Here is a 121,896-nt window from a genome sequence, read left to right on the forward strand (position 1 = left end):
CCGGAGGTCACCACTTTTCACCTCTGCATAGTTCTTACTCTTGGTGAGCTGTGTCCACAGATTGCAAAGGGAAACTAAGGATTAAACCCAGGAGTCCAGGCCTTCAGCTGCTTCATGACAGTTCTACCTCAGCATGTGGCTAAAGCCAGAAACCAGGGACTCCCCTGGCGGCCCAGTGGTTAAGGCTTCATACTCCCAATGCAAGGGGCATGGGTTTCATCCCTGGTTGGGGAACTAAGATCCCGCATGGCCCACGGTGTGGCCAAAAAAAAAAAAGTCAGAAACCAGGGTGCCCGCCAGACCATGGCACACTCTGCACATCCCTGACCTGTGTCCAGTCCAGCTGCCAGCCTCCTGCTTCCCCACAATTAATATTACAAAACACATCACCCTGCTCCCCATGCCACTCACTGCCTCAAGATAGAACCTGAGTCCCTTACTCTGTTGCGGGAGGCTTTCATGGCAGCTCTGCCTGACCCCCACCCTTTCACCTACTATAACCTCTCACTCACTGCCCTCCAGCCCAGGACCAGCACCTGCCCAGAAAGTTTTTCCCGTTGGCCACCTCCTCCCTGCAGACCTCCAGGTCATCCCTGGCCTTGGGGCAAGTCCCCACCTCCCAGCTGAATGTTGGTTATTCAGTTTGTCCCTGCCCTCTGCCCAGAGTGTAGGTTTCTCTGGACACAAGGTAAGCTGGTGTCCCCTGGTACCTATACAGGGGAAGGGAAGCAAGAATGTAGGCAGAAGGAATGGAGAGAGTAGGGCTCCAGCCCTGAAAGAGGGAAGGGCCTTCCCTGAGAGTCAGAAGGGGGACAGGGGAGCTGCCGAGCTGTTCCCCCCAACCCTGACTCCAATATTCAAAGAGAGGATATGGCTCTAGAGCTGAGAGGGAAGGAGCAGAGGCCTGACTGCCCTCAGGGACCCTCTCCCAGCCCCCCAAGCTGGTAGGCTCACGGGGGCTGCAGGGGACAAGGGTGGGGCACCCCTCCTGCACTTCCTGCTCTGGCACGGTGCTGCGGGGAGCTCGCCCGACCAGCCAAACTCTCTTGAGCTGGACAAGGTCAGGGCTGCCACGACAGGTGTCCCCACCCCCCCGGGACACCTGCGCCACACGGAAAACCGGGAGGTGGATCAGGGTAAGACACGGACAGGAAGCCGCCGCTCTGGGTGCTCTGTCCTCCTGCCACTGCTTCCAAAGGCTGCAGCTGGAGTGGGCAGAGTGGAAGGAGGTGAGGTCAGGGCTGAGGTCAAGCCCCGGCTCGGCTCCGCACCGGTCACCCCAGGCCTTCCCGGCGCTCTCCTTCCGGGTTTCGGACTTCCCAGGGAAGCGGCGCCCAGGGGGCGGGCCCTGCTGCTCTCAGCCCCGCCCACTCCAGCCGGTTTGGGACGTACAGCCCTAGCGGGCTGGGGGCAGGACTTCGGGTACTCACACCCGGCTTGGGCCCAGGGCCGCATGTCCTAATTTGGTCCCGGGGCGGTTCCCGGGCCAAGAGTCCTAGCGTGCACCTTCCTGCGCCCCGGCCCGCCTCCACCTCCGGGAGCCTGACCCCAGCACCAGCTTTCTCTGAGCCCTTTGGTGTCAGCGCGGGAGTCCCAGGGAGACTAGGTCCAGCGGGCGGCCGAGGGAGTGCGGAACAGGCTGCCACCGAAGCAGTGCCAACCAGGGCCGAGGCCTGGGCGCCCTGCCACCCGCGGCCATTCTGCGCCCCCTCTGTTAGCTGGTTTCAGACCTGGGGTCAGAGCCCCCTCCCCTGCACCGCACAAGCCGCATCTCCTCTGCCCCTGGGGTTTGCCGGCAGCGCACGGCACCCGGGGCCCTGCGACGCGGGGAGAGCTCGGCGGCCTGGGCCAGGAGATGGCGCTCTGGCCGGCCGCGGCGGCCCCGAGCGCCCAGCTCTGAAGCAGGCTGCTGTCATTCCCAGGTGGGGCCGCCAGGTGGGTCCCGCTATCGCGGCTAAGCGCCCCGGGCCGGAGAGGAGTCGGGGCCGCACCTGCCGCCCCATCCCAACTACCCTGGTCCTCCCCAGCGCCCGGACGACCCCCGCAGCCATTGACTCGGGCTGGGGGAAGATGCTGCCAGTGGCCCCTGAGTCACTGGCCGCCCGAGGGTGACAGGGAGCGGCTTGGGAGTGGCCGTGACCTCAGCCGGTGCTGACAACAGGGTGACAAGGTGGGATTGGGGTCAGCCAGCACCCAGGGCAACGGAAGAGGGGAGGGCCAGGGCCTCCACTCAGCCAGGCAAGGCCAGCCCACACCTATGTCCCTGTACCTTCCGTTCAGGGAGCAGACAGCACCCACAGAGGGACCCCAAAGCTAGGGCAGACCCTGGACCTGACTGTGTCTGTTGAATACACAGCTGGTTCCCTGGGAGGGTTTAGATGCCAGCTGCCATGCTGTCTGCTCATTGGACACACTGGGTTATTTCAGCAGCTAGGCCACCTGGGCAGATGGCCATAGATAACCAATTCAGAGAGGAGAGGGAGGCTCAGAGAGGTTGAGGTTTGTTCCAGGTCACACAGCAGGATTGGAGGGGGTGGGACTGTGAGCCCCTTCCCCCAACTATACACACCCTGCTGGCTGTGGGGAGGCGGAGGTTGGGGGACAAAGGGGTGTGAGTTCATTCCACTTCTCCAGGGGCTGCCCAAGGGCTGTGAGCTGTGGGGCTAGGTCATTTGGGACTGGGCTAGCCCCAGGAAGGTGGGAGAGGAGGCCGGCAGGGATGCAGCCTCCAGGGGACCTGGATTGCCACACCAGGGCAGCAGAGAGACACGGAACACCCTGAAGGTGGATGGGTGGGGGGCAGAGAGAGCCAGGTTGGGGTTAGGTCATTCCTGGGGAAGGACAGAGGATGCCCATGGGCTGGTGGCCAGAGCTGTACCTCTACCTCCCTGGGTGACAGGTGGGTCGGCCCTACCTGTGTGTCTACCAGGGCCTGTGTGAGTGAATTGTCTCAGGGAGCCAGCCCCCAGGAGCAGCCCTGACCCAGAGGAGCCAGCCAAGGTCAGCAGTGCTGAGCAGACTCACAGACCCACTCCTGCTCACAACACTCTCTTCCCCAGTTTGCCCGGGCACAGACTAAGCATGGGGGGGTGGGGCGGGGAGCCACCCAGCTGGGAAGGGACAGGCCTGGGGCCTGTAAGTAGGAGTTGAGTTTGCATATCTGCAGGTGCCTGTGTTTTACCTACCTGGGAACAAGGGGGGGAGTTTAGAGATGATAATAGTCCCTCAGATTTTTTTGTGTGTGTGGCCGCACCGTGCAGCATGCAGGATCTTAGTTCCCTGACCGGGGAACAAACCTGTGCCCCCCTGCAGTGGAAACAATGAGTCTTAACCACAGGACCACCAGGGAAGTCCCATGTTCCCTCAGACTTTGAAGGCTTGACTCCCTGACTCTTCCTACAGTTGCTCTTGGGAAATGGTTGTCATTTAAGTCCCGATCCAGCGTCCATGGTTTTTTTGTGATTCTCCACAAGCGTTTGGGCTTTTCCCTTTTTTCTAGCCTATCTGAGATTTCTGGGGTACCCTGCTGAAGACCTCATTCTTGTCTTGGTCACTTCTAGGCCCTAGGCCCTCAATGTCCTTTAGTTCTTGGGAATTTTCTTGTGTTATTTTTTTCATAATTTCCCTCTTTCCTGTTTTATTTTTTTTCTGTTCTTTTGTTTGGGGATTTCTATTAATTGGCTGGTCATATCTCCTAGTTGAATCCTTTAATAGTCTTATTTTTCTTCTATCTATTTATCTTTTTTAACTTACTGGAATATCTAACTTCTTCTGACCCTGCAGTGGGATTTTAAATTCTAGTTATTATGGTTTTTAAATTTTTTTGAGAACTTAATAAAAACTTAATAAATTTTTACCATTTGTCACACTTGCCTTATTTTCTTTTTATCTTTCCCTTTTCATTTCTAAACCATTTGGGAGTCAGTCTCAGACGTCCTGCCCTTTACTCCTTGATATTTCAGTGTCTTTTTCCTAAGAACAGGGACATTGTCTTATATAACCACAGTACAGCAACCAAAATCAGGCAATTTCACATCAATATGGCACAGTTCATCTAATCTGCAATCTAAATTTCAGTGATGACAGTTGTCCCAATAATGTCCTACATAGCATTTTTCCCTGACCTAATCCAGGATCTGTATTGCATTTAGTTGTCCTAACCTATGACATACTTAATCCCCAGGGCCTCTCTCCTGTTCTCTGCACCATTTATAGCATCACCTATAGGTGAGAAGATTTTTATTAGAAGCAGACCAGCACTAATGCCTCGAGCTAAGTGGCATGACACTGTCCCCATGGGAACCATTTGACAAAGGAAGGTGACCACGTGCAGAGCCTGTTTGACTGTAGAAGGCAATGGTCCATTTCTGTTTTGGCCCAGAAGTCAGAGATGGAGTTTATTCCTTTTTGGATCCCCAGCAAGATTTCTGGCACACAGTAGGTACTTAATAAGTGCCTGTGATTATTTGACATGAGGAATCTGGTTCTTTCACGATGAGCTGAGCCTCTGCAGATAGATTTGGCATTGTGCATGGGTGTCTCTGTGTGTGTGTCTGTGTGTCTGTGTGCATGCATGTCTGGGCATGTGTGTGAAGGTGCACATAGACGGGCTGGGCAGAGGCTGCCATGGTCACCTGCGGAGTTGTGAGCTCCTGATTGTCCATGCCAGGTATTGACACATCTTGGGCACCTGTGTGTCTGCAAGCCCAGGTGGGCGGTAAATATCCATATTTTGATGAAGTTGACCTGGTCCTCACTCAGCCCCATGCAGCCGGGGTTCACTCTCAGATATTGCAAGTGGTCCTCTCTTGTCCCAGGAATGTGCAAAGGTCCTAAGGTTTGGGTGCTGGAAGATTGCCCAGTGGTCATGGGACATCTGAGCTTGCTGAGATGCCCTCAATCCTGTCCTTGTGGTCCCTTCGGGAACTTTCGGCCTTGCTGGGTTCCAGAGGCTTCTGGTCTCTCCCTCCCCTCTCCTGCCAGATATAGCCCTCATCTCCCCCTTCTCCCCGCTCCCTGACCTTATGGTTTTACATGAGACAGAAGCCAGGAGACTGCACCAGCTTTGTACCCTGAAAGCCCTAAGTGGGGGCCTCCCCAGCCCAGCCAGCAGCTCTCTGCTTGAAGCGGGAGGGGGACCAGGCAGGAGAGGTTTTCAAGGAGCTGCTTTGCCAAGACAGTGTGTATCTGGGTGCGTGTGTGTGAAGACAAGGGTCTTGAGGGGGGTATAGGGTAGGGGAAGGGAGGGGTCTTGAGAGATGGTGGTGGGTGTGGATTTTCACATGGAGCAAGTGGGAGGCACAGGCTGGGCACCCCCAGTGTTTGCACACACAGTGCAGTCTGAGATGTGCGAGCCCCCTCCCTTCTGCCCTGCTGAGGGGAACTGTCACCCTAAACCGCCTGCAGGCCTCTAGTAAACCAACCTAGGCCCCCGCCCGCCCATGTAAGTGGAACTGTGGGGCAGCGGAGAGCTCTGCCATGAAAAAATCATGAGGACACCAAGCTGTGGGCCCGTTTCAGGCACAATGCAGGAGGCTGGGCCCTGGGTGCCTGCCAAGCTGGACCCCAGGAGAAGGTGATGGGCCCAGGAGTGAAGAAATCAGGGCCTCAGGCTGTGCCCAGCAGCACCTGGACCAGCAGAGTGGCCCTCACCTCCTTGCGGGGCCAAGAAGTCCGGGGGCAGAGGGCCAAAGGGGGATGGCAGAGGCCTGGCCACGGGAGGGGCAGAGTACCCGGGATGGGGTGGGACAGGAACGCCAACCAGAGCAGCAGCTGGTCAGGGCCTGGGGCTGAGGCGCAGGCTCTGGAAAGTGGGGTGGGGCGCCGGGGTTTTCCTCTGTGAGGAGTAATTCCCAGAGACTCACTGCCCTGCGGGAAGGGTCTGTCTGGCATTGCTCAGCACAGGGGGCCAAGACTTCAGTCTGGGAAAGGTGTGACTGTGGAGGTCCCTCAGCCGGTAGGGCTGTCCTGGCCTCCATCCTGGGCCATTTCCCAGTTTCCAGGCTCCAGGCCAGCTGAGGCGGGGAGGGCCCCTTCCCCCAGCCTGCACACACACAGCACCTGTGCCAGCTCACACCACCAGCATCAGTGTTGCCCGGGCACTGAGCCTGGAGCACGCGCTGGTCACCATGGCAGCAGGTAGTGTGCTGGCAGGAGCCCAGGCTGGGCTCTAGCATCTAGGGCTGGCTGTCTAGACATGCGGAGGTGGGCGTGCTTTCCCTGGTAGCACCAGAGGGGCCTGGCTGGGTGGAGTGGGAGGTGGACCCTCCAAATGGCCAAGCCTGCCCATCCCCCAGCACCCCAGGAAAGGAACAGTTTCCTGAGAGCTCCAGGGTGGATGCCAGGGGCCTGGGGGGCTTTAAGGCCCTCTCTGCTCTTGGCCCTAGCTGGACACTAAGAGGGCAAGAGGCTGAGGATCGGCCCCAGCCTTTTCTGCTGGAGCCTCTGAAAGCTGAGGCCACCCCTGCCTTCTGGGCCCAGCTGTGGCCATAAGGGTCCATCTGGCTGTGTCCATCTGCAGACGGCTACTCCCTGAAGTAGGGAGCCGGAGGTGCTGCTCACCTTAGGAAAAGGCGCCCTCCTCAAGTCAAACATATTAAAGTTGGTGTGTCAGGTGGCCTGACGTCTGTGCCCAGGCCTGGTCCAGGTTGCAGATGCCAGCCCAGGGTGGTGGGGACACACTGGGTTTGTGCCCCCACCCCTGGGAAGGGACTGTGTCAGGTTCAGAAGTGAGCAGGGGCAGGTGAATGGGGGTCCCAGAGTGGCAGGGACTTTGGATGCCCCAGAGCGTAGGCTGGACAGGGCAGTGGTGGGCACGTTTGTGTGCCCCAAGTGGGTGGCTGTGTGGACAAGTTCTGGCAGGGGGCATGGGGTTCTGTGAGAAGGGTGCTCCCTATTGCCTGAGGATGCTGCCACGGGGCTGCAACACCCAGCCCACCACAGGATCTCGTAAGGAGTGTACATTTGGGGTGTGAGGGGCGCCCCTGAAACAGATTCCCTTATGCTGTGCACAGCCTGGTCACCCTGCTGGCCAGACACGAGTGGGCTCTGAGGCTGGGATCCAGAGCACCATCTCCAGACTGGGGCTGACTCAGCAGGTGGCCATGGCTCACTCTGCCCAGTTCCTGTCTGTGTGTACTTAAACACACACACGCGTGTGCGCACACACACACACACGGGGCCCAGACTCCCATGCACACCGCCCCATCTATCAGCAGAGGCTCAGCCCATCACATAAGAACCCCACATCAAACATTCACAGGCACTTATTAAGTACCTACTGTATGCCAGAATCTTTCGGGGGATCCAGAAAGGAGCCATGACCCTAGCAGGCAGCTGGATGAGGGCCTGAGATCCTGAGGGGGAAGGAGGGAGGGGGGACCATCTGTGCAAACTACCTCCCTCCAAGGAAGCCTGGGCTGGAAGGCCCGCCTCTCAGAGTCCCCCTGGGGCCTGAAAGGCCACCCCATGGCTCACGCCCCTGGGTTAGTGCCAGGGAGCCCCACCCCACCCCCACCTGGGGCTGTGGGGCCCTAGAATTGTGAGGCCACAGGCACTTCTTTCTGGCTCTGCTGCTGAGAAGCTGCCTGGAGCCAGGCCCACTTAGCGCCTGGCGGCTGGGCTTCCTCCCGTGGGGCATGTGATGCCCAGGAGCGCCCTGCCAGCACCAGTCAGCGCTAATGAGGCCGTCATGCTAATCGGAACAGGCCAGCTCCTTTGCAGCCTGACTGGGAGTTGGGGGTGCAGAGGAGAGACCAGTGCCCACGCCTGGAGGTGGCCATGGGCACAGCTGCCCCTCAGCCCACCCCCGCCCCTGTACACATGTGACCTGAAGTGTGGACAGCATCATGGCTGGTACCTCCAAACCAGGACATTTCCCTGGCATCAAGGCCTGGGCAACCCAGTCCCATAGGAACTTGGGGAGATTTTTTGTGGGCATCATCTCTGGGGAGGGGGGGGGTGCAACCCCAGATTGCATCTCCCTACCATGGGGTACCTGGTACGCAGCCTAGCCAGGCACGCAGTCAATGCCCCATAAACATGTGTGGGTCACAGAGGTGGACAACACTAGCCCCCAGGGAGAGCCAAGACCAACCCCTCGCTCAGCTGACCTGTGGCGTGCACTATGCTGTCATGGGGATTTGTGTGCAGGCCTATCTCCCTGAACCCCAATCTGAACCCCCGAAGCAAGGGGTCGGGTCTCCTGGTCTCCTCCTCAGTGTCTGCATGTACCTGGGGAGGTCATTGCCCAGGACCTGGAAAATGGAGGAACGACTCCTGACCCATGTGCCCATCTGCCCCACCCACTCCCTGGGGCCTATGCATGCCCGGCCCAGGGCCCCTTCATTCTGTTGGACCCCCATATGGCCTCGAAAGGGATGGAGGGGTGATGCCTAGAACATCAAGGGCAAGACTCTGGGGGCTGTGGCTGGAAGGGCCCTGTGGCTCCCAGTCCTGGTCCCCAGAGAAGGGAGGCCTGAGGGTCACACGCTGTGATGAGGAAGAGGACACCAAGGCTGGCCCGGGCCCAGGACAGGCAGCTCTGGTTTCACTACTTGGCTCCTGGCCCCTGAGGCAGGTGCAAGAGACAGACAGGCAGGGCAAAGCTGAGCAGGCCCGCTGCAGCTCCCAAAGACAAACCCCTCAGGCTCAGCATCGGGGGTGCGGGGAGGTGCAATGGGGCGGCCCCAGAGGCTGGGCTGGGAGATGCCGGGTCAGAGGCAGCCAGCTCTGGCTTCTCCTAGCCTGCTGGCCTCAGCCCTCTGCTGGGAAAGCTTTGCCCTATGTGATCCCCGGACCCAGCCCATAAAGACCCTGCAGTCAGGCCAGTCGCTCTGGCAATGTGAACGGCAGTTCAGGGGTCTCCAAGGCCACCCATCAAGGCTGGCTTCACCAGAGCTTGCCCGTAGAAGACAGAGCAACCTTATGGGCCTGAGAGTTGCTCAGGGTACAGGGGTCAGGTCAGAGCCTGGCCCCGTGACCCCGAGTCTGACAGCCTGCCGCCTCCTTGTGCTGCCTGGAGTAATGTCTGCTCTACGTTCATGCTCCCATGTCACCCTCTCGCTGTGCAACCTGCAAGGCGGGTGTAACTCTCCATCACACAGCTGCCACCTCAGCCCAAACCAAGGGCCCTTTTCCCGGGGCCCAACACAACCAGGCTCCCTGGCCAGTGTGAATTCGGCCAAGCCGCTGCCTCTCCACACCTGGTTTGGATCTGGGTGCCATGGCTGCCAGGATGGGGTGGGGGGCGCCTGGCCCCACTCACTGGCACCAACAGCCCTGCCTGCCACTTTCCCAGCCACAGGCCACCGTCGGGAAGCATCAGACTCAGGGCTGCAGGCTGTGACCCAGGGGCCACTGAGGGGGATGGCGCGCGACTTGGCTGCAGCCGCCTGGGTTGGGGGCCTTGCCGCACTCCTGGCAGCAGGAATCAGAGAAGCAGTAACTGGATCTGGTGGCTGAGGGTGGAGGGCTGCGATCGGGTTGCGGCCACATGCAAGTTTTCCACCAGGCGGCTTTCTCTACCTCGGGAAAGAGCTGGGCTGGGTTGGGGAGTCTGTGCAGTGGGTCTGGGGGCCCGGAGGTGGGGGGCAAGGAGAGAGGCCAAGACGTGCAGGGGCCAGAGAGCGGGGCACAGGGCCCGAGTTGGGGCCCGGGCAGCTGCCAGTGAGGACAAGGAGGTGGTCGGCCCTGCGGCGGGTGGCGCTCTCCAGCCCTACCGGCCCTGGGCTCTGGCCCCTGGGCAGTCCGGGAGTGGCTGAAATCCAAGCTGGGGTAACGAAAGGCTGCTGCTGTTCCTAAGCCGGCACAGCTCTGATCCGCCCTCCCACCCGCCCTCTGCTGCCCGCTGGCCATGTAAGAGCTGCCTGGGCCCGTGACCACTGGTCAGAGGCAGCATCCGATCGGGCAGCAGGTCCATGACGCCAGCTGGGCCTGGGGGCCACGGGCCGACCCCATCGAGCCAGGCCTCTGGGGGACCTCGGGGGCCGTGAGCACACAGAGAGAGCTTCCCAGGCCCCTCTTGGGGACCTCAGCCAGGCCCGAAGATGCCCACCAATGGCCTGCACCAGGTGCTGAAGATCCAGTTTGGCCTCGTCAATGATACTGACCGTTACCTGACGGCTGAGAGCTTTGGCTTCAAGGTCAACGCCTCGGCACCCAGCCTCAAGAGGAAGCAGATGTGGGTGCTGGAGCCAGACCCGGGCCAGGGCACAGCAGTGCTGTTTCGCAGCAGCCACCTGGGCCGCTACCTGTCAGCCGAGGAGGACGGGCGCGTGGCCTGCGAGGCGGAGCGGCCGGGCCGCGACTGCCGCTTCCTGGTCCTGCCGCAGCCTGATGGGCGCTGGGTGCTGCAGTCGGAGCCGCACGGCCGCTTCTTCGGCGGCACTGAGGACCAGCTGTCCTGCTTCGCCACAGCCATCACCCCGGCTGAGCTGTGGACCGTGCACCTGGCCATCCACCCGCAGGCCCACCTGCTGAGTGTGAGCCGGCGGCGCTACGCGCACCTGTGCCCGCAGGAGGACGAGATCGCGGCGGACAGCAACACACCGTGGGGCGTGGATGCGCTCGTCACGCTCATCTTCCAGAACCGGCAGTACTGCCTCAAGTCCTGCGACAGCCGCTACCTGCGCAGCGATGGCCGCCTTGTCTGGGAGCCCGAGGCTCGCGCCCGCTACACACTTGAGTTCAAGGCGGGCAAGCTGGCCTTCAAGGACTGTGACGGCCGCTACCTGGCGCCCGTGGGACCCGCAGGCACGCTCAGGGCTGGCCGCAACACACGGCCCGGCAAGGACGAGCTCTTCGACCTGGAGGAGAGTCACCCGCAGGTGGTGCTGGTGGCCGCCAACCACCGCTACGTGTCAGTGCGGCAAGGTAATGAGGGTGCGGGGCCGGCCGTGCTCTCAGTGTGGGGCTCGTGCAGCTGATGGGTGGGGACGTGTGTGTGGCAGCACACAGCGTAGGTGGGCGGGCCGTGGGCCACGTATGGGGTCCCTGCTGAGCCTTGGGCCCGCTGGACAGCTACTGGATGCAGGCTGGGCAGCGCCCAGCGGGAGGTGGTGGAGGCCCAGGCCAGCTGCTATGAGGCGTAGGAGGGCAGGCCCCGCCCACACTGGGCTGGCCCCCTGCCCGCCCCTCCCCTTCCCTTCCATCACCCCACTTCTGAAATTTAAAGGGTTTGGGAGGCGACTAAGGGCAGGGCAAGGAGACAGCAGGAGTGGAGTGGGGAGGGGCCTTGGGGTTCCTCCAGGCCAGGGGGATGCAAGCGGCCCCTCCAGGGCCTGGACTCCTTGGTGGGGAGACACTGTCTCTACCCAACAGGTGTGGCGTGGCTCCCCCCAAGTCCTGGATCATCGGTCACCTGCTTCATGTGACCGGTGGGCCCTTCCACATGTGATCACATGCCTGTGGGGTGAACGTGGGCAGTTCCTACTTCCCCTCGAAGAAGGTGAGGTCCCAGAGTGGCCCCAAGCTGCTTGGGTTCCTGGCTCTGTGCACCCAGGAGTGGCTGGGCACACCCTGACCCGGCTCACTGTCACCACCTGGTCCAGAAGGCAGAGCCCCAGCCCTGAGCACCTGGAGGGGTGGCCCAGCTGTGGCTCTAGGGGCCCCTGCCTGTAGTCCAGGTCTTCAAGGCCAGTGCAGAGCAGGGACCGGCATTCAGCAAACACCCCCAAGCACTTGCGGCATGTGATCGGGTCCTGGGGCATGAGGGAAGACAGACAGCCCTGGTCCTTCCCATGTCAGGTCCTACTGTCTGGCCACACCGCTTTCTGGCCTGGGCCAAGGCCCATATGCTTGGCTTGTCAGTAAAAGGTGGGCAGCAGTGTGAAAAAGCTTTCTCTGTGAGTCAAAGGAGATGCTGGATACAAAGTATTTGTCCCTGTTCAGCTTGTGAGTGAGTCTTGTGGTGGTAGTAGTGGGGATGGTGGTGAAGCTGGAGGTGATGGTAAGACCGGCTGTGGTAATAGAGACGGTGCTAGTGTTCTGCTAGTAATGGTGGTGGTGTTGACAGTGATGGAGATGGTGATGATGGTGGTGATGATGGTGGTGGTGAGGGATGGTAGCTGTATAAACCATTTTTCATTCTCTGGACTACCCTGCATCTGACCCCATCCCTTTAATGGGGGATGTCCCCCACAAAGGACCAGATTTGCCTCCCACTATAGAGGCCAGAGGTACCGCACATTCGCCTCCCTGCTTTGCTTACAATAAGCCTGAGGGCACAGGACCTGGCCCCGAGATATTCAGATGTTGACTTGGCTACCAGTCATTCGAGGAAGTGGAGTGTGGCATCTCAGTGTTGCGGGAGGAGGGGAGCGGTGCCACTAGATTCCAAGGTAGCTGTACTGGTGGCTTCTGTGGAGTGGTGGTGCCTCGGTCCTTGTCATTTTGCTGGTCAGGCAGCCCCCAAACCCGTCTCCTTCCCCCTGGAGTGTTTGTGAGCACCCTGGATTCTCCTGCCAATATTTTTCTTTTGCGGCCTCTATCAGCCAGGCTCTGCTTGTTTCTGCTGTGCCCGCTGCCGGCCCTCACTGATGTGGCATTGCTGCAGGGCCGCCCAGCAGGCAGTGTTCGTTGCTGCAAGTAACAATGGCCGCAAATTGGCTTAAGCCACAAGGACACTGATTATCTCACCTAAACGAAGTCTGGAGGCATGGGGGTGGTGGGATCCCCGGCAGGCACCATTGCCAGCTCAGTGGCATCACCAAAGTCCTCCACTCTTTCCTCTTCGAGGAACCGCTCTCCCAGGACAGCTCTGACCTCAGGCTGGTGCCCTTGTGGTCACAAGACGGCTGCTGCTGTTCCAGGCTCACATCCAGACAGGACAAAGTCCAAAGGAAAGAGGGGCACTGGCTCTTCTGTGTCTTCGCAGGAGTAAGGAAAGTTCTCCTGTAAATGCTCTCAGACACCCCTTCTTGCTCAGACACCCACCACTTGACCAATCCCTCCTGGAACAGTGGGGTCCACACTCTTTGCAGGCAAGCAGGACTCCGTGGAGCCTCTCCTGCCTCAAGGTCAGGGCCCCAGGAGCAGCCGGCTGTGTGAGATGGAGCCCCTAGGCTGCGTCCTGTCTGGAAGGGGTGTGTGGGAGGCAATGCTGGGGACACCAATGGCTTGGCCTCAGAGATGGGGGTGGAGGTGCAGCCACAGCCTTAGACCCCTGGCCTCGCTCCCCCCTTAGTCCCTGCACGGATGGCTCCCTCACCTCCTCAGGTCTGCTTCAGTGAGGCTGTCCCTGGCCAAAACCCACAGCATTCATGGGCACTGGATGTACCACCATTCTTGTTGTCCGCCGCTCCCCATGGACCAGTGCTAGAAGGGCAAGGGCCGCCATCTGTTTTGTTACTGCTGATCGCGGGCCCAGGGGCAGCTGGCGCTCACTTTGTTCAGTATTGCTGATGGGACGGTGGAATTGGCATTGAGAATGCTGGGCCACCTTCTTTGGCTCTGAGCAATGATCTGTGTAAGAAGGGAGACACACCCCAGCCTGGGGGGCTTTGGAGGGCACAGCCATGAAGGGTGACAGGTCCTGACCTCCACAGTCTGGGCTCTACCTACTGGGGGCAGGGCAGGACAGGATGTGGCCCTGACCCTCAGGCTCTGATGGGGGTCTGCCACACTCCCTCCTGCTCCCTCAGCTGGAGCCGCTGGACCCCAGCCTCAGGGGACCTCTGTGATCTGCCATATCTCTTGGAGTGGCCAGTTGCGATGGAACAGGGATGTGGTTTAAGGGAAGATACTGGGGAGGCTCCACCGCCTGCCTGCTGCACCCCACCCTGGTCATGGATGACCCCTTCGTCTCCCTCCCAGGAATCCCAGGCAGAGCCCCAAGTAGCCTTGCCCTCCCTCAGGGCTCTTGGGAGACCACGCACATGTGAGTGAGGGGCTGGGGGGTCCAATCCCTGCTCAGCGCCCAGGAGCAAACCCCAGGCCCCTGCTGTGTCCTGAGCCACAGCTGGGGAAGGACAGGGACCCCACTGTGTCCATCCAGTGGCTTAGGGGAGAGTTATAAATAGAGGCTGGTGTAAGTCCTGGGTCGAGAGAGCAGGAGCAAGCAGATTACCTGACGATTAGCAGAGGCAAGGGATTTGCTGGCACGGAAGGGCCTGGTTCCTGGAGCTGTGGTGGGAGCTGGGCAAGTACCTTTAGGGAGCAGTGTGTATGGGTCCATGACGCGCCCACATGGCCCTGGGGCAGAGCTCCAAATCTTCTAGAGTCCAGAGGGTTCTAGATGAGACCCCCGCTGACTTCAGGGTTGCCCCAAGAGCATGCCTCCCCATCCCTCTGCTCCCCACCCCACCCAGGGTGAGGCGTGAGGGGCTTCCCATCTCCTCCCTCCAGGGGTCAATGTCTCCGCCAACCAAGACGAAGAACTGGATCATGAGACTTTCCTGATGCAAATTGACCAGGAGACAAAGAAGTGCACCTTCTATTCCAGCACTGGGGGCTACTGGACCCTGGTCACCCACGGGGGGATCCAGGCCACAGCCACACAAGTGTGAGTGCACCATCCCCACCTCTATGACCATCTTCACCTCCACCTCCACCATCACCATCACCACCTCCACCATCACCATCTCTACCATCACCATCACCATCACCACCTCCACCATCACCATCACCACCACCTCCAGAATCACCACCATCACCACCACCTCCTCCACCAGCACCAGCACCAGCACCACCATCATCTCTATTACCACTACCACCTGCATCACCACCTCTACCTCAACCACGGGGACCACACAGCAGCCCAGCCAGGGAAGAATGCCCACTGGGGTGAGGGACAGCTCTTAATGGTGGTGGGGGTATCAGTGGAAGGCAAGTGCCTGTCCCTCCCCCTGAGGGGGTGGTACTGGACTTGAGGGGGATGGAGAGGCCTGACCCTGAGCCCCCACATCCTGCTCCTCTGAGGGGACCTTGACCTGTCCCTTCCAGTTCTGCGAACACCATGTTTGAGATGGAGTGGCGGGGCCGGCGGGTGGCCCTCAAGGCCAGCAATGGGCGCTATGTGTGCATGAAGAAGAACGGGCAGCTGGCGGCCATCAGCGATTTTGTGGGTGAGCACTTCCCTCATTCCCTGGGGAGACTGGGGCGGGGCCCTCTGCCTGGGAACGCGGCCAGCTTGGAGACCCTGTCCCCACAAGGGCTGGCCCCTCTCCCTCCCTGTGAAGCTGCTGCTGTCCACGACAGTAGTCATACTTGCTGGTCCAGATCATTGCTCTTGACGTGGGGGAGCAGATCCAGAGCACCCTGATCACTGCCGCACATTTGGGGAACCGAGGGCTCAACGGCCGCAGGCCCCTGGCTAAGGCCACATAAGGCAATGGCAGTGGCAGATCGAGGCACACAAGCTGACCAGTGAGTCCAGGCCTGGAGCTCTTCCAGGGGAGCCCCGTTAAGGCCCCTCAACCCCTTTCTTGCCATCAGGTGAGGACGAGGAGTTTATCCTCAAGCTCATCAACCGGCCCATCCTCGTGCTGCGGGGCCTGGACGGCTTCGTCTGCCACCGCCGAGGCTCCAACCAGCTGGACACCAACCGCTCCGTCTACGACGTGTTCCACCTGAGCTTCAGCGATGGCGCCTACCAGATCCGAGGTGCGGGCGTGCGGGATGGGGGTGGGGGGAGCGCGAGGAGCTGGGGCCCGGAGAGAGTGGGGGACGCCGAGGGGGATGGGGGGACCGCGGGGTCGGGAGCGAGCCGCCCGCCGACCCCGCTCCCCTTAACCCCCAGGCCGCGGCGGCGGGTTCTGGCACACCGGCAGCCACGGCAGCGTGTGCAGCGACGGCGAGCGCGCCGAGGACTTCCTGTTTGAGTTCCGTGAGCGCGGCCGCCTGGCCATCCGCGCCCGGAGCGGAAAGTACCTGCGCGGTGGCGCCTCGGGGCTGCTGCGCGCAGACGCAGACGCGCCGGCCGGGGTTGCGCTCTGGGAGTACTGAGTGCCGCCCTCCTGTCCCCCATTAAACCGTGTCTGTGACCAGCGGCTCGCGGGTCAGTGGCGCCGCTCGGGGTGGGGAAGGGTGTGCGCGGAGGGTCTGCAGGCTCGCTGGTCTCAGAGTGCTGCACAGGAGCGGTCCCTGGCCCCTCCGCCCTGGGGCTCCTGCGATGGCCACTGGACAACTACTCCCCTCCCCCCCCAATCCCTCATGCCCAGAAAATCCAAGGTCGGGGCTTGTCCAGGAGGGTCCAGCCGATTGAACGTCCCACAGCCCCATCCTGGACAGCCAGTCCCGGGCCTCCTCTTGTCCACCCCCCCACCCCGGGATTGTCTCTCCTTGGTGCACGTCTCCTCCCTAAGCCCGGGAGAGGGGACCCCCCCCACTCTACTCAGCAGGACCGGGGTGGGGGTGGGGGAGCTGGAAGGAGCCTGATCCCAGGCCCCAGCAAGTCAGGTAGGTCAGAGGGTCTTCGGAGTCTCCATAGCGCACATCACTGCTCCCTTCTCCAAGGGCAGGGTCTTAGGGAATCCTGGAAGCACCTGATGGAGAAGTGACACCCACCCGTCCCAAACAGGGCTGTGTGTGGTCAGCCATGGGGGAGAGGGCCCTCCTCAGCCTCTGCACCAGCCTGCTGCCACCCAGCCCCACCTAGCCTAGGAAGGGTGGATGACCGGGACAAGGCCCATGGTTTACCCATGTGCCTCCCCAAACCAGCTGGCACCCAAAACCCCCGTGTCCCCAAGGACCCCCACCCAGGGCAGTGTCTCTTATGGGCTGGGTAACCTTGGACCATTGGAGGTGGGAGTGGGGTGGGAGGCATGCCCCCTGGGATTGGCCTGGACCTTGGGGACTGGGGTGATGGAGGGCTGGGGGTACAGTCTAGAGCCTGGAGTAGGGGGAGACCACAGACACAGGTGACCTCACTGACCCTTCCCCTCAGCCCACACCCCTCTCCCCACCCTTGCCTGGGGCCTGAAGCCCCACCTCCAGTGAGTCTGGCCAGTGTGAGGCACTTTGGGAAAGGAGGGCAGCAAGGAAGGGGTGCAGAGCTGGTTCCAGAGGAGAGTGGACACATATGGCCAGGGAGGACAGGAAGGGGTGAGGCATCCTGGGGGTGGGGAAGACCAGCAAGGACCCCTCCCCAGTCTCTCCCCAGGGCCCCCCTTGGCTGGCTCCCCGCCTCGCTGGGCTCCCCTCACCTTAGGGATGAAGAAGGGCTGGAAGCCAAATGGGCCAACACACTTCAAGGTGGGCTCCAACTGACCCTGCAAGTACCAGACGCAGGAGCCTGGCCCCGGAAGGAATGAGTGATTGTCCTGAGCTGTGGTCTGCACTGCCCCCTGGTGGCATATGGGACAGGAGGGTTGGGGGCCCATCTGCAGGGCACTCTTGCCCTGAAAGAAGCTGGCACCAGTGTTCAGGTGCTCCACAGGGTGCCAAGGAGGGGTCTCCTCTTTGCTGACCTTGGCCAGTGTACTTGGCTTGAGACAATCGCTGAGTGGAGCCCGCATGGCCTGGGGCAGCAGCTGGAGAGGGGAGGCAGGGAAGAGTGCTTGGGGGTCCCTTTGGGCTGGACTGACCACTCCATCCTCCCCCGTGGCACTCAGGGAGGTGACAGAAAGACGACCCTCAGAAACAGCCGGGGACAGGACTAAGGGGGTACAGGCCCTCCGCTGGCTGGGCCACAGCTCCCCTCCAGGCTGCGTTAGGACCAGCAGAAGCTGGAGGTGGACTGCTTGCTCATCCTTGGAGAAGGCAGCTGTCACACTGCTCCCAGCAAACTCAGGGACAGAAGGAACAGGACAGTACTGAGTGGGCTGGCCCCCCCCCCATCCTCCCTCCCACCCTGAAGAACCCTTCAGTGCTGGGTCCATGTGGCGATCAGCCACTCTCCCAGACCCCAACTCGGAGCACCCCACCAGCCCCTCTCCCTCCATGGAGGGCGACGAGGAGGTGGCCTTGGTCCTCCTGGGCAGGGACCCTCATGGCCTGAACGGCCCTGCAGAGACCACTTCACCCCAGCGTTGAAGCTTCCTGCTGGCCTGAGGGCCCCCTAGGGGTCAGTTCAAGGCTCATCTGGGCCGTGCAGTGGCCACCAGACTTGTTGGGGGCTTGGAGCTGGGGGCGTGTCCAGGAATCCAGGTCAAAGCTGCCACCAGGCTGAAGGGGGAGGGCTAAAAAACAGCCAAGGCCAAGGCAGAGCACCAGAAAGGGTCATTTTTTGAGGCAGGGTGCCTCGAAGGCCCTGCACGCACAGCAGGAAAGCACCGTGTGAAGTCTGGGGGAGAGACACCCTCCCCAAAAGCACCGGAGCCACACCAGGGCTGCTGTCTGCCCCCAGGGACCCTTGGAAACAATGCACAGTGCTGGGCGCTGGGTGTGGCCCCGGCCGGAGGCACCAAGTTGTTGTTTTGGCCACAGGGCACCTGCAGGAATGCCCCCTCCCCCACAGTCATTGTGCTTTGGTCACAGGGAGCACCCTCCCACCCGGTAACCCCAGCGGCTGCACAGAAGCGGGGCCGAGGCACCCAGAGCGAGGCAGTTGGACAGGTGTGGACAGTGCTGGACAACAGGTCTGTGGGTGGGCGGGTGGTGCTGCCAAGAGGGGCAGCCCTGGGCTCTGGGCACCACGGTGGGAATGCGACAACCACCAAAACACACCGCCCGAGGCTCAACCCAGAAGCCCTGTCTCTGCGGCCTCTGCAGGCCGCTAGGGCAACAGTGCTCCTGCTCTGGAGTCTGGACCCCATGGCCGGGGCCCAGCTTCTGAGTGGAGGGATGTCCGTGATCCAGCCCCGACGTTCTGGGTGGGAGGCGGCCCAGCGGTGTCGAGGTTGAGCGCGGAGGCCGTGGCAGCTGCTGGAGGAAAGGAAGCAGTGATGCAGGAGGACAAGCAGGCCCCTGCCCAGCGGGGTCACGGACCGCCTCGCTACCCTGACACACCTGCTAAACGAGCTGCCTCTTCTGAGCACACCCACCCGGGGGGCGCCAGGTGGCCATCTGGGGGGCCGGCTGCACTCACCCCAGACCTTCCCCAGCTGTAACCAGGCCCACAGTGCCGCCCAGGTCAGGAGACAGGTTTTCTCCATAAAACCACGAAGGTACTGTGAGTTGTTAGAGGGGCCGGAAGCAGGGACAGAGCTGGGGCGGGGTGGGGCCTACCTGGCATCACAGCAGGAGGAGGCTGGGGCTGCGGAGCTGCCTGTACACCTGCAGGAGCCTCTGGGCGGTGGTGCAGGAGCTGGCTTCGTCCTCTGTGCACAGCCGGTCCCGCAGGGTCTGCACCTCCCGCAGCAGCGTCTACAGGAGGGAATGGGCGGCAGCAGCTAGGGCCCCACCTTGCCACTGGGCATGTCAGCGGGTCCCTCTGGGGGACACCCTCCACGTGCAGATCCTACTCGGACTGTGGTAGGTGGCCCAGGAGAAACACTCATCTGTGGCCTTAATGTGATGACCCCTCGGGACAGGAGGCGTGGCTGGGCTGAGGGAAGACCATGTCCCCAGGGGACAGGCGTGTCCTAGCCAATGTGGGACAGGTTGGAGGAGTGGCCGTGCCCACTCTGTCCCCACCTCACCCCTGCAACAGGAGCCCAGACCCGACTCGGCTGTGAGGACTGGGAGGCCCTGCCAAGCTGGGCAATACCCCAGTGCCTGTGTGTGTCCCCAGAGGAGCCCAGGCTGGTGGAAGGTTCAGGGCACGGATCCCTGAAGGACCTCACCTCATGGTTGGCCTGGATCTGGTGGAGATACTGCAGGCGGAGGTCAGGCGGGCTGGAGCCCCGGGCAGCCTGCTCCGTGACCAGCCTCTGGGGGGACACAAGGGGCACACGGCTGGAGAGGGTGCTTCTCCCATGTGTCCCAAGGTAGCGCCCAGGGCTCCTGGCACCTGTCCTCCAGCCCACAGAGCCAGGTGGCCCTTCCCCCTCCCCGAACCATCCATCAGGCCTCCCTGCCTCGCCCCCAGTTAACCTTCACCTCAGGCGGCAGGGCACACGAACCCCAGCCTGATGATCATTTACTTGGAAGTAACTTTCTTCTCGGCCCTTTCCCCTTACTACCCACCTCCTACCGCCACCCCTTCCCCATCCTTGGCCTCAGGCCTTGGCACCGCTGTTCCTATCTTGGCCCACGAGAGGGCTGCTTCACGTCCTGCTTTCTGGAGGCAGCCTGGCCAGCTCTCAGGGCTGGACCCAAGCTTGCAGACGGATCCAGGAAGCAAGGCTCCCGCTGGCCTCTGGGGCAGAGCAGAGAAGAGACCCCGACACCCCAAGGGGCAGCAGGAGATGCTGCCAGTGGCAGAAGCTGCACACCTGACAAGGCCGCCCAGATTCCAAGCGGCCAGGTGAATGAACGCCGGTTGTCATGAGAACACTCCCGTTACACAGCACAGTGTCAGCAGACGGAGGACAGAGGTCTGCAGCCCACGAGAAGATTCCCATCAAGGGCGTGTCCCCAGTGTTCCACTGGGGGCTGAATCATGCCTCCCAAATTCACACTTGGAAGCCCCAGCTCCCAGCACCCCCGATGACTGTTTGGAGAGAGAGTCTTCACAGATAATCAAGTTAAAATGAGGTCACGTGGGTTGGCTTTAATCCCACAGGACTGGTGTCCTTCTAAGAAGAGATCAGGACACGGATATGCAGAGGGATGACCATGTGAGGACATAGGGAGGAGTCGGCCATCCATGCGCCCAGAAGAGAGGCCTCAGAAGGAACCACCCTGCGGACACCTGGATCCCTGTCTCCAAAGTGAACGCAGTGTGTCCCGTCTGCGGCACTTTGTTCCAGCAGCCCCAGGACACTAACTCCCCTTCTTGCTGGAAGTCTGGTCGGTACGCTCCTCCCCCAGCTTCTCACTAACTGTCCACCTCTCAACTGCCGCGCTCAGCGGGTCTGGAGACAGCCCTGCTTGTTTCAGGCCCGGCAAGAGCAACACGGGGCGCCCTCTGGGGGAGAGAAATGCAGGGGTGGGAGCTCTGCTCTGGGGACAGGGGACTCCTGAGCCCGGGCGTGAAGCCATGGATGTGCCACAGCGGGGCCGTCACAGCAGTGCCTGAGGGGGACCTCTGGTCACGGCTTGGCCGCCAGGCTCGCCTGGGTGCACTGGTAGGTCTAGAACAGCAGCCTCGGATCCCTGGCGGAGCTTGGACTGCAGGTTCTCCGACTCTTGGGGTCTGGGGTGGGGCCTAGGGACGTGCACCAAGTTCCCAGGTGAGGCTGACGCAGAGTCCACGTTTAAGGAAAAGCGCGGGAATCAGTTGACAGCTGCCACCTTGGACCCCTCTGCGCAGCCGAGGCTGCACACACGCAGAACAGGCAGGAGATGGGCCACCTGACCCTGCGCCCAGCCTGCCAAGGGCACCAGCTGACAGGCTTCCCTCTGGAACACAAAGACCTCCCCTCAGGTCCTGGGGCTGCAGCCCCAGTAGCCGCACACGGCAGTGAAGCAGCAGGAAGGGCCCCTGGGGCTGTGTGTATGGGAGGGGCTGGCTACCAACTCCCGCTTTCTTGGCAAAGACGTGGAGGCCCAGACTAGCAGACACCTGGTCCTGGGGCCCGAGCCTGGCCTTTCCATGCAAGTGTAGAAGAAATCTCACGCTGGTCGCCAGTGGACTGTCTCCCTTTAACCACGTGTGCTCACAGGCCACTGGGAGCTACTGCCAGGAGGGTGAGCAGCAAGTCCCCAACCCACCTCCCAACCGCCCACAGCTTACCTGCAACCCCGGGCAGGAAGCCACAGACCACCAGGGTCCTGTGTCCCCAACACCCCACAGAGACTTCCCAAGCAAGCCCATGATGACCGACAGACCTGCAAACGCCCAACGATGGCGTGGTGTGCCCTGCACATGTTGGCCAGAGAGGAGCTCTCCACCTGGATCTCCATGGCCTGGATGGGCCCTGCTGGGCACAGGTCGGTCACGGCCACCTGCAACACACAAGGAGCCTCACTGGCCATCCACAGCCCTGCCCTGCCCGAGGGCAGCGTGGCCAGCAGGAGTGTCCAAGCTGGCAGGGGCATGTGAAGCCTGGGCTGCCCCTCTACATCCCACTGTGGGCAAAGCTCAGGGGACTCCCGGGGCTGGATCTCCACACTCAACATGAGTTTTCACCTGAAGAACCAGCTAGCCAAGCAAAAGCAAAGCTGCTCCTTTGGAATATCTGTCCAGGAAGACCCCTCTTCCCTCAGCATCCAGATCCGTGGCACTCATTCCAGAAACAGTGCCTGCTGTGGCTGCACCACCACGGACAGCCCACACCCGGACCCACCCATGGCCCACACTGTGCATCTTGAGGCACTGGACGGCAGGGTCAGGGTTGCAGGTGTGAAAACAGGGAGGAGGCTGGGCAAGTGAGGTCAGCCCAGTGCCCTCCAGCCAAAGATGAAATCTGGCAAAGATGGGCGAGAGCCAGGACACAAGGCAAGACCCCAGGGGCCTAGAGACCTTAGGAAGGACACTGTCCCTGGCAGCTCTTCCTTCTGGAATCGTGGGATGCACTGGGGCACCCACCCCTCTCTGCCACCTGCAGAACCACCACCAGGCCCCAGGGACACCTGACCTTGACACTGACTAGTCGTGGCCTGACCTGAAAGGGCTGTCCAGTGGGCAGCCTCCACCCACCACCCTCAGCAAGGCGTGCCCGGCCACACGGGATGCTCCGCCAGAGCCTCCAATGCTGTAGCACGAGGGTCTGCTGGACATGACCCCGAGGCTGCCAGGAGGGTCTCGGGAAGGAAGGTTTGTGCGAGGAACGGGGCTAGAGGACTGAGCTCCACCTTGGTGTCTCAGCGGCCCCTGCACATGGGGCGCCTGTGATGGGGCCTGGCACCCTGGTGGTCTAGGGGTTTAGTGGCCTGGAGCCTGGAGTCGCTCGTGCTGCCCCTGGGAGTACAAGTGAGCGACCCGCTCGGGCTGGCTGTGAACTCCAGCAGTACGCAGGGCAGGGGCCACGCGTTGAGAGCGCTGGACAGGGTGGTACTCATGGAGACCTGGCTGGGAGCCGACGCTGCCCCCGGCCCCACGAAGGCCACCCCATCACAGCCCGCCTCTCGAACTCGGATGCGTCGGAATCCTCTGGAGGGTGGGCCCCAGAATCTGATTCCTCTCGAGCAACCCAGGGACCCTACTCAGAACTGCTGCTATCGAGGCCGATTTCCCCACAGGCAGGACAGCTGACCCCTGCTTGCCTCGCGGATGATGAGGTGGACATCAGTGCCATCTGGGGCCACTCCCTGGACAGAGGACAGTGCTTGGGCCCTCACGATGTCTGCGGCGGCATTCTCGGCAAGGAGCCACTGCAGGGTGGCACAACACAGGGACACGCCTGGAGGAGAGAGGTGCGGCTGTGAGGCTGAGCAGATCCTGGGAGAGAGAGGAAGGGCTCCAGGCCTCAGCGAAGCCAGCTGGTGCCACCAACCTGCGTGACTGTCCCCTAAGGTGGCCCTGAGCAGCTCTGCCGACACCTTGATGGTGGCCACTGACGGGGGCAGGTACTTGGCCCGCAGGGACGCTGGTCCTGCCGGCTGGCTGACTGGCCCGCAGCAAGTTCCCAGGAAGGTGTGGACGGGGTCTCTGGCAGGGCTGAGTGGGCCCAGGGCCTGCGTGTGGGGTGCAGCCAGGCCGGGGAAGCGCAGGCCCTGCAGCATGTCCACTGTGTGCTCGCTCAGGGGCAGGCACACGCCCTCCTGCTCAGGCAGGACGTCAGGGGTGCATTCATTCGAAGGGGGGTCCTTGAAAGGGTCCGTGAGGGCAAGGGCCCCACCCACGACCTCCCTGAGGCTGTAGAAGAGCGCGCAGGACACGGTCACGGGCAGGTCAAGTGCACCGTCCTCTCCCGGGCCCAGAGGCAGCGTCACCTCACGCTGACCGCCAGGGCCGAGCTGGTCCACGGGGATGGTGTAGGTGATGGCTGAGACAGCCGAGTCCAGGTCTAAGGCCTGGGAGCTGCGGAGCACCTGGATGCACAGGGCCCAGCCCCGGTCCAGGCTGAAGCCACTGCTGTTCTCCAGCAGGCACGTAGCTGTCAGCATGTCCTGCAGCTGCAGGCGGCTCCAGGAGGTGCTGATGGTGCAGGAGATGGGCCTAGGACCCTCCCGGCTCGACAGCAGGGCGCAGCTCACGTTCATGGCTTCGTTGAGGCAGGTCAAGGCCTTGTCCCGCTGGTCAACCGCCTTCTTCAGAGAAGACACTCTGGAAACAGACATGGCTGCTGAGGGAGGGCCCAGACCTCGTTCTTCCTCCAGCATCAGGTGAAGAGCCCCCACCTCAGGGGCTCCTGTCCTGCCCATGCAATCGTCTGACCCAACCTCCTTCTCCAGCAGCAGAGGATGGAGCTGGGGCAGCCTGTACTTGGCAGCCTGGCCTCGCCCACCGGGCTCACGGAGGCTTCACCCCCTTCAGGGCCACTGAGCCAGCGGTGCCCACGGTGGCACTGGCCACCCCCAACGTGCTCCCCAACGTGTTCCAGGTCAGCTCCTTTGCTCCTCTGTGGTGCCACCGTGACATCCCAGAGGATGGCAGGCACGCTAGAAATGACCCTAAAACCACAGGGGCTTGGCGCCCACAGCTGGCCTTTAGTGCCATCTTTGGCCAGGCAACACAACATTTGGGGCTATCGCGGGGGCCAGAGGCAAAGTAACAGGTCTGTCCCGGACCAGCGCCACCACCCAGGACACCGCCTTCCGTGGACACCATGCCAGCCTCTGCCCGAGCCTCAGCCCACTGGTCACCTCTCAGAGACAGTGCCAATTCCAGACAGCAACTCCTTAATTTTTTGGCCAGCATTCGCCGAGGTCACTCTGGTGGGGTGAGGCGTCTCAGAGTGCGGGTCCAGGCTGCAGGTCATCAGCCGGCCTTTGGCAGACAGGGCCAGGAGCTCAGCACCCCCTGCAGGTGGACACACGTGGGGCCTGGTCAACAGGCAGGGAGGGGCATGCTGCTGGGAACATGCAGCAGTTCCCGGGACTCAGATAACTGTTGGCAAAACACCTGTGCCCAGGTGAGGAAAAGAGGGTTCTAGAGACATCCCTGAAGAGCCTGGGGCGTGTCCTGGGCTGGACACATGCTGTGAAGGACCCTCCCTGGGACAGGGTGTCAGCACAGCAGAGACGTCACCTTATACATGGACAGGACTAAAAGGGACCAGACAAGGGCCATCAAATCAGCTGGGTGCATCCCCCCCTCAACAGCCCCCCAACCCCCAGCAAAGCTGCTCTGAGATTTCCTAAGAGAAGCAGGTGCTACACAGGTCCCAGGCCTCCTCCACTGGCCAGTCGGCTCTCACTGGGGCCTTTCTGGAAGCCTGCCGCCTCTCCTCGACATCTTTCTGTCTCCTTTCCCACTCCTGGCCTACCAGGGAGCTCCCCGGGAAACAGGCTCCATCTCCTGTGACCTGCTGGTTCTCCAAGTCCAGTACCACTAGGCCCTGAGACCCGCCCAGAGGTGTGGCTCCCCCATTCCCTGCCACATGTGTCTCTCTTTCCCTGTGAGAGAGACAGCAGTCTTTTCACTTCAAAAGCATTTCTTTCATATCGAGTGTGGTCCACGGTAGGCCTTACAGTGTATTCTCGGGCTATCTTAAGGGGAATATGCGCTAGGGGGAGGGGGGCTCTTATCCCTCTCCCCTAACATTGGGCAAACATGGCTGAAACTCCCTCCGGTTCTGTCTGGGGAGAACACAAACATCAGAGCTTGGCGATGCCCCCTGCCTTTGGTGCAGGGTGGACTCGTTGGAGGCCACATGGTAAGTAAGTTTCCAAAAAAACATAAAGGTTTGACCTGAACTGATTTGAATTTCCATTGCACTACTGGCCATGGGAAGATGCTCTTGCCCGGGGTCACTCAGGTGCAGACCCTACCCAGGCAGAGTGGCACAGCCCCGCCCCTAAACCCACCCAGGACCCCAAGACAAGGAGCATCAACCACGAGGCTATGCCAGAGGAGGGTGGGCCTGCCCGGGCAGTTTTACAGAGAACAGGAATGAGGCAGGGAGAGGAGGATGGCCAGTTCACAGGGAGGAGACATCAGAGCGGAGGCTCCACCCACCCCATGGCTTTGGTTTTTAGCTTTCAGCCGTGGTTCGTACCTTCAGGCGCCCTAGATGACACAGAGAGGGTGACGACGCTGCAGGCACTCAAGCTGGCTGGACACAGCAAAGAGGGCAGGCCTCCTGGGGCCCTGTCACGCTGCGTGAGGTCCCAGGGGGAGCTCTCCTGAGCCAGGTCCACTACACAGAGGTCCGAGGGGGTGCTGTGGTACACATGGCCGCCCCTGCCGCGGGCCGCACAGAGCACAGGCCCTGGGAGGCTGTACTCCCGCAGCTCTGGCACCAGATGCCCTGCCTCGTCCCAGCTGGCCTTGATGGCCAGTGCCCGGCCATGGTGACCGAGTGCCACCAGGCAGTCACAGTACGCGTCCTCCACGTCCTCGGACGGCAGCTCTGTCCTCAAGGCTCCAATGAAGATGACAGGCTCCTCCAGGTGATGGAGGATCTTGACAAGGGCCTTCGGATCACCAGGGGCAGACCTGGAGGTGACCAGGGTCTTGAGGACCACACAGCAGAGCTGGCCATCGGGGAGACCGCAGAGGATCACGGGCGACTCCAGGAGGGAGGCATCGGATCCAAAGAGTAGCCCAAAGAGGGGCCCCTCCAGCATGACGCCCCCAGAGCCCCACGGGTGGCCATGTGGGGCCCTGGAGCCTGGTGGTGACGCACAGCACAGCACTGGGAGGAAGCGGGGGGCTGTGGGCTCCCCCAGGCTCCCAGCTGGGGGGGTGCAGGTGGACAACTCCACCTCTCCAATCTGGCCTCCGGGCCTAGGGTCCTCCCCTGGACATGGACGCTCAAACACCTGCACCTTCCACTGGGTGGGGCCCTGTGCCAGGGTGATGAGCACGTCATCGAGCACGGTGAAGGCATGCAGTGTGGCACTGGGGAGCACACAGGTGTCTGGGTGCACGGGGATCACAGGGGCAGGGAGCTCATCGACCTGCCCATCCTCACTGTCTTGGTCGTCCCTGTCATCCTCGTCATCCCGGCTCACAGACCTTTGAGAACACAGGCGAATGTCAGTTACAATGCTCACAAGCTCCCTTCATGACAGCCTGCCACTGACATGATGGGCCTGGGGTCTGTACAAGGAGCGATCTCAGTGACTGTTATAGCCACCAGGGAGCAGCTGGCATGCCACAGTGCCTCCCACCTGCTCCACGGACTGCTTTGCTCCCCACCAATCGCCCAGGGACACGTGCATAATAGGATCTACCAAGCCTTCCAGAAATGTGGTTTGGACAGAAAATTCTCATCAGTGCAGAACTGTCAGACCCCCAAGGCCTCGGCTGTGAATCACACCTGCTATCTTTTTATCTTCTAAACCAGTAGTGAATAGGTGCCCGAGTCTAGGCTCTAGGCTCTGCACTGGTTAGGCTCTGCACTGGTACTGGGGGGCGGCGGGGGAGGGATGGTGAAACTCCTTTAACCACTGACTCCGGGTTCACAGAGACCCACCTCATAGGTGTGTCATGCCTGACCCACCAAGGCCCATCAAAGCCAAAGGGGCAGCATCCTGCTCCCGGCTGCAGACTCAGCCGCTTGAACCCCGTTTACTAAGAATTCTCTGTGAGCAGGAGCCTGTTAGAGAAGGCAGGTGCTGAGGACAGGGGCCCCCAAGACTTCAGAGCTGGCCCTGAGCCCACCATCCCCACCCTGGAGGCCTGGTGAGTGCTCATTCTGAACCCAGTCCAGGGGTAAGCGGACCGTATAGGTCACAGGGGCAGTGTTTGAGGAGGGCAGGGAAGTACCTACCAGTCAGGGACAGCGAGAAGCCCATCTGAGGCCATGTCCGCCTCAACCCCGGAGAGGCAAGTGTGGACCCGCCCAAAGCAGTGCCGTCCAGCGACCATGCCTCACCTGCTCGCCTGGTCCAAAGACAAGCAATAGATGCCGCTCCGAGCGCACAGGACGTAGAGCGCCCTGTGAAGGGCCAGGAGCTCCAGGTGCCACACCTGACCGGGAAACTTGTACACGGCCTGGACGTCCGGGGAGAAGGCAGAGTGAGACCGGGCGCGTGGGGCCCAGGAGAGGTGGAGTACAAACTCCTCAAATACGCCGGGCCTTCGGTGGATTCCCGCCCGGCCCCGCCCCCTCCAGGGCCCAGGGCCCTGGACCCCCGCTCCGCCCTCTCCCCCGGTCCCTGGCCCCTCCCCGGCCTGCCGGGTGCTCACGATCAGCAGCCGCCCCTCCCGGTCGTAGACATAGACCAGCTCGCTCCCGGTGGACAGGAAGACCTCCGCCCCGTGGCACAGCACGCGAGGCTTGCCCGCCGCCAGGCCCCCGAGCGGGCAGCAGAAGCCCGCCAGGTATTCGACCCGCGGCGCGAGGCCAGCCATCGTGGGGTCACCAGGGAGCCCAGCCACCGGAGGGGTCTCGGCCTCGCAGCGCCGGTGCCGGGGGCGGGGCGGGGCGCGGCGCTTTACGGCCGCCCAGGTCGCAGCGCGGTCTCCGCCGTACAGCGGCGTGGCGGGGGCGGGGGCGGGGCTGGAGCCGGGGGTGGGGCGGGGCCGGAGCCGGGGGTGGGGCGGGGCCGGAGCCGGGGGTGGGGCGGCTGCGAGTCAGGTCTTAAGAGGCTCCGCGGGAGCCCGGGCCCCTGGGCTGAAGGGGACGCCATTGAGGTAAAGCTAGTGGACATAGAACGGTTTGGCAAAGGGCCAACGTGTTTAAAAGCCAAACACGGGAAGCCCAAGGGCCTTGGTCTCTCCACTCGTCCGTCCTCCCCCGGGGCTCCATTGGACCCGCCCGAAGTCGCGCTTCCCTCGTGCGCCCGAGGGCCGGGCCGGCTCCCGGACCCGGGCCAGTACACTGGCTTCCCCAGGGTGGCGGCCCGTCAGAACGCGTCTCCTCCGAGCGGACGGTGCACTCCTAAGTCGACCTTCTAGCGTTTTGCGGGGCGGTTGGATCTGTGAATTCCAGGAGGGGGCGGGCAGCGTCAGGTCTTGCCACTTCCACAGGCGGGGGGTGGGGGGGGTGGGGCTCTCGGTCTAGGGATGAGTCTCCTACCTCTGAGCTGCGGAGCCACACCCACGCCTACCCCGTCCCCGGGACACTGCCGCGTCTGAGCTTAACATGGACAGAAGTGTCCCTTCTTTCATGCCTGAATGAACTGTCTGTGGGTGTGTTGGTCTGAACGGACAGTGGGGAAAAAGGGTAAGCCAGAGGAATTCTGGGTTGAGGGCAGAAAACCATGAAGAAAATGACTGGCTGGGCCTTGGTAAGGGGGCCAGCTCACCAGCAATCAGCCTGGAGGGTCAGGGTGAAGACAGGGCAAGACACCTCTCCTTCCCAACACTGTCCTCCAAGGCTTTGGGGAGAGGGGCCAAGAGTTCTCCGAATGAGACTGAGACCCAGAGCGACCCTGAAAGGTGCCTGCAGACAGGTCAATCACACCCCTCTCCTTTAATAAGCCAGTGGGAGAGTCTCCAAGGTCAGACACCCATGAATGAAAGAGGCATCTGGAGGGGTGTGGCCAGACAGGGCAAGTTGAAGGAGCCCAGCTGCCAAGTGTTTTCTGGGCTTGAGTTAAGCTGACCTCACCAAGGCTGGTGTACCTGCCAAAACAAAGAACCAGTAGCAAAAGTTCTAATTCCCCTTGTTGAGGTTGGTGCTCAACCCCCAGGGCAGTGGACAGCTACTGTTCCAGTGTTTCTGGGTTGGACCCAGCATCAGTATGGCATTTGCAGTCTGTCCTTTGCCCTCTCCTGAGACCAGCTCCCATGTGGCCTTTGGAACTAGAAGTGAGGACATGCTCCTTTCAAGAGACACACCACTCTGAATCCCACCTCCACCCCCCACACCCCCAACCTGAGTGCACAAATGTTCTTGGCTGGTCTTCTGACCACCAATCCTTGTGGGCCACATGCTCACACCAATTCCCAACCTGGCCCTCTCAGACTATTTTCCAACACCAAGGGAACTACACTGGGATTGTCCTAGAGAAAATGACCGCATGGGGAAGTGCATCTGGGAGGTGGGCTAAGCTGGCCAGGCCTCACCTCCCAGGTTCAGCCCTGACTGGCCAGGCACTGTAAAGTTGGTCCCTCCTCTGTCCCACTCCCTTCTGCTCAGGGGGGCTAGCAGGCTCCTGGCCCCAAGTCCAGGCAAGACCCACACTCTGTGATACAAGGATTTATGACCATCAACAGTCTATCTAAACAGCGAGGGGGCCCTGAACGCTGATCCCCCTGGAGGTTACAGAGCAAAGGGCTTAGCCAGCTCAGGGGTGATGTGGAGTGAGGGGCCCCTCATGTGGGTGTACATGGAAGGCCTGTGGCAGGAGGCCTGTGAGACAGCAGAGCCTGCTGTGGACAGTCAGTGGTCTCTATGCCACACGTGGGGGCTACATCTTCCCAAGGACAAACCACCACCAGACAGCATTAGGGGTGGGGAGGGACAGGACACAGCACGTGCAGGGAAGCTGCAGGCTGTGCCAGGCACTTATAGCAGCACAGCCTGCCAACATGTTGAACATGCCAGGAAAGGGGGTGGCAGGACCCCGCGTTATTTCCAAGCAGTACACTCCACTTGCTTGATTTCAGGGGCAGGGATGATGTTCCAGAACCTCATCACTTCACAGAACCAACAAGGTCAGCAGCCTGAGCCACAGAGAGGGCAGGACACTGCTGGTAAAAGTAGGCAAGCTCAGGGACAGGACTGGAGCCAGGTGCTGAGGGCCCACCCGCCCCAGTCCAGAAGCTAGGCTGGGCCTGCCTCTCCCCAGGGCCCCTTGGATATCAGTGGGCGGTGTTTCTTATATACTTGTTCAGAAAGCGATAAGCCAGTGGCCAAAGGACAGAGTGGGTTGTAAGGTGCGTGTGAAGGCTGGTAACTGAACATCAGGGGGAGCACCCCCTGGCTGTCACTCGACAAGTGTCCCCTCCAGGCCTTGCTCCCCTTGCATCTGTGCAAGTCTAGGGGCTTCTGGGCATTATCCTTCACCTGCTGCCTGGTGGAGTGCACCTCACCCCCCACGCAGAGGCCAGGAGCAGCCACATGGCTGACGGAAAAGGTGCAGAAAAGGCATGGCGGGAGGCCAGGCTCTGCTCCTCCAGTGGACGTTACACTGGGAGTACAGGGCCGAGGAGCCTGGGCAGGAGGAGTGGGTCTCTACCCTTCAATACTCTAAACATGTCAGCAGAGAACAGTGATGTGTGGAGGGGAAAGTCATCAAGTCACCTGACAAGGTAGGCAAGTCAAGGCTCAGGGCAGGGAGAGGCCTTGGGGCCCAGGAAGGACAAACAGGGCGCTGGCGGTCGCTTCAGGTGCTTTTATTGGTTCAACTGCAGGGCTGGAGTCCAGGCAACGCTACTGCAAACCCAACCGACACACACCTGCAAGCCCCAAGTGGGAGCACTGGGAGCAGACTGGTTGGTGGAGGCCGGGCACCTAGTCCCCCCTCACTGAGCTACGGTGCCTGGTGCCTGGTGCCATGAGAGGGTGTGTCCACACAAGGGCAGGTAGGGTGAAGGTGGAGACAGGGGCCTCTCCCCTATGCAAGAGGAGATGGCTAAGCTGCCTGGGCCCGAGCCTGCTGGCAGGGTACCCCCACTCCTTATGTTGACCCCCGACTCTCTTTGGACAAAATAAAGTGCATTACTGAACAAAGAGTGACTCAAAACCAGAAGCAGAGAAATCACAACACTTTTTCTTTAGCTAAAAGACAAAAGGAAACGAACTATGCAGATGCCAGAACTTCAGGGTGAGTAGGACACTGGTCAAAGAGAAAAGGAAATTAGCTCGGTAGATAAAGACCAGAGCAAGTACAGGAGGAACGGTGGGGGCCGCGAGGTCTGAGGTCAGCGCCCTCCTGCTCCCCCTGCAGACTCACATCTGATCAAAGGAGCAGATGACTTGGGCCAGATGGTCCTCCCAGCTTGCTGGCAGGTGGCCACAGATGAACTGGGGAAACAGGGGGCTCTGCACCTCCTGCCCCCCAGAACAGACCCGCTGTAGCCAGACCCAACCCCACTGGGCACTTGGTGTCCCACGCCAGGTGGACCTGGAGTGCCAGGCACAGCCCTTGCCACAGGTGAACACATGCCCAAGTGCTCTCTGTTCACAGGCCAAAGGCGAGGGAGGGTCACACAGGCTTGCCTCCTGCCCTAGGACAGAGACATGAAGTCCCCAAGCAGCCTGTGTCTGGGTCAGCCTCTCCCATGGGTGGGTGCAGTGCAGCTCAGAGATACGGCTCTTGTTAAGGCAAAGAGGCATCAGGATGTCCATGGCTCCTGGAGAAAGGCCAGACCGGAGCCCAACCACAGAGGAAACGCAGGGACCCCAGAGCACATGCAAAGTCTGACCACAACCTTTGTCCTGGGATAGCCTGGACCCATACCTCAGCACAGTACGTACTTTCCAACGTCCCCGCAGCAGCCCCACAGCTGCTGTACTGTGGCCTGGCCTGTACTGGGGCCACATCACCGTGCCAGAGGCCAGGGTCCGGGCAGGGCAACAGGAAGGAATGGTGTGTGGGGTGAAGGGGACCAGAGCTTCCAGCCCTGCCTGGGCCACCCAGCTCACCCCATGCAGGCCTGGTCAGCAGTGCTGGCCCCCCCAGGGAGGCTGCCTGCTCAGTGGGAGCCAGCACTAGGTTCCTGCTTGGACTACCTGGGTCTGCACCTGTCCCAGCCGTGTGGCTTGGCAGGAAAGTCTCAGGCACTGAGGTTCATTTGTGAGAAGACCTGACTGTGGGTCCCCCGTCCACCCATCCAGCCTGCACACACCTCCAGGGACTCATTAAAGGAGGGACGAAGGTGGAAACTAGTCTCTCACTCTCCTTTTATGCAGTTTTTATCTTAAAAAAAATAAATAAAAGTCTTCTTTGCAGGAATTACTGATAACTGTTATTACAACCAAAGCAGACTTTAAAATCCCCCCTGGACGCTGGGTGAGAGCAGGAAAGGGCGGGCAGCAGATTCACCTGCAGACCAAGCGGACGGGAGACCAGCGAGCCCGTGGCCACGCATTTCCACCGCACGATGGCTACTGGAAGGGGAAGAGGTGGCCCTCACAGGCAGGGTCTGCCCCAGAGCAACGGGGTACAGAGGTCACCAAGAGCTCCCAACCAAAAACATGGGAGGGGCAGGAACCAAAAGCATCCAAAAGGAAGGAAAAAAGAAAGCTGGATGGTGCCAGCAAGCCCTCCCACCCCCTCAATTCCAGGTGATGATTTAGAGGCACCTAGTCCTTCCACCACAGTGGGAGCTGCTGCAGGGCATCCGGATGGGGCCGTATGGCGCCTCCAGCAAGAGACTGCTATCAGCCCCAGAGCACCAGCCTGGCTCTCTCCCTCCAGGGAAGCCTGGTGCTGAGAAGCTTCATGGGTCAGAGACCCCCAGGGCAGCCGCCCCCGCCTCGCCTTCAGGGCTGCCTGCGGTGGGGCATGGCTGCAACAACCCTGGCTTCAGAGAGGGCTAGGGTGGGCCCAGTCTGGGCAGCAGGGCCCAGGAGCCCTAGGTCCTGGGGAGGCTGCACATCTCGCAGTGGCCGGTGCCTGGCTGGTTCATGAAGGTGCAGTGCTGACAGGCCCACATGGCGGCCGAGGTGGTGTGTGCAGAGCCCCCGACGGCTCCGTACTCGTGGAGGCCTGGAAGCTGCACACCGACTGTGCCTGTGGAGCAGGAAGAGAAGCCGTGTTCATCATTTCTGTACTGGGAAGCTGTCCCACCCCATCTGAGAGCTCTGCACAGCTGCTTATCAGGGTAGGAGTGGACTCTAAAAGCAATTGCTGCGGGCGTGGACAGATGCGGCTTGAGAGCCCTACCGTGGGTTCCCTGCTCAAACACAGAACCCCGATAAGTAAAGCTGCTGTCTGCAGAGCGGAAAGCTGTCAGCTGTGGCCACTCATGCACCTGCCCACCCTCCTTGCTTGCTGTGTCAGTAGTTCCTTCCTTCTCACTGCTGAGCAGTAGAGCTCGGTCTGAACACCATCCCCTGGTTATCTATCCCCCTCCTGATGGACAGATGGGTCATTGCCAGGTTTGAGCCATTGTGAACAAAGCTGCCATGAATATTCTTAAACAAATCTTGGTGTGGATCTGTGTTTGCATGTCTCTTGGGTAGCAGTGGGCTTGCCGGGTCATCCTCACTGGGGCGTGCGAGAGCTCCAGCTGCTCTGGGAGCTCGTGAGCACGCGATGCGGCCGGTGTTTGCATCTCAGCCACCCTCAAGACGTGTAGTGGTACCTCGTTTAGTTTTCATTCTTCTGATGACTGATGGTGACCATCACTGTAATTCTTTTTATGGAACATCTTCTGTGGAATATCTTCTCCCAGTCTGTTCCTTGCCTTTTCAAGTTTTTGACAGCATCTCTCGATGAGCCCAAGTGTTTCATTCTGATAAAGTCCAACTGACCAATCTTTTTTTTTTTTTTTTAAATAAATTTATTTATTTATGGCTGCACTGGGTCTTTGTTGCTGCGCACAAGCTTTCTCTAGTTGCGGCGAGTGGGGGCTACTCTTCGTTGCGGTGTGTGGGCTTCTCACAGCAGTGGCTTCTCTTGTTGCAGAGCATGGGCTCTAGGCCTGTGGGCTGCAGTAGTTGTGGCACTTGGGCTCAGTAGTTGTGGCTCGTGGGCTCTAGAGCACAGGCTCAGTAGTTGTGGCGCATAGGCTTAGTTGCTCTGCAGCATGTGGGATCTTCCCGGACCAGGGCTCAAACCTGTGTCCCCTGCATTGGCAGGCGGATTCTTAACCACTGTACCACCAAGGAAGTCCTGAACAATTTTTGTTTGTTTTAATATTTATTATTTATTTGGTTGCACTGGGTCTTAGTTGAGGCTTGTGGGCTCCTTAGTTGCAGCACGTGGGCTCCTTACTTGCGGCAAGCAGATTCCTTACTTGTGGCATGCAAACTCTTAGTTGCGTCATGCATGTGGGATCTAGTTCCCCAACCAGAGATCGAACCCAGGCCCCCTGCACTGGGAGCGCGGAGTCTTATCCACTGCACCACCAGGGAAGTCCCCAAATGACCAATCTTTTATGGTCAGTGTTTTTCTCTGTCCTACCTCAAGGTTCTGAATATATTCAACTTGTTTTTTTGTGTTTGTTTTTTTACAGAAATCTTGCTTTACAGTTGTAGCTCTTACCGTTAGAGTCTATGACCCAGCCTGTATTGATTTTATATGTGGGGTGTACTGTAGAAGTCAAGGTTCATTCTGCCCACATAGATATCCAGTTGTTTTGTCACATTTTCCTGAAAAGGGCATCTCCTCATTTAATTGCTCAGGTGCCCTTGTTATCACCCAATTCTCTCCGTCTGGACCATCAGTCTATTTATTCTCATGCCAACAGCATCCAGCCTTAAACACAGCAACCTTTTACTACTGAAAGCAGGCAGTGCACGTCCTCCAGCTTCATTCTTCTTTTTCCACGATTGTCTTCTAGGCCCTCTGCATCCCCAGATAAATTTTAAAACTTCTTCCCCATCCTCCCCCTGCTAGCTAGCTAGCTAGCTAGCCAGCCAGCTAAATAAATAAACAAACAAATAAATGAATGACTGTATGTATGTATGTATGTATATAAAACTGACATGTTAAAAATATCTTGTCTTCCAGTCCAGACAATGGGATTTCTTTCCCATTTGCTTAGCTCTTCTTCTGGCAAAGTGTTAAGTTTTCAGCAAAGAGCTCTTACGTAGCTTCCACTGACTATGTCCCGAGATCTCTCATGGTCTGTGACTCTGCATTTGTAAAGGGTACTCTATTGCTAATTTGTGTTACCAACCCTATGCAGTGACTGGAATTCCACGAGTAGTGTTATCTGTTGACAGCATTTGACAATCATGTAGCACTTTTTTAGCAAAGTGAGTGTCGGTGAACACCAGGTGCTCTCCCAACAGAGGCTGCAGGCAGCAGGTCCAGACAGTGTCACCCTGCTGCCGGAGGACTGACGCCTGACTCGGGCTTGGGTTTCCTCCCACCCTGTCTAAGTATGAGGCATGAAGCCAATGGGACCCAGCTCCCATGGGGTCGCTAGCTTTTCATTAGTGTCTAATGGGGATGGCAAAAGCAAGCCAAATGCTCAGACTGAAACCTTTCCTGATCTAGTTTTCCTTTCGCCCAACTGGGCCAATGCTTGTCCAGGATAACCTCTTAGCCAACCCGCCCCCTGTTCCGGCTTCCCTGTGTGCACTTTCTGGGCTGTGAGAGAGGGCTCCAAACTACTAAAGCTGCTGCAGTCAATGTTTGTGTGTGAAGCATCTGAAAAATAACACCAGGGGCTTGGAGAGCCCAGTACGTGGGAGAGTTGGACCAGGTGCTGAGATCCTGGCCGGCACCTCACCACTGTCCACCCAAGGACACAAGGCCGTGGGCTTCGCTGTAGGGAATTTGGTGGGAACAATGGGTCCTCTGTTTCAGAACGTGAGGGCAAGAAGAGTACATGGCACATCCTGCCCTTTTACTGTTTGGTTGTCAGAATCGTATAAAAAGAAAACTTAAGAAGAAGAACGACACAATGAATACCAAAGCTCCTCAACCCCTAAGCTTCTAGGTACTTAGTGTCGAGAGAAAATAAGAACCCTGCTGGACTCCCTGTGGCTTGGGTTCCACTGAGGGTTTCCTGGCTAATTTTGGCTCAAGTATCAGCCCACTAGATTGAGAAAATGTTTAAACACTTTTTTATATGTACTTTCATTGTTGTCTTCAGGGGGCGTTACAGTACTTCTCAAAGCCACAGGGAAAAGGGCCGCCATGGTCACCCTCTCGAGCTCTCAGCTGGGGGGCTTGGTGGCCACGGCGCTGGCAGCGTGGGGGCAGCTCCCAAGGCTGATTGACAGAGGCGCTCACCTGGGAGACACAAGATCCCCGAACTCTATTCTCTAACTCTTTTCCTCCTTATCCACCAAGAATGCTCTGAGAACTGATGGGAAAGGGGAAAAGAAAAGCCTGAGGAGTCCAGAAGGTCTCTGCACTCAGCACTTAGGTGAGTCTGAAGTTTCTGTTCATCTAAAACAATGACTTTCAAACTGCTCCTAAAATGCTTGAAGAATAGCGTATCTGGTATGTACGTGTACAAAAATCCATGGAACTGTATACCCAAGATCTGTGGCCTTTACACGTATGTTATAGTGATGAAAACATCTGTGGGCCCCGGCAGCGGTCTGCTTGTTCCTTTGCCCACGACGCTGTCAGAAGGCATCTGGGGTCAGGTGTCCAGGGCCCGGGAAGAAGTACTGGAGCCCTGAAGGGCAGGAGTTTGGGCCCTGGCAATGGGGACCGCAGGAGGGTAAGACACTTACTGCACAGCTGCTCGATGGTGGCCCACTGCTCAGACTTCTTCCACGTCTGGGCGAGCTCCTCATTTCTGGTCCTCACGGCCTCCAGCAGCAAGCTGATGCTGTCCTGCAAGAAGCCAAAAAAGAAGGTTCCAACTCGCTTCACTGACGGTAGATAGACTTGTTCACAAGTTTCTTTTTCCCCAACATCGAGACACACTTCAGAGGGAATTTCAAAAATCTCACAGGCTGTCACTATGAAATGCAAAACACCACACACTTAGGTTTATAAATACAAGTGCTAAATTCTTCCCAGAGATCCCCAGGTTGGCTGCTGTGCTACTCTGTGTCCCAGGCTGGCTGTGCTCCACCCCCCTAGGTAATCACAGCTCACAGCCCTTCTCCTGAGGGCCTGGGTGGATGGGCAGGAGCCTCATGGCCGTGAGGCCCACCCTCATCCCTCACACCCTCCTTGGCCCTCTGTTTTCTCCATCACGTCTGTATCTCAATACACTCTGCATCCTAGGCCTCCAGGGTCAAAGTGAAGAGAACTAAATAGTTTTTATAATGAGAGACTTCGAAAGCCTTCCAGGGGCTCTCAGGCAGTATCTACAGAAAATGCTTCCTAACAAGTGACTGCAAAACGGTACACGTTTTCCAGGGAGAAGGCCCTAAGCTTTCACCACCTCCCCAACCGGAGGGGCAGCAGCTGAGCCGGGGGCTGGAGGTGCAACTCTCTGCGCTTAACAGGGAAGGCAAAGCCCGTGAAAAGGGGTGCCTGGTGTCAAGTATCACAAGTGGGTAGTTTGGACAAAACACAGACACAAGATATAAGAACAGCTACAGGCCACCGGACATAGAAAAGCAGTGGGAGGGAGGAGCCTCTCCTTTCTACTCTGTCACCACGCAGCAATGCATTTCCTTGGGTCCCAGGCAGGAAAAGGGCCAAAGTAAAAGGACAGCCACGACACAACCCATGCAAGGGGCTTCCCGGCTGGACCTGCTGGCCCTGTGCTGCTCAGAGAGCAGCCGCCATCTGTAACACTCGCCCTCATCTCCCCCAGCAGCATGTCTTAAAAACGCCAACTGTGCAGCTGTGTGCCTGGGGCCTGGACGCCGGCCAACCTTCTGGGCCAAGGTGATAAACTGGAGCTGATTCGGGAAGAGGGGAGAGAGATCGGGAAGAAGCAGAGGCTGGGATTCTCAAACTGTTCCAACAGGAATTTTTAAATTGTTGGATCCCTCATGTTCCCGCTAGAAGGACACAGAGCTAAGTGGCCTCTGCGTCCCACGTGTTTCTAACAAACGGAAGAACTGTCCTCCATCACAGAGGGCAGACACTTTTGAACAAGCTGTTCCAGTGCAAACGCTAAAAGTGAAAAATTCACCTTTCTATCAAGGCCTTTGTGCAAAGCTGCTGCCCACCGGACAGGTTAAGGGGGACTTAGCTGCTCTGGTGCTGCCCAGCGTGCTCTGGTCTGAGGAGTGAAAGCCCACTTGGCCCGTACCTGCAGAGGCATGACGTCATTGGTGACCAGGAATAGCAGGAGGTGGAAATCCGAGATAGTGTCCAGGAACACAGATGAGGTGTTCTGGGACAGGTAGGTGGCCAGGCTGTGGAAGTCCTGGAGCGCCAGGTATGGGGGGAGACAGACACGAGCACCCGTTAGTCCCAAGCCAGAGTTGCAGGAGAGCCACTGTCCTACAAAGATGGAACTGAACACGTTCGGCGCTGATAGATGGGCCTCCCTGTCTCCTTCCAGAACCACATACTGGGAGCCATGGACAGAGGAATGCACAGTTGCAGAATAAGCTGTGGCCTCATCTCCCAGGAGAACACTCTCAGTACATTTGACTTATGGAAGAGTGTAAGCAACATGTCTGTGAAGCTGACCCAGCTGTGAGACATGTTCAAACTCACCTCTGGGGGCCAGTGGGAGTGGGAAGGGCCACTGCGGGGCTGGGAGAAGCCCCGTCTGTCTAGGTACACTGTTGATCCAGGGCAGCACGGTAGTGAGGAGTAGGAATTGGGGGGCGGTGGGGAGGATTACGTGACACTAACACTTTCAACAGGAGTGAAAGCGGGAGACTCTTGAGTGCCACCCCAGTCAGTGGCTCTGCACCTCCACAAGCATCTGGGCAGACGGGCAGTGAGGAAACCAAAGCATCAGAGAGGGCTTGTACACTAATCACAGCTTCAGAAGACAATCTCACTGTACACATTCTTTAACCAGGCCCCTTTCTGTAGTGCCTGTTATCAACCTGGGATGTGTGTTCACAGACCACTGATGTGGCAGGACAAGGCAGTCACAGCAGTTCTGATCGGGCCTGATGTGCAGGTGAGAGCCAAGGTGGCCAGGCCACATGAGGCCCCACGGCTTGGATGGTGCCTGAGAAACATGGCAGGGTGATGAGGTAGGGGGCAGAGCACACAGCAAAGTGAGACACTGTCACAAAAGACAACGCTTACCAACAATCAATAACGTTGTTGGGAGAGGACAAAAACTGACCAATAAAACAGGCCCCCTGAGAGTGGTCCTTCCGGCAAATCCATAGGCCTGAGGACTTACAGGGATTTGCCTCTGTGCTCATCCACTGCCCCTGCCCTGGAGAGGGCTCATGTGATCAGCACTGTCTTAGAAAAAGGCCTAGCCAGGTTTTGTCACAAAAACAAATCAGGAGAGTCAGAAAGCTTGGTACTTTCGAGAAAAACAATAGTGACACTAGATAAACAAACAGTAGTGACTCTAAATTATGTTTCTAAAGACAAAGAGCTTACCTGTGTCTCACCCAATACATCCCGGTTTTCAATAGGAAATGGATTTTGTGAAATAGAAAAAGTATAAACTGGATCCTTGGGGAAAGTTGTTGTGATCTAATGAACGAAAACACAAATCTGTGATAAATTAATAGTGCTATAAAGAAGGGTGTGGGCCCTGAGCACACCCCTCCCTGGAGCCCTGAGCTGCTCACAGCAGCAAGAGTTCTAACTGTTCTACACTGAAGGGAATGCTTAACTATTAGGACAGCCCCTAAATGAAAACTCTGAAACTGTGACTCTGGAAGGCAAACGGAAGAATCATTTTTCATGACTGGTAAGATCATGGTGCCTGTGGGCAGGTTCCTAACTCCAGCCCCACTAGGACGGCCTCTCACACAGCTGCTCTCCTGCTGCCGCGGGTGAACTAGACAGCGGGCCACGGGAAAGAGCACAGGTGTGAGCACCATCTCAGGAGCTGACTCTGTTCCTGTCATCGGGTCTGGAGGGCATGTGCAGAACCAGCCCCTGATGGTTTTGAGAGCCACAGTGCCCTCCAGCAAGCTGGCTGAAGCCTTCTGAATTCCCAGGCACCACTCCATGGAGCCAGGGCATATCCAGGCAGGAAGAGAAGCAAGGCTGCTGAGATGCAGGCATGGCTCTCGCCTGAAGATGGCTGGAGTCAGGAGCTTGTGTCCAAAGGGGAGCCTAAGCCCTTCATTTGGCTCAGACATGCTTCAGTAACGACAGAGGGGATTTTAAATCCAACAATCAATAGAAGCTACAGAGACAGTGGCAAATGTGCAAGAATCAATACAAATACAGTTTCTCATTCCTCCTGGCAGATGCCCCTCCCCAAAAACGCACCCAAGTGTAAGCCATCATCAGCCATCTTTTGGTTGACACAGCTTTTCCTCTGCAATATAACACTAGCAGCAGCAGATTATACCTCGTCCAGATTTAGCGTAGCTATTCTGGTTCCTTCGGGACTATTTCTAAAGAATGAAAATGTTGCTCTGGCCTGTTTTCTGCATCAGTGAAGGCAGCGAGCTGTTCCAGGCCTGCTGGCCCAGGACCTGCTGTGACCGTGCCAGCGCTGTGAACGGTAAGCTGAGCCATCAGCATCTCCCTAAATCGAGCCCCGCTGGCCTTTTATGGACGAGACCCCGTGGCCTCAGGGCACAAGGTGTGGCCTCGAGCACAGTGCCAGGTCCTACTGTGAGGCCTCGCTCTGTTCATCAGAGAGATACGGACGACCAGAGAGCCCATACCTCCTAAGGCCACCGTGAGGATCAAATGCACCCAGACACGTGGAGCCCGCAGAATGGGTGGCACATGTGGGGCTCAGTCTCAGCTGTTGTCATGATTCTAGAGATGGCAGAGGGGCCACTCTGCTGCAGAGGCAAGGCCTGTGGCCTGCTCTCGCCCCTCCCTTTGGAAAGCAGATAAAAGGAGTGGACCAGCAACAATAGTAGACCCACTAGTTAAGTAAATGTGGAATTAAGGGAAGTATCTGTTAGACCTGTAATTGCAACAGACCTTGGAGAGCAACAGAACCAAGGTTCACACGGCAGTCTGTGCACATCCCAGATGCCGGGGGAGAGGATGCAGGGTGGTGAGCACTTTGTTTTGTGCTCAAACCCTCTCCCTACCCAGCCTGCCTCGTCACCTAGCTGACGCCTGGCCACCTGCAGAGCACCTCTGCAGAAGCCTGGAAGAGCCGCCTGGTCATGAGGTTTAGTCATCAGATGCCCTGGTCAGGTGGGGGTCTGGGGCCGGGCGAGGAGCTGAGCACACCTGTCTGGGCACCTGCTCCAACCTCCTTCCACAGTAAGAGAGCGCTTGGGTATCACAGGGTGGAATGCTCTCCCATCAACCATACACTACGGTGACAACCACTAAGGCAAGAACTTAGCTCCTTCGTGAAAGGAAAGGGATGGGGAGGCCACTGGGAGAGAAGACCTCAGGAAGCTGGCTTTAAATCACGCAGACTCCTCCTAAGTGTATGCTCCATCAATCTGTTTTCATCTTAATTACACCCTAGGTAGTCTAAAAAGCAGATGCCTTTATGGTCTAGGTAATAAATATGTTCTCAGGAGCTGTCAGTTGGAATGGAGCGTTGGCGGGCTCAGCTCACAGGGACCCACTGCTCCAAATGCAATGATACTTTATAGCGTGAATCATATGCCCATCCTAGTCCAAATGCAGCCCGAATTCATCCTGGCAGGCAGCAATTAGGAGATGAGCCGCCTCCCGAACCCTTTGGACAGAGCGCTGACTACTGCAAATGCATCAGGCTCTAGTCCTGCAGCACGCACTCCCCTCTGCACTGTGGCCACATCTCCGTGAGCAGAGCACACCCCCAGAAAGAAGCCGAGACTTGGGGAAGGCGTGTCGGTACCAGGTACCTTCTTGGCTCCTGGAGTGCCCCCCAGGAGACCATGCCGCCCCCACGAGTGGGCCTCTGAGCTGTGGCAGCTGAGCTGTGGCCAGGGCAGCACCTGTGCACAGAGCCAGGGAGAGGCTCGCTGACCTCCAGAGGCTGCTTGGCCTTGTTGGTGGTCCTTTGCTACACTTTAGGTTGGGAGAAGTTAACCCTTTAAATTGTTTTTAAGGAAATAAAAAACTAAAAGCCCTTAAGGTTTCTAGCTTTTCAGGGATGCCAGGAGCTCAGTGACTCAAAACACCTCTGGATGCCTGTCCTGTGCAGGCAGAGGAGCAGGTATTCAAGCCGCCGCCCTTGCGAGGCCACCCCCCACCGTCCTGACCTCCAGTGGGGAGATGACACACACTTACGTCTATGATCAGATACTCCACGGGCAGGGGGCGAGCCAGCTGGGTAATCTCGTTGCCAAACTTGTCTATGTCCTGAAACACAAGACAAAGGTCCAGGGCATGAGTGCAGGTGTGCTGACCTGTGACAGGTTTTCCATTCACATGCTTGTCTCACCCCTTAAATTACTACAATTCTTGTTGAAGTGTATGAAAAGCAGAGAGGAAAATATGCACATTTGTGCAGTGAGTCCACCTTCCATCACTTCTTGGAGCTCTCGATGACGGCCACGACTCAAGAAAGAAGCCTTGGGGGCTTCCCTGGTGGCGCAGTGGTTAAGAATCTGCCTGCCAATGCAGGGTACACGGGTTCGAGGCCTGGTCCGGGAAGATCCCATATGCTGCGGAGCAACTAAGCCCATGCGCCACAACTACTAAGCCTGTGCTCTAGAGTCCGTGAGCCGCAACGACTAAGCCCACGCACCACAACTACTGAAGCCCGCGCGCCTAGAGCCCATGCTCCGCAGCAAGAGAAGCCACTGCAATGAGAGTCCCGCGCACTGCAACGAAGACCCAACGTAGCAACAAACAAGCAAATACATATATATATATATACACATATATATACACACACACACACACACACACACACACACACACACACACACACATATATATATATATATATATATATATATAAAAGCAGCCTTGCTCTTGACCATGGGGGTCTCCACCCACCAGCCTGGTGCTAAAGCAGTGGAGACACAGACCCTGGGCTCCCACCCCGTCAGGCCACATCTGTGTCCCTCCTCCTCTATAAGCTCTCCTAGTCTCACACCTGAATGCTAACTCTTAACAACCTTACACACACCTCTGAAAACCCAACTTCATAGAAACTTAATCCTTATACATTAATAAAATAAACACACACACAAATCAGTACACATACACACAAATACGCAGACATGGAAAACCTCCACCACCAATCTGTCAAAGTCTAAACTTGTTTTTGCTTTATCAGATGCATGGAACATAAAGTTTAATTATGGGGAAAAATGGCCAGCATATGCTCATTAATCATAAAATGACAATTAGATCTGATTTATGTCAAACTTGCTGAGTTCAAACACAGCTCTAGAAATAAATTCATAAGAACCAACACTTTTCATTAAAGATTCTGCAAGAGGGGGTCATATTTTCTATCTAAATCATCACTTAACATTATATAAATCATTCATTGAGTCATATATAAATTATACATCCATAATTTCCAATTATGGGGCCTTACATAAAAGTTTATGTTTATTAAAGCTCTCAGACCCTAATGGATGTCAAGCAGATCTCCCTGAGGCGTGCAGGTGACACAAAGCCACCCCTAGCACATCACACTTTCCGGGGATGTCAGAGGCCCATGCCATTCTTTGAGACAACCTTCTCAGGCTGTCCTACATTAAACCGAGTCCATTATCCTAACAGGAATTCCAGAGGCTCCATGTGGCCCTGCTCCTTTTTTTTTTTCCGCCAGAAATTAAACTCTCTGGTCCGCAGCACATCTCAGATTATCCACACCTTCCCTACCTTTTCTCTGTTCACAACCCAGAGAGCTGCTAGCAAGAACCTGCCCCTCTGCCCTTCCAGAAAACAGTCCAAATACATCTAACCAAACACATCTAAGCCAGCTACATAGGGAGCAGGAGCACCATCAAAGGACAGGTTCCTGGAAACAATGTCCATTCTGTCTGCCTTCCTTTGAGGTTGGAATACTGTCCCTTCCACCTGGGCAAGAGTCCCTGGTCCTTCCACATGCTCGTTGCTGCAGCAGGTAGGCTGGGCCTGGCTTTCTGTGGCTCTACCAGCTTTGACAGTGGCAGCCCAAGGTATGAGGCCTGCTGAGTGGGTCCTGGGGCCCCAGAAGCGGTAGTTTCTCACTGGAAGAAATACGGTAGGAGGCGGGAATCAAACCCAATCAAACTAAATCACCATTTCCAAAAATAAACGCTTGCCCCTACAAGAAACAACCTGCAACAATTCACACATAATTAGCCCGTCTGGAATTCATCTTCAAATCTAATTAAGCTCTAATATGCAGAGACATTTTCCCAGCACCTGTTCGCTTTAATCTTCCCCTCTAGGGATGATTCTTGTTAAATGCCCCCCTCTCTTTTCTGTGTGTCATGCTATTCTCTTTCAAATTTAACTACCCCACTGCATCCTTCTGCTCCCCAAGAAATAAAGGTGCTGCATCCCCTTCTCTTCCCTGGAGGAAAAGCAGGTTACCTTCTATCTCTCCCCCATGCCTTCACTCAAATGTTTTTGCCAACCAAGCCCTAGCCCCATACACCATTTTAAAAGGCAATTACTTTTTATGGGCGTTAGCAAATGTCAGGCAGAATACACTAGAAGGAAGACATCTTAATTCTTAGTTTGGCAGCCGCCAAAGTGTCAGCAGTTTTATCTCCACCTGGAGCAAGACACTGGGAGAGTCAGAAATTGAGGTCCCTGGTGCCTCGCTACCTGCTATCGGCCATGTCTGGAAACATCAACAAGAAATCCAGGGATCTCTGTCTTTGTTAGCTCAAAGGCAGGCAGGCTTTGTGCCAGGACAACAGCAAACTCCACTTACTGGGTGGCACCATCTTGCTTTGGAAAAGGAAAATGAAATCCTTAATGTATTGCTTTTCTTCTTACAAAACTGGCAAGAAGGTAACAAGTGAAACTAGCAGTTTGAGACTTCACAGAATAAAGCAAGAAAAAAAGTTCTGAGGACAAAGTCTCCTAAAGAATCTCATTTAGGACTCCCCTGGTGGCGCAGTGGTTAAGAAGCCACCTGCCAATGCTGGGGACACGGGTTCGAGCCCTGGTCCGAGAACATCCCACATGCCACGGAGTAACTAAGCCCACAACTACGGAGCCTGCGCTCTAGAGCCTGCATGCTGCAACTACTGAGCCCGCGTGCTGCAACTACTGAAGCCCACGTGCCTAGAGCCCGTGCTCCGCAACAAGAGAAGCCACCGCAATGAGGAGCCCGCGCACCGCAACAAAGACCCAATGCAGCCAAATAAAAAAAAAATAAAAAATTTAAAAATTAAAAAAAATAAAAGCACTAAAAGAAAATGTAGGTAAATATACAGCTTTGAGGTAAAGAATTACTTCCTAAGTATGATGACAAAGGCAGGAATTACAATGAAAAAGGATTAAGGTACCTTTGAAATCACAAAATGTTACACCTTACTTTGTATGAAAAGTATAAAGAAAATGATATCCTGGCATGTGTCTGCAACATATGACAAAGGGTTAATGTATAAAACTTCACAAACGAATGCGAAAGTGATGAACCACCTTACAAATACCTCAGGGCACACAGAGGCGATTCATAAAGAAAACACCCACACACACAGGAGACTTGGGACAGAGTGAGTGCAGAGCGTGGGGTCCTGAGAGCAGGGCTCAGGCAGGCGAGCAGACAAGCGCAGGGCTGGCCTGCGGCACAGTCTGAGCATGAACTGCAGCCTTCTCGGAGGAACTTTGGGAGACCACACGAAACCCTTGAAATATATGCTATCCTTTGACAAAACAACGCTTGGAATGGTTTGCTTGGAATGTCTCAAGTAACTCAGCACACACATGGAGTGAGCTTCTGGATGAGCCACAAAGCACTTCTGGTAAGTGCCAGATGCCGGGACAAACCCGTGTCGGGCTGAGGACAGGTCAGTAAATGATGGCTAGGACAGAGAAGACTCCACAGTCCCCCCCAGAGAGCGCCAGTCCCCTCCACAGCCGCGACGCCGCAGCTGCCTGCACGCTCTCTCCTCCCCGCTGCAGCCATCTGTCAACTCTTCCAGCTCCTCAGCACTGAGCCCACAACCACCCTTCATGCCAGGAACCACCCTGCTGCCCCTCCGCCTGGGCAGCTGCCTAAGAGCAGTGTTCCCTGGGGTCTCCAAGACCCTCTTTGTCCATTGAACAGTCTCGGCTTCTCTCCTCTACTTCCAAGGCTTTAATTTGGGGTTTCTGGGCAGATAACTGTGAAAAGGCACCCTCGGTCCGTACCTCTTGACCTCCTTCCAGTCCCACCGCATCAAACTTCAAACACGGGCGCCTGAACTCACCCCACCCACCCCCTGCTCTCACCACTACTCATCTAGGTTTACAACTCCAGCACCCACCACTCACCCAAACCAGAGACCCAGTTCCATCCTGGCCTCGCTGGGACCGTGCAAGGCCCATGGGGCTCTTGGCTCCAGGACACCCTCTCCATCCCCAAACTCCATGGGGAGCAGACACATGTCACCTGGACTGTGGCACCAGCCTTCTCACTGGCCACCAGACTCTGTACCCAGAAAGAATCTTCCACACCGGGGAGCTCCCTCCCCACAGCCTGGCCTTCAGCTCCTCCAGCCGCACCTCACACTGGACGGTAGGCCCACCGCACATCTCTCTCCTGCTGCCCCTCCTGGATCGGCCCTGGCATTTGATACTCATGTTGCTGCAAAAGCTTCCTGCCTCCAGACCCCTCTTCACGCCACATCCAGCAAGATCGTTCCAGAATCACCTTCCATCTTTCTTTCTTTGGCTTCTCACTGCCCACCACCCCCATCACATGCACACTCCAGCTAGACTGAGCCTGGGCCCCCTAGATGCACCATGCCCTCTGGACGTGTGGCCCCCAGATGGGCTTCCTCCCCACCTGGCTAACTTCCACGCCGCACTGGACACCTCAACAGCCACCAACAGACCACCTGGGAAGAGAGGACGATTGTGACTTGCTCATCACTGTAGCCCCGGGGTCTGGCGAGGGACCCGGCACCGTATCCACAGCTGGACTGAGTGCAGAGGCTGCGGTCCCAGGGGCAAGGCCTTGTCAACGTCCACGTGTCCGTGCATGCACGCGGGGTGCTAGAAGGACAGGTGAAGGCGGGTGTTGGGGTGTCTATTTGCTTATTAACCTGTAATGCAGGATTTCCCATAATAAATATACATTTGATTTCACATTAATAAAATGTTCTGAGTTAATATTTAGAAGGCTTGCACTCCTAATGCACACGGAACCATCCACCTCACTGTCCTGCTGCCCACCCCCAAGCATCCCCCCGCCGGCTGCCTAGATCCTCGCTCCAAAACCCTCCTCTGTGTGCACCTCTCCCCACCTTTACAGGAGATGCTCCCCGGCCATTCTTTCACTGGCTGCACGGAACTTCCCAGGACAGACAGATCAGAGCTGTAGACAAGGGTGGACCCTCAAGCTTTCCACCCCCGTCTCCTATGTGAACGCACATACAAACGTGTATACGTACAGGCATCAACATCTACAGGTGTGCCTTTAAAAAACAAAAAGTTAATTGGGATTTTACTGTATATAGATACATTTACAATTTTACATCATGAGTTTTATCCCGTATCTTCAAGTAATTTTCAAACACACACCTTTAGTGATCACAGAATATCCCACCGTATAGATGTATTATAATTTAATGCCCCTGTTACTAGACATTTAGATTGCTTTAAGTTTTTGTTACCACAGATAACACCATGATGAACAGCCTTAGACAAATATGGGTACGTGTCCTGTTTACAAGGTATATTTTAAATCCAACCCCAAAGCCCACAGGAGGACTAAAAGGATTACTTAAATGTTTGCTTTCATAGGTCTCTTTGCTCAAACTGATATTTTCCTGAAACGTACGAGAAATGAGTGTCTCAAATCCTACAGGGCTATAAACAATCCTGGGAAGCCCTTCTAGCCTGCTCTCACTAACGGGCAAGTGAGCAATCTAAGAAAACAGCAGCATGATTAAGGAAATGACGTGTTCCATGACAAAAGGGAGCTCTCTTCTTAAGGGCAAGAAGCTTACAAGACATGGAAATAAAAAGCAAATTTCCAACCTGATAAAGGCTACTACAAAAAAACCCACAGCAAACTCACAGTTTATGATGCAATCCCGAAAGCACCTCCTTTACAATTAAAAACGAGACAAAAGTGCTGATCACTGGACATTGTTCCAGAAGCCCTAGCCAGCATGAGGAGTGAAAATGAAGGGAAGGGAGAAAAAGAACTGTCACTCCTGGATAATACACTCATCTGTGTAGAGAACCCAGAACACACATACAAATTAGAGGAACAAGTAACAGACAGCTGAGCTGCCAAATGGCAGTTTTTATAATACGTAGAAACTATAAAGTACCTAGAAACAATCTAACAAACGATGGACAAGACTTTCAAGGAGAAAAATCCTAACTTTCTGAGAGACGTCAAAGAACAAGAAACAAAGGGCAGCATCACACACATTTTCGGGAGTGGGGTGGGGTGGGGTGGGCGATGACCTCTGGGCGTGACCTATTTGTTTTGTGCAACCTGCAGGCAAGTCTCCATGAAGGAGTGGAGGGTCAGGAACAGTCAGAGCTCGGGAAGAAAAGCAGGGAAGGGCTGTGATGGATCAGGGACAAAGAGTAAAGTTACAGTGACTCGGACAGTGCGACATTGGTGCTGGCTGAGGAACACCGGCCAGTGGACAGAAGGGAGGACAGAGACACAGCCACGATCACAAAGACGACTGGTAATGGAAAGGCACCTCAGATCAACAGAGAAAGAAGAGGGTTTTTCCCAATAAATGGTGTTCAGACAGTATATGACTAAAAAAAAATTAAGAAGGAAACTGGGGGGCTTCCCTGGTGGCGCAGTGGTTGAGAATCTGCCTGCTAATGCAGGGGAGACGGGTTCGAGCCCTGGTCTGGGAGGATCCCACGTGCCGCGGAGCAGCTGGGCCCGTGAGCCGCAGCTGCTGAGCCTGCGCGTCTGGAGCCTGTCCTCCGCGACAGGAGAGGCCGCGGCGGTGAGAGGCCCGCACACTGCGATGAAGAGTGGCCCCCGCTTGCCGCAACTAGAGAAAGCCCTCGCACAGAAACGAAGGCCCAACACAGCCAAATAAATAAATAAATAAATAAAAATTAAAGGTGCTAATAATTAAAAAAAAAGAAGGAAACTGGGCCCCTATCTCACACCACACATCTGAAATAATCCCAGGTGGAAGAAGAACCCAAAACCATCAACCTTAGAGAAGACAAGATAACAGACTTTCTTTGTCATTCAAAATGCCAACCATGAAGACAAGATTCAGAAAGCTGACCACATGGAAACCTTCTGCCTCAATGACACCACAGGGAGTGGAGAGGCAGAGGTGTCACACCCCTGACTGACAGGGTTAGAGGCAGGGAGAAAAAGACTGAACCACCCAGGGAAGAAGAGGAAACAGACACAACAAGCAAGTCACAGGAGACAGGACGAGCCAACAAACGAAGAAAAAGGAGCCTGGCCTCACTTATGATCAGGACGGCACAGTTACAGCTCAAGGAAATGTCCCATGGGTGTCTGAGAGGGGAGTGGGACTTGGGCCCAAGGCTGCGGAGCGTGGTGGTTCGCACAGCATTCTGCTCGCAGTGGGCACATGCCAAGGTGACATGATGGCCACATGCAGGCAGGTCTCAGGCCACACCGGGATAAGTGAACATGGCCCATCTCCAAGGACAGAAGAACACAGTTTTGGGTCTACAGTGTGCAGCAACATATAAAACTCACAACACCTGGTTTAGGAAAACACACAAAGGAGGTAAAACTAGAAGAAAAGCAAGCAAGTCATAGTGCACCCCCGAAGGTAGTGCTCCCTCTGGAGGGGGGAGAAAAGGAGACAGAAGCAGAGAGAAGGATCCAGCAGCTTCAGAGGCCACAGGAACGTTCTGGTCCTTAACTCTGGGGTAGAGACTCGGAATTGGTATTTCTGCTTTTTTTATTCCTTAAACATGTTTTATAAATAATCTTTCATATCTACTCAATATTTAATTTTTTAAAATTTATTTATTTTTGGCTGTGTTGGGTCTTCGTTGCTGTGTGTGAGCTTTCTCTAGTTGCGGCGAGCAGCGGCTACTCTTTGTCGTGGTGTGCAGGCTTCTCACTGCAGTGGCTTCTTATTGCGGAGCACGGACTCTAGGCGCACAGGCTTCAGTAGTTGTGGCACGCGGGCTCAGTAGTTGTGGCTCGCAGGCTCTAGAGAGCAGGCTCAGTAGTTGTGGCGCATGGGCTTAGCTGCTCTGCAGCATGTGGGATCTTCCTGGACCAGGGCTCGAACCCTGGTCCCCTGCATTGGCAGGCGGATTCTTAACCACTGTGCCACTAGGGAAGTCCCTATGTTTAACTTTTAAAACTCTGAAAAGAGAAAGAAATGGCAGCCTGATGACCCTGGAGCAATGTATTCATGCACACTGAGCGTACCGGGACTGCACAGACCTCTGTGGCTAAAGGGGAGGGGCTCTCCACAAGGACAACAGGCCCCGTTACAGCCCCCAGACCAGTGAGCTGTGCCAAAAGGCTCAGGACGGCAGCCAGCAGGACCACCAGGTCTCAGGGTCTAAAAATGAGTCAAAACGTAGATTCTGCATTCCAAAACAGTGCCATACAAATGCATCTTATAAAATAGAAGCTTTTGCGGGAAAGACTGAACCCTCACATTGGTTCCCAGCGTGGTGTGACTTGATGTGTGAATGTTTAATAATGGTTTAAAACTAATGATTCTTCAAAGTACCTGATGCCTACACAGGATTTGTGTAAGGGTGAGATCTGTGTTATCAAGCCAGGTAATTGCTATTAAACACCACAGGAGGGAAGAGACAATGGGAGTTCCTAAACAAGGCTCTTTGGAAATATTTTCTTTCAAGAATGATATGGAGAACACTTTCCCAGGGCTCCTTACTGTCCCCAAATCTGAGGGGTCGTCTAAGCAAGTTGTCACAGGCCAGCCTCACTTTGTCCCTCCACTGCCACCACCTGAAAGGAGCAGATACAACAGTGAGGCCTGCCTGCTGCAGAGGAAAGACAGACTGCTCACTACCTGCTGGCCCGGCCTTCCTGGCTCAGTGACGGTCCCCACCCCCACAGCCCTCGGACCACGCAGCAGCGCTAATTCAGAAGCAGAATGAAGACCTTCATTCCAAAGAGCTGAGGAGGAGACCAGGAGCAGGGACAAGACTCTCAGGCCCTTGTGCCCTTCCTTTGCACATCACCCGCTGCCACAGATGCCCACAGCATGGACGAGCCGGCTCCAGACGGGGTCTCGGCCCCACTTCTGATCCCTGAAGAGGTGAAGTCTTTGTCACAATCAGGTAGTCTCCGGTCTCCAAATCACCACCAGGAGGCCCCGGAGCCCCTCAGCTTCTAGGCGCTCTCCCGGGTGTTTGATGCATCCCGCAGGTAGTAAGCTGCGCCCGTACCACCGAACGCTATTCGGCAATGAAAAGAATGAAGTACTGCAGGCTGCAGGCATGGAGGAACCTTGAGACATTACGGTAAGTGGTGAAAAGTCAGTCACAGAAGACCACACACTGTAGGATTCCGTCAGGGAAACCTCAGAGAAAGCAGATCAGTGGTTGCCAGGAGTTGGGAGGATTGGGGCGTAACTGCTAAAGGATGTAGGGCTTCTTTTTGGGGGACAAAAATGTTCTAAAATTAGATTGTGGTGATGGCTACACAACCCTGCAAACATCCTAAGAGCCCCCGAGCCGGGCACATTAAATGAGTGAATTGTGTGGTATGTGAATTGCATCTCAATAAAGCTGTTTAAAAATGCAGACTTAGGGACTTCCCTGGTCCAGTGGCTAAGACTCCGTGCTCCCAATGAAGGGGGCCTGGGTTTGATCCCTGGTCAGGGAACTAGATCCCACATGCTGCAACTAAAAGATCCCGCATGCCGCAACGAAAATCCTGCATGCAGCAACGAAGATCCTGCATGTGGCAACTAAGACCTGGTGCAGCCAAATAAATAAATATTTTTTAGAGAGAATTTTTAAAAATTAAACTAAATAAAATTTTAAAAAATAAATAAGTAGAAATGCAGACTTGCTGGAACAATAAAAACAACAAAACAATGACTAGACATGCACACACTGATATAAAAAAATTGCTGAAAGATATCAAATCATTTTAAAGAAATTAGATCATCACTCTTTCTGGGTTTTCATTGCTTGCCTATTTTATTTCCAGGCCCCTTCTGCCAGCAGGTCTTTGTGGCCTAAGTGCAGTGAGATTGTGAGCAGACCTGTCAACCTAGAACTCCTTACACAGTGAAAATATCCTTCAGAAATGGAGAACAACATACTTCTCAGACACACAAAAGCAGCCCTGGACTACAAGAAATATTAAAGGGGTCCTCCAGACAGAGCGGTGCCAGATGGAAACCAAAGTCTGCCCAGGATGCGGAACAGGCAAGGTGCCTGCCTGTGACCAGAGCAACTCCCATGAGGAGGATGGGAGCCGTGTTGCTAATCCCCAGGGAAGCACCCAACTCCGACTTGTTCAAACCAGATCACAGTTTTCAAAAAAGTCGTTTTTATAGCTTTCACAGGAAACAAAGGTTTAGAAATGGACAACTGCTCATCTAAGCGGTTAACCTAAACTTGGGTCCCGTCAGGAGAGCCTAACTTCTGCCAAGCAGCTCCAACCTTCACTCCTGCTGAGGCCCTGTTAGGCACCAATTCTCCTTTTCAGAAACTGAAACGGTCTGTGTTGCAGTGGTTTCACTTCTATTATGTACCCCTAAACCCAGTGCGTGTCACCCCCACTTCTGCTTATAAGCCCTAACACTACAGAAGCCTGCCTGAGTAGCTAACAAAAGCCCTGGAAATGCCACAGAGTCCCTTATCCACAAGCTAGGCTCTAGACGACCACGGCTGACCAACAGCTCCCATGGCCAGAATGCACCAAAATTAGCAACGTCCAGGACAGGTCAGCGTCCATGCTGCTCTCCATCCACTTCTCTCGGTACCATTGCATTTTTACCTTATAAAACACATCAGGCACGTACTGCTCGCTGCTGGACTCCTTGGCGTAGCCGAGCTCAGGGGCGTCCTTGCAGGGCAGCAGGCACTCATCTCGGACCAGCGCCATGCACTGATTGGACACCTGGTACCCTTCAAAGTGCACCTGGTTGTCGGGGCCACCTGCAAGAGAGAGACCTTCAGCGAGAATCCTCCAAAGGACGTTCAAAACAAGTGTCATCCTTTACCTTGGACCTGCAGAACCAACTTTCATGAGTGTGTCTTGGATAAGAATCAAAAATGTTTGACAGCAGTTTTACGACAGCCTTGGGCACAAGGCCTTGAACACAGGGTGTGCAGATGCCACTGCATCTCCTCAAACAGGCCCCACCAGCGACACGCTCTCTCAGAATCGGGAAGCAAGACTGTTGAACCTTCTCTAACACCCACCCAAAAGCATACTTGGGCTCCTGGTTTTTAGTTTCACAGAGATGTGAACAACAGACAGAGCCCTATGTTCCAGCAAATTCTGTTCTTGAGTGAATGCAGGGAGACGAACGGGAGTGGATGGGAGAAAACAGAAACCTTTCCCAGCACAGTGTCAGTACCTGCATAGCATGGAGAGCAGCCCTGACCTCAGACACCTGTGCAGCTGGCACATCAAGGAGGCGTGGACCCCACCACAGTGCCTAGGAGGTTGCTCTCCCTGCACCGAGCCCTGCCCTCCACGCCTTCCACTCTAACCTCTCTCAGGCCCTGCTCCAAAGAAACCCACAGTAGGGCTTACAGTTTGGGACAAGGGTAAAACCCATCCCAAACGGGTCAGGAGGTCAGGCAGTACCGAGCATGCAGCCGTCTTCCTCTCCTGCAGAATCAGGGTTACACTCTTAACAACTATAACAGCCATCATTTTTATGGCTTTGGAGAATTTAAAAAAACCTTCAGGGCTTCCCTGGTGGCGCAGTGGTTGAGAGTCCGCCTGCCAATGCAGGGGACACGGGTTCGAGCCCTGGCCTGGGAGGATCCCACATGCCGCGGAGCAACTAGGCCCGTGAGCCACAACTGCTGAGCCTGCGCGTCTGGAGCCTGTGCTCCGCAACAAGAGAGGCCACGACAGTGAGAGGCCCGCGCACCGCGATGAAGAGTGGCCCCTGCTCGCCGCAACTAGAGAAAGCCCTCGCACAGAAACGAGGACCCAGCACAGCCAAAAATAAGTAAATAAATAAAATAATTTAAAAAAAAAAAAAAAAAAAAAAACCTTCAATATCTCTTAGTTTCTTTGACAAAAACAGAATAAGTTACTGATCAGGGAACAGAAATTTTATCTGTCTGGCTCTCAAACATTTACCAGAAAGCAGATCTGATGGCCAAGCAATCAAAAATGTGAAGGACAGGGCAGAGCCAGCCTCCAAGGGACAAACAGGGGCCTGTGTCTGCTCGACTCCGCACACCAGAGGCCAACAGCAGCTGGCTTCCAAATGCTGCATCACGCTGGACTCCAAAGGCCCGGTGGACAGTCAAGCCTAGCATCTTCTCTCTGGCCCTCAACTCACACACTCGGGGGAGGTGGCCAGGCCTGGACAATGACCGCTAAGGTCAAGGCAGCAAACACAGGGCATGTGACCCTCTGGTGCAATCTGGGGAATGAACGTCATAGCACAATGAGTGTGCAGTTCACAAGGAGCAGAGAAGGTCAGGAAGGAACATGGAGGAGCCGCCCTTGGTGTGTGTCCTGTAAACCTGTGCTGGTTTTGAGACAGATCTGGCCTGTGAGAACCAGGGAAAAATGGAAAGCAGTATTTGTAAAACGGAAGGTTCTTAAAAAAAGCAAACTCAGTCCATATGCATAGTCTCCAAAGGCAGAGTCACTGACAGGAACCGCAAGCTCCCCTTTCCATGTGGAAAAGCAAGAAACCAGGTCCTGAGGGGTTCTCTGAACCTTGCTGGAAACCTGGTACTGTCCCAGAGACAAAGCAGGCCAGGCCAGTTAACTCTCATTCCCTTCCCAAATCAGTCCATCAGGAAGTCCACCATGTGATGGAAAGGGGCGGTGATAAAGGACAGCTGCTACTGAGTCTGAGACGCAGCCCAGAAAGTAACACACACAGCTGAGAAATGGGTGTGAGTGTGCCAGGTGACCGAGACACAGAAACCAGCATCATGGCAGGGAGTTTAAACTTGGGCTCTGTGATGATTCTCCTTCCACAAGCTCCATCATGTGCACATGAGCAACCCCACATGTAATCATCACTCTTTTCCCCTAAAGGTTTCAAGCTAGAGAAGTTCTTAGAAGGGATCCGCAGACACAAGGCCAAATGGTAAGGCCCCCACACCCGCGCCAGCACCTGGGCCTGCAGCATCAGCAGCAGCTGTGGGGAGCTGACAGCAGCGTGACCGTGGAAGCACCATGAACCCCGGGACACACCAGCCAGTCTCCCGGGAGACGGCCACAAACACACAGGACTGCTCCTTCCTGTCCCATCAGGGTCTTAAGAATGGGACTTCGGCAAGGGCGTTTCAAACAGCTCCCCAGGGTACCAACACGTCCCTGGTCAAGAACCACTGATGCGGAGGAAGAGAACAATCTGTCTGGAGTTAGAAGATCTCTGACACTTTGGATAACCACCTTCCATCGCTGCCCCCTGGGAAAGGGAGAGGAATTACGAGTCTGAGCATCTCACAGCATTACCAAGAGGGACAAATCAGCACAGATGTGAAAGGACTCTAACTGCAGATCTTATTATAAGTTAAGTGATTTTCTGCCTTATAGTTCTAAAACGCTAGTAAAGTGCCAATTTCGGAGGCAAAAATTCCAAGGACAATCTATAATTTCCAAATTCCCAACAAGAGGTATGAGTCAATAACTGAAAGTACAGGCAGCCCCCAAGTTGGAAACTATTTATAATTCTAAACATGTACCAGTTCTTTGGGCCCACTGAATAATTCCCCACAGAAACAGTAATTAAAGGGGTGAGGTTACCATGGGAGCCCACGGAAGCCTAAAACAGCAGTTCTCACAAGGAGCAGTTCTGGAAATCTGTGGAGGTGATTTTTGGTTGTCTCAACAAAGTGGGGCAGTGGGGGGAAGGGGCTGCCAGTTTTAGCAGGCTAGAGTCAAAGGTACCAGACATCCTGCTGTGTTCAGGGGAGTCCCACACAATAAAGAACTGTTCCACATCCCACATGGCCTTGAAATGTCCCCCGAACACTCCTGTAGGCAAAACCCCTATTTGTGATGATCTAGGATTAGAATCAATTGTATTTTATACACAGCCACAGAAACAAACATGCCCAGCTTTAACACACAGCGAATCCTCTAGAAGCATGATACCACATAAGCTGAGGAAGGGCCCTGCTTGGCTCAGAGCTCCGTGGAGAGCTGCTGAGTGTCTAGGAACCACGTCGCTGATGCCTGTGCAGGCCCCGCCCCACAAGGTTGGCAGCTCCGGCTCCTCCACTGTGCTATCCTCAGCAGGTACCAGTCCCCAAGCACTGGCACGCAGAATGTACTGTCTTATTACATGCTCCTTCACTATTATTTCTCCTTAATGTTTTAGTCAGCCTACCACTCTGCTTTCTTTTTTAGAATCAGCTGTGTGGGCAGGTATATTATCTATGAATTTTACTTTCTGGATAGTAAAGAGGTGTCACAAATGTTCTAAAGAGCAGGTGTCCAGTCTGATAGGCTTGAGAACCACCAGCCTAAATGCCTGGACCCAGAATCTCAGCCTAAATGAAGGGGGCAGGGGTTTATGTGATGCAGGGAGTAGAAAGAGAATACTTTCCTCCCCTTCATCAAACAGAAAGCTGGCTTGGCAAAATTCTGATTATGTAAAATGTGTCTCTTCTCTGCTCTCCTCCTTGGCTCCTGCTACCCTGAGTGCTCTCATCACGACAGGCCCCCTGCCCCATCTGCCCCCGTGGAAGGACTCTATGCTACAGAATTACTGCTTCTGCAAATCCCAGTCCAAACTCCCATCCACTTCCTTAAGCATCTGACCCCATTAATTTATGCTAACATGTGAACAATGCAGCCATGGCCTCTCATGCCCCCAAAGTACATTCATTTCAAAAAGGTGCTGGTCACTCTAAATGGATCTCAAATCAAATGGATCTTAAAAATTCAGACAGTATGAAAGATGTTTCCCTTCCCATGGCAGTGGTAACAGGCTCAGCTGGGATTAATAAGGCATCTAGTTACTTACATGCTTGGGCTGTTTGTAAACTGGTATTTTGAACTAGAGGAAGCACGGTTACCATGAACAAACTGGATTATCATCTCTGTGATGGTAGAACCCAAGTCTTCACAGGATAGAGGTTAGTGTTTACTTTAAAAAACTGACCAAAGAGATTGTTTTTATTAGTTGGTTCTCCAAGTTTCAAATTCCTACTTCTTTTAAATCATATTGTCTTATGCCTGGCTTTTCTCTAGGACAGCATCTCAAGTATGTTATAAAAGATTTGGTGGCACTTTTTTACAGGCCACAGTCTTTTATTATTATATATTCATGCTGTACATAACATGTAGTATGATGTGCACAACACCTCACACACACACACTCATCACTCCCAAAAAAAGCTTTATGGAAATGGTTTCTTAAAATGACACTCCCACTCATAAATAAAAAAGTAACAGGAAAAGTAAATCACTCTTCTCCTGGACAGCTAGACAGAGTCATCCTTGGTTACTGGAAAGGGGCAAAGATAGCCCAGAACTCAGATCCAGAACCAAGTGAACTTGGACTGAGGCCAAGAGAATGGACTAGAGGAGGGCTACACTGAGGCCGCAATTCTAGTAGTTTTGTGTGATGCTGAGTAGTTCAAGATTTTTGCCGCAAACCAAAAAAGAATAATCTTATGTCTCACAGGCCCATTAAGAAAATCTATTGTAGGGACTTCCCTGGCGGTCCAGTGGTTAAGACTCCACAATTCCACTGCAGGAGGCATGGGTTCGATCCCTGGTCAGGGAACTAAGATCCCACATGCCGCGCGGTGCAGCCAAAAAAAAAAGAAGGAAAGAAAGAAAATCTATTGTAACTAAGTTAAGAATGCAAAGCTACTGAAAGAGGAACAAAATATATTAACAAGGTAGTAATATTTACAATATAAATGCTCCCATTTATACCTGTAGCCACTGCAGTAACAAACTTGGATCCAAAATGTCCATCTGGAGAGAGTCGACATATGTTGGGATGCTTATTTTGAAAGTCTCCTGCAGTGATACATTCTTCTGAACTCAGGAAATAGGTGTCCTAAGAAAAGAGAACCAGCATACCAAGTTTTATAGCATCATGTCAAAATATGCTTCTATTTCTTCTTTAGAAAATATTAAGAACTAAACTATGACACGTCACAAACTACGGTGAAGCAAGTACCTATAATTCCTGACTGTTACCAACTCCTCACAGAAAAACACGTGTATAACCAGTAACGCCAGAAGCACAGGCAATCCACCTCATGGGCTGACCTCCAAAAAGCAGTGGTTTATAAAGGTAAAGTCTCTCTGATCTCCGAGACAGAATGAACAGACCCAGCCTTAATTTATCAAGAACACTGTGTTGAAAATAACGTGGTCTAAAAGCCAGGGTGAGCTGGGCAGAGACACTGGAGAGTGCAGCCCAGAGCTGGTCCATAACAAGCTCTGGCCAAGCGAGCATCCCTGCCCCATCTCACCTTATTTCGACTATATCGAACTGTACCCTTTCGGGTATCTTCCGAGACAAGGTCTGTAAATATCCAGCCAACCTGCGTAAAAGAGAAGAATACCTTCTGAGTCTCTCCCTGAAACAGGTGATGAATGTCTTCTAGCTTCTGCCCAGAGAGGAGACTCCTGGAAGCCAGTTCTTTCTTTCTAGGTGAGTCAGCTCCTCAGCTAAGCCACCGTCCACACCAGGGCTCTCAAACTCTACTCGGCTGACACTGGCCGTCCTCCCCCTGGTGCTGCCGGGTGGAGATGAGGGCAAACGAGCACATCTCATTTATTTGTTAGAAAAAGTCTTCGGGCTTCCCTGGTGGCGCAGTGGTTGGGAGTCTGCCTGCCAGTGCGGGGGGCGCGGGTTCGAGCCCTGGTCTGGGAGGATTCCACATGCCGCGGAGCAGCTGGGCCCGTGAGCCACAATTACTGAGCCTGCGCGTCTGGAGCCTGTGCTCCGCAACGAGAGAGGCCGCGATAGTGAGAGGCCCGCGCACCGCGATGAAGAGTGGCCCCCGCTTTCCACAGCTGGAGAAAGCCCTGGCACAGAAACGAAGACCCAACACAGCCATAAATAAAATAAATAAATAAAATTAAAAAAAAAAAAAAAAGAAAAAGTCTTCTCAGCACCACCTCTGTGCCCTGCACTATGCTAGGTGCAGGGGACCTCTGGGTGGATAAAATTAACAGAACGTCAGTGAAAAGGGAATTTACACTCCAAAGAGGAAGACAGATAACGAGCAAGCAAATAAAGACAATGCCACTTCAGATGCTAGGGCTTTCTCCGTAAGACAGGAAAACATACTCCCCAGAGAATGCACGTAAAATAAAAAAGAATGATAGAACAGAGACTTCGCACAGCTGCTCCTCTGAGCTCCGGTGTGGGGCTAAGGGAAGCATCTGAGGGTACAGGGATCTGAAACGCCAGTCCCAGGGCTTGGGGCAGGGTCGGCCTCCCTGGCACATCCTGCTACAGCAACAGTGCCTGTCTGTGTGCTCTGTGATCCCTGGCCTTCCTGTGCCCACGAACCTCACAGCTGATTACCATTCCTGAACCAGAACCTGGCTGGGAGGTCTAAGAGCGGGGCTGGAATCCAGGCACACACCTACTGTCCTTCGGAGAAGTGACCTGCTGCTTGTGACCCTCTCTAGCACAACCCTGACATGAAACTCTTCAATTCCATCTCCTGCAGACACGACCAGGCAAATCTGGAGACTTTCATTTTCTTTAAAAATGCCCAAAACCCCCCGAGGAGGATGGCAATGGAGAAAATGAGCCTTAAAAGGATAAATGTAACTCAGCAGTAAATAAAGCAGAACCAAAATCAAGCTAAATTAGGGCTAAGGAACCAGTGTTTGGAGAAAGGCATTTAAGTAACTTCAAGATCTTCTAATTATGACTATCATGACCAAACGTTTATAACAAACATAGGTAAAAAAAATTACACTGATTTTTCTTTTGAACAAGAGAAACTTCCAGAATTTAAACCAAAATATGCCCCTAAATCATGATGCTGACTCCCTGTTAGAAACAACAAGACTTTTTTGTTCTTAAAACGATACAGTGACTTTGTTCCATAGCATTCCTGGGTTATAAGGCACATTTCCAGTCTTCCCTGTTTATCTGTAGGGAGTTTATTTCTCATTGTCTAAATTGATTAGGAAATAAAGGATAAAACTTACATAGCTATTAAGAGTGAATTCCTAAGATGTGTTCAAATTCACAGTTCAACATTATCTATAAAACGCCATCTTTATAGTTCCTGGGAACTTAACCAAAGATGTGAGATAAACCAGATAATCAGACTCAAAAAGAAAATTCTCCTCTGTCTTCTAACTGCCCAGGAAAACTAAGAAGGCTTACACGCTCAGATGCCTCAAGTAAAAACAGGAGGTTCAATGAGGATTGAAGAGGGACCACCAGAAGCTCCAAGTGTGGGGGACAGAAAACGATGAGCGCAAACAGACGCGCGAAGGGAGAGCTCACACCTAGGAGGATGTGCCCTAAGAGCCTGGAGTCAAGGTCCCCTCTGGCAGGAAGTAGGGGTCTTGCTCCTGCTGCTTCTTTCCTCCCCCACTTTGAGGCAATCCTTAAGAAGTATGTCTGGCGGATTTAAATATAACAGTCCCTGCACTGGGATCCTTTTTTGGGTGCCTAATAAACACAAGCGAGGTTTCAAAATGTGCCAGGCCTGCACCTGACCTTGTGCAGTTGGGAGTTCAGTCCCAAACCAGGCCTGGCCATACCACCCACCTAGACGTCCCCAACACAGAGCCGGGGCCCCCCCTCAAGGCCAACAGAATACTTCAGTACCTTCCTCAGGCCAAGTTTGGCAGCAATTTCATCAACCACCTCAGCCTTTGGGTCTTCAAGAAGCTCCAAGCTATTCTGTGTACCAATCTGTGGGGGTATTAAAGAGAGAAGATGGATTTAGAGGAGGGGTTCAGAAAAGCAGCACAGCAGCTCTGTTCCATTTCTGGCTCAGGTGTCACAAAGGAGCACCGGTCTCCCCCTTGCCAAAGAGGAGAGTTAAGGCAGCAGGAAAAGCTCAACCAGATAACACAGGCCAAGCCCTCCAGGCTCTTCCCTTCTAGGGCTGTGCTTTGCTTTTAATCAAGATTCAGAGCACATGAAGAGGCGATATTCAGGCTGGTTCAAGTTAGCAGCTCCGCATGAAACATGTGGTTGTTTAGGACTAGGGAAGGCTCTCTACACCTTAAGGTTCCTTCGTTGGGGATAGAAGTTAGTTTCAAAACTCTCTTGGATAAATAGTTTTCACTCCAAATAGGCTTGGCTAGATTAGGTAAGATTAGAGCTGTAAGGTAACATTCGTTCCCAGAAAACAGCCTTGGAAAATTCGTATGCAGCTCCTGCAGGGACAGTGCTTAGCTTCACAGGCAAGGCAGAGTGAGAGAGGACAACAGATACACACACCCTAAGCCAAGGATAGGGCACCTGAAATAGGTAACCTGCTGACTGGTGGGCAGAGCCCTCAGCTTGGGGCAGTGGCGGGGGGCTTGGGCTGGCTCACATGCAACCTACACCGGCCACAGGATCCCACTTCCTGCAGTGGACAAAGCTTGCTGAAATCTTTAATCTGCACTGAAATGCAGCTCATAACGCTAAGCATCGTACCGAGCAGAAGACCTGGCTATAGAATATGAAAGTGAAGGTAATTCCAAATTGAGCTATACTAATTGGGTATATCCTTGTAAATTAGTCAAATCCTGGCAAAACAACAAAAGAACTTTATGTTGCTGGGTATGACCCATATGGAGATCATTAATACCTCCAGAGCACAGGTCAAAGCACAAACTCAGAACAAACCTAAGGATTTTGTTTCATGACATGTGGCAGCATGAGCTTCAACTTCTAATGAGCTGGAGGTTATTAGAGGTCAAGTGTTTCAACCTCCAAGATCCCCAATTTGGGAGCTCTGATGATGTTGTTAGTAGTCTGGACACCAGAGGCTTCTGTTCCAATTTTTGTTCAATCATACTCTTAACAGAACTGTTGAAATGCTTCATGAAAGGACCCTCCTCAAAACTGAATTGGAACGTCTTGTGCTTCCAAAAGCAGCTCCCGCTGACAGAGCACACTCAGTGCCCAAAGGGTCAGACAAGCAGAGTCTCTGGGTGAGCATCTACTGCCATCTCATGTCTCCCTGGAAGTGAACCATCACCAAAGGCCTGGTCAAACATTTCATCTGTAGCTCTCAGTAAATAATGAGAATATCCAAGGGAGTAGACAACACACAATCTGTATAAATACAGCCAGGGAGGAAACGGCATCTGTGCAGGAGCCACACACCTGCACAACAACCAGTGGCCACAAGGCCTGCAGTTTCAGACCCTGGTTTATTTAAAAAGTAGACCAGTCACGGTGAGATCTCCAGAACACGGCACAGGTGACACACTTGTGTATGGCGTGGTGCCCACCCAGAGACAAAGGAGGGGATACTGTGAAATATCTGTGTATCTGCTTATACTAAAAAAATCAAACTTTAGAGATCTAAGCCAAAAACTGCTTAAAGTGGGGGCTACCTGTAGGAGAGGGAGGAAATTAGATGAAGGGGAAGACGTTGTTTGTGGCTCTCACTTTGCAAATGTGCAAATTTTTTTTACTTTTCCAACATTTTTTTAAATAAAAAATTTCAGACATACAGCAAAGGTTAAAGAATTTACAGTGAACAATGATATCCCACCACCTAATTCAGCCACTAACATTTACTATGTTCCATTCAGCCCTCTGGCCATGCCTCAGTGCACCATGTTTTTGTGTTTATACATCACACAGTCACCTGCAGGCACAAGACCCTCCCCCAACTACCTCAGCACATCATGAACCAGGATGCAATACGGTTCCAATCTTCACTTTTGTAGTAAACTTATATACAATAAAACAAAATAAATATTTTATATAATATATACTATACAACCATATAAACATTTTACATAATTGTACAAATTAAAAAATATATACGGGCTTCCCTGGTGGCACAGTGGTTAAGAATCCACCCGCCAATGCAGGGGACACAGGTTCGAGCCCTGGTCCGGGAAGATCCCACATGCCACGGAGCAACTAAGCCTGTGTGCCACAACTACTTAGCCTGCGCTCTAGAGCCCACGAGCCACAACTACTGAGCCCACACGCCACAACTATTGAAGCCCGCACGCCTAGAGCCCATGCTCCGCAACAAGAGAGGCCACCGCAGTGAGAAGCCCACGCATCGCAACAAGGGCAGCCCCCGCTCACTGCAACTAGAGAAAGCCAGCGGGCAGCAACGAAGACCCATCGCAGCCAAAAATAAATAAATAAATAAATAAATAAATCTATTTTTAAAATAAATAAATAAAAAATATATACATAAAACCAATCCTTAAATACTGAAAATAAAACAAATGAACATAAATGTGTAACTCATTGGTGACATAATCATACAGGGAAGATCTTCCAAGTGACTTTAAAACACAGTAACCAACTGCTGGTCCCTAGTGGGATATACCCTAGGGGCCCTCCCCTCCCACCAAAACAATCTTCAACTGTTTTCAGTCCTACACTGGTGGTAATTTTGATATTGTTATTAAGACAGTTACCTGTGTGGCATAAGCTAAAGAACTTGAGTAATTTTGTGACTCTAATTCCATAAATCCTGGGACAGCTGATTGTAGGCATGGACAGAGGAGATACAGAAGCAGAAGAGAGAGGGCAACTGTATGACACTTTTGGGGGAACTGACAAAAGTTGAATAAGACGGCAGATTAGATAAAAATATTGTATCAAAGTTCAATTTACTTAAGTTGCTCAATGTACTTGTTATATGAGAATGTGTCCTTATTCTTTGGAAATATACACTGAAATATTTAGGGGCCATGATCTTACTCTCCAATAATTCAGAAAATAAATACTGTGTGTGTGTGTGTATAGAGAAAGAGATAGACTGGGCAAATGATACAGTAAGAGAAGCAGCATGCAACGTGAAAAGGGCTCCCATACAGCCTTCAAAACAAAGCAATACAGAGACCCGTAGACTGCAAATCCTGTTCACATCTACCTGAGGAGGTTCATAAATCGCAGCCACTTCAGCCCTGATACCAAGAGGAATGTCTTTGTGCTCTGTGTACCGTCCATACAAGTACCCGAAGTGCTGGTTCCCTGTCTTCCTCCAGAAGTCAAGGAAGCGGTCAGCAACTGTATGATTCTCAAACATGATGTTGTCCACATGTCTGTATTTCTGTAGAGTTAACAACAATGGGCTAAATTAAAACACTCCATCAAAAATAAATAAGTTACTATTTTATCACAAACCGTTCACAAGTATCTTTTACCTAGCTTTTTAAAACACACACACACAGACACACACACACACACACACACACACACACTTTAAGAATGTACTCTCGGGGCTTCCCTGACGGCACAGTGGTTAAGAATCCGCCTGCCAATGCAGGGGACATGGCTTCGAGCCCTGGTCAGGGAAGGTCCCACATGCCGCGGACCAACTTAAGCCCGTGCACCACAACTATTGAAGCCCACGTGCCTAGAGCCCGTGCTCCACAACAAGAGAAGCCACCGCAAGGAGAAGCCCGCGCACCTCAATGAAGAGTAGCCCCCACTCTCTGCAACGAGAGAAAGCCTGCACACAGCAATGAAGACCCAACACAGCCAATCAATCAATCAATCAATCCATCAATAGATAGATAGATAAATAAATAAATAAATAGAATGTACTCTCGGGACTTCCTTGGCGGTCCAGTGGTTAAGACTCTGCGCTCCCAATGCAGTGGGCACAGGTTCGATCCCTGGTTGGAGAACTAAGATCCTGCATGCCACACGGGGCAGCCAAAATAAGAAAAAAAGAATGTGCTATGCCCTTAAGACCACTTCAGGTTCTAGTGGGTGGGAGGGGTAGGGGTGGGACTCTCATTAAATTAATTCAAATTAATCTTACTGGGATTTTGCCTAAAATGCAGGTTTTCACAATCTCTAGGTCAAAAAAACAGTTTTCAAAAAGAAATTAAGACAGAAAGAAAGAGAGAAGGGGAATTCCCTGGCGGTCCAGCAGTTAAGACTCCGCGCTTCCACTGCAGGGAGCGAGGGTTCGATCCTAGTTGGGGAACTGAGATCCTGCATGCCGCACAGCGCGGCCAAAAAAAATAAAAACAAAATTTTTTTTAAAATGGAGGGGAGTTCCCTGATGGTGCAGTGGTTAAGAATCCACCTGCCAATGCAGGGGACAGGGGTTCAATCTCTGGTCCGGGAAGATCCCACATGCCACGGAGCAACTAAGCCCGTGCGCCACAACTACTGAGCCCGCGCAGCCTAGAGCCCAAGGACCACAACTACTGAAGCCCACGTGCTGCAACTACTGAAGCCCGCGTGCTGCAACTACTGAAGCCCGCGTGCTGCAACTACTGAAGCCCGCGTGCCTAGAGCCCGTGCTCTGCAACAAGAGAAGCCACCGCAATGAGAAGCCCACATACGGCAACGAAGAGTAGCCCCCACTTGCCGCAACTAGAGAAAGCCCGTGCACAGCAACGAAGACCCAATGCAGACAAAATAAACAGGAAGGAAGGAAGGAAGGAAGGGAGGGAGGGAGGAAGGAAGGGAGGAAGGAAGGAAGGAAGGAAGGAAGAGAATGAGAGGGAGGGAGGGATGGAGGGAAGGAGAGAAAGAAAGGGAAGAAAGGTTCTCAAACAGTTAAGGAGGCGTGGAATTCTAAGGAGCTAAGAAACACGGGCTGGCAGCGGCAGGGGAAAGATGAGGAGGGCTATTCTTGGAGGGCTGGACAATAAGAGTGGAAAAAGCCAGAACAACTGCACACAGTTTTCCCTGATTCTTTTTTCACTCCTTCCTGAGCCCAGCTCCCTTCTTAACCTGGCCTGGACAGATGATGCCCTGAGCTGGTCCCAGGGCAGTTCTGTTCAACTACCAACTTCCAGAGCCACAGTTTCTTAAAAGGTAAAGTCACAACCACTGAGCATTTTAAACAGTCACCAAGAAAATTCTGCCTCCACACAAGCCAACAAAACAGAAAACTGAAGGCTCCCCTCTATGCTTGAAAGAGCTAGAGATCTTACAAATAATGTCCTCAGTGTATGATTTCCATAAAAGGGTCAATCAATCAGCCCCAAAATACCCAAGACTCTGCCCCATGTAACTCACACTGCTACCGGCAGCTCCTTTCCAAGGAGGGGCTTTTCCAGACATTTTCACTCCTCAGTCATGAACACAAATCTACTGCTTTCTGCGTCTAGATGGATACAGCGAACATCTCACCTGTCTATTCAGCGTGATGGCACTTGGCTGGCACTTAGTACAGATGCCATTAGGCCACGGAAGGTGTCCCTCACACCCTGATTTAATCTTGCAACTGATGTTCTCCAGGGCAACAAATTTCCCCCTGAAAAAGAAAAGGCAACTTAATTAATTAAACATTACAATGGTGAAAAGTGTAGCAGGAAGCTGGAAATAAAATGTCAGGTATCTCACACTTCCTGAAGGGAGTTCTCAGGAGCTAAGCACGTGGTATCCACAGCAGGGAAAATGTGCTAAAACTTATTCTAATGGAGTTGTAGCTTCTGTCCTGTACACCAGACTGTACAGGAATACAGAACTATTTTCCGATAAAAACAGTTTTAATTTTCACTATCACTAACATCTATTTTTTTTTTTACTTTTTTTTTTTTAATTGGACTATAGTTGCTTTACAATGTTGTGTTAGTTTCTGCTGTACAATGAAGTCAATGTGTGTATATGTATGTATACATATATATGTATACATATATATACCACACATATATGTATATGTATACCTATATCCCCTCCCTCTTGGACCTCCCTCCCACACCCCCATTCCACCCATCTAGGTCATCACAGAGAACTGAGCTGAGCTCCCTGTGCTATACGGCAGGTTCCCACTAGCTATCTATTTTACACGTGGTAGTGTATTTATGTCAAAACTAATCTCCCAATTTGTCCCACACTCCCCGTCCCCCCGTGTCCACATGTCTGTTCTCTACGTCTACGTCTCTATTCCTGCCCTGCAAATAGGTTCATCTGTACCATGTTTCTAGATTCCACATATATGCGTTAATATATGATATTTGTTTTTCTCTTTCTGGCTTACTTCACTCTGTATGACACTCTAAGGTCCATCCACATCTCTACAAATGACCCAATTCCGTTCCTTTCTATGGCTGAGTAATATTCCATTGTATATATGTACCACATAAGATTTTCAAGAGTACTGCTAAATATCTAGATCTAACCTATGCCACTGACAGAAAATGAAGTTCTTTTTAAGTTCCATCAATTTATCAGAAACATTTATGAGTCTAGTACTTAGACTTCTGTATAAAATTCTTATTCATAGAAAAAACCTGATTAGGATACATAACAAAGATATCTTCACTCTGCTTTTGGTCAGTGAGGATGTCCTGGGCCCCACTGTGGACTTTGGGTGAGTCTGCACAAGTGACTTCACCCTCTGCCACTTTCCCATTCACAAATGGTCCAGTGATCAGTCCTGTCCTCACAAGCCAGCAGCATGCTGGAACGATGGCACCTGGGAAGCAATGATTGCCACCTAGGCTGCATGTTAACAACAGCAACAAGTGAGCCCTTGACCTAGACTGACAAAAGGCAGACAGGTCCCAGCACACTCATGCTCTGGTCAAGACAGCTCCAGAGCTTACCCCACAGATGGGCAAAAATGGGCTTCTGGTGGGATTTTTTTTTTTCCTGGTCTAACTTGTTTTAAAAGTCATTTTAGGATGTCAGTGGGTTGTCAGAGAAAAACTACGAGCAGACCAACATGACATTCTTCACAAAACGTTGCTGACTCGGGTTCAGCCACCGTCTCCTCTCCCTGCACAGATAGGAATCATAAAATCACAGTAAGAAGTCTGTTACTTTCTGGTGAGGTGAGCATATCAACAGAAGGGGGTTGCACAGGCAAGTACCTGACATAGTTTAAAAGAAATCAAACTGCTCTCAGCTTGCCACTGTCACAGTGTGCTCTCTAAGAGCCAAGGGACAGCTGCCCCCATTGCCCAACCCCACCCACACTGCCCGTGTGGCCAAGCCTGCAGACAGCAATGCTGAGGCACCACAGGCCAAGCCATGGACAGCGCCACTGCCTCAGCCCCACTACAGCTGTGAAATTGAGCTGATAAAGAGGCAGCCTCCAGGGCAAAGGGCAGACTCCACAGACACAGGACTGGCCACCATCACGCCTTATCTCATCCAGGTTCAGAAACAACTAAGTTGCCAGGGTACTGCATACCCGAGGGAAGGTCAGCGGGGTGCCCCCAGACCTCCACAGCCTGGCCTCTGCCCGCTTGGCCTCTGCCCATGCTCTGGGCACTGTGGATTACAGCAGGCACCAGAGTCTCCCCCCACTTGTTTCTCTTTTAGAATCAGGACAAGATTCACGAATACAAACACTTCATGCCCAGACTTTGATCTTTACTTTTCTCACTCATATGCCCAGGGGCTTTAAGCAACACGTGCCAGAGACAGAAAATGAACTCTGCGCCCCAAAGCCACATGGGTGCCGCCCCCTGCATTCAGGCTGCTTACTTGTCGGCCCCTCCGGTCAGCTTCCGGATGTAGGCGTGGAAGGACATGTGCTTCACGGGAGGCTCCAGGTGATTTAGGTAGTCCTCGTCGAAAGGCTGCCAAAACACACAGTCAACACAGTCATGCACTTGCCGCTGGGGTGGCGGTCTCGGTCGCAGCCTCCACCCACCAAGCCCCGAGGCGGGTGGGCAGGCAGTGAGGGAGAACTGGCGATGGGTCCTCACTATCGTTCTAAGTCAAAACCAAGTTCTTCTCTGTGTACCAGTTATCTTTTCAAGATTGAAATGAATCTCTATTAAACACAAAATGCTCTAAGTCAAATAAATATCAGGTAAATTTTGCACACACACACAAAAAAAAGCCACACGATGAAGCAAGAGGAGCCTCATGAAGAAAACCAGATTGGCCTTCCTGCCGTAAATTCAGTGTTAACCAGTCACCAGTCGGCACTATCGTGGTAACTCTCAACCTCACCACGACAAATCAGTAGAGGAGACGTGAGATTCAGGGTAGAGTAAATCAAAACGATGAGCACGAAAACCGCCAGGCCCGGCTTTGTGTCAGGTTTTAAAAGGACTGTCCAGGGAGCCCAGTGTAAACGCTGCCCTTTATCACAGCAATACCCATGCCCCAGCCGTTCATAATCCACCCAGAAGGTCACTCCCATAAATAAAGGCTCGTCCTCTCAGTGTAGCCTGCACTAGTGGGAATACGAGGCCCAGGGCAATAAATAGGTTAAGTTCCTTGAACCACTCCGACCCAGCCCAGGGACTTAGGGGAAGTGTCAAGACGGCTCTGGGAACTCACTCTACTCGGACTCTCACCTCTAGAGGAACGCAGTGCACGCACTTCCCCAGAGGCCCATGTCGGCACCTAGAGCACAGGGAAGAGAAACGCACGGCGTCAGCATGCTGCTCTTCTGCTGCTGCCTCCCTGCATGTTGATACTTAAAAGGCACATCATACCTAATAAAGTACTTCCCCATCCACATAAGACTATCTGAAATGGTATGTGGTGAACAATTTTTTTTTTTTTTAAAGGGAACGCTATTTATTTATTTTGGCTGTGTTGGGTCTTCATTTCTGTGCAAGGGCTTCCTCTAGTTGCGGCGAGCGGGGGCCACTCTTCATCGCGGTGCGCGGGCCTCTCACTGTCGTGGCCTCTCTTGTTGCGGAGCACAGGCTCCAGACGCGCAGGCTCAGTAGTTGTGGCTCATGGGTCTAGTTGCTCCGCGGCATGTGGGATCTTCCCAGACCAGGGCTCGAACCCGTGTCCCCTGCATTGACAGGCAGATTCTCAACCACTGCGCCACCAGGGAAGCCCCAAGTGAACAGTTTTTAATGGTTTAATATTTTGGTGTGTATTAGAAAATACCGACCAGCGCACCAAACCTGTGATTTCATGGCTATTAACTGATTTCATGGATATTAACACAAACTAAAAGCAAAAGTGAATGGATTTAAAGTCAATTTAAATAAAAATGTTTGGTAAAGACTAAGAAAGTTGGTACATGGACATGGCAAAAACCCTGAGAATGGTACATAAATAGCTAAAGTGTGGAAAACACCCACTTCATGCATATTTTGGAAAAAAGCAGGAGAAGAACGCTGGGCTCTGTGGGTTTCAGTCTGCACACAGTAGGACGGTGGAGATGCGTTCGGGCGCCAACAGGCTCAGTCACAGCACTGTCCACATGGGGTCGGAACTCCTAGGTGCGTCGCATTCTATATCTCAGAGCAGAAAGGGCCTGAGTCTCCCAACAGGCAGACTCTTGCAGGTGATGCATGCACAGGCACATGCACACTCAAAAAGATTCCTCATGAGGCCTCACAAACACGGATCGGGGTAGGAGCGGCACTGGGTCCCTGGGAGGAACACAAATGGGGGCAGAGAGCCAGTTGATGGCCACGGCCACAGAGTGGCTCCACGCCAACTGCAGCTCAGCACCATCTGGGGCCCTTTGATCTGAGACATACAAGTCACTAACGCAGCACGTGGAATCCCAATATCTCAATGTCTTGCTTACAGGGTGATGCAGTTACAAAGACTCCACTGAAGAGACAATCTTCGCTCAGACAATTTTACATCATTGAGTGTGAACTCAGATGTTTCTAAATAGTCTCCTTAAAAAGAACTGCAAAAAATCTAAAATAAACAAATGTACACAAGCATAAGCATTTTATACAATCCTTGGTGAAAAGTGAATATTCAAAGAAGGAGCAGCACCTTCAGCAAATGAAGTGTTCCCTAGAAGAACGGAAAGAGTGTACTGAATATGGAAGGTTGAGATTCCTCCACTAAAATTAAATGAGACAATGTGAACAAGGACCTACACCAGCAGGTGCCCAGGTACCACCCCCTCCACCCTGTCACACTTGCTAAAGCCCACTCTGCACATGCATTCAGGTGTCTCAGGGGCACACCACAGTGAGGACTTCTTAGAACTCTTAGTTCTCAACACTTAGAAAATTTTAAACTACATGTGGGGCTTCCCTGGTGGCGCAGTGGTTAAGAACCCGCCTGCCAGTGCAAGGGACACAGGTTCGAGCCCTGGTCCGGGATGCCACGAAGCAACTAAGCCCTGACGCCACAACTACTGAACCTGTGCTCTAGAGCCCGCGAGCCACAACTACTGAGCCCGCATGCCACAATTACTGAAGCCCGTGCACCTAGAGCCTGTGCTCCGCAACAAGAGAGGCCACCGCAGTGAGAAGCCTGCGCACGGCAACAAAGAGGAGCCCCCGCTCGTCACAACTAGAGAAAGCCCACATGCAGCAACGAAGACCCAACGCAGCCAAAAGTAAAAATTGATTAATTAATTTTAAAAAAAGACAATCACAGTGTATTTTAAAAAATAATAATAATAAAGTACACGTGGAGCATACTTTGAGATTCAAACAATGAGAAAAAGCTCACAGAGTAACTTGAAGTGAGATGTAATCTGAAAATAGATGGTCTAACTCAAAACTTACATTTCTTTATCAGGACACGTTACAGACATTTCACTTCACTGACACTGTGGCCCCGCAGGCACTTACAGCTGTGGGTCACGGCTCCTGTAGATCTTCCCGTCCTGCCTGCTGAGGTACTGGTCGATCTCATCTTCCACCACGCTGGGAGCACCAGAGGCCTTTAACCCCAGTGGAGCCGATGTCTCCATCTCAGACGACGGTCCAGCAAGGCTCGAGGGAAACAGGAACAACAAATCTCCATGCCTGTTCAAATGACATATGTTAAGTAGAGGCCGCCTTCCTTTCTTCACAGCCTGCGCTGCACAGAAGATCAACTCAGGTGTGAGAACCTCTGACACCTGCAAACAGCAACATCAACCACCCTGCAGGCCTAAACAATGAGGCTTCCCATTTTAAGAGACCAGAGTTCTCTTTTCCCACCTCCCCTATGCCTCTTCCCCTTATGAAGGTCAGCAGCAGGCTCTCTGGACTGTAACATAACTTCCCTACAACCACACTGCGCAATCTATGCTGCACATGCATACACGCACCTGATTCCACAAAGAAGACACAAAATCACAGCTGACACTGGAGCTGCATGGCCCCCTCCCTCCTCCTTCTCTGCTTAGCTCCCACTTGCCCTCATTCGTTCCTTGGCCTTCTCTTCAGCTGCCCCCCATTTACTTGCTTGGGACATATCCTTCCACTGCTTTCTCTACATTCACAAATACATGTGTACATAACACACGTCACTGATATACAAACCTGAGATGATAAGAGACACACTTTCTGCATTTGCTGTTCTCTCATAATCCCTCCAAACATGGTCTACGTCTGATCAGCGTTCCGCAGTGAAGTTGCCTCACAATACGCTTTCCTGCTCCCTGCATGACGGACATGGCTCCCTGTGGGACCTGCCACCAAGGGCCCCACTGCGGAAACGCCCAGAGACAGGCAGCCGCACGGTCTCCCAGCCGTAGGGCGGATTTCCGGGAGAGGGCCCGTTAGACTTCAGGAGTTTTGTTTGTTCCTAAAGCCGCTGACGTACTGCTTTCCACAAAGGCTGCCATGATTCACAGTGCAAAGGACAATATTTGGTTTTCGATCATTTTCAACGTGAACGGCGTCCTTCCACCGTCAGACCCGCCGCTGACTTCGCCAGAGCCTGACTGCCACCCCGCAGGTATGGGTGAACAAGTCCCCACCCGGGAGCGCTGCGGGTCCCGAGACACTCAGCGTGTTCAACACCAGTCCAGGAGGAAAAGCTGTAGCACCACCACCAGGCAAGTATTTCACTGCTCTCAACAAGATGCACACACAGGAAGAAAGACTGAAAGAACTACCTGCAGTCCCCAACCAACAAACGGAGAGAATAGGAGCAGGCGCCACAGCTGGGACGGCAGGAGGCTGGGCTGCAGCTCTTCAACGGGTCTACTCGCCCCTCTTTTCCCTCCCATAATTTAGGGTGATAAAATCACCAACTTGTAATTGAAGATTTGTTTCTAACAGCAAATGAGATATTCCTAAACACCCTCCAGCTTCAGGATACATGGCTCAAATGCTACTCAGTTTTAACAAATATCCTCTAAAATGCGCTGTGGAGCTCTAAAGAAAGGAGTTTCCCCAAGGGTCCAAAAACCCACAGCAGCTCAAATAAGAATAGTGAAGGAACCTCCGGCCAGCCCATTATGGGAACCCTGAGCTTGGCTTATAGCCATTGTCTGGGCCACGAGAGACGAGGCCTTGAGCCTGCCTGCCCAAAGAGAGCTGCTGAACCTGAAACACCACACAAAGCCAGATGTCTAAAGGATGTCTTGACCGCTGGGAAAAACCCACCAGCTGAAAACAGGAACCAAGGAGGAATCCTGTCTGCCTCCATCCACTATGCTGTAGGGGAAAAAGTCACTGCTGAGAAGTCTGTAACCAAAGGCCTGCTCTGCCATGTGTCCGGGGTAGAATCAGGGATGCTTCTTGGTTCAGGAAACCAAAGACAGAAATTAACTCAAGTGCTGGGCCCATGACGCCCCCTTGTGCCGACAGAAGCAAATGGCTTCTCCGTAGAAAAGCCACCAACCCCAGATCTTTCAGGGCCCCCTAAGACCAAGATTGGCCAAATATAAGCTCTCAAAGAAAGGTCACCAAATATACAAGAGAAACAAGCCACCACGAGCAAGAGAGGGCAGACAACAATGAACAGATTTAGACAGCCAAGGACTTCAGGTGTGGAATTCAAGACAAAGAATATAAACTTACGTATAGAATGTTAGCTGGAAACGGAACAAAAAGAGTACAAGCAACAAGAGACTATCCGCAATGACCAGGGGCTCAGAGAGTGGGCGGAGGGGCTGCAGACTCAGCAGCTCTTCCCAAATCCCCCACTTAGGGACAGGCTAGACAACAGCAACAGTGTGACAGGATCCTCACGAACCCTGAATTCACTCGGGGGAGATAGACCCCAGACACCTCAAGACCCGAGAGGGAAGCATCAGGTGTGTGACAGGCCAAGGCAGAGCCACCAGGGAACCCAGCAGTCTTTACTGGAAGCCTGGGGGTCAGTGTGAGAGCACAGCAGGAGCTGGGAAGGAGCCCCTGCGAGCACATGACCTAACAGCCAGGGCTGAAAGGAATCAAACAGAATTAAATAGAAAAAAGTAAAAAATGTAATCACCGAAATAATAGAGAGAATGGGGGAGAGGTAATATTTAGATATAATGTGGACTTTCCTGGTGGTCCAGTGTTTAAGAATCCACCTCCCAATACAGGGGACGCAGGTTCGATCTGTGGTTGGGGAACTAAGATCCCACATGCCGCGGGGCAACTAATAAGCCGACGTGCTCTAGAGCCCGCGCACCGCAACTACTGAGCTTGCGTGCCACAACTAGAGAGAGAAGCCTGTGTGCTGCAATGAAGATCCCCTGTGTCGCAGCTAAGACCTGACACAGCCAAATAAATAAATAAACAAAATATAAAAATAAATAAAATAAAATATCTTTTAAAAAATAAAGAGATAATGGCCAAGAATTTTCTAGACCTAACCTGCAGATACAGGAAACACATTTTACATCAGGTAGCATTAAACCAACCAACCAACCAACTAGGAATCCACACCTGGACAGGTCAAACAGAAACCGCAGGACCCCAAGACAAACAGAAGACCTTAAAAGCAGCCAGAGGGGAAAAAAAGAACCTACAAATGAACAAGAGAATTATAACAGCCAGCTGAACTGCGACAATGGAAGCAGAGGCAGTGGAGCGAAACCCACAAGGAGCTCAGGGTGACCACACTCTTACAGACATGGTCAGATAACTCTCGAGTGGTGACAGGACGAGGTTCTCAAGTTTGGGCTTGTGTTGCTCAACAAGCATCATAACTATCACTGGAAAGACATGCTCTAGGATAATCCAGAAAGACATGCCATCCAGCTGTGACCACACCTCAGGTAGACAGGGTGTTTCATTCTGCAGCCCCCGTTTCTGGCATCCAGTCATCAGAATAGCTTAGACACACAGCTGCCACCCCTGCAGTGCTTGTCACGTGCAGGCACCGGACAACCATGTGGAAGAGGCATCGCCACCCCCTTGCAGACAAGGGTGGTGGGGCCCAGTGAGGTTAGGTGACTTCCCAGGCACACAGCCAGTGAGTGTTGGGTGTGAGTCCAAACCCGAGTAACGCCCATAGGAAGTGATTCTCAAGATGCGAAAACCCTTTGCAAGCTGGGAGGAAAGATGACCCTCACCCACTGGAAACGAACATAAACAGGGAAAGGCTTTACATCATCACAGCAGCAGGCAAAGGGCAGGTGCCGAGCGAGTATTTTTTTTTTTTTTTTTGGTAAATATTTATTTATTTATTTGGTTGTGCCGGGTCTTAGTTGCTGCATGTGGGCTCCTTAGTTGTGTCATGTGAACTCTTAGTTGCAGCATGCATGTGGGATCTAGTTCCCTGGCCAGGGATCGAACCCCGGCCCCCTGCATTGGGAGCACGGAGTCTTAGCCACTGCGCCACCAGGGAAGTCCCCGAGCGAGTATTTTTTGAAGAACAAATAAAGTAATGCTAAAATTGTATTTCTCCCCCCTAGATATACTAGTTGTGAATCTAAAAATGACCACACAAACTGCCAAAATAGCCTATTATTCTGACTGGTAAAAGGCACACAGCCAAGTGCCAGCAAAGCCCAGCCCAACCCTCAGCCAGTGGCTACAGCAGCCAGGCTGCCTGTAGCCCCGATGGGAGAATTCCTTGCCCTCTGTCTGAGGATAAAGATGACTTGAAGCGTTCTGCTCACTGATACGTGAGGTGTGCCCAGGCAGTTCAGACAGGAGTCAGCAAACCTCTTCTGTAAACGGCCAAACAGTAAACATTTTCGGCTTTGCAGACCATACAGTCTCTGTCACAATCACTCAGCCCTGCCCGTGTAGCGTGAAAACACATAAACGAATGAATGTGGCTGTGCTCCCACAAAACTAGAAAAACAGGCAGTGGGCTGCAGGAAGAGGTCTCTGCACCCTAGAAACTCCTTCTGACGTTACCCATCAATTCTAAGGCACTCCAGGGTGTCCTGCCAGCAAGAAATACAGCGTGGGCAACAGGCCACTGTACTGCCAGCACCCCCAACCTACCAAGCAGGTCCCGAGGCAGAATGACGCACAGAGCTACATTCAAGGTCCTTCTCCGCAGTGAAGCAGCTGAGTGTGCAGGTGCACACACAACCCAGGACCATAACTCCTTCTCTGTGACATACATCCCCGAATTCCGCAAGTCAATCAAACCGGCTCAACAGTAACTGCAGATTCAGTGTGGCTGCCAAACACCTGGCAAGAAGCACAGTCACCTGCACTTTGGTCTGCGTTCGGGACCATAATCACAGTAGCATGAGAAGGAAAAAGGAGAGAACTGAGCGGCCTCAGGCGGGTAACTGGTGCCAGCATGCCCTCCCCACTCCCCACCTTCTCCCCTCGGACACTCACTTGATCTTCAGCAGGTTGAGGGATTTGTTAGATGACGCTGTTATTTCTCCAGTCTTGTTTCTATTGATGTAAACTGAGAAGCCGTTATTTTGGAAGCCAAACTCCTTTGCGACCTAAAACAAGACCCAAACAACAGAGATTTAATAAAATATTGAAGTCTCACTACTCTGACCACATATACATCAGACATTACTAGTGAGTTTAGAAACTGCTCCTCATTAACCAAATTTCTCTTGTTATTTTGCTCTCTCGTGAGGAAATTTGAGTCTGGGGCCAAGAGAGGGGTCAGATCTGGAGCTTGACTTTTAGGGTCATCAGAGTAGAGTTAAACAAAGAAGAGACAGGGAATCTTGGCAGAGAAACAGAAATGATAAAATAGAATCAAACAAAAATTCTACAACTGAAAAACACAATAACTGAAATAGAAAATTCACTGGGTGGGCTTATCATCAGAAGGGGGATGACAAAAACAAAGTCAATTAAAGATGGGTTAACAGAAACCAGACAATCTGAAGACAGAGATTTGAAAGAAAAATGAACAGAGTCTTAGGAACCCCTGGAACAATATCAAATGATCCTCAGGAGAAGAGAATAAGGCTAGGACTGAAAAACATTTGAAGAAAGAATGGCCAAAACCCTCAAATTTGATGAAAAACATAAAAGTAACAAATCCAGGAAGTTCAGCAAAACCAAAGTAGGATAAATAAAGAGAAAACTATGCCTGGGCACGTCATCATCATACTGCTAAAATCCAAAGATCAATGGAGACCATAAGACAATGGAACAACATCTTTAAAGTGCTGAGGCAGGAATAAACATCTGTCAACTCAGAATTCTCCATCTGGAGAAAATACCCTTCAAATACAAGGGCAAAATGAAAACGTTCTCAGGTCGACAAGACCCAAGGGCACCTGTTGCCTGTAGCCTCCACCACAATAAATGCCAGAGGATATCCTTCAGGCTGAACAACACCAGACAGAAACTCCGACGCAGAGGACACACGAAGATAAGAACTCCAAATCACACAGTAGGAAACCATCACAGAATTGCCAGGAGAATCCTGACAGAGCAACAACCACAGGTCAGGAACAGGACCAGGGAGGAGCCGCATGTCCCTGAGTCACCCAAAGGCTCACCCCCTCCCCCCATTTTATACCTTGTTCTACCTGCTGCTTTTTACCTATGATTGATTTGCCCTTTAACATGGAATTATTGATAAAACCTAGAATTTATTTACTGTAAGGAAAACAAGAGTTTAAAGATTAACTTTATGTACTAACAGTATTTTCTGTTGACTAAAAAAAATGATTGAAAGTAACTCTAGGGCCTTTCCTGGTGGCGCAGTGGTTAAGAATCCACCTGGCCAATGCAGGGGACACGGGTTCGAGCCCTGGTCCGGGAAGATCCCACATGCTGCGGAACAACTAAGCCTGTGTGCCACAACTACTGGGCCTGCGCTCTAGAGCCTGCGAGCCACAACTACTAAAGCCCGCGCGCCTAGAGCCCGTGCTCCACAACAGGAGAAGCCACCACAATGAGAAGCCCACGCACCACAACAAAGAGTAGCCCCTGCTCACTGCAACAAGAGAAATCCCGTGTGCAGCAATGAAGACCCAACGCAGCCAAAAATAAATAAATTAATTAATTAATTAATTTTTAAAAAGGTAACTCTGAATCACCTTGTCGTTCTGAAATTCTGAAAATGATAACAAGAAATGGCCTTTAAGACTAAGTTAAGACTTTGTATCAAATGTATTACAAGTATTTGATACCATGTGATTTTTTCTCTCCAAGGTAAAAGTGGCATTAATAAATAAAGCACCAGGAAATTAAGACCATGAAATTTGTATTCCCAAGAGCAAAAAAGGTAAAAATAAAGACTAAAAATAATGACTCTTTTTTCTGAAACAGATATAAACTGAAATTAACAAATTGTGGCACTTTATCTATTCTGCAAAACCATTCTGTTTTTCTGTAGACAAAGCACTGCAATTATTGCCAAGAATGAGAAAGAACTCTTGTACCAGGAATGTCGGCTGTGTGAGTTAGCACAGCACTCTTGGGATGTAAGGCAATCTCCAGAGTGGAGCAGGGTGCTACATGGGCAGTCCTATGGGCAGAGGGAACTTCCCTGTGACCACATGACTGAGCTCTGTACTTTATACCAGGACTGAGATTCAGCTGCATTTTCAAATACGATACGAACAACATTACTTCACATATGTTGAATCCCACTTTTGGGAGATGAAGAAATACATGTATTAGGTTTTATATGATGCTCCTGTGAAAATAACTGCTTCTCTGAACTCTGTGAATTCTCTATCTAAAGATAAAGAAATCTAACATAAGGTACCAGGCATTAAAAAAAATCTTAGCAGAGTCTTGTAAGAGCACGATTAAAATCTTAAAAACTTTATTTCACACCTGAGGTAATCTTGATGTGTAACTACTGTAATAAAACCAGAAACATGATATGGAGTAAAATTAATACAAATGTTTATAATTGAAGGTAACAGAAAAGAATACATGGCATGATTCCAGTTATCTTAAGTTCAAAATAGGCAAAACTAAAATTTAGGGTTTAGGAATGCATACTGTGTGGTAAAACACAGAAAAGGGGGGGAGCAACCCCCGTCAAGTCAGGAGAGGGGTGACAGGGTGAGGGAGTAGGAAGGCTGACCTATGGTTGCTGGAGACTGGCACTGCCCCCCACCCAGACCTGGGTATTTGCTTCATCATCAATCATTTTGGCTGTTCATATTTTTCAAGCATTTCTTAGCAAGTATTTTATTTCACAGTTAAAAAAAAAATTTAAGTATTATAAGGGAAAACGTCACTTGCTGTTGAGAGGTCAGTTAAGATAGGACTGAGGGGAATTCCCTGGAGGTCCAGTGGTTAGGACTCAGCACTTTCACTGCCGAGGGCACAGGTTCAATCCCTGGTTGGGGAACTAAGATCCCACAAGCCACACAGTGTGGCCAAAAGAAAAAAAAAAAGATAGAGGTAGGATCTGGGGTGACTCAGTAAGGGCCAATTCAGGGGAGTGACAGCAGCAGAAGCAAACTCTTGGGTCGTGGAGGTGAGGGAAGACGCCGGCGAGCGAGATAGCCAGAAGAACTTGTCCTGGAGGGGTTTATGGTCTGGTGATTCACAGAGAGGGAATTCTTGAGTGAGAAGCATTAGATGGTCTCAAAGGAACCAGTAACTCAAGATTCTATGAGAGATTTTCAATGCAAGCCATCTCATCACACTTGCAAAACCAATTTCCTTAGAGGGCATAATGCCACATATTAAATCAGGATTAAGGCTGTCAAGTATGGGGACAGCAAGCTGGAGCCAACAATGTTCACAGTGGTCAACATACACTTCTCAGGCAAGTCTGTGAGGGCACAGGAAGGCCATTTCAAAGCCCACTTATAGAGCACAAATGCACAAATTATTAATTATTAAAAATCAAGGGGGGCTTCCCTGGTGGCGCAGTGGTTAAGAATCCACCTGCCAATGCAGGAGACATGGGTTCGAGCCCTGGTCCAGTAAGATCCCACATACCGCGGAGTAACCAAGCCCGTGCACCACAACTACTGAGCCTGCGCTCTAGAGCCTGCGAGCCACAACTACTGAGCCCCTGTGCCACAACTACTGAAGCTCGCCCGCCTAGAGCCCGTGCTCCGCAACAAGAGAAGCCACTGCAATAAGAAGCCTGTGCACCGCAACGAAGAGTAGCCCCTGCTCACCGCAGCTAGAGAAAGCCCGTGCACAGCAACAAAGACCCAATGCAGCCAAAAATAAATAAAGAAAAAAAAATTTTTTTTTTTAAATAAAAAAAAAAAAGTCAAGGGACTTCCCCAGCAGTCCAGTGGTTAGGACTTTGCTTTCCAATGCAGGGGGTGCGGGTTTGATCCCTGGTCGGGGGGCTAAGATTCTGCATGCCTCTCAGCCAAAAAACCAAAACATAACACAGAAGCAGTATTGTAACAAATTCAATAAAGACTTTAAGAAAATGGTCCACATCAAAAAAATCTTAAAAAAAAAAATCAGTATGAGTCCACTTATGTGAGATACCTGGAGTCAGATTCATAGAGACAGAAAGTAGAGTGATTACCAAGGGCTGGGGGAGGGGGAGAGGGAGTTAGTGTTTAATGGGGACATAGTTTCAGTTTGGGAAGATGAAAAAGTTCTGGAGATGGACAGTGGTGACGGCTGCACAGCACTGTGAATGTGCTTAACGCTACTGAACTGTACACTTAAACATGGTTTACACAGCAAATTTTATGTTATTTTTCTTACCACAGAAAAAAAAAGACGTAAAACTACATTTATTGACATAGAACTATGTCCATAACCTATTGTCAAGTGAAAAAAAGCAGGATACAAATGATCACAAGGTGAGATTTGAACTTCGCTAGAACGGGTGCATCTTACAGCAAGAGGCTTACAACTCTTGCCTGCAGGGCAGCAGGGCTGACATACGGGTCACTGCCTGGGCTCACGCAAACCTGTCACCCAGTTAGCTAAACAACTGTCACCCCTCAACATTTCTATCAAACAATCCATTTAATGATCAATCAAGGAAGGAACAGGGATCTCAGTTTTTGAGCACTGCTCGTAAGCACTCTAGCACCAGCACCTGCAGAACAGCTGTCGGCAGCTGGCACACCGACCCTCCTGAGAGGGCAGACAGTGACCCCTTCAGCAAGCATGACATTGACAGCTGAGTCAAAAAAAAGGTGCAGGAGGGCTGGACTCTGAATATGAGTTCATAGGGAGAGCCTACCCAATTAATTTCAATTGGATTTTCCTCCTTACAAATACATAATACATGATTAAAATACATTATTTTCCAAATCAGTCTAAAAAAGCACTTTACATATAAAATAAAATGCTACAAGTAGGTGTGACAGCATTTTTTTCTTTCTTAGTGATACATAAATGTTTCTCCTTGGGCTTCCCTGGTGGCGCAGTGGTTTAAAATCCTCCTGCCAATGCAGGTGACACGGGTTTGAGCCCTGGTCCGGGAAGATCCCACATGCCGCGGAGCAACTAAGCCTGTGCGCCACAACTACTGGGCCTGCGCTCTAGAGCCCGCGAGCCACAACTACTGAAGCCCGCGCACCTAGAGCCCGTGCTCCGCAACAAAAGAAGCCACAGCAATGAGAAAACCGTGCACCGCAACGAAGAGTAGCCCCTGCTCGCCGCAACTAGAGAAAGCCCGCGTGCAGCAACGAAAACCCAACAGAGACAAAAATTAATTAATTATTAATTAATTAATTAATTTTTTAAAAAAATAAATAAGTAAATGTTTCTCCTTAAACTCAGTCTTAGATTTGATGAAAATACAGCAGTAGTATAGTACAATCCCATTTTGGTGAAAGTATGTGTACATGCACATGCAGAGAGGTGTGTGTGTGTGTCTGTGTGTCTGCACATGTGTACACATAAAGACGTTACATTAACAGTTATTTCTGGCTAATAAAATCTTGAGTTATTCTTACTTTATACTTTCCTGTATTGTTTTTGAGCCTTTTATAATTAACCCATATTATTTGTATAATCAGAGAAAACAACTTTCACTTGAGGGGAAACATTACTTCAGAGTAATAAATGTGTTTATTTTTGAGTATTCCCAAGAAAATTTCTCCTAAACAATGACTACCGTGTTGATGATGACTTCAGCAATTAATCAGTCAACACTAAACTGTACCTCCCTGACTCCACCCACATCCAATGACAGCTATTGTGTCTATATTCCCTATGCAAGACAACAATTAACTACCAGAGGAAACACCAGGATTTTAGGAATACTTCTGAGGCAAATAAAAGTCAGAACTACAATCCTGAATTTTTAGGTTTCTCTGAAATCATCTGAATTTAACCTGTCCAACAACTCTACATTTGATGCCAAGCACGAAAGTCTCAAGTTAATACCAAAATCATATCTCTACATGAATACTAGATTTTTTTTTTTTTTTTTAGGTTTTTTTTTTTGGGCACACTGCGCAGCATGAGGGATCTCAGTTCCCCAACCAGGGATCAAACCCGTAACCCCTGCAGTGGAAGCACGGAGTCTTCATCACTGGACCACCAGGGAAGTCCCCTGGTTACTACAGATTTAAGTTTAAGAAATTTCCGTATCACAAAGACTCAGAAAAGTAAAGAACAACTGTATGCAGTACTCTTACATCTCATGTTTACCCCCACAACTGTCCAAGCAATAGTTACTTAATACTTAATCTTTGTCTCAGACAATCTCTCAAGAACTCGAGCATTTAGTGTATCTCAGCACCATCTCCAGGAGCGAGCGGACAATGGTCAGCTGTTACTAAAAAAGCAAAGAGTAAGATATTAAAAAGTCCTTAAAGACATAGAGATTCTCTTCTCTGCTGTCTATTGCACCTGATTCTTTTTCCTTTTATTCTTGTAAATATGGTCACTTAAGCAGCACTGTTGGAATCAGGATAGCAACTACCTTTCAGAAGCCAAACTTCCCAGTAAGTGCTGTGGCTTCCCTAACAGAACACAGTGTGATCCTCAGCAAATCTCTTTATTCCCTGGACTTCAGTTTCCACCTTTGTGAAAATAAAAAGATCAGACTACATGACACCTAAGATTCCCTCTGGCTCTAACAGTCTGTGACCTGACAATTTATTTTGCTTATGAACAGTGAAAAATGATATTTTTTATCATTACAAAGGTAACAGCTGCCTGCAACAAATTCAAACAGTAAAGAATGTATAAAGTAGAGGCTGGCAAACTTTTTCTGTAAAGGGCCATACAGTCTGTCACAACTACTCAGCTCTGCTGCTGGAGCTCAAAAGCAGCCAAACAGTGCATAAACCAATGAGTGTGGCTGTGTCCCAATGAAAACAGGCAGCCAGCCACGAGCCATGCTTTGCCTACCTCCGGTACGAAGTGTAAAGCAAAAGCCACTCTCCTTACTTTAGCCTCCCCTCTGGGGTTGCCCCTTTTAGGTCTGGCTTATGCTCTTTCTAACCATATTCTCACACAACAATTTGTGTATGTGGCTTTAACTTTTTTTTTTTTTTTTTTTTTTTTTTTTTTAATTTTATAGCTACTTTATTTATTTATTTATTTATTTATTTTTGGCTGTGTTGGGTCTTCGGTTCGTGCGAGGGCTTTCTCCAGTTGCGGCAAGTGGGGGCCACTCTTCATTGCGGTGCGGGGACCGCTCTTCATCGCGGTGCGCGGGCCTTTCACCATCGCGGCCCCTTCCCGTTGCGGGGCACAGGCTCCAGACGCGCAGGCTCAGTAGTTGTGGCTCACGGGCTCAGCTGCTCCGTGGCATGTGGGATCTTCCCAGACCAGGGCTCGAACCCGTGTCCCCTGCATTAGCAGGCAGATTCTCAACCACTGCGCCACCAGGGAAGCCCTGTGGCTTTAACTTTTTAAGAACAAAGTGGGATCATTCTATACATGTTAGTAATTCCCCTTTGATGGACAATTCAAGTTTCTCATTCTCTGATTTTTTCACTCATAAATATTCCTCTCGTGAAATCCTTTTACACTGACCTTTGGGCCCTTGGTCCTGCAATGGTTAGCAGTGGTCAGCTGTGACACGTCTGATCCTGTATCAGTCCCACCAATCATGACAGAGAAAAGCAATACAAGAGACTGAACTTGGGAGGGGGCAGACTCAGGAAATGAGGAAAAGAGAAAAGGTACACAACAGGAAGGGAATAACAGTAGAGGATGAAGAAAGGTCAATACCCAAGCCACAAGTACCTTTTTCAAAAATGTTGCAGCTGTTTCTCTCTTTGTTGCTGTGATCCGCTTCACCCCATCTGGGGACTGAACACGAATTATCTGTGGTAAATGAAACAAGTTGGTTACTGCACAGACTAGGAAGGTCCTGACCTATTACTGAAACTAACCTCTGCAGTCTTTCAGCATCTGGGTCACCGAAACTTAGAGCCAAACCTCACCCTTCCCCTTGCCAACACCCAACCCAATGTTTCTAGAAAATGAAGCAGAGGTCTGAGAGACATCAGCACATGGGAGGACATCCTAAGAGGACTGCCCTAATTCTCAACTCTTATCGTTTCACTCAGAAAAATACGACTTCAATTTTTAACCATTATTTATAAAGAATATATCTGAAACACTAACATTTTCCTCTTCTGATTTACAAAAAAAATTTTTTTTTTAAATCAGCAGGAAAAAACCCACCATGAGTCATGAATAACTGAGTTCTTTAAAAAATATCTCACTTTGTTCCAGGATCCATACACAGACTAGACTAACTTAAAAGGATCACAGGGAACTCCCTGGTGGTCCAGTGGTTAGGACTCCGCAGTGAAAGCCGAGGGCACATGGGTTAGATACCTGGTCGGGATCCCGCAAGCCACGCGGCCAAAACAAACAGACAAACAAAAAACAATTAAAAACATAAAAAGGATCACAGGAAATCTTCTAATCTGTTATTTACTTTCAATAAAAAGAATAAAAGAAAAGAAAAAAGGTGTTTAATACCACAGTAAAACTTGGCAGGGTTTTAAAAAAATATATTTTCATGGCAAGCCTGAAATGGTTGCTAGGCCTGGAAGACAACTGGACGGAGCATCACTTTCTAGACTTGATTTTCATGCTGATCGAAGCCCAGTGAAAGTGTGCTATTATGCCCGGGCCAACCATCCAAGGTCCTGCCTCAGTGGGCAGCATGAACCGGCATGCCCTGCCGCCAGAAAGACAGAGGATGTTCCAACCACCTGAGGGATGGGAGGAACAATGAACAGAATGTGCCAGAAAGTACTCATGTTGTAGTTACTCCTCTCAGCAACTACTGCACTGTACATTGTATTCAAAACAACACTATACAGACAAGAAATGTCACAAGCAGTTGTTTTTAAAAAGACTTCCACTGATACAGGACAAAATGCCACAATGGCTTTCGATGAGCATTTGTGGACAGGACAAAATTTGTCCACCTTTACCAAACAAGTTAAGAATAATCTAGATTTTGCTGAAATAGCGTGACTATGTCTTTCTCACTTTCTAATAACTTTTGCTTAACTGAAAAGCCTTTGTCCCCATATTGTTCTCCGTTTTTAAGATTTTGTTTTGAACAATCCTTATGAAATCCCAATTGTTAAGAGCATAAAATATTTTCTTTTTGCTTCCCAACAACATCTGTTAAACTTTCTCAACTCATCTGCGTGCACTCAAATTATTTTGACTTTTGATTTCTAGTATGCTTTACTCTGGATTCAACAACTAGAAAAATGTTTTCTTAATACACAGCATGGGGCTTCCCTGGTGGTGCAGTGGTTGAGAATCTGCCTGCCAATGCAGGGGACACAGGTTCGAGCCCTGGTCTAGGAAGATCCCACATGTCGCGGAGCAACTAGGCCCGTGAGCCACAATTGCTGAGCCTGCACGTCTGGAGCCTGTGCTCCGCAAAAAGAGAGGCCGCGATAGTGAGAGGCCCGCACACCGCGATGAAGAGTGGCCCCCACTTGCCGCAAATAGAGAAAGCCCTCGCACAGAAACGAAGACCCAACACAGCCAAAAATAAATAAATAAATAAAATAAAATTACAACAACAAAAAAAATACACAGCCTGGGCATTAGGTAAACTCCCATTTATTTCTTTCTGAAATCTGTCTCCAACACTGAGGCAGGTTAAAAAGAGCTCTGCTTCTCTTTGAGGGATTGTGACTGTTGCTTTGACTGTTCACTTAGGACCAAGAGCATGACACTCCACACCTTGAGAAGCTAAAGGTCAGGATTACACGTTTCTGGAGAGTTCTAAAGCTTAAGAACTTATTCTGCTTAAGAACTTACTCTACTTGTTCATTTACAACAGGGCATGGCAGTCCAGGTTTCCAAGCTAAGCTCAGTACTTAACTCCAAGAGACAAAGATAATTCATACTGAGGGAAGGTATGACTTGGCCTTTGACACATGGTATAAAGTAAAATACACAAGAGACAGACCAGGCAACATGGACACATAGCTTCTTGGTAACTAAGTTTCCCTATTTATAAGAAAATGAGCCTAAAATATTTCTTGGGGGAGTCAAAGAATTGGTGAGATAAAAATTAGTTATCCCTAGAAATTTTTAGAAGACCTCTTTCTAAATAAATAAATAAAAACTTTTGAAATAAATTTCAGAAGAATCATGTTTTAATTCCTCACAATCTGAGAAATTCGACAAGAGATCCATGCTATCAATGAGACCCTAGCCTTATATATACTAGTAGAAAAGTGGCCTTCTCTGAAACAACTCACATGTCCATGGTTACTTCAATTTGGTTAAAAATATTACAGTAAAAAGAAAGTCTGGAAGCAGATTTGAGTGCTAATTCTTAACCTATTTCTAGAATGAGTCACCAAAGACTAGTAAATCTTATTTTAAAAGGAATCAGTTGCTCGTTTCTCTTGGGGCATTCATGCCCTCTGCTCATCTCCAGGCTGGGAAACACAGAGCAGACGCCAGGGCCCCTGAATGGAGAGCTGCATTAGGAGGAATCACTGGATGAAAGCCTGAAAGTCCAGAGCTGGAGGTTCCTGCAGCCCAGAGCATCCAGAGAGGAGGATGAATGCCATTCCCGACACCTGACAAAACTGCAGAGGCCCTCCCATGGCCAAACTCTGAACGTGACTTGCCACCCCATACTGCTTCTGCTTCCTCCAGGAAATTCCAAGTGGTCCTTAACGTTAACCAAAAATTTTTCTGTCCAGCTGGTCTGTTGGGTTTTTTCCGGCCATACTGACTTCTGAGAGGAAACGTTCCACAAGTTAAGGGATGGCCAGTTTTTTCTGATTTTCACTTTTTTTTTTTTTTTTTTAACTTTAAGCGGGGAAAAGGAGTGTCAATCCCTGACTTCGGGTACAAAATGACATCAACCTTTATAACATCCCTTTACAGACAGGTAGCTGTCAAGGTCTCCTTGCCATCCACCAGGCCACCGTCTCCCTTCTTAGCAGCTTCCTCTCGTGGGAGGGGGTCCCCGTTTGTAGAAAGTGCTCTCCTTTTAAGGGACCCATGACAAGGCACTCACTGGGGCGACGGAAGGAGGCAAGACACAAGGACAGGAGGCGAGAAGGGATCGTAGCCCTGGCCCCGAGGAACTGCAGCCCCTCCAAGCGCGACCCCCGCGACCAGGAATGGAACGGCCGACACAACCCACGCCCCGCGGACGGCCCGGCCTCCCCCGTCGGCCGGGGACGGGAGGAGCTGAAGAGAGGAGGTCGGGAGCCCAGCCACCCGGCCGGCCCATGAAGAGGAGGGCGGGCCGTTGGGCCTCTCCGCAGGCCGCGCCGGCAAATCTGCTGCCTCATCCCGGCGCCCTCCCGCCCGGCCGCCCCACTCACGATGCTCTCGGCCATGGTGGCCGCTCCCGTATCCGGGCTTGAGCCCCGGGCCGCCGCCGCCTGCCGCCCCGCGGGCCTTGCAGCCCCGACCCCCGCCTCAGCCCCAGCCCCGGCCTCCGGCCGCCGCCGCCACCGCCGCTCCAGCTTCACCGCCCGGCCGCCACCGCCGCGACGTCCGGTGCCTCGCCCGACGCGCTCCCCCGGCCGCGCGACCGCGCAACCGGGTTCCGGCCGCGCAATCGGGTTCCGGCCGCGCAACCAGGTTCCGGCCCTACCAACGGCCTGCGCTTGCGCAGGGCGGCCCCGCGCCGGGCTCCCCGCGGAGAGGCATCCCACCCCCGCCCCCCCACCCCCATCCCCACGCTGGCCACGCGGTGGAGGGACGCTGCGGGGAAGCCGGGAGGAAAGCGCAAACGCGCGTGTCGCCCAGGACAGCGAGACAGCGGTCAGCGGTCGGTGGGCTCGGATTGGACATTCCCAGCGCCTCGCTGGTCCCACGGAAATGGAGAAATAGCTTCGGGAAGGTGACATCATACCTTCATGATATGTATTTTTTAAGAAGGCATTTTCCCTGAATCTAACATAAGAGAAACGAATGAATTTCGACCACATTTTAGATAAATGCTTCTTTGCCACGGAGATACAGTATCCTAAAATTGCCCCCAGGGCCAGCTTCATGCGCACCCACGTGTGTGGCTCCGAATGGCCTCACACTTGATTCAATGCTCTGCCGTCACCGTCTTGCAATATTTAATAGTTTTCAGCAAGGAGCTCCACATTTTTGTTTTGCACTGGGCCCTGCACATTTGGTAGCTGACCTTGCCTATGGTTATGAAGAAAAAGTTACGAAAACCTCTAAGAGGCTAAACTATGTTTTTTAATCCCATGATTCAATTTCAGATTGTGTTTATTTGTCTCCTGTGCTGAAAACAGTTAGGAGGTTGTTACTCTCATTTCCTCTCCCTGCAGGAAGTCTGAGATCAGAGGGACAGCCGGTTTGGTTTCTTCTGAGGCCTCTCTCCTTGGCTTGCAGACAGCTGTGTCTTTCCTCTGTACAGGTGCATCCCTGGTGTCTCTCTGAGTCCCATTTTCCTTTTCTTATAAGGTCATTGGAGGATGGCCCACCCTAATGGCCTGATTTTAAGTTGATTACCTCTTTAAAGGCCCTACTTCTAAGTCTCATTCTGAGGTGCTAGGGTTGGAACTTCAATATATAAATTTGGAGGGACGCAGTTCGGCCCATAACAGTAGCGGTAACTATGATTTCATCCGAAGGCTACTCTATATCAGAACAAGGCTGAGATGGGGCCTGAAAGGTGATGACCATCTCTCAGAGAGCCTGGCTTTGGAGCCTGATTGCGGTAACTAATGAGGCTGGGAGTGTCCCCTTTGAGGAAGAGACAGTTTGGCTGCACAAGGCCTGACCTCCAGCTCCCGTCCTTGCCCTGACCTTCTGCCTGCAGCACAGCAGCCTGAGTGGTCCTTTTAAAGCATGAGTCAGGTTGGGATGCACATTACTCAACACCTGTCATCTCCCCATCTCACTTGGAGCAAAATTCGAACAGCCATCCTTCTTCAAACTTTCCAGGCTTGCTCCCACCTAAGGTACTTTACAGGGCCTGAAACGCTCTTCCTGCACACATCAGCCTAGTGTTGAAACAGAACAGGACCCTATGGTCTATGCCCCCCATGTCTTCCGCCTGCCTTTTGTGTGTGGAAAAACTTTAGCCGAAAAATAAGTTTAATCAGAGAAATGAGGAGATACAAAAACAAAGGAAAATAGTCAAAGGGGACAAAACAATAATAGTTTAAGTCAGTAAGCAAAGTCAAGGACCTTTAGTTCCTCCTCAAGGGCTATAGATAGTATTCTGAGCCGTGTCCTGTGAGCTGTTTTATAGATACTGAAACCCCCACCAGGTGGAAGAAGTTAACTACATGATGTCCAGACTGTAGCCATGACAGAAGCTGCCACAATTCTGAGAATTGGCCTCATGGAAATGGGAACAAACTGACCCTGGAACTGAAGATTAACTGTACTTAAAACAATCGAGATGATGCTGGTCAGACCACCGATGACCAATTTCAAGATGACCATCAGAGCTGACTGTGCTGTCTCTGCATGTAGCCCCCTCTCTCCGTCTATAAAAGCTCTTGCCCACTGGTTGTCAGTGGAGGGGAGTCGGCCTTTGGACAGGAGTCTGCCCTTCCCCTTCCCTAGACCCCACAATTGCCAGCCTCAGAAATAAAGCAAACTTTCCTTTCCACCAGCCTTGCCTCTTTATTGGCTTTTGAGCAGCGAGCAGCTGGACCCCACATTCAGTTACAGTGTGTGCCAAGTGCACTGCCCTCAGACTGAAGTTGCTGGCAGCACTGGCTGAGCTCCCCTTCAGGGACTGTGCTCACCCCAGATCACGGTCCCTTCCCCAGGCAGCTCATGCCCAATAATAGTGGATGGCTATCAAGGCCCAGCCCCATGTCTCAATCTGGGACAACTCTGCAGGCCATCCGAGCTGTGGGGATCACCGAGGACTTTGTTGAGATTGCCTGACAGCTCGCCTTCTCCCTCCACCAGCACAATGCTGCTTCCTTCCCGGGTCTGGATCCTGAGACACTCCGCAGTGACCAGGGTTGGCCTCGCAGGGACCTTGACCTGAGAAAATCCACGAGGTTCGTTCCCTCTTTTCTTTTTTTTTTTCTTCTTGGCCACGCCATGTGGCATGTGGGATCGTAGTTCCTTGACTGGGGATTGAACCCACGCCGCTTGCATTGGAAGTGAGGAGTCTTAACCACTGGGCCACCACGGAAGTCCCTCGTTCCCTCTTTTCCTTCGGCTTCTTCTCAGCCCTCTTCTTTTCTTTTTTTAAATTGATATGAAATTCACAGAACATACAGTTAACCATTTTAAAGGGAAAAACTCAGTATCATGTAGTACATTCCCAGTGTCGTACAACCACCTCCTCTACCTCGTCCTAAAGTATTTTCATCACTCCCGGAAGGAAACCCTACACTCCTTCCGCAGTAGCCGCCATTTCCCCCTCCCCCAGCCACTGGCAACCACTAATCTACCTTCTGTCTCTATGGCTTCACCTATTCTGAATATTTTATATAAGTGGAATCGTACTGTATGTGGACTTTTGTGTCTGGCTTCTTTCACTGAGCACCATGTTTTCAAGGTTCATCCATGTTGTAGCCTGTGTTAGAACTTCTTTCCATTTTATGGCTGAATAATCCACGGTATGGATGGAGCACATTTTGTTTATCCATTCTTCATTGATGGACACCTGGGTTGTTTCCACCTTTTCGCTGCTGTGAACGTGTATATCCATGTATTTGTGTGAGTCTCTGTTTTCAGTCCTTCTGGGTGTATACCTAGGAACCAAACATTTTCCTACAGTGAGGCCTCTCTGATCACCTGATATAAGACAACACCCTCCCCCAGCCATTTCCTTTCCTTGCTTCATAACACTCATGACCTTATAAAATAGCATATATTTAGTTGTTTCTTTGCTTACTCTGTGACTTCCCCTGTACTCAAATGTAAGCGCCTGAGGACGGGGGATTGTCAGGTTTCCTCACTGTTGTACTGCAGGGCTCAGAACAGTCCCTGACAGAGAATAAACCCTGTGTCAGTCATCTGTGCTCACAATAATGCTGTGTTAACGAACTCTCCTCATTCAGTGGCTTAAAACTCATCTGGCCCTCTGCCAGAGTGTAGGCTGGGCTCCGTGGGGTGGTTGTTCTGGGAGAAGCCAGTGGGGGACCCAAAGGAAGAACACAGACAAATGAAGCAAATAAAAATGAAAAGTGCTCCCTCGGCCGTACTACTCTGGAACTGAACACCAGGAGGAGATTTCAGGGGATGGCATAGGTCAGGGCACACGAGTGCCAGGCGTTTCAGGCCCAGCAAGCAGCCCGTGTGGCTGGACTGTAAAGTGGTGAGTAAATGGAGGAAAAGAGGCTGGGCTTAAACATCAAACGGAAGAAGCTGAGAAAGGGAGTGGGGAGGATGGTGGAGACGGGACGGGGCACATACCCTGGAGGCCACCCTGTTTCCTGCCACGCACACGTGTTTGCAGAGGGGCCCCTGGCAGCCTCTGCCCCCACCACGGCCTCCGGCCCCAGCAGCCAACAGCAGCGTCGACGCACGTCATAGCCTCACGCGCTCCACAGGCAGGACACAGGAGGCGTGGGGGTGCGTACCCAAGGTCTTCCAGAGTTGGTGGCGGGTAGGGGTTTGCTCTGAGCCAGTCTTTCCACCACATCCAAGCCGGGGTGAGAGGGCCGACAATGCAGGGTCAGGGAGCCTGGAACACATCTCTGCCTGCAGAGGTGGCAGCTGCACGGCTGGGGTCCCTCCCAGCACTAGGGCACAATAGTAACCGTGACAAAGTCCTACTCCTGAGAAGCTCAGAGGGTGGGGGATCCCAGCCACCTCAAAACCAGGAAGGATGTGATCTAGCCAGTGATTAAAAAATAAATAAATAAATAAAGGGGGACTTCCCTGGTGGTCCAGTGGTAAAGAATCTGCCTTACGATGCAGGGGACGCGGGTTCGATCCCTGGTCGGCGAACTAAGATCCCACATGCTGTGGGGCAACTAAGCCCACGCCACGGCTACTGAGCTCGTGCACCTCAGCTAGACAGCCTGCGTGCCGCCAACTACAGAGCCCACACACCCTGGAGCCTGCGGGCCACAACTAAGACCCGATGCAACCAAAAATAAAATAAATAATAAATCTTAAAAAAAATAAAAAATAAAGGCACTTCAAATATACACATATAGGGACTTCCCTGGTGGCGCAGTAGTTAAGAATCCGCCTGCCAATGCAGGGAACACAGGTTTGATCCTTGGTCCGGGAAGATCCCACATGCTGCGGATCAACTAAGCCCGTGCACCGCAACTACTGAGCCTGCGCTCTAGAGCCCGTGAGCGACAACTGCTGAAGCCCACACGCCTAGAGCCCATGCTCCACAACAAGAGAAGCCACTGAAATGACAAGCCTACGCACCGCAACGAGCAGTAGCCCCTGCTCACCACAACTAGAGAAAGCCTGCGCGCAACAACGAAGACCCAATGCAGCCAAAAATAAAATTAAAATAAATAAATAAATAAAAATTTAAAAATATATATACACACATATACATACATATTATATATGTATGTATATGCATATATATACATAAAACTTCTTTCTTGCAGTGAATAAATCGGGATAAACTGGCATTTAGCTGTGGGCAGGTCTCCCGGGCTGTTACTGGGAGCCAGGGTCTGATCTTCGGGCTGAGCTGAGGGGCAGCGCTGAACCCGCCAGGCTGAGGCCCGCACTGGGGCCCTGTGGTGATGACCATGAGGCCTGCCCCCTGACAGCCCCACCCACGTCATGCCTGCACAGAGCGAGGCCAAGAACCTGGGCTCAAGAAGAAGGATCCTTTGCATCTCAACAAGCAGAGGCTGTCTTAAGCCCTAAACTGTGACTCCTCACATGATCCGATCGTGACTGCAAAGTCCCGGTGGGGCTCACAGCTCACAGAGCAGCCGGGGGCACAGGCAGCACCAGCCCTGGTGTCCCAGCCAGAGAGGCCGGCGGGGTACCAGCACACCTGTCCTGGTGGAGGATGGAGGAGGGGGAAAGGAGCCCCCTGCTGTCCCAGGTAAGCAGTGCCTGGAGGCCTGCCGGGGTTGGAGATGTCCCAGCTGGGTTCTCCCCCCACTGGCCCACCAGAGCCATGTTGTGAGCTGGGGCTAGCCAGGAGGTGGGTGCTCAGGAGGAGCTGCTAAGATTGGGGTGGGGCTTTATTAGTCAGGTGCCTTAACCTCCCCCAGCGCCCTGTTCAGACTCTGAAAGGTGAGCCGCCCTTGCCCTTGTGTTTGACACGGCATGGGGTGCGTCCACACCCCAAGGAAAGCACACACCCAGGGGATGGTGCCCACCAGGGCCATCAGGCCATCCTCACATTTTCCCTGTCCCCCACCCACCTGTGACCTGCCCCGCCTTCTCACCTCCCTGTTGCCCCCTCCTCAAGGCTGCCATCCGCTCAGCCCGGTATGGCCCCTGCACAAGAGATCTGGCAGGTCTCCCCGTGGATCTGGCGGGTTGGGGGGTGGGCTCTGGCTCAGGGTGCAGAAGGGGCTGAAGGCCAATGCCGGCAGCCTGTCCTTTTGCTCTTACTGACTTGTTGAGTTCTGGGGGGGGCTGATCAATAACCCTCCTTTCCTCTGCTCTGATGCAGTCAGACAGGTGGGGAGTGAAGGGCCAGCTTCTTCCTGGTAAACTGGGAGCCCTGCCCAGGCCTGGGGCCTTAGCTTCCTCATTCTTCCCCCACAACCAAATTCAAGGGCCTGCTGCCCCTCCCCCTGCAGAGAGGGGGCAGAAGCCCTCCCATACCTGCCTGCCAGTGGAGGGGCTGCGGAGGCAGGCATATCTGGAGTGGAGACTGTCCATCAGGGGGCCAAATGGAACTGGCTTTGCAGCTTCTCCCAACCTCATGATCAGTGAGCCAGTCCTCTGTTGGGGAACCAAGAGGAGGGTGGGGGGAACCAAGAGAGGGGGTGGGCCCCCGCAACCATCAGCACCCTGTTAATTTTCTCCGTGGTAAGGCCAGGGCCCCCGAGCTTGGCTGAGCGTCCTGCTGGAGGGCAAGGTGGGGTCCTTGGGAGGCCCTGCAACCCACAGAGCCCCAGTCTCCTGGCCTCTCCTCTCCCTGCCCCCAGAGCCCCTCACCGTCCCCTCTGCTGCTTGGCCGAGCAGGACAAGCCTTAAGGCTCCCACGTCCCTGGCCTTCTAGGGTCTTTGAGCACCCCCTTCCGCCTTCACCGTCCAGCTTCCTCCCCGCTGCAGGCTCTGACCCTGCTCCCAGCTGAGTGTCACAGGGTCTGAGTGAAGAGGGTTGCCCTGGTGAGACCTCCCTCTTCTTCCTCCCTCTGCAGGATGCTGGGGGTCAGGAACCACCCCTCGCCGGGAGCAGCCCCCTCACTTCACGTCACCCAGGGCCAGCACCCTGGGAGGACCAGGCCCGGAGGGCAGGCCTTGGGGGGGTCCTGGCCTGCTGCTTCCCCTGGGGAAGCAGCTGCCTCAAGTGCCTGATCTTCCTGTCCAACTTCGTCTTCTCTCTGCTCAGCCTGCTGGCCCTGGCCATCGGGCTCTGGGGCCTGGCCGTCAAGGGGTCTCTGGGGAGTAGTTGGGGAGGCCCCCTGCCCGCAGACCCCATGCTGGGGCTGGTGCTGGGCGGGCTGGCGTTCAGTGCAGTGAGCCTGGCAGGCTGCCTGGGCGCCCTCTGCGAGAACGCCTTTCTGCTGCGCTGCTTCTCTGGGGGCATCCTCGCCTTTCTGGTGCTAGAGGCCGTGGCAGGGGCCCTGGTGGTGGCCTTCTGGGGCCAGTTACAGGATGACCTGGAGCACGTCCTACACATGGCCATCACACACTACCAAGACGACCCAGACTTGTGCTTCCTCATTGACCAAGTTCAGCTCGGGCTGCAGTGCTGCGGGGTGGCCTCCTACCAGGACTGGCAGTGGAACCTGTGAGTCCTAGAGCCTGCAAGGGCGGAGGGCAGCCCCGTGGTGGCCGGCAGGGTCCCTGGGGCTGGAGAGGAGGCGGGCCACACACACACTCACATGCACAGACTCACCCATACACAAAGTCACCTGTACAGGCTCCTCACCCGTACGCATACGTGCACACACGCGCATGTGGGCACACTTGCGCATGTACACACTCAGGCCCAGCCGGGGCCACATGGTCATGCAGGGATGTTAATAGAGAAGCTCAGCCAGTAGACCTAGAAAGTCACTTTTGGGGGTTGTTTTTTTTTTCTTTTTCAGTAAGGACATCGTACATCTCAATGTCAATTGAAAATAACTTTTAGTTTAATTCAGGACATCATTGTGGACTATGACTCCACAGTTCTCTGTCCACTGCGTGTGTGTGTGTGTGTGTGTGTTTGTGTGTGTGTACATGTGTGTGTTTAGAGCCATATGGAGACTCTTGAAAACCAGCCATTTGTACCTAACAGTCCCTGAGACATGCTGGGCCCTTCTTTCTGGGCACCTTAGAAGCACCCATCTGGATTGTTCTCATTTGGTGGCTGAGTGTGACTTTGGGTCGGTGGCAGCCCTTTCTGGTGTTGTGGTGCCACCCAGCCTGCCGACTTCCAAGCCCCTGCCTTAGTGAAGCCCGTTCTTCAAGGAGATGAGACTGCCTGTGAGGGAGGGCGAGGGAGCCTGCTGGTCACAGGGCCCTGGCCGCCAGTCAAAGGCCAAGGGCACCTGAGGGCTGCCTGAAGTGGGTGACAAGGGCAATAGTCTCTCGAGGCCCTGCGAGCTCCTCCCAAGACTCCCGTCCCTTGTTGCTGCCCAGTGTGGCCCCTCATGCCCCCACCACGACCCAGTGACCACTACAGAAGCCTCTACCAGTCTTCAACCCACCTTCTCCCACTCCAGCTCTGCTGCTCAGACCAACTCAGCAGCATCTGTGGAGCGAGGCCATCTTACTTCCAGCCCCCATAAAACCCTTGCCTCCCTTCAACTGTCTTACGCAGTGTGTGCCTTCTAATCAAGAAGCATGTGCAGAGGGCTACCCAGTGCTGGGATGAATTATAGAGAGCTGGGTATTGTGTGTGTGTCTGTGTGTACACAAGTGTGTGTGAGTGTGCATGTGTGTGTACATGCCTGCCAGTGTGGATTCCTGCTGTGTGCATGTGTGTGTGCATTCATGCCTGTGTGCTTGCCTGCGTGCCTATGTGTGTGTGTGGCCATGGAAGTTTGAAGGTGGGTAGGAGACATTCCACACAGCGCTGGGGTCCTGGACCAGGGGCCCTGCCCTCCAGACTGATGCTTCCTTATGCCCTTGCAGGTACTTTAACTGCAGCTCCCCTGGGGTCCAGGCCTGCAGCCTTCCTGCCTCCTGCTGTATCGACCCCTGGGAAGATGGAGCCTCAGTCAATGACCAGTGTGGCTTCGGGGCCCTGGGCCTGGATGAGGACGCGGCCCAGAGGGTGGTGCACTTGGAGGGCTGCGGCCCCCCACTCCTCCAGTGGCTGCACAGCAACATCTGGGCTGCAGGTGGCTACGCCATCGTGGTAGTGGTGGTCCAGGGGGCAGAGCTCCTGTTGGCCACTCAGCTGGTGAGGGCCCTGGCTGTCCACAAGAGGGCAGCAGAGAGTGAGGGCTTGTCCACAGGACCCCCAGACTCAGTGCCCTCCCCTCTGCCAAACTGGTCCCGGGCTGACTGGCAGGTGAGACGAAAGACCAGGGCACCGGGATGGGGTCTGGGGCTGCAGGCCTCCCCTCCCCTCCCAGGGAAGGTGTGAGAATAACCCGCCTTGGTGCTTGTGGACACGCACCTTGGGCCCCCAGGCCTCCTCCACCTGCTGGCCTCTGGCTCCCCAGGGTCCCCTTTCCCCCACACTGCCCACTTGCTTGCAAACGCTGCCATGGTCCGAGTGTAAGCTGACCCCAACGACTGCCTGGCTAGCGTCTGCCTCCCACAGAGGGTGCTTGCAAAGCCTGGCTGGCAGGGAGAGTGGGGGGTGAGCGAGACTGGATGAAATCCTGCCACCGAGCCCCAACTCGGACCCTCACCCCAACCCTCACTTCCGATCTCCACATCTGACCACTTTTGACCCTCACCACTGACCCTCCACTTCCAACACCTCCAAGCCCAGTCTATGAGTCCCCATGTCCTCACCATAGCCTGGCCCCTGCTCTCCTCTGGGGCCACCTCCCCCTTTCCTGTCCATTGCGGTGGTTGAGGATGAGGCCCAGGCCTCTCCCTCCAGAGTGCTTTTTTATTGGAGGGGGTTAGTTTTATTGAGATGTATCACTCATACAGTAAATTGCACCAACCTTAAGTGGGCAGCCTGAGGGTTCTTACTTATCCACACACCTGTGGACCCACTACCAGGTCTAGATCCAGCCCCAGCAGGGCCCTTCGTCTCCTCCTCGAGGTCACCCCTGTTGGAACTTTGTTGCCTTTGGTTAGCATGGCTTTTTCTGGCCTTCACATAAACGCGGTCACAGGGGCCCCCTTCCTGAAAGTCACTCTCTGGTCACTGCTGTGTGAACAGACCCCCTGACGTCCTTGTGGCACTTGGGCAGCTTCCCGAAGATGACTGCCACTGGGGGCAGTTTCCCGCAGGTTTGTGTGTGGCAGTGTGCCCTGCTTCCCCTGGGTGTGGTGTCAGGAGTGGAATTGCAGGGTTACTGGTGGGCGTCTGTCCAGCTTTAGTGGACAGTAAGGATGGGCTGGCTGGGCCCAATCTCCCTGCACCTGTCTCCTCACCTGTGGGGAGCAGATAGGCGTTCCCTCCCCCTGATCTGAGCTCTGGCCCCTGGAGTACGTGGGGCTGCCTGCCTTGCCCCAATCCAGCCATGAAGAGCCTGGCTCAGCGCCCGATGTGCTCCCTTCCCTCAGCCTGGCCAGGCCCCTGCCATCCCTGCCACCTGTGCCCACATCCATCCACTCTTGCTGAAGAGACTCCACCCTTGGGCCCTGCCCCCACTGACAACACATCCCAGACAAGTGGTGGAGGACACGCTAATTTTATTTGAAACAGGACAGCAAGCATGGGCCGTGTTGGAAAGGACAAGCATCCTGCTGGTGTGACAGGTCCAGAGGGGTCTTGCTCTCTCACTGACGCCCGCAGGACTCCTGCCACCCACTCCGCCAGTGCAAGGGCCTCAGCTGGGAAGGGCTAGTGGGGGGAGCTTGTCCTCACCCCCAGACAGGCAGGACAGGGGACACTCCTGGGAGGCCTGCCCTAGCTTTCCAGCCATGGGAGGAGAGGGTCTGTGGACCAGTGTCTCCAGAAGTTAAGCCGGGCCTGGCCGGCCGGAGAGGATATCCTACAGGGAGTTGGTGGGCTCCTGGCAACTAGCTTCCGTAGGCCTGAGGTCGCCGCCCTGCGGGGATCTCCAGACACAATCTCTGGACACTCTGGAACCCCCCGGCGGGGGGAGCGGCCCTGCTCACAGGAATCCTGAGCAGGGGTCAGAGAGGGCAGCAGCATGGAGGGGCCAAGGGCCGGGGTCCAGTGCTAGATGATGCCGTACTGGGCCAGCTCATGCAGCTCCAGGTGGTTGAAAGCCTCCCATGGGCAGATGACAGTGATGTCTGCAGGACAAGGGGGCCAGTGGGTCCAGGAGGGTCCCAAGGCCCCAGGAGCCACCATCCCCTCTGGGCCCTGTTGTCCACACCCCAATGGTGAGAGTATAAGTCCAGGGTGTAGAGCCCTCCTTTCAGGACATACCACCTTTGGGGTGTGTCGAATGGGCGCCCTGCCCAGGAAGAGAGTGGGTGCAGCAGGCCCAGGGAGGGGGCCAGAGGAAGGTGGGCCTTGCTGCTGGGGGGAGGGGACAGCAAGAGCTTTGTTCTTTTCCAGCCCCTCCAAGCACTCGGTGGACCCGCTGAGTAGGAACAACCCCACTCGGGTGGTGTCTGAAGCTTGAAGTTGGGAAAAAAAAAGGAAGGACAGCTGGGGGTGGTGCCCTAAGTGAGCCTCTGCCTGAGGAAGCAGGGGCAGGGGTGATGGGGCCCCAGGCACACTGGGGTGTGGGCAAGTGGGGGGGACCTGGGTGGACGCTAGTCGCCGTCATACCTGTCCCCAGGCCTTCCATTCCGGGGATGTCGTCACCAAACCTACAAGAACAGAGCGGTCAGGGCCAGGAAGAGCGGAGAGGGGGCGTGCATACACTTGAGTGCAGGTTCCTGGAAACGTGGTGTGTCTGACTGTGTCCTGGGTGTGTACACGTGGGGCTCTTTGGGTGCAGGGAGACATATCAGTTGGTGGGGCTGTGGCTGAGTGTCTGGGTGGCCACGGGTGGGTGTGCTTTCCAGACCAGAACAGCTAGAGAGGGTGACGGGAGCCCCTGCCCTCCCAGTCCCCTCCACCCCCCGCCCCCCGTGCCAGGGAATGGGGCACCCTGAGACAGGCCGGCTCAGGCCCTCAAGACTCGCACCACCTGCTTAAGAGGATGGGACCACCTTCCACTAGCAACGGGTGGCTGAGGCCCCACCCAGCCCCCCAACCTGAAGTGCAGCCCCATCTCCCTCTTGTGCAGCAGGTGGGCCCTCCACCCCCCTCAGGGCCAGCCCTCCCACAGCTCTGCTTACCCTTGGACGCCTTTCTTGGGGGGCTTGCTCTTGAACTGCCTGGTTTGCCGCTGCTTAAATTTGGGGGGCCCTTTCCTGGGAGTGACGGGCCCCCCAATCACCCTGGTGGCCGACCGGATCTCGGCCTTGGGCGGCTCCAGGTTCATGGCCAGGCTGGCAGAGACCCCGCGGCGACCTTCGGCTTCTGGACTCCCTCACGCTGTGGGCCCTCCTGCTTCCGACCTGCCTCTCAGGTCTCAACCCCCCAGAGCAGAGGAAACCCTGAAACATGAGACCCACCGGTCCCCAGTGTGACCCAAACAGCAGCCCCCTGTCCCAGGGAGCCCCAGGCAGGGGGTGAGAGTGCTGGGTGGCCCCCCGGTGTGCCCCTCCTCACTGCCTCCCCCTTCTCCTGCATTCCCCATCCCAATCCCTGGGGTGGAACACTTGGTCTCATTCATGGTGGCATGTTAGGCACCTAGCGGTGCCAATAATGGTAACCCAAGAAATGGGAGGGCAGGGTGCCCGGGCAGGGGAGGGGCCTGTGTCACAATGAAACCCCCAGGCGAGCTGTGTAGTCCTGGCCCCAGCAGCGTCTTCCCTCTGCTGGTAAATACCCTGCCTCCCCCCACCCCGGCCCCCCGCCCCAGCCACTCACTGGGCACCAGAATCACCTGCTGGTGTCCTTGAACCCACTGCACAAGGTGACCTCCCCTCCTCCTCTCCCCCGGAGTCTCCCCCTGGATGCCCTAAGCTCTGGTGACCTAGGTCAGGGGCAGCTCACCTTCCTCTAAGCCTATTAGCACCAGAGGGAGACCCTAATTCCTCAGGGTCCACTATAAGCCCAGAAAGTTCTGGGGCTAAGTACATGATGCAGAGAGGAGCCGCTGCCCTGGCACTGGATGCCTCAGGCACCACCTCTTGGGTCCCGTTTCTTGCCCCCACCCCCACTTGTGGGCTGCAATGCCTGACTCCAGCCTGCGGCCACCGCTGGCTGCCTGCTAGAGTATTAGGGCTGAGATCAACCGGGGGGCAAGAACAGGTGGTTCTACCAGCGAGGAAGGCCTGGTTGTAGGTGCCGGGGCACCTGGGATTGGGTGGACCCCACTGTGGACCTTCCTTCCCTAAGGTTCGGTCTCTGTGCCGGGACCAGCAGCAGCCTGAGAGGAACCAGGGGACAGGAGCTGGATCTACACGGGGTCCAAGTTGGACAGCAGCAGTTCTGGTGGCCCCGGCTGCTCAAACCCCACGACACCCACTCCTCACAGCCTAGGTAGTGTAGGCCCAGCTGGACCCCTTCTGTAGTCCCAGGCCATTGGCCTGGCGTGGGCAGCTCTGAGCCCTGATAGAGCGCCAACTATCAGATGCTGTCCCCATGGAAACCGCTGCCCAAGTTGCCCTGGCCCTAGCCCGGCCTGTGGCTGGTGCCCACTCAGGTTGGCTGACTGTGTGTGGCCTGAGGCTCCGAGACCATTGCTAGCCTGTGGGACACCCTGCACCACTATTTGGCATGAGGAACAGAGGAGGTGATGGGCTGGGTGTCCTCTGTGAACAGGGCAGTAGGTGGCCTCCCCCAGACCCACACCTCAGGATGGTGGTGAAAATCCCGCCCACTCCCCACCCTCTGGGCAGATACCCACTAACGCCCTTGGGTAAGTGGCCACCAGGAAAAGCAACCCGGGAAGGTCATTACTCACCAAGTACTGGGGCAGGTCTCAGGGGACCATGGGTGTGAGTAGCAGGCCTCCCTTAGGCAGGGTGCCGGCTGGGCATTTATCCTGCTGCTGGCTAATCTGATTAGGACTGTGCCTTGACACCACACTAATGAGATTGTGGGGTGGGTAGCAGCACCGAGGATTCCCCGAGATGGGGGAAGGGGCTCAGGTGCGGTCAAGGGCCTGAAGGATGAGCCGGGGACAGGGTCAAGGCAGGAACGGGACGTGTGACCATGAACAGCCAGACTCTCCTGAAGCTGCTCATTTTTGAAGCAAGGATGAGAAGGCACTGGCTGCTGTCCTAGGCCTCCCCACCCTTACTGTCCTGACTGCTGAGGAACCCGCCTTTGTGGCCCCCAAAGCCCTGTATAGCCTGTCCCGATCCACTTTTTTGGCCTCACCTCTCATCCCTTCCTCTTGCTCTCTGTGCTCCAAGGAGCCTCTTCCACCCCAGGGCCTTTGCACCTGCTGCTCACGCCACGTGGTGCATTTTCTATTGTATATCTCTGCCCTTCCCCTCGTTCCCTCCTCCTGGGACTTCAAAGATCTGCCCCAGTATCATATACACATACAAAATCTTTCACAAATATGTGTTTTTGAGAAAAATACAGTAAACCTCTTCCAACATCTCTGAGATAAACCACCTCCATGTTGTAGACCCCTTCAGGGGCCCCAAGCCCACCAGGCTCTGCTGTGCTTTTGTCTCTAGGGAAATCTTTCTCTTCCTGGGCCATTTTCAAATCTGTAGGACAGGGTTGGAGTAGATGCTCTCTGTCAAAGTGTAACAAACATGTATTGCTATAATCATGTTTCTCTGAACCAACCAAAACTGCTTCTGGATGACATCACTAGCTGGCCAAGACAGCCCACACTACCGGGTGTATCCCCAGGCATTAGCACGGCAGCACATTTTGTGGCTGTGTGGTTTCATTCTCTGGTCCACAGATCTGTCTCTGTGGGAAACTCTGGTTTTACATTGAAGGCCCCTACCTGGGAATGCCTGCTTATCAGCTCAAATTCTTTGTGAAGCCTTATAACAACCCAAGCTTTTCCCTTAAATGAGAGAAGATAAAACAGGCATAAATTCATTTAACCCTGTCCGTCCAGGCCACTGGTTATCAGAGCTTGAAAGCCTGCAGCTGGATGAATGGGGCACATTCCAGGCCACCTGCGGGCATGTGTGCCTGCCAGAGCTTTGCTAACAGCAACCTCTCAGGACCGGATGGTCCTCCCTCTGCCGCACCACTGAGAGTAACCAGAACTGACCTTTGGGACTTCTGGGATGCTGGGACATAGAAGGGGGCCCCTGGGGTCATTGTCACTTGAATAGTCAAGGAAACAGGTTTAGCCAACCTCACAGGTTGGTGAAGCCTGTAGGTGCCCAGTGGACATACAATGACATCTGCACGTGCTTTCCTTGAGGTGATACACGCCTATGGATGACAACACAAAAGCCTCCTGTCTAACCACCACACAGAGCTTATTTATTCTCAGGCAAAGTCAATAGACAACTCTTCCTGTTCCCGTCGACACCAGCTGCACAAAGGGGCCGTGGATAAAGGAGGCTGCGCTGCATCCCGACGAGGAGTCTGTCGGGGTGAGGCTGTCCGGCCAGGCGGCTCAGCTCCCACTCCTCACACGGAGCCGGATCTCCATCCGGAGGAAGGCCTTGAGGTTCTCATCAGCCACGTGCTCCTCCAGGGCGGCCAGGGCCCGCTCCCCGCCGTCCTGGTAGTGCTGCAGCAGTGCGTCTGCGTATTCCACCCACACACAGTTGGGGCAGCCGCTCATGCAGCAGTTGGTGGGGGGCTGGAGCTCAGGGGGTGGCGGGTACAGGGGCTCTGAGGGGTCCCCACCAGGCAGGGAGGACTCGGGCTGCCCAGTGCCCGCTGCACCTGCTTGGGAGCCCACCTCCACATGGTCCTTCCTGAACTCTCTGTGGCCTTCACGGACTCGGATCCTGTGAAGAATGCTGCCACCTCCAGGAAGCCTTTGGCCCCAGTCCCAGCTGGATAGTGGCCCCTAAGGATTCAGATAAGCACATGAGTCTCCAGGAAGCTGGTAAGTCTCCGCCTGCCTCCAGCTCTGGGGAAATTTCGGCCTCCTGTCACTGGCAGGGGGCTCCATGTCTTTCTCAGCTTCCTCACTTCCTGCGTAACCTTAAACAAGTTACTTCACCCATAGATTCAGTTTCCCATTTGTAAAATGGATGTAACGCTTGGTACGAGGATGAGCCACAGGTTCATGAGAAATGCTGGGTTCAAGGCCTCGCACTAGGCGTGCCCTCCAGCATGTGGTGGGGGTTGAGACTGCACCTCCAGCTAAGATGGCTCTGCCTGGTGGACAGGAGTACGGCGGGGGCAGAAGCCTGTGAGCTCCAGCCCACACAGCCACCTCTCCCTCTCCAACCAGTACTGCCACGTCCCTCCCCCGTGAGCATCCTGACTAATCGCATCACTCCTTCATCCCTGTTTCTCTCTGTCACATGAGAAGACCAAGTCATTCCCAAAGGCCAGTGGGCAGCCCTCTCCCCACCTCCAGCCCCCACCCCGGCCCCCGGGTCCCCTTCCCTGCGCTGTCTCCAGGGCACTGAACACAGGCGCAACCTTTACTTATTTCTCTAACTCCTCTTGCGAGGAGCACCAACTCCTTGTTCACTGAGGTTTCCCCAAAGGCTTCGCATACAGCCGGTGTTCAACAGGTACTAGACGAGGGAACGAGCTCAGAACCCGCCGGCACTACCCTGGGCTCTGCCCGGATGCCGGGAGAGCGGGGCTTCTCGGCCCCTGCGGGGCCCGGCCTCCCGAACTCATCCCGTCCCCGTCCCCGCCGGTACTTGCCAGGCCGCGGGCACCGACTGACACCGCCAGACCTCCCCGGGCCACACTCCACAGCAGCATCGCCCACGGCCTGGCCCACGGCGCAGGCGCCCCCCAGTCAGCCCCGCCCGAGATGTGAATGGCGGCCCCTCTGGCCAATCCCGGCCCGTCAGGGAGCTGCACAGCTCCAGTGAGCGCAGGAAGCGGAAATGGCGGGCATGGGGCCGGACCGTGCGGGAGTGCGGAAGTGGCTTCTCCTTTGAGTGCAGGGCGTGCAGATGGCGGGGGCCCGGCCCCGAGCTGCGGCGCCTCGGCGCCGAGCTGCGGCGCCAGCGGGGACGGCGGGGACGGCGGGGCTAGGGAGCCCAGGGCGACCGCAGGGCCGGAGGCAGCAGGAGCCGGGGAAGCAGCATTGGGCGCCACGGCCGGGGCTGCGCAGGTGGGTGCCGGTCTTATCGTCCTGAAGACTCCCCGGCACCCCTCCCCGCGCCGGGCCCAGCGCGCTGCGGGGTCCGTGCGGTGGGCGGCCCGGAGGGTCAGCCGGGTGGGCGGAGGCGTGAGGGAGTCTCCGGTGTGGCACTTGTCACCTTCCGGGGCGCCGTCTTTGCTATCCTGGACGAGGTCAGGGAGCGACGGGCCTCCCTGGGGCTCTCGGAGCGCCCCCCACCCAGCGTCCTGTGAGAAACCGGTCCAGGGACAGCCTCCGGGCGGGCGAGGACGAGGCCGTGTTCCCTTGACCGGCACGCACTATAGCGGCCAGGGTGGCCTGCGAAGTTTCTTTTTCCAGGCTCAGCTTCGGTTTCTCTGATTCTGCTTATGCTCGATTGGAGACGTGTCTCACCCCCGTGTTCTCCTTCCCAGCAAAGAAAAAAAGAAAGTGAATTGCAAGCCTAAGAACCAGGATGAACAGGAAATCCCTTTTCGGCTCCGAGAGATCATGAGGAGCCGCCAGGAGATGAAAAACCCCATCAGTAACAAGAAGAGGAAGAAAGAGGGTAACTGCAGGCCCATGCTGGGTGGCCATAAAGCCTTGCGTGTTTGAATCTACTTAATTGCACAAGTATTCAGTGGCGTTTCAGGCAGAAGAAATCTGCCAGACCCCAGCAGTCAGACGGTGCAGGAGCATGTGGAGGACTGACCAAAGGCTGGTGTCACCAGGGCCAGAGCGGTGGCTGGCAGCAGGTGGCAGTGTGGTTCCAGGTGAGGCTCCAAAAGGAGCCCCTGGGGCCTCATGGGCCAAGGTAGAAGTGTTGATTTTCCCTTCCCAGGAGTAGTGGAGATCCATCAGAGGGGACGGTCAGTTCAGATTTACTTGAAGGAAAGGTCACTGTGTAACAATCAAGGGGGCGAGAGGACCCTGCAGGCCAGCGAGGCTCTTGAAAGTAAGAAATGATGATGGTTCCTTGGACCTGAGTGCAGAAATCATGGTGGAGAGAAGTGGATGGTTTCTAGAGGTTACGGAGGGAATTGATCAGACCCCCTGAGAAACTCATCCCTCCCACCCTTCCCCCAAGGCCAGGTAGGGTGCCCACCTGTCAGCCTCTGCCAGAGATAACACTCCAGATGCGGGGGAATGGGGTCCAGGGTGTTTGTGTCTTGTGTACACATACAGGTATTTGTTTTCCCAAACATGGGACTGATTTTGCAGCAATGCTGTTTTGTAATTTCTTTGTAAACCTTAGGCTTTTCATTGGAGGTTAGATGGCTACCAAAGTGATAGTGAAATAAAGAGTTGAGGAAGGGGAGGGGTAGAGGAGGGCACTGGCCCAGATGGAAGATGGCACATTCTGAACCATGCTCTATTGAATCAGCTCTTTTTGGGGTTTAAGTTATTTAAAAGACATAAACTTACACATGTGGTGAAATCAAACAGTACTGAAAGGTATGAGGTGAGGGGTAGCCTCCTTCCCTGTCTTTGAATCCTGCTCCCTCCCCCTAAAAGAAACCACTGTTGTCTTGTTTACCTTCCCAGGGGATATATGCATATTTTCTCATACTTATGAGGTAAAAGCTATACCTTCATTCTCTATATTGTTTGGTGTCCTGGGTTTTCGCTACCAGTGGATTTTATTTATTTATTTATTTATTTATTTATTTATGGCTGTGTTGGGTCTTCGTTTCTGTGCGAGGGCTTTCTCTAGTTGTGGCAAACGGGGACCACTCTTCATCGTGGTGCGCGGGCCTCTCACTGTCGCGGTCTCTCTTGTTGCGGGGCACAGGCTCCAGACGCGCAGGCTCAGTAATTGTGGCTCACGGGCCCAGTTGCTCCGCGGCATGTGGGATCTTCCCAGACCAGGGCTCGAACCCGTGTCCCCTGCATTGGCAGGCAGATTCTCAACCACTGCGCCACCAGGGAAGCCCTACCAGTGGATTTTGTAGGTCTTTCCACGTCCTTACCGTAGCTCTACCGAGCTCTCAGCAGCTGTGCAGTGACGTCTCTGGATGAACATAGGGGGATTCATTCAGCCAGTCAGCTAGTGACGGATACTTAGGTCGTTTCCTGTTTCCTTTTTCAACCGAGCTGCAGAGGACATCTTTGGCGTGTACCAGTGGGCTGTGGGGGTCCCACCCCAGGTTACCCCCAGCTGGCATCTTAGATCCTCTTTAGCTCCCACGTGAGCCTGGTCTTCCCTTCCTGTGGCCTGGGGAGGGGAGATGAACATGGGCGGCCAGCCCAGCACCACCTGCTCCCTCCTGCCTTCACTTCACGACTTTCCCCTCTGAGGTCTCCCTTTGTCCTCAGCCCAGGTGGCCTTCAGTAAGACATTGGAGAAGGAAGCAAAGGGAGTGGAGCCGGACATTGCTGTACCCAGGTTCAAGCAGAAGAAGTGGGAGTGCGACAGGGCCTATGTCCAGCGCATGGAGCAGGAGGCGCAGCATGTGCTGTTCCTCAGCAAGAACCAGGCCAACCGGCAGCCTGAGGTGCAGGCGGCGCCCAAGAAGGAGAAGTCGGAGAGGAAGAAAGCGTGAGTGGGGGCTGCAGGGGCTGGGAGGCAGGGCTGTGGGGTCCCACAGATTTCTTCTGCATTGACAGCTTCTTGTTGCCAAGGGGCACCCCACCTACCCCGTGATTCAGGCCGAGTGGGACCTGGAGTCAGTGGGTGTTTTTCTCTGTACCGCAGCCACTTAACCTCAGCGCTTCTGGGAGGCTCTGAACCCATAGAACTCTGAAGGACTAGCTCTGTCTGTGCTTCTCTCTGGAAAGCATCAAGGCGTCCAAGAGCCAAGTGAGGTTGAGGGCCAGCTGTCCACCCCGGGCCAGTTGTTATAGGGAAGGAGAAAAACAGTGAGGCTCAGTGTCCTCCCAGGAGGGCCTGCAGGCCGTCAGGGGACTATGCCTGCCCCACGGAAACTGGTTTCCAAGGTTCACCTTTCCAGCCCAAAAGAGATTTGAGAGCCTCTAGCTATGTCATTTGTACAAGTTCTGTGACCTCTCAGACTCAGCTTCCTGGTGGGTAAAGTGGTGAAATTGGCACCAGGAGGAAGCCCACCGCCAGCTGCGGCTCCCCTGCCCATCCCTACCCTCAGCCCTGGAGAAGTCTGGGATGCAAGCTGCGTGCCACCTCCCTGAGCCTGTGGGTGGGAGCTGGGGCAGTGGTTTCAGCAAACAAATGCTTTTTGAGATGTGTTTCTGCCTTTACTGCAACTTTTGTCATGAATCAAGCCAGGCTTTCATCAGAAATTTCTCTAAAAGTGGGCACTTTCTTGATGGTCCAGTGGCTAAGACTCCAAGTTTCTGCTTCATGGGGCGCGGATTCGATCCCTGGTTGGGGAACTAAGATCCCGCATGCCATGCGGTGTGGCCTAAATTTAAAAAAAAAAAAAGAAGAAATTTTTTTAAAAGCTGTGAAAGTTAGATTGTTTTCAGCTTTGTAGAGTTTCCCTACGTCCAGATTCTTATCATACATGTACTTACGTTAGCCAGTGAAAATTGCATCACACAAAACATATCCCAGATACCACCTAAAGCCACAGTGATCTCCAAAACTGTCATTGAACATTGATTCCAGTAACAATAAGGGACCATGTCACACATGCTGTGCGGGGCCGTTTACACACAGCAGCACAGTTGACACTTGGGACAGATGATTCTCTGGGCTGGAGGCCATTCCTTGTACTGTAGGGCATTGAGCAGCATTCCTGGCCTACACCCATGAGGTGCCAGGAGCACCCCTCTCCCCACAACGTTGTGACAACACAGAACATCTCCAGACATTGTCCGATGGGCTGTAGAGGTACAGCCGCAGCCGCTGAGGACCCCTGACTTGGAACTTTGGAGGGGCCTCCTAGGTTCGGAGCGCTCTCTGTGGGTCCTGGGGTTCAGAGGCAGCCGCCAGGGTTCACCTTTGAGGACCCCTGACTTGGAACTTTGGAGGGGCCTCCTAGGTTCGGAGCGCTCTCTGTGGGTCCTGGGGTTCAGAGGCAGCCGCCTGGGGTCTTTCATGACGCATCCCTCGTGGGCAGGGGTGACCTCTGCCTCTTCCTGAGTCCAGTGAAATGAGAGTTTAGGAAAATGAACCGCACTGTGCTCTCTTCCCAGGTTCCAGAAGCGACGGCTGGATAAGGTCCAGCAGAGGAGGGAGGAAAAGGCAGCAGAAAGGCTGGAGCAGGAGCTGCTCCGAGGTAGCTCTTCACAAAGCAGTTGTGTCAGCCCTGGTTCTGGGGCAGCTTTGTCTCCCCAGGGTCGGTGGGTGGGTGGACAGTGGCTCCGGGTGCCAGGGCTGCAGTGGTTGTGTGGGCAGCAGGCCTCAGTTGTTCTTCTCTGCCCCTCCAGACACGGTGAAGTTTGGTGAGGTGGCCCTGCAGCCCCCAGAGCTGACTGCCAAGCCCAGGATGAGCACAAGTAGGGACCAGGTAAGCAGGGGTCGGGGAGTTACCCTTCTTGCCCCTTGGGCTGCCTGGTTCAGGGCACACAGGTGGAGAGCACCATGTTCTCACTGGGCTTAAGCTATTGGACTGACCTAGGCTCTTTGTTACCTCCCCTCCTTCCTGAATCCGTGCCTCAACCTCCCTCTGTCTCTTCCTCAGGCTGGCAAGAAATCGCTGATGCTGAAGATGCTTTTAAGCCCCGGCGGTGTGTCCCAGCCTCTGACCACCTCTCTGGCCAGACAGCGGATCGTGGCGGAGGAGAGAGAGCGCGCTGTGAACGCCTATAGGGCGCTAAAGAAACTGCAGCAGCAGCGGCAGGGGACTCAGTCACCACAGCCACCCCACCTCCCTTCTGGGAAGAAGCCAAAGACACAGCTGTGATGGTGAGGGACCAGAGACGCTGCACCTGGGTTGGAGCTAGATGGGCAGATGGCCTGCAGTCAAGAGTCCTCTCCCTGGCACACATCCTGAGACTCAAGTGGGGGAGAGGGCTCCTGTTTTTTCTCCCTAAAGACTGCTGTTTCGTGAGTGACCACCCGCCAGCCCCACATCTCACACAGGGCGTCGTCTGTCTCCTGAGCCCCCGTAGATGGGGCCAGCGCCTATCATTCCATTGAGCCTAGCGTCACATACAGCTCTGTTCTGAAACAGAGGTCCAGGCTGAGACACAACCCAGGGCCACTTTACAGAGGGCCAATCCCATAGTCCTGTCCCTAAATACCAGTTAGTTGTAGACACTGCTGATTTAGGTTAACTAAATCAATAAGCGAGGCTCTGCTGCATTCGACAGAGCAGTACAGCTAGAGCGAGAGGCAGGCAGCAGGCCGGTGTGGGGAAAGGGCGGGGGTCAGCATCTAGGCCACCTAGACCAGCTCACGGCACTGCTGTCACAGTCCTCGCAGGGCAGGTGGAGCCACCCCAGCTCATGTTTGGGTGTGGAGACTGAGCCACCCACATCGAGGTTTGGGGAGGCTGGGTCCTTATGTCACCGAGGTCCCTGGGGAGGACAGGGCAGGGCTCTCCAGCAGGTCTAGAGTGGCTTGACAGCAAGGACAGGAGCCCAGCCCAGGACTTTCTTGTGGTCAGAGGGGCCATATGAGCTCCTGCCAAGGGCAGGGCCCGGCGAGGTTTGACTCTCCCACAGGTGCCAAAGGAGGGGGCACCTGGGTTTATCATCCTGCTCAGGTGTGGGATACAAGTGAGAGAATGGGGATGGGGCTTACAGACTTAGCAATTGAACATGGAGGGACAGGGGCAGGCCACTCATAGCCCCGTTGGAGAAGGACAGCTGCCGGGCTCCCTCACTCTCTCCAGCTTGGGCTTCTCTAGCCAGCAAAGACGGCCTGGACAGCTCAGTCAGCGCCAGGCCTCAGCACTGGCAATCCTAGAGAATGAGTGTGGAGTTTTGTGGGATCTGTTTTGCTCTTCCCCAAGTTTGCATTTTATGTAATGAAGTTTATTTTTGAATTAAAAAATTTAAGTTGTGGAAGCTCTACCTGGAATCAGGGCTGTCACTCTTTCAGGGGTGTGTTTCTGCATGGCAGGTGGCCCCGGCCCCTGCGTGGGGTGACCAGGCGCTGGTTGCCATGCAGTAGCCAGGACTTGCCCCCATCACATGGCAGTTGGGGCAGGCAGCACATCTCTCATTCAGTGTTGGCATCCTTCTGACAATAGGGTCCCGAGACAGGCAGGGCAGCAAGAGCAAGGGGTGAGGTGGGGTCACTGAGAAACACCGGTGTTTCTTGGATACGGTGCAAGTACAGTATGAATGTGGCAATGAGAAAACAGGTCGTGGTGAGGGAAGTTTGCCTTTGGTCACGTGAAATGTGGAAATTACATTCCCTCAGGCCCCTGTCAGAGTGCCCCTAAAACTGGTCAACTTAGCTCAGGCTGGCTTTACCATCAGGGGTGTCCCCAGGCCCAAATCTCACCCATCAGAGATGGTGACTAGGCCAGAGGTCACCCCTCAGAGATGGACCCACAAGCTGGGTATCACCCCTCAGAGATGGAGCCCACACTCGGGTCATCCCTAGAGACAGAACCCAGGTAAGGTCAGCCATCAAGACACCCAGCCCGGGTTAAAGGTGTTGACCTTAAGAGTGGCACAAGGGCTTTAGCCAAAATGAGTTTATTTGGAATCAGAAGAATTTCAGTTCAGGACAAGCAGACTGGCAAGTTGGAGGAGACAAAGGGAAGGTCAGCTTTTATTAGGTTTTAGGAGGAAATTAGGAGGGCCCTGGTGGTTTTCCATTGGCTGCAACCAGTGGGTAGCTTGTCGCTGGGCCAGAAGGAGACCTTCCTTCCTGCTGGGTCTGTGAGCTGTGGTGAGGGATGCATGCTTGAGAGCCCTCCCGTCATAGCTTCTCTACCCCATTCTGATCGAGCTTTCCTTTGCTCATTTCCACATTCCCCCCTTTAGAGGAAGATCTTTCCTTGAGAGCTTCACTGATCAGTTTTAGTGGAATTGTGTTTTGTCCCTCAGCACCAGGACCTTTCCTGGACATCATGTCTCACATCAGAGGAGAAGTGCATAGTGATTGAAACCAAGTGAGCCCACATTAGAGTAACAAAGAAAGGAAAAGGAGGAACTATTAGCCATTTTCACTCTTAAAATCGTGTCTTATGAAGGTACAGGCATCGGCAGTCATCTCAAGGCATTGAGCCAACGTCATTCTATTCATTGTGTCATTTCTACAGGGGGTTGACAGGCAACATGTACAAAGTTTAAAAATGGGGAATTCCCTGGCGGCCCAATGGTTAGGGCTCTGTGCTTTCACTGACAAAGGCCCAGGTTCAATCCCTGGTTGGGGAACTAAGACCCCACAAGCCACGAGGTGTGTCCAAAACAAAAACAAAAACAAAACAAAACCATAAAAAATATGCAAAGCAGATTGAAAAATAATACGACATTTAGCTTGTATGACAGTTCTAAACCATGACCCTAGACCTGAAGGTAGCCAGCTGAACAAATCAAAGGACCAGAGAGAGTCAGGTGAAATTTGGGCTTGTGTCCTCATTTTGTGTAATTGAGTTTCTACTTCTCCAAAAGTGTTTATCCAGGTAGTATTTGCAATCGTACAAATGCCTCCTTGTTCAGCAAGTAGGAAATCGAAGGCTATGTGGTTGTCTAAAAGTATTTTAGCCAGTGAGTCGAGTGATAATTGTTGGGCTGCAGAATCAGCCAACTCTCCTGATATTAGGGGGAGATTTCCGATCACGTTCTCATTGGCATTTACTCCGACCCAAGGGGGTTTTGATGAGAACTGGCCAAATGGCACAGACTCGTAGCACTTGACCAATAAAGTGGGTTCCCCAATCACTATGAAGTTCAAGAAGCCTTCCTCTCCAATGGGATCTTAGCCACAGAGGAGGCAGTGGCTTGCCTACATGGAAAAGCTTCAGTCCACTGAGGAAACATGCAGATCGTTACCAGGAATTATTTATACCCATGAGATGGTGGGCAGCTCTGTGAAACCCACTTGTGAAACCTCAAATGGTCCATCAGGCAATTTGGAGCGCCTGGGAGGGAGCAGTGTGGACAGTTTTTCTGGATTGTATTTTGGGAATGTGACACCAACCCTGGATCCAACAGCTTCCCACAAAATGCTGCATAATATTTGATATCATCGGGCTTCCCTGGTGGCGCAGTGGTTAAGAATCCACCTGCCAATGCAGGGGACACGGGTTCGAGCCCTGGTCCGGGAAGATCCCACATGCCGCGGAGCAACTAAGCCCATGCGCCACAACTACTGAGCCTGCACTCTAGAGCCCACGAGCCACAACTACTGAGCCTGCGTGCTGCAACTACTGAAGCCCGCAAGCCTAGAGCCTGTGCTCTGCAACAAGAGAAGCCACCGCAGTGAGAAGCCCACGCACCACAATGAAGCGTAGCCCCTGCTCGCTGCAACCGGAGAAAGCCCGCGCGCAGCAACGAAGACCCAACACAGCCAAAAATAAAACAAAAAATTAAAAAAAAATTGATATCGTCTGCTGAGAATTCATTACTTGGAAAAGCAACATTGAAGCCTGCACACTGGTATTAAAATTCACAATATGCAACACTTTAAACAGCAATGTCAACCAGCCCCCTCACTTTATTACCACCAGTCTGGTGTAAGGGCATGATATGTTCACTCCTGTTGGAAGAGCACTAAGTGCTGTGGATTCATGTCTTTTTTCATGACTTGCTGAGGTTTATTGGAGACCTCCACTATTGGAATTGTGCTCCGAGGCACGGGCTGTTCAGTAGTAATGGGGTTGAGCTCCAGTATAGAAATTCATTCCCAGTCTGGAGAGTTGTTTCTCTGAGCTGATTAAGAGGGAGGCTTGGAAAAGCTCCAGATTCCTTGGAGTCTCATCACTGGGAAGTGGGAGGACATTGGAAAGATGAGTTGACTGAAGATGCCTGGAGCGTTTTGGTTTCTAGAAGTCTTTCTTCCAATATCCTGGCTTCTTACAGTAATGACGGAGGCTGGGAGGACTTTGCTTAGGGAACTCCATCTGTTGAAGTTGGATATTAAGGATTTTAATGGGTTTTTTCTTAGTAGAATCATCTAGGGTGCAGGTTTGCCAAATAAAGTCTGGAGAGGACATAGTTTCCCATTCTATTCTAGTTCTCTTAACCAAGAAAGTCCTGGTTTAGCCCATTAATGAACACAAGAGTTGAAGGCTACTGCAGTGGATTCGACATCCATAGGGAGACGAGAATTCTGAAAAATAATTTGGAACCAACGTGTGATAGTGTGCTTTATGTATAAATGTATATGTGGTCTTCATCCCCATTTCTGGCACAGAGCTCTTAAAACCCTTGGAATTTTCTTATTAGAGCAACAAAGGTGTCTCTTGTGAGGTGAATGAATTGGCTTTTGGAGCTCACCTAAGGATGGGAGCTGGCTGTCAGGAGAAACAACCTTGTGATTAGAGGGTTAGAACCTTTCAGTTCCAATTACCCCCTACTACCCAACCTCCGGGGAGGGGAGAGGGCCTAGAAGTTGAATTAATGATTCAATCAATTATAAAACCCAAAGGACAGGGTTTAGAGAGCTTCCAGGTTGGTGAACATATGGAGATATGGGGAGAGTGGTGCACTGGAGAGGACATGAGAGCTCTGCCCTTTCCCCATACCTTGCGCTATGCATCTTCCATCTGGCTGAGTTATTTTCTTTTATAACAAACCGGTGATCTAGTAAGTAAACTGTGTCTCTGAGTTCTGTGAGCCGCTCTAGCAAATTAAGGAGGAGGAGGGGGTCCTGGGAACCTCTGATTTATAGCTGGTCGGTCAAAAACAGAGGTAACAACTCAGGCTTGTGATTGGCCTCTGAAGGAGGGGGGGGCAGTTTTACAGTTTTGTAAGACTGCGCTGTTAACCTGTGGAATCTGTATCTCGGGGTGGATTGTGTCAGAATTGAGTTGAGGCTCCAGAAGGACCATCCTGCAGGGTTGCGACCCCATCGGGCACTTGGCTGAACAAGTCTCCCTAGTGTGGAAAACTGTCCTCAACTTGTCACACGTTTGACATCATTACACGCTGTCAGCGTCTACCCAGTGGAGGGAGGCGTGGTGCTGCCACGGACAACACAGCCAACCGCACAGTGGGAAGAGGACCCCAGACCACCAGGAGAATCGTGTCCTGTGGGAGTCCTGAAAGTGCAAAAACTTGCCTGAGAAAAATGGGATTGGTAAAACTAGTCAACAGAGAAACTGGTCACGCTACCAAGTTCTAGCTCATACTGCTCGCCACATGATAGGCCAGTAAATTGAGAGATGAGGTGTTGGGACAAGGAATAACAACTTTTTCCAGAAAGCCAGCAGACTGAGAAGGTGGTGGACTAGCGTCCCAAAGAACCATCTTCCCAAGTTAGAATTCAGGCTGCTTTTATACTGAAGGGAAAGGGGGTAAAAGTCCTGGTTCCAGCCAGACACTGGAGGGGAGTGTTACTTTCTTCCTGCACCCATTCACAGGTGCAGCTGTGAAGAACTTTAAAATTCTAAAAAAGAATTTTAGCTTCATGCTCATTACCTGGGAGGCAGGGTTCCCAGAGATGGGCCATTATGTGTAATTTAAGCTAACAGGCAACATCCCTTTAGTGCTTAACTTGTCATAGAATACAAGGTTCTTCCTTATTACAGTCAGAACAGTAAAATTCATTCCTGACTTTAAAAAATGAAGACTCAAAGAAGAAATCAAATGTTCTTAAAGTTTTTTAAGCCTGTGAAATTTGGCCCAGGAAGACTGATTTTAATGGAGGAAGAATGGCCGCAGAAGAATTTTCAGTAAGTAGAAACGAAATATGAATATATGGTTATATCTCTTATCTAAACATATTACTCCCCCTGTAAATGCCACGTGGAACACCCCAGATGAAGCCACTGATATGCTTTGTATGCAAGCCAGTGGGACTGGCTTTATGATGACCGGGATATTCAGCTGCTGAATATGCCTGTTACCCAGGTCACTGTAAATGCTGTGATTAAGGGGGCCCCTTTCACTTGGGCACCCTCATACTGCAAAATCGAAAAACAATTTGGGAAGCCTTAGGGAATTTGCTATCTCAGCTTGCCCTGAAGGGTCTTGCAGGTGCTAATAAGAACAATATGTTAGCTAACAAGAGAATGGAGAGAGACCCAGGGGAGAGTGAAGGGACTCTTCCCAACAAGGTGGAAATTTTTAAAGGCTTATGAGAAGATGAATAGAGCAAATACTGAAAGAGACAGAAAAAAGGAATCAGGAGGGATGAGCAGGATAGCAGTCTTTAGATGGTTATTTATTTATTTTTATTGAAGTATAGTTGATTTACAATGTTGTGTTAATTTCTGCTGTATAGCAAAGTGATTGTTATACATATATACACACACATTCTTTTTCATATTTTCCATTATAGTTTATCACAGGATATTGAATATAGTTCCCTGTGCTTATACGGTAGAACCTTGTTTATCCATCCTATATATAATAGTTTGCATCTGCTAACCCCAAACTTCCCCCTTCCCCCACCCCCCTTTAGATGGTTATTAAGAAATGGGATGGGGAATTCCTTGGTGGTCCAGTGGTTAGGACTCTGAGCTGCCACTGCAGAGGGCACAGGTTTGATCCCTGGTCAGAGAACTAAGATGTTGCAAGCCGCGCGGTGTGGCCAAAAAAAAAAGAAAAGAAATGGGATGAATAAAACAGACATTGATGGGGTTAAAACAAAGGTTTTAATACAGTGCTACCTAGGTTGGGCAGACCAAAGGGACCCTCTGCTGGGCCCCAACATTAAAGGGCCCCAAACAAGTCTGCTCTGTTTACCCCAGTTTGGAGACATTTAACAGCCGGAAGGCAGAGATTACACTGAGAATCCCAACCAGCAATCACTTGGGTCAACAGTTTGGTCAATTAACCAAGGTAAAGATTGACTGAAGGCCTGGGCCTCTTGGCTCAACCCCTCGCTGGGGACTTCTGCACAAGAGTGGGTAAAATAGGGGGTGGAGATGAGAAGTTTCCAGGACTCCTTGACCCAGGAGCCCAAAGACTGTGGTACCAAAAGCCTGGGAGAAGCCCTGACTTGGATGCAGTCAGGCTGAGAGGATGTGACAGTGTCACGGTTGGTGGGGTTATGAGAGTTGGAATGTTTAGGCAAGTGTTATGTACAGAAGTTGTCTCTCCCAACCTGAATTTACAGGGATTTTACAGGGATGGCTGGGGACACTTCCCCTACCCAATGTTGTAAAACTGAAACACCGGAGGCCACAGTTAGGCATGTTAAGAGTTGATGGAAGTAAGGGAAAGGTGTGTAGAATTGGCATGTGTGAACAGGCATTGAGTGAGGTGGTTGCATCTGTTTTACCTGATTGTATTATGGGGACGGACATTGTACCTGCCTGGGGGACATTCCCCCCACCTAGTCTTATAAAACAGAAGGCATGTAACTGCCTTTCAGGACATGCTAAATGGGAACCGGTAAGGTTGGCTGAGCCCACACAGTGCAGGGGTAGAAGCTGGGGTGCTAGTCAGGGACAGATTCTCTGTGCGGTGGCCCTGTGTGGAGGGTGAGAGCCTGTAAGCACCCCCCAGCGATGGCTGCTGGGACTTTGGACAGGAGAACTTCCACTTGAGGGGGGTTTACCCCCCTCAAGGTTTACTACCTTGCCACCTGACATTAACTGGAGCTACCCCAATGACTGAAGGACATAAGATGATCTTAAGCTCTGACAAAGCTATGATGTCTAGGACGACGTCAGAGAAACACTTTAATGGGGATGGCAGTCCCCAGAAGGGTTCCATATAAATATGAAAGTGGAAATGGTTTATACCAGACCAAGCTGCCTGGGGAAAGCAAGGAGGTGTAAGAGGCAGGAAGCCTCTTTTGCCCCCAGCACTGACTCTGGAACTGCATGAGGAAGTGCTGGATTCTACCTTCACTTGGACAGTGCCCTATCAACAGCTCTCGACTGACCAACAAAGAGCTGTTTGGTTTGTGGACGGCAGTTCCAAGGTGAATGGACAACATCTCGTTTGGAAAGCTGCTACATAAAGACCAGAGAATGGAGACTAACTGAAGAAGGTAAAAATGGACCAGCTCGTTTGGGCTGAATTGCATGCAGTTTTTCTAACAATGATGGAAGAACTGAGCAGTGGTAAAAGCCCATATGCTTGAGTTATTACTGACTCATGGGTAGTGGCCAGTGGCCTGGCTATATGGTCAGGCAGGAGGGCAGTGGAAACCTGGCTTATTAAAGGATGCCCATTTGGGGCACAGCCCTGTGGAAATCACTGTGGGAATTTGAGGGGCACATTAGAGTAGGACATATTAGTGTCCATCAGAAGAACCCCTTTCCAGGTTTGGAAGGTGACTGGAACTGACAAGCTATCCCCACGTGCTTCCGTGAGATGGCCACCTGGGCCCATGAAATCTGTGGACATGGGGCATTGCAGCAACGCAGAGATGGGCTGAATCTAGACATACAGGCAGACCTCATTTTATTACGCTTTGTAGATAATGTGTTTTTTACAAATTGAAGGTTTGTTATAACCCTGTGTCAAGCAAGTTTATGGATGCCATTTTTCCAACGGCATTTGCTCACTTCCATGTCTCTGTGTCAAATTTTGGTAATTCTCACAATATTTCAAACTTATGCACTGGGGAACCAAAATACTTGTGTGGCTCGCTTTATTATGATATTCGCTTTATTGCGGTGGTCTGGACAGGAACCCACAGTATCTCTGAGGTGCCTGTAGTCCTCTTGGCCCTCTGAGGCCCAAAATGTCAGTAACAACTGTCCCGTCTGCCAACGTGAGACACCGAGACCACAGATGGCTGCACAGCAGGTGCCCTAGTGGGCAGGCCCTGAGCATAGGGGGCAAGTCAGACTGATGCCAGAAGCCTGGGGCTACAGGGGGTCCTGACATGAAGAGGCGCCAACTCTGGACTGTGCTTTGCTGCCCTGGTGAGATGCAAATGCTCAGAATACTACGAAAGAATCACAACAGAAGATATGGCACCAATTTGGACAGCAGACCATCACTTCTTCAGACCAAGGAACTCACTTTCATGTCCACCATGGGACAGACATTATTCTAGATGTTTCTGTGAAGGTGTTTTTTAGATGAGATTAACATTTACATCAGTAGACCTTATGAGTAGGGCAGATTACCCTCCATAATACAGGTGGGTGGGCTTCATCCAATCAGTTGAAGAGCTTAATAGAAAAGACTGACCTCCCCCTCAAAGCAAGAAGGAATCTGCCCTAGACGGCCTTCAGACTGGAAATATACCACCAACCCAGGTCACCAGCCTGCTGCCCATCCTGCAGATTTTGGACTTGCCAGGCTCCAAAATCACATGAGCTAGTTCCTTTTAAAAATTTTTTCTTATTTTTAAAATTTTTTTCAACTTATTTTTTATTTATTTATTTTTGGTTGCATTGGGTCTTCATTGCTGTGCGTAGGCCTTCTCTAGTTGCGTCAAGCAGGGGCTACTCTTCTTTGCAGTGCATGGGCTTCTCCTTGTGGTGGCTTCTCTTGTTGCAGAGCACAGGCTCTAGAGCGTGTGGGCTTCAGTAGTTGTGGCACGCGGGCTTCAGTAGTTGTGGCTCGCGGGCTCTAGAGCACAGGCTCAGTAATTGTGGCACATGGGCTTAGTTGCTCTGCGGAATGTGGGATCTTCCCGGACCAGGGCTCGAACCTGTGTCCCCTGCATTGGCAGGCGGATTCCGAAGCACTGCACCACCAGGGAAGTCCCGAGGTAGTTCCTTAAAATGAATTTCATTCTTTCTCCCTCTCTCTATATTTAGAGATACATATAGATGCTGGAGCACAGCCCCTACCCTGCAGCTGTACCATCCAAAATATTTCCAGACTGTCCACTGGTGGCCAAACTGCCCCAGTTAAGGACCACTGTGTATATAAATCTTTTCTGTTCCTTGCTGCTAGTTTGTGGTTTCCTTCATATGTGTCCTTTACATTTCTTGACAGTTTACTCCTAAATATTAAAAAACTATCACTTTGTGAATGAAATTCACAATTCATTAAATTATCTAATTTTACTGATTTATTTTTTTTGGCCATGCCACGTGTCTTGCAGGATCTTAGTTTCCCGGACCGGGGATTGAACCTGGGCCCTCTGCAGTGAAAGCACAGAGTCCTAACCACTGGACCGCCAGGGAATTCCCCTAATTTTACTGATATTTTAAAACGATTTTCTTTTACTTATTTTTAACAGGTGAGCAAGTGAATTATCTTAAACATATTATTTTATATTTATATTTTATACAAATATAATGTATATAAATTTCATATAAATATATAATTATTTTTAATTTTTTATTTTTGGCCGCATTGGGTCTTTGTTGCTGCACATGGGCTTTCTCTAGTTGTGGCGAGCAGGGGCTACTCTTCAACGCGGTGCACGGGCTTCTCGTTGCAGTGGCTTCTCTTGTTGCGGAGCACAGGCCCTAGTGTGCGGACTTCAGTAGTTGCGACGCATGGGCTTTAGAGCACGTGGGCTTCAGTAGTTGTGGCTCGTGGGCTCTAGAGCGCAGGCTCAGTAGTTGTGGTGCATGGGCTTAGTTGCTCTGTGGCATGTGGGAACTTTCCGGACCAGGGATCGAACCTGTGTCCACTGCATTGGCAGGCGGATTCTTAACCACTGCGCCACCAGGGAAGTCCCATAATAATTTTGCATAATAAGAAGAATCTATTTTTATACATAATACATGTTTCTGTTTCATATATAAATTCCATACGTTTTTAAACATCTGGGCATCTTTAAGCATAATTGTATCCAGTGGCATTGAAGGCCTCAGGCCACAGAGAAGGGCAAGCCAGCCGGCACTTGCACGTGACAGCACTAGTGCTCCAGGCCTGCTCTGGGCCTGGGGCCAGCAGGAGGCGGTCTTTGCTTTGGTCCTGGCTGATACCTGGGGGACTCTTGCACCCCCCAAGCCAGTCTGGGAACACAGACACCAGGTGGCGGCATCCGCACTTTTGAGACGTCAGTACTGAGTTCAGAGGGCCCTGTGGCATCCACATGGAATGTGGGGGTCCACGGTGGGCTGTGCAGGCAAGTACCACGGCTGCTGTTTTCCCTCCCACTGGATGGAGTACTTGCCCCAGCTTCGGGGTGTGTGTGTGTGGGAACAGAGCTCCTCCCTCTTAGGGCCACTTAGCTCTGCTGCTCCTTCTTTTAGATCTGGCACTCACTAGGCCCAGACCAAGAAGAGCAGAGGAACCCAACAGCAGGGGCAGGTGTGTCCGCTCCACCCGACACACCAGTTTATAAGGTGCACTAACAGGGAGCCTGCTGGTTTGCACGTGAGGCTGTCATTCAGGGTGGCCTGTTCTGCATGTCAGCTTAGGAGCCATAGA

At 53.0% G+C, this 121,896-nt stretch overlaps 7 protein-coding genes and 1 long non-coding RNA gene across 14 annotated transcripts; 4 read left to right on the forward strand and 4 right to left on the reverse strand.

Moving 5' to 3' along the window:
- Positions 1-10,019: 10,019 nt before the first annotated feature.
- Positions 10,020-15,979, forward strand: FSCN2 (fascin actin-bundling protein 2, retinal). Of its 2 annotated transcripts, none has more exons than XM_036837756.1 (5): positions 10,020-10,872; positions 14,344-14,500; positions 14,941-15,062; positions 15,433-15,600; positions 15,737-15,979. In XM_036837756.1, the coding sequence occupies exons 1-5, from the start codon at positions 10,047-10,049 to the stop codon at positions 15,940-15,942; spliced, it is 1,479 nt and encodes a 492-aa protein (XP_036693651.1). In that variant the 5' UTR covers positions 10,020-10,046; the 3' UTR covers positions 15,943-15,979. The 2 variants fall into 2 exon arrangements, with proteins under 2 accessions (XP_036693651.1, XP_036693650.1); XM_036837755.1 differs by having other exon boundaries at positions 10,047-10,872; positions 14,941-15,154; positions 15,438-15,600; positions 15,737-15,942.
- A 2,165-nt stretch (positions 15,980-18,144) lies between these two features.
- Positions 18,145-28,401, reverse strand: FAAP100 (FA core complex associated protein 100). 5 transcript variants are annotated; one of them, XM_036838134.1, is made up of 10 exons: positions 28,163-28,401; positions 27,849-27,967; positions 26,025-26,986; positions 24,670-24,826; positions 23,358-24,130; positions 23,128-23,264; positions 21,751-21,867; positions 19,662-19,748; positions 19,105-19,242; positions 18,145-18,798 (listed from the first exon to the last, which is right to left on the reverse strand). In XM_036838134.1, exons 1-9 carry the CDS (start codon positions 28,325-28,327, stop codon positions 19,111-19,113), a joined length of 2,649 nt encoding a protein of 882 aa, XP_036694029.1. In that variant the 5' UTR covers positions 28,328-28,401; the 3' UTR covers positions 18,145-18,798; positions 19,105-19,110. The 5 variants fall into 5 exon arrangements, with proteins under 5 accessions (XP_036694029.1, XP_036694030.1, XP_036694033.1 ...); XM_036838135.1 differs by having other exon boundaries at positions 18,145-18,801; XM_036838138.1 differs by lacking the exon at positions 28,163-28,401 and adding an exon at positions 27,447-27,569.
- A 2,841-nt stretch (positions 28,402-31,242) lies between these two features.
- NPLOC4 (NPL4 homolog, ubiquitin recognition factor) lies at positions 31,243-88,731 on the reverse strand. Of its 2 annotated transcripts, XM_036836131.1 has the most exons (18): positions 88,561-88,731; positions 85,571-85,582; positions 84,971-85,051; positions 77,231-77,343; positions 72,350-72,526; positions 70,136-70,184; positions 69,312-69,406; positions 67,008-67,131; positions 64,783-64,962; positions 61,542-61,628; positions 59,209-59,280; positions 58,661-58,787; positions 53,558-53,718; positions 42,760-42,831; positions 39,985-40,080; positions 38,714-38,830; positions 37,230-37,332; positions 31,243-33,600 (listed from the first exon to the last, which is right to left on the reverse strand). In XM_036836131.1, the coding sequence occupies exons 1-18, from the start codon at positions 88,573-88,575 to the stop codon at positions 33,443-33,445; spliced, it is 1,839 nt and encodes a 612-aa protein (XP_036692026.1). In that variant the 5' UTR covers positions 88,576-88,731; the 3' UTR covers positions 31,243-33,442. The 2 variants fall into 2 exon arrangements, with proteins under 2 accessions (XP_036692026.1, XP_036692027.1); XM_036836132.1 differs by lacking the exon at positions 85,571-85,582 and having other exon boundaries at positions 88,561-88,723.
- Positions 88,732-88,887: 156 nt separating this feature from the next.
- LOC118886425 lies at positions 88,888-90,536 on the forward strand. The gene is made up of 4 exons (XR_005017733.1): positions 88,888-89,084; positions 89,530-89,618; positions 89,836-90,165; positions 90,478-90,536. It is a non-coding gene; the product is annotated as an uncharacterized LOC118886425 (long non-coding RNA).
- A 3,639-nt stretch (positions 90,537-94,175) lies between these two features.
- TSPAN10 (tetraspanin 10) lies at positions 94,176-98,006 on the forward strand. Its single transcript, XM_036836656.1, has 4 exons — positions 94,176-94,211; positions 95,488-96,080; positions 97,412-97,719; positions 97,948-98,006. Exons 1-4 carry the CDS (start codon positions 94,176-94,178, stop codon positions 98,004-98,006), a joined length of 996 nt encoding a protein of 331 aa, XP_036692551.1.
- A 1,508-nt stretch (positions 98,007-99,514) lies between these two features.
- On the reverse strand, positions 99,515-100,908 carry PDE6G (phosphodiesterase 6G). The gene is made up of 3 exons (XM_036837819.1): positions 100,670-100,908; positions 100,155-100,195; positions 99,515-99,670 (listed from the first exon to the last, which is right to left on the reverse strand). The coding sequence occupies exons 1-3, from the start codon at positions 100,813-100,815 to the stop codon at positions 99,594-99,596; spliced, it is 264 nt and encodes an 87-aa protein (XP_036693714.1). The 5' UTR covers positions 100,816-100,908; the 3' UTR covers positions 99,515-99,593.
- A 2,917-nt stretch (positions 100,909-103,825) lies between these two features.
- On the reverse strand, positions 103,826-105,303 carry OXLD1 (oxidoreductase like domain containing 1). The gene is made up of 2 exons (XM_036837818.1): positions 105,204-105,303; positions 103,826-104,385 (listed from the first exon to the last, which is right to left on the reverse strand). The coding sequence occupies exons 1-2, from the start codon at positions 105,261-105,263 to the stop codon at positions 103,984-103,986; spliced, it is 462 nt and encodes a 153-aa protein (XP_036693713.1). The 5' UTR covers positions 105,264-105,303; the 3' UTR covers positions 103,826-103,983.
- A 113-nt stretch (positions 105,304-105,416) lies between these two features.
- On the forward strand, positions 105,417-111,546 carry CCDC137 (coiled-coil domain containing 137). The gene is made up of 6 exons (XM_036837817.1): positions 105,417-105,621; positions 106,044-106,177; positions 107,926-108,148; positions 109,723-109,805; positions 109,957-110,036; positions 110,211-111,546. The coding sequence occupies exons 1-6, from the start codon at positions 105,461-105,463 to the stop codon at positions 110,430-110,432; spliced, it is 903 nt and encodes a 300-aa protein (XP_036693712.1). The 5' UTR covers positions 105,417-105,460; the 3' UTR covers positions 110,433-111,546.
- The last annotated feature ends 10,350 nt before the right edge of the window (positions 111,547-121,896 follow it).

Source organism: Balaenoptera musculus, chromosome 20, assembly GCF_009873245.2.
Source record: "Balaenoptera musculus isolate JJ_BM4_2016_0621 chromosome 20, mBalMus1.pri.v3, whole genome shotgun sequence".
NCBI lineage: Eukaryota > Metazoa > Chordata > Mammalia > Artiodactyla > Balaenopteridae > Balaenoptera > Balaenoptera musculus.

Coding starts and splice junctions, on each gene's coding strand:
- CCDC137 (XM_036837817.1), top strand. CDS start 105,461: ATGGCGGGGGCCCGGCCCCGAGCTGCGGCGCCTCGGCGCCGAGCTGCG. Junction 109,806..109,956: donor GGAGCAGGAGCTGCTCCGAG/GTAGCTCTTCAC, acceptor CTGCCCCTCCAG/ACACGGTGAAGTTTGGTGAG. Junction 110,037..110,210: donor TGAGCACAAGTAGGGACCAG/GTAAGCAGGGGT, acceptor TCTCTTCCTCAG/GCTGGCAAGAAATCGCTGAT.
- PDE6G (XM_036837819.1), bottom strand. CDS start 100,815: ATGAACCTGGAGCCGCCCAAGGCCGAGATCCGGTCGGCCACCAGGGTG. Junction 100,196..100,669: donor CCCAAGAAAGGCGTCCAAGG/GTAAGCAGAGCT, acceptor CTGTTCTTGTAG/GTTTGGTGACGACATCCCCG. Junction 99,671..100,154: donor AATGGAAGGCCTGGGGACAG/GTATGACGGCGA, acceptor CTTGTCCTGCAG/ACATCACTGTCATCTGCCCA.
- TSPAN10 (XM_036836656.1), top strand. CDS start 94,176: ATGGAGGAGGGGGAAAGGAGCCCCCTGCTGTCCCAG. Junction 94,212..95,487: donor GGAGCCCCCTGCTGTCCCAG/GTAAGCAGTGCC, acceptor CTCCCTCTGCAG/GATGCTGGGGGTCAGGAACC. Junction 96,081..97,411: donor CAGGACTGGCAGTGGAACCT/GTGAGTCCTAGA, acceptor ATGCCCTTGCAG/GTACTTTAACTGCAGCTCCC.
- NPLOC4 (XM_036836131.1), bottom strand. Junction 53,719..58,660: donor TGTTACTGCAGTGGCTACAG/GTATAAATGGGA, acceptor TCTCTCTTGCAG/GTGGCCCCGACAACCAGGTG. Junction 37,333..38,713: donor ATGACGTCATGCCTCTGCAG/GTACGGGCCAAG, acceptor GGCTTCTTGCAG/GACAGCATCAGCTTGCTGCT.
- OXLD1 (XM_036837818.1), bottom strand. CDS start 105,263: ATGCTGCTGTGGAGTGTGGCCCGGGGAGGTCTGGCGGTGTCAGTCGGT. Junction 104,386..105,203: donor CAGTCGGTGCCCGCGGCCTG/GCAAGTACCGGC, acceptor CTGAATCCTTAG/GGGCCACTATCCAGCTGGGA.
- FAAP100 (XM_036838134.1), bottom strand. CDS start 28,327: ATGGCTGGCCTCGCGCCGCGGGTCGAATACCTGGCGGGCTTCTGCTGC. Junction 23,265..23,357: donor CTTAGGGGACAGTCACGCAG/GTTGGTGGCACC, acceptor TCTCTCCTCCAG/GCGTGTCCCTGTGTTGTGCC. Junction 21,868..23,127: donor TCCACCTCATCATCCGCGAG/GCAAGCAGGGGT, acceptor TGTGTGTTGCAG/GTGGCCGTGACCGACCTGTG.
- FSCN2 (XM_036837755.1), top strand. CDS start 10,047: ATGCCCACCAATGGCCTGCACCAGGTGCTGAAGATCCAGTTTGGCCTC. Junction 14,501..14,940: donor CAGGCCACAGCCACACAAGT/GTGAGTGCACCA, acceptor TGTCCCTTCCAG/TTCTGCGAACACCATGTTTG. Junction 15,601..15,736: donor TGGCGCCTACCAGATCCGAG/GTGCGGGCGTGC, acceptor CTTAACCCCCAG/GCCGCGGCGGCGGGTTCTGG.